The sequence below is a fragment of the Nycticebus coucang genome, chromosome 12, assembly GCF_027406575.1.
Source record: "Nycticebus coucang isolate mNycCou1 chromosome 12, mNycCou1.pri, whole genome shotgun sequence".
NCBI lineage: Eukaryota > Metazoa > Chordata > Mammalia > Primates > Lorisidae > Nycticebus > Nycticebus coucang.
This window is the reverse complement of record NC_069791.1, coordinates 91,443,387-91,565,282: the sequence shown is the minus strand read 5'-3', so window position 1 is coordinate 91,565,282 and position 121,896 is coordinate 91,443,387. Positions and strand designations below refer to the sequence as shown.

The window sequence follows — 121,896 nt, the reverse complement described above, 5'->3', positions numbered from 1 at the left end:
ATCTGAAATTAAAAAAAAATAAAAATAAAAGAATATTCTTTGTGGCTAAGCTTGGCAGGAAGGCATAGGGGCTGCCCATATGGAAATGGGCCATACTGGCCTGACCTAGAAATGAGACAGAGCCATGGAGGAGCAAAATACAGTTATGGATAAACATCCAGGGTGATGGTGAATTACTGCAAAGATAGGCAGCTGGTGCCTGAGCATCCTCTCTGTGGGGTACCCATAAACCCTTCTCCATCAGAGAGATTTCTGCTCAATTCTAGGGAATAATATTAAATAAACTTGAATATCAAAAAAACTTGAAGTTTCCACAGGGCCTTGTGACTGGGAAATAAGTGTGGTTTGATTCTGAAATAAAAGTGAAAAATAACACACACACAGACATACACACTTTGTACCCAGAGTGTCCCAAATCCATTTATGTACACCTGTCACACACGGAAAGCCTCAGCACAATAAAATCTGGCAGATAAAAAATCATCACTATGTGTAGTTACTTATACTCATTAACTGGACAAATATTTATTGAACTATTGATGATAAGGTGCTAAACCACATGGAAGGAACAGTCCTGGCAGAGAGACCAGCCAGCTTGAGGCAGGAGGCAGGGCTGTGTCACAGCCAGCTTGCAGGGACACTCAGAGACAATTGCTAATGTGCAGGAATGTTTCCAGCATGTGAAAACTTTGGTAGCTTGGAGTTGGTTATGCTGGGAGTAGTCATACTTCTGATGCTGGCAAACGCTACAGGTCAGAACATTTTGTGATGTTGTGCTCAGAGAAGCCGTTTACTATCAGCCAACTGTAAACCAAAACTTCAGAGATCAAACAACAAGGAAACCAATGAAGCTGGAGCAAAGCGAGCCCGGAGATGAGAGGAGAAAAGATCATGGGGAATCATATGGGACCTTGAAGACTCTTGTCAGGACTCTGTCTTTGACTGAGTGAGACAGTCTGCTGTAGGAATGTTTTTTTTTTTTTTTTTTAACAATTTTGAACTGTGTGCAATGACTTTATTATTTTGTGTTTCATTTACAGAGTTTGTGTAGCCATGACCATGGTCCAAATATACAGCAATTTCTATTACCTCCAAGAGTTTCCCAATCCCTTGCAGTCACTCCCCAGTTACAGACCTGGCCCTGGGCAATCAATCGCTCCTTTGTTTTCTACAGAGGCAGAAAAAGAACAGGGTCTGACTCATTTTATCATCTCTATTGTATCCTTTCTGTTAAAACATGAAGTTTGTCTTCTTTGTTTAGATGAGGCAGTGATCAGAATTTTCAGGAAACACACTAGCAGCATGGGGACACCTGGCAGGCACTAAAGCAGGAGTTTGATCTTCTAGCCACTGTGAGCAGCCACAGTGAATGCTGAGCTCTGAGAAAAACTTGGCTGGAGGCCACTCTCACTGGCTCAAAGTGTCCTGGCAAGTTGAAGCAACTGTGCCCACTGCTGGCTTCTGGCCCCGCCCATTCTTAGTTGCATTTGGGGCTGAAGGTCCCTGGGGAGGCTGAGTCAGCAGCCTGCCTTCACCAGCCTGCTGAGGAAGAGGAGTGTTTCCAGGCTTTCAGGTCGTGCCCTTCAGCTAAAGCAGACCAGAGAGGCCTCCTGAATAGGTAGCTGGATTTAAGAACAAGGTAATTCAGAGAGAAACTCTTTAGCCGAAGGTGTCAGCTTCCCTCTGAGGGTTTTGCTGATTAAGCCAACAAAGGCCAAGGCCTGAAATGGCCTTAGAGACTCACATTATCAGCTGCCAAGGGGTCTGAGGAATCTAGGGGAGGGAAAACAGGAATGGATCTGAGGCAGAGTTTAGGAGAGGTGAAGGGTGTTGGGGAGAGGGAGCTTCCCAGGCCATAGGCCTAGCGTCGGCAGCCACAACAGAGGGTGCATCTGTGCTTTTCTGGGGGGGGCGTGATCTGGAAGGAAGCTAATTTCCCCTCCAAGCCTCACTTTTTTGGGCAGTGTATGATTATCTATAAATGGAGAAAATAACATTTACAGCAGTTATTATAAGGATTTAGTGAAATAATTATAAAGTACCTTAAAAATCCCTGGTTCACAGTAGGCCTTCACTAGACAGCAGGTGTTATTGTTTTTCTTGTTATGACACATTATTACTGATGGTTCTTATCACCATCAAGAGGAAGGTGACACAAGGAAACTGAGACTGGGGATGCAGCCCTTAGGCCACCGCTTCTCCAACTTTAACCTGCACAAGGGATCCTGTTAACCTACAGATCCTAATCCCACAGGTGTGGGTGGGCTCTGGGGTTTTACAATTGCAACAAGCTCCCAAATGATAACTACCACTGCTGGTCCAAAGACACTGTGAGTAGCAAGACAGGAAAATTGTATAGTGGATGACAGCAGCCGTGTGTGGCTTCTGAGCACTTGAAATGTGGCTGGTCCAAATTGAGGGTAAAATATATATCAGATTTTGAGGACTTTGTACAAATAAGGGTACAAATATATATCAGATTTTGAGGACTTTGTACAAAAAAAAAGAAGGAATGAAAGAATGTAAAATATCTCGTTAATAATTTATTTGTATGCTGAATACATGTTGAAAAGTGTAAGTTAGATATATCTAGTTAGAGAAAATGTATTATCATAATTAATTTCACCTGTTTCTTTTTACTATTCTTAATGGAAGTGTTAGAATATTGTAAATTGCACATGTTCTATTTCTACTGGACAGCACTGCCCTAGAACTGTCTTTCCCTTTGTCAGGCCAGTTCAGGTTGGGCCAAAAGCTTATTGAGGATCCCTTTTGAAGGACTGAGCCTTGAAAACTAGGATCTAGGTGACTGACCTCGGGCCAAATGGGACACACAGGCAGTGGGAAGTGGAAGGGATGGACCTCAGGGTCAGAGAAGAGAAATGAGCTATGTCACACAGCAGAACTGAGACAGGAGGCTGAGAGCCTATTCTATAAGTCAAAGCATATTACAGTCATTATCAGTGCCAGCCACAGGCTTCTCCCAACCTGAACTTTCTTTCCTCTCTTTGGTGACAGACAGGAGAAGAAAACATGAGGCCATGGCTGAGAGGCCTGGTCCTCCAGGCACTGAAGAACTCCCGGGGATGCTATGGGTCTCATAGGCATCCACCACCTCCACCTGTCCCTCAGAAGGTTGTGGCCACCTGGGAGGCTATCAACCTGGGGAAGCAGCCTATGCCTGAGTATTTCAACTTTGCCCATGATGTGCTGGATGTGTGGAGTCAACTGGAAAAGGTGAGGCCTGCTCTGTGCTTAGACTTCCTGTTGGGCATCTGAGGTTGCCCCAGGAGTGCCCCAAGGAGACTCAAAGCTACAGGACAGCTTCATATGGAAATGTGAACGGTAGAATTTTTCTAGTCCTAAAGTTTACGCTGTTGGCATTTAAGTCTTAGGGGAAAGACCAAAACCAAAAAGAAACAAAAAATTATCACCAAGTGTGAGCCTTAGACATACTAGCCCAGTCCCTGAGGTGTCTCATATTCCCGAGCCCAGATCACACAGTGAAATGGTTATATCCCTTTTGATACATTCCTAGTTGTTCCTACCAAGTGAAGAAGGAAGTTTTGCTTTGCTGGTGCTCCGTTTTGAATCTATCTCTCTCTCACTTCTCAGGCACTTTCCTTCTACATAAGGAGAGAATGGGGCTCAAAGCTTTGCACAGATCATAGCAGACACATAAATTGGAATAAGATAATCCCGATTTCTCTGTACATATTCTTCCTTTATTTTCCCTTCTATATGTGTCTGTCACATTTTTGTGGTTAACTTTTATTTGTGTTATGAAACTAACTTTTCAATACAGAAAGGGAATATGAAATTTGATTTCAAAGATATTTACTTATATTAATTTTAAGATGAGATTGTTTAAAGAAAAGAATATGTAGAAGCAAAAGACATCGTTAGCAGATATGATAAACTTATACCATCAAGTAGATACGATGAAACTTACAAAGCTCTGGTGAGTATGATTGAGACATAAAAGTAGGCTTTGCAGTTAGATGGACATGGTTCCCCCATATATTGAAGTGTGACCTTGGACAAGTGCCCTCCGTGTCCTGAATTTCAGTTTTCTCATCTATAAAATGGGAGTTATGTCACAGACCACTCAGACTTGCGAGAATTAAATGAGAAATCTATGTAAGAGATGGAGCCAGATGCTCCATTCCTGTCTACAAAATCTAAGCTTTTTTTTTTTTTTTTTGTCTAAGGTGCATATCCTTAGAAGACTTCTCCTAATAATAAAAAAGCAAGATTAAGTCACATATAAAAGGTGGAATTAGGTACCTTCAAAAATTCTCTGCTCCATGAAAGCAACAACAACACCAGAAAATATTGTGAGAATCAATTTATTTAGAACTCTGGAAACCAACCAGAAACTTTAGCCACACAATGATGTTAATGAAGGAAATTGGATGAATCTCAGTGAGAATAGTGAGCTTTGTGGCATTTTAACTTGTCCTAGTTTCAATCTCTATTTTCTAACTATACGGTAGCCTTGAAAAATAACAGCCTTCATTCCTGGTGCAGCATGGGAGAGGGAGCAGAATGGAGTTAGAGTTTTTTCAAAGTTTTATCCCTGAAAAATTATCACTATTTGACTTGTCTAATGATTCTTTAGAGGATCTCACGTGTATAGGGATTCTATCCCCCAGTGTATGTCCTTGTTTGGTTTATCAAAGATTAGGTGGTTATAAGATGTTAGTTTTGTATCATGGTTTTTTAATTCAGTCCAGATGTCCATGTCTCTATTTTTGTGCCAGTACCATGCTGTTTTGATCACTATGGTCTTGTAGTACAGCCTAAAGTCTGGTAGGCTGATTCGCCTGACTTTGTTTTTATTGCTAAACTTTGTTTCTATTGTTCCCTTGACATATGCAGCTCTTTGCCAGCCTAAGCAGACACAGTACCCCACCTCCACCAAATAGAAAAGAAAAACAAAAATACTCTAAATCAAATCAAAGCAAACAAACAAAAAACCTGAAAGGATAAAATTGGGGGAAAAACAAATAAATGGGCAGGAAAACTAGCAAAAAATGAAGTTATTATTAAAGAAGGTAATAATGAAAAATTATATTTACACAAGAAAAATGAAGAAAAAAGAAAAAGAAAAATATGGTGGGGAAAGTTGAAGTAAAAAAAAGAAGACATTAATACATTCCTTTTGGAAAGATGTTTGGAGAACACTTAGAGATCTAAAAATAGATCTGCCATTCAATGCTATAATTCCTCTACTAGGTATATACCCAGAAGACCAAAAATCACATTATAACAAAGATATATGTACCAGAATGTTTATTGCAACCCAATTCATAATTGCTAAATCATGGAAAAAGCCCAAGTCCCCATCGATCCACGAATGGATTAATAAATTGTGGTATATGTACACCATGGAATATTATGCAGCCTTAAAGAAAGATGGAGACTTTATCTCTTTCATGTTTACATGGATGAAGCTGGAACATATTCTTCTTAGTAAAGTATCTCAGAAATGGAAGAAAATGTATCCAATGTACTCAGCCCTACTATGAAACTAATTTATGGCTTTCACATGAAAGCTATAACCCAGTTATAACCTAAGAATAGGGGGAAGGGGCAGAGGGAGGGGAAGGAGGGGGGAGGATAGGCGGAGGGAGATTGGTAGGATTATACCTGTGGTGCATCTTACAAGGGTACATGTGAAACTTAGTAAATGTAGAATATAACTGTCTTAACACAATCACTAAGAAAACGCCAGGAAGGCTATGCTAACCAGTGTGATGAAAATGTGTCAATCTGTTTATAAAACCAGTGTATGGTGGCCCATGATCGCATTAATGTACACAGCTATGATTTAATAATAAAAAACAAAAAGAAAAAAAACCTAAAAGCTATATATATATATGTGTGTGTGTGTGTGTGTGTGTATCTTGATGAATATATTGCCTGGGCAACAGGTGATCTTCTTGGGTATGAGATGCTAATCACAATGCTAATATAGCTGTATAAGATGGAGACTGAACACCTCTGCTGACTTCTTTGCCCTCAGACCCCACAGGGTTGAGGGGCTGAATCTCTCCTCAGCCTGGTTACTAGACACACCTCAAACTTTCCAAACCATTACATTTGGCTAAACAGATGCTTTCCCAGGAAAGCATGTGTTGCTGGGATCTTTCCCAAAGTAGCTGCCCACTTATCAAGTGGTGCCAAAACCTGCCTTGCTGTACACCTCTGAGGGTCCAGACTCAAAGCAGCTCTCCCACTGTCAAACACTGAAAGCTCCACTCTTCCATGATGTCTCAGTCCTGGCCTCTGGGCACTGTTCAAAGTCACTTGCTCACTACCCTAAGGTCTCTCCACAGGCCTCGCTCTAGGACCCTGAGGGCAGAGCTTGCAGGGCAGCTCTCCCACCATGGCTGTGCATAGCCCATGGCAGAACAATGAAACCTCTGTTCTGGCCCAGTGTTTCAGTCCCAGACTCTGGGCTCTGTTCAAAGTCACTTGCTCACTCACCCAAGGTCTCCCAAGGTAACTCAACCAAGTGTCCAAGTCCAAAAAAACAAAACAAAAAAACCTCAAAACAACTGTAGGGAGGGCCTTCTCTGTTTGCAAACTCGCAGCCGCCATGGCCTCAGACTGAGCACAACCACTTACCACATCTCCACTGCTTTCACCCTCCTCCTGGGGTCCAGAAGTCTCCTGCTGCTTCCCTGTGTCCCCAAGTGCATATTTCTTGGAATAGCCCACAAGTCAGAGGTGCCTTGAGTATTTTCTCCCCAGTCTCACCACACCAAGTTGCAAAAACTGTTTTTTGGCCACCATCTGGCTCCACCCCAAGACCCCACTTATAAAAACTAACTATATTTGAACCTACTCAGAGCTCAACTAATGAGAAAAGCCTTTTCCCTGGGGGCTTTATCAAAAATAAGCAAATATTTTATGGTTTCCTAAGGTGGTGGATAATAGGTGGGATAAACAACAGACAAACCAAAAAGCTAAAAAAGAAAATTTGTGGAATGAGATGTCTAGAGGAGCTTTGAAAAGCTCCATTTTTTTTTTTTTTTTTTAATGAAAAGAAAGAAAAATCTTTTTTTATTTCAAAGGTAAATCTCTGGTTAAATGTTTTCAGCCCAAAAATCAAAAAATTTTGTTTTAGTACATCTGTCATTATGTCATAAACTTACATCATAAAGTTTACAAAGGGATAAATTGTTCTTGTAAATGAGTAGATTCAGACAAACGTGGAATGAATTTAAAAATGTTAGCATGTATTTTCCAATTAATTTTCTATAAGTTACATTTTTTTTTTTGACGTATTTATATAGCTATTTTTTTTTTTTTTTATTGTTGGGGATTCATTGAGGGTACAATAAGCCAGGTTACACTGATTGCAATTGTTAGGTAAAGTCCCTCTTGCAATCATGTCTTGCCCCCATAAAGTGTGACACGCACCAAGGCCCCACCCACCTCCCTCCTTCCCTCTTTCTGTTTCCCCCCCCATAACCATAATTGTCATTAATTGTCCTCATATCAAAATTGAGTACATAGGATTCATGCTTCTCCATTCTTGTGATGCTTTACTAAGAATAATATCTTCCACGTCCATCCAGGTTAATACGAAGGATGTAAAGTCTCCATTTTTTTTAATGGCTGAATAGTATTCCATGGTATACATATACCACAGCTTGTTAATCCATTCCTGGGTTGGTGGGCATTTAGGCTGTTTCCACATTTTGGCGATTGTAAATTGAGCTGCAATAAACAGTCTAGTACAAGTGTCCTTATGATAAAAGGATTTCTTTCCTTCTGGGTAAATGCCCAGTAATGGGATTGCAGGATCAAATGGGAGGTCTAGCTTGAGTGCTTTGAGGATTCTCCATACTTCCTTCCAGAAAGGTTGTACTAGTTTGCAGTCCCACCAGCAGTGTAAAAGTGTTCCCTTCTCTCCACATCCACGCCAGCATCTGCAGTTTTGAGATTTTGTGATGTGGGCCATTCTCACTGGGGTTAGATGATATCTCAGGGTTGTTTTGATTTGCATTTCTCTAATATATAGAGATGATGAACATTTTTTCATGTGTTTGTTAGCCATTCGTCTGTCGTCTTTAGAGAAAGTTCTATTCATGTCTCTTGCCCATTGATATAAGGGATTGTTGGCTTTTTTCATGTGGATTAATTTGAGTTCTCTATAGATCCTAGTTATCAACCTTTTGTCTGATTGAAAATATGCAAATATCCTTTCCCATTGTGTAGGTTGAAAAGCTCCATTTTATTATAATTACAGAAGGCAACATATGTAAGTAAGGCTGTGAGCATTCACATGGATTTGCACATGCTTTGGAAAGATCTGAGAAAACCCTAGGTGTTCACCTCTGGATGACCTTGAGTGTGGATCAAGCAGGAAATTAAAGCTAAGGCAGAGCTGTCAACTTCTGGCTGAGTGTAAAAGGTGTGCCCCAACATATACAAAGATTGGGAGATGTATTAATTCCAGAAATTTAAAGAAATATCTGTCTAATCATAGCTGACCACTAAGCTAACCAAGTAGAGACCTCACTGGCACATGCACAAATAACACACTTTACAGAATTAGTTCAGAAAAGTCACTAAACAAACAAACTGCAACAAGAAGCAACAAGAAACTTGGCAGTGGGGGGAATGGGGAATTGGGGAATCTGATTTCCAGAGCTATCACATTATGTGATTTTATTTTATTTTTTTATTAAATCATAACTGTATACATTGATATGATCATGGGGCATCATACACTCGCTTCATAGACCATTTGACACATTATGTGATTTTAAATGTGCAGTTTTTAGTAAAAAATATCAAGATTTCTGTATTTTAGTCCCCCAAATCTGTAAATATGTTACCTTATATAGCAGAAGAGACTTTGCAGATTTGATTATTTAAAAGTATTGATATAGAAAGATTATCCTGGCTCAGTGCCTGTAGCTCAGTGGCTCGGGTACCAACCACATACACCAGGGCTTGTAGGTTTGAACCCAGCCTGGGGCTGCCAAACGACAATGACAACTATAACAACAACAACAACAGCAACAACAACAAAGGGGGCAGCACCAGTGGCTCAGAGGAGTAGGGTGCTAGCCCCATATGCCAGAAGTGGCGGGTTCAAACCCAGCCCCAGCCAAAAACCGCAAAAGAAAAAACAAACAAACAAACAAACAAAAAATAGCTGGGTATTGTGCTGGGTACCTGTACTTAGGATGCCTAGGCAAGAGAATCGCTTAAGCCCAAGAGTTTGAGGTTGCTGTGAGCTGTGATGCCACAGCACTTTACCAAGGATGACATAGTGAGACTCTGTCTCAAAAAAAAAAAGAAAAGAAAAAGATAGAAAGAAAGAAAGATTATCCTGTGTTATTTGAGTTGGACTAATATAATCAAAAGTTCCCCTATAAGAAGAAAGCAGAGAGTCAGAGTCAAAGAAGGATATGTGATAAAGAAAATGGAGATTGGAGTGATATGGAGTTGTGATCCAAGGATGTGGTCTCCTTCTAAAAACTGAAATAATGCAAGGAATAGATTCTCTCTTAGAGATTCTAAAACTCTGATGATAACTTGATTTTGGTCCATTAAGACTGATTTTGAACTTTTTATCTCCAGAACTATAAAGTACATTATTGAGAGAAATTAAAGAAGACCTACATAAATAGAAAGACATCCCGTGTTCATGGATTAGAAGAATTAATATTATTAACATGACAATGCATCCAAAATTGATCTACACACTCACTGCAATCTTTATCAAAGTCTCAGAAGACTTCAAAGAAATTGACAATATAATCCAAAAACTCATATGAAAATGTAAGGGTCCCCTAGCAGCCTTTAAAAAATCTTGAAAAAGAGAAAAAAGAGTTGGAGGAATGGCACTTCCTTATTTTAAAACTTGCTACAAAGTTACAGTAATCAAGACAGGTTTTACTGGCACAAGAATGGACATAGACAAATAGAATAGAATTCCAAATCTAGGAATAAAACTATAAATCTGTGGTCAACTTATTTTCAACAAGGGTACCAACACAATTCAACAGAGAAAGAACTGTTTTTCCAACTGGATCTTCTATTCACATGCAAAAGAACAGAACTGGTCCCCTACCTCACACTACATAAAAACTAACTCAAAATGGATCAAAGACCTAAATGAAGGAACAAAAACTATAAAATTATTAGAAGAAAATATTGGTGTATATCTTCATGATCTTGCATTAGGCAATGATTTCTAAAGCACATGCAAAAAAAGAAAAACTAGATTAACTGAATGTCATGAAAATTTATAGTACTGTATTTGTATATCAAAGTGAAAAGACAGTTTTTAGAAAAAGATAGCATATATTCTAATTATTTATCTGCTATGGGTATAGTATCTACAATATATAAAGAACTCAAACTCAACAATTAAGAAATGCTCAATTGCTTTTCAGACAACACAAGTTACTAATAAATGGGTTAATTTATGTAACAGAAAAAAAAAAAGAAATGCTCAATTGAAATATAGGCTAAGGATTTCAATAGACATTTCTCTAAAGAATATAAACATATGGTCAATAGACACAGAAAGATGCTCAACATGCTTATTCATTAGGGAAGTATGTGTCCCAGTCAAAAATCCAATAATATGGCTAAAACAAACAAACAAACCACCAAGTATACAATAATAAGTGTTAGCAAGAATGTAGATAAATTAGGACCCTCAGACGTTGCCAAGTAGAAATGGCAAATAAGAAACACACTGTGGGAAAACAGTACGGAAGTTCCCCGAAAATTTAAAGATAGAATTATAATGATCTAGCACTTTTCCTTCTAGGTATGTATCCAAGAGAATAGAAAACATGTGTTCACACAAAAACTTGTTCACAAATATTCATAACGATATTATTTATAATTGTCTCAAAGTGGAATCAACCCTAATGTCCATCAGTTGAAGAATGGATAATCAAAATGTGGTCTAACCATGTAGGGGAATATTGTTCGTCCACTAAAAAGAATTTAGTACCAATGCTAAACACAGATAAATCTTGAGAATATTACACATATACTAAGTGAAAGACACCAGATATAAAAAGCTACATATTGTGTGATTCCATTCATATGAAATATCCCCCTCAGGACTTTGCCTAACAGATGCAATCAATGTAATCATGTTTATTGTGCCCTCAATGAATCCCCAACAATAAAAAAAAAAAAAAAAGAAATATCCCCCTCAGAATGGGAGAAGATATTTGCAGGTTATGTCTCTGACAAGGTCAAATAACCAGAATCCACAAAGAACTCAAACATATTAGCAAGAAAAGAACAAGTGATCCCATCTCAGGGTGGGCAAGGGACTTGAAGAGAAACTTCTCTGAAGAAGACAGGTATGCGGCCTACAGACATATGAAAAAATGCTCATCATCCTTAATCAGAGAAATGCAAATCAAAACTACTTTGAGATATCATCTAATTGGCTGCTCGGAGTAGCATCGGGCTTGGCAGCAGCTTCGAGTGTCGCAGACCGCCCCACCGCGACAATGGGGCGGCCCCAGCATGCGGGGTCTAAGGGAGTGGTGTCACTATTTCAGGACCACGATACTAGTTGATAAGTTCATCTGGAATTTCATCTACTGTACTATTGTAAATGAGAAGACTGTTCTCTGCAGCGTCAACTAATTCAGCATCTTCAGTGGCTTCTTAAAAGCATGCATCATTGTCCCAACCAACATCAGAAGACACATTTGTTGACAACTTACAAGAGGCTCCTGTCCAGAAGGAGAGTTAAAGAACAGAAATTTAGCAAGTAACCTAGTGGATTAGAGCTGCACCAAGAGAGAAGGTTGAAGAACGCACATCAACCCCACTGAGGTGAACTGCGACCCCAAGGATACAAACAAAAGGGCCTGGACTGCAGCTGGTCAGTGCTGATTCTGCAGCACAGGAGTGAGGAGAGGATGGTCGGTTGAGAGGGAACCACGCTGGAGCAGCGGTGTCCAGAGGCGCAGAGCAGTAGCCATTTTTGGCAACAATAGGGCTCACTCCCGCATATTCCAAAGTCACACCCCCGTCTCCCTGGGCAACCAGAGGAGGCCAGGCATCTTCTCAGGTGGCAACCACTGTGGAACAGATCTGGGAAGGAAATGCAGGCCCCGATTGGACAGAGACTAGCTGAAAACAAGACAGAGCCAATTAGCCCCACCACACCAAACAGGTCCCCAGTTTCTCAGGCCATAGCACTGTACGGGTCCTGAACAAAGCTCCAGGGGAAAAGTCAAATGGTGTAAAATAATCATGGGGTGGAATCAGCGGAAAAACTCTGGTGACAGGAATAACCAGAATAGATCAAACCCCCCCACCTCCCAAAGAAAGATATGGTAGATATTTGTTAATGGTAATACTCAATATGATGAGATTTCAATCATGAATATTTCTGCACCCAACCAGAATGCGCGGCAGTTTATAAGAGAAACTCTAATAGACATGAGCAACTTGATTTCCTCCAGCTCCGTAATAGTCGAGGATTTCAACACTCCTTCGGCAGTGTTGGATAGATGCTCCAATAAGAAGCTGAGCAAAGAAATTTTATATTTAAACCTAACCACCCAACATTTGGATTTAGTAGACATTATGGAACATTTCATCCCAACAAAACTGAACACACATACATCTCATTAGCCCATGGAACATACTCCAAAATCGATCACATCTTAGGTCACAAGTCTAACCTCAGTAATTTAAAGGAATAGAAATTATTCCTTGCATTTTCTCGGACCACCATGGAATGAAAATTGAACTCAGTAACAACAAGAATCTACAAACAAAAACATGGATGTTAAATAACCTTATGCTGAATGATAGCTGGGTCATAGATGAGATTAAGAAAGAAATTGCCCTAACACTCTACCCAGGGCGACAGCTTGAGACTCTGTTGCAAAAAAAAAAAAAGAAAGAAATTGCCAAATTTTTGGAACAAAATGACAATGAAGACACAAATTATCAGAACCTCTGGGATACTACAAAGGCAGTCCTAAGAGGGAAATTTATAGCACTGCAAGCCTTCCTCAGGAGAATGGAAAGAGAGGAAGTTAACAACTTAATGGACATCTAAAGCAACTGGGAAAGGAAGAACATTCAAACCCCAAACCCAGTAGAAGAAAAGAAATAACCAAAATTAGAGCAGAATTAAATGAAATTGAAAATAGAAGAATTATACAACAGATCAATAAATCAAAAGTTGGTTTTTTGAAAAGGTTTTTTCAAAACCTTTGGCTAACCTAACTAGGAAAGAAAGATTAATATCTCTAATTTTATCAATCAGAAACGACAAAGATGAAATAACAGACTCCTCAGAAATTCAAAAAATCCTTAATGAATATTACAAGAAACTATTCTCAGGAAAATGAAAATCTGAAGGAAATTGACCAATATTTGGAAGCACGTCACCTTCCAAAACTTAGCCAGAATCAAGTGGAAATGTTGAACAGGCCTATATCAAGTTCTGAAATAGCATCAACCATACGAAATCTCCCTAAAAAGAAAAGCCGGGGACCAGGTGGCTTCACGTCAGAAGTCTACCAAACCTTAAAGAGGAACTAGTACCTATATTACTCAACCTGTTCCCAAACATAGAAAAAGAAGGAAGACTTCCCAACACGTTCTATGAAGCAAACATCACCCTGATCCCCAAACCTGGAAAAGACCCAAAAAGAAAAGAAAATTATAGACCAATATCACTAATGAATATGGATGCAAAAATATTCAACAAGATCCTAACAAACAGAATCCAGCAACACATCAAACAAATTATGCATTATGACCAAGTTGGTTTTATCCCAGGGTCTCAAGGCTGGTTTAATATATGTAAATCTATAAGTATAATTCAGCACATAAACGAATTAAAAACCAAAGACCATATGATTATCTCAATTGCAGAAAAAGCTTTTGATAATATCCAGCATCCCTTCATGATCAGAACACTTAAGAAAATTAGCAAAGAAGAAACATTTCTTAAACTGATAGAGGCCATCTACAGCAGACCCACAGCCAATATCGTATTGAATGGAGTTAAATTGAAATAATTTCCACTCAGATCGGGAACCAGACAAGGCTGCTTATTGTCTTCTGCTCTTTAACATTGTAATGGAAGTTTTAGCCATCACAATTAGGGGAAAAAAGGCAATCAAGGGTATCAATATAGGGTCAGAAGAGATCAAACTTTCACTCTTCGCAGATGATATAATTGTATATCTGGAAAACACCAGGAATTCTACTACAAAAATCTTAGAAGTGATCAAGGAATACAGCAGCATCTCAGGTTACAATATCAACATTCATAAATCAGTAGCCTTTATATATACCAACAATAGTCAAATTGAAAAAACAGTTAAGGACTCTACTTCATTCACAGTAGTGCCAAAGAAGATGAAATATTTGGCAGTTTATCTAACAAAGGACGTGAAAGATCTCTAAAAAGAGAACTATGAAACTCTAAGAAAAGAAATAGCTGAAAATGTTAACAAATGGGAAAACATACTATGTTCATGGCTGGGAAGAATCAACAATGTTAAAATGTCCATACTACCCAAAGCAATATACAATTTTAATGCAATCCCTATTAAAGCTCCACTGTCATACTTTAAAGATATTGAAAAAATAATACGTCGTTTTATATGGAATCAGAAAAAAACCTCGAATAGCCAAGACATTACTCAGAAATAAAAACAAAGCAGGAGGAATCATGCTACTGGACCTCAGACTATACTATAAATTGATAGTGATCAAAACAGCATGGTACTGGCACAAAAACAGAGAGGTAGATGTATGGAACAGAATAGAGAACCAAGAGATGAACCCAGCTGCTTACTGTTATTTGATCTTTGACAAGCCAATTAAAAACATTCAGTGGGGAAAAGATTCCCTATTTAACAAATGGTGCTGGGTGAACTGGCTGGCGACCTGTAGAAGACCGAAACTGGACCCACACCTTTTACCATTAACTAAGATAGACTCTCACTGGATTAAAGATTTAAACTTAAGACACGAAACTATAAAAATACTAGAAGAGAGTGCAGGGAAAACCCTTGAAGAAATCAGTCTGGGCGAGTATTTTATGAGGAGGACACCCCGGGCAATTGAAGCAGCTTCAAAAATACACTACTGGAACCTGATCAAACTAAAAAGCTTCTGCACAGCCAAGAACACAGTAAGTAAAGCAAGCAAACAGCCCTCAGAATGGAAGAAGATATTTGCAGGTTATGTCTCCAACGAAGGTTTAATAACCAGAATCCACAGAGAACTCAAACATATAAGCAAGAAAAGAACAAGTGATCCCATCTCAGGATGGGCAAAGGACTTGAAGAGAAACTTCTCTGAATAAGACAGGCACATGGCCTACAGACATATGAAAAAATGCTCATTATCTTTAATCATCAGAGAAATGCAAATCAAAACTACTTTGAGATATCATCTAACTCCAGTAAGATTAGCCCATATCACAAAATCCCAAGACCAGAGATGTTGGCGTGGATGTGGAGAAAAGGGAGCACTTCTATATTGCTAGTGGGAATGCAAATTAATACAGTCCTTTTGGAAAGATGTTTGGAGAACACTTAAAAATAGATCTGCCATTCAATCCTATAATTCCTCTACTAGGCATATACCCAAAAGACCAAAAATCACATTATAACAAAGATATTTGTACCGGAATATTTATTGCAGCCCAATTCATAATTGCTAAGTCATGGAAAAAGCCCAAGTGCCTATTGATCCATGAATGGATTAATAAATTGTGGTATATGTACACCATGGAATATTATGCAGCCTTAAAGAAAGATGGAGACTTTACCTCTTTCATGTTTGCATGGATGGAGCTGGAACATATTTTTCTTAGTAAAGTATCTCAAGAATGGAAGAAAAAGTATCCAATGTACTCAGCCCTACTATGAAACTAATTTATGGCTTTCATATGAAAACTATAACCCTGTTATAACCTAAGAACAGGGAGAAGGGGGAAAGGCAGGGGAGGGAAGGGGGAGAATGAGCGGAGGGAGGGTGATTGGAGGGATTATACCTGTGATGCATCTTACAAGGGTACATATGAAACTTAGTAAATGTAGAATATAAATGTCTTAACACAATAACTAAGAAAATGCCAGGAAGGCTATGCTAACCAGTGTGATGAAAATGTGTCAAATGGTCTATAAAACCAGTGTATGGTGTCCCATGATTGCATTAATGCACACAGCTATGATTTAATTTAAAAAGGAAAAGAGAGATATCATCTAACTCCAGTAAGATTAGCCCACATCACAAAACCCCAAAACCAGAGATGTTGGTGTGGATGCGGAGAAAAAGGAACACTTCTGCACTGCTGGAATGCAAACTAATATGGTCCTTTTGGAAAGATATTTGGAGAACACTTAGAGATCTAAAAATAGATCTGCCATTTAATCCTACAGTTCCTCTACTAGGTATATATCCAGAAGACCAAAAATCATAATATAACAAAGATATTTTTTACCAGAATGTTTATTGCAGCTCAATTCATAATTGCTAAGTCATGGATGAAGCCCAAGTGCCCATTGACCCATGAATGGATTAATAAATTGTGGTATATGTACACCATGGAATATTATGCAGCCTTAAAGAAAGATGGAGACTTTACTTCTTTCATGTTTACATGGATGGAGTTGGAACTTATTCTTCTTAGTAAAGTATCTCAAGAATGGGAGAAAAAGTATCCAATGTACTTAGCCCATATGAAACCAATTTATAGCTTTCATATGAAAGCTTTAATCCAATTATAGCCCAAGAATATAGGGAAAAGGGAGAGGGAGGGGAAGGGGGAGGATTGGTGGAGGGAGGGTAATCAGTGGGACCACAGCTATGGTGCTTCTTACAAGGGTACATGTGAAATTTACTAAATGTAGAATATAAATGTCTCAACACAATAACTAAGAAAATGCCATGAAGGCTATGTTAACCAGTTTGATGAAAATATTTCAAATTGTATATAAAAGCAGCACATTGTACCCCATGATTGCATTGATGTACACAGCTATGATTTAATAAAAAAAAAAAGAAGAAAGAAAAGAAAAAAGAAATATCCACCACAGACAAATCCATAGAGACAGAAAATGGTTACGTGGTTGCCAAAAACTATGGAGAAGGGAATAGGGAGGAATTGTGAATTTGTACAGTGTTTCTTTTGAAGCTCTTAAAAATGTTCTGGAATTAGATAGTGATGAGGGTTACATAACCTTGTGAATATATTACAAACCAGTGAATTTTGCACTTGGAAATGGTGATTGTTATGTTATGTGAATCATATTTCAATAAAGAAAAAAAAGAAGAGGACACAGAACAGTGAAAATCATACGGTACCTTTTGCATTGAAAAGGTGGTATGGAAAGAAATATATGCTTGTGTTTACCTCAAGGAACTCCTGAAGAGTATGCAAGAAACTAATAAAATTGGTTCCTCACTGAGGCAGGTAAATGAGCAACAGGGCAGATAGGCACAAGGACCAGAGCAAGATTTCTCAATGGATTTTTTTTTTCCATATTGTTTTTTTTTTTCAAACCTTGTGGATGTATTAAATATTGTAAAAAATAAAATACATTAAAACAACAAAAAGCCCACAAAATTCTCATCAAATGTCTTCCTTTTTTTTTTCCTGCCTGCACTGTGGTCTAGGATGGGCACCGGCCCCCAAATCCTGCATTCTGGTGGGTCAGTGGCACAGGAGCAGAGGTTAAGTGGAGCTTTGAGGAGCTGGGGAAGCACTCCAGGAAGGCAGCCAACGTTCTGACAGGTTCATGTGGCCTGCAGCCTGGGGACAGGATGATGCTGGTGCTGCCTCGGCTCCCAGAGTGGTGGCTGGTGAGCGTGGCTTGTATGCGTGCAGGTCAGTACTTAGGGCTGGGATTCTCATTTGGGACCAACACAACCTGCCAGAGCTTTGCGGTGTCCACAAGGTTTGGGAGACAGAAGACAATGAACTCTCTGTGAAGTTTTGCTTACTTCCCCTCTGTCCAACAATCTCAGACATGATTGGCAGAAGCTCGCTAGGTTCACTGGGTTACATGTCCTTTGGGCTCTGTTCTGTTGGAGCAACCGTTCCAAGAAGATCAATGGTCCACTTCCCTGGACATTCATGATCACAGGAAGACCCTCTAAGGACTAATATTATAGTATTAGTATTAATGTTATATACAGCAGCCAGACAGCAATTTAATTGATAAAAACACACCAGTGCAAGGTGGTAGGGAGTGGTCAGGACTGGAGCAAACTGGAGACCGCATGCTTTGTCCATCCGGGGCAGCTGCTTAGTAATTCCAACCAAATATTTCCTTGGGAGAATGAGCACCAGTGTTTCCAGAACTTCTTATTTATAATAGAAAACTCCGGATTTTTATTTATTTATTTTTAAACCCTCTAGTCTTTTAATGTTGGCAACTAAATCGATTTTTAAAAACTCCAAGTGGGATAAACCAAACATGTTTCCTGCTATTTATGGTTTGGGACCCTTGTTTTAGTTGCTAGAGTTTTACATGGAGAATAATACAGTTAGGGATGAGAGACCTTATAACCAATCTACATTAGTGTCATTCTTAGACTCTATGGCTGTCACTGTCACAGCATTGTCCAGCTTCCAAAAGAAGGAAGAAAAGGATGAAGTAATCAAACAATAATATTAGCCCTTGGAGGGTCTTCCTGTGATCATGAATGTCCATCCAGGGCAGTGGACCATTGATCTTCTTGGAATGGTTGCTCTAACAGAACAGAGGCCAGAGGACATGTAACCCAGTGAACCTAGTGAGCTTCTGCCAAGCCTGACTCACATATTTATTCAAAAGGCTAGGGTATTTAGGCTGGTTTTATAAAAGTGAGAGAACTAATTAAGGTGGGGACATTTTTGGCTCCATCACCCAGAAACTTTCACCCACCTGGAATACTGTTCATCCCCTTTCAGTTATGGTCTCATGTGTGTCCACAGAACACCCAAAAGACAGATGTTTTCACAAATAACGTTTATAAAACAGGGTAGATAGGCACAAGGATGAGAGTGAGATTTCTCTGTGCATTTCTTTGTGCATAGAGAAAATGTGTTTACAAAACAGCGGGGTACAGACTCACACCAGAGATAGAGCCCTTCTACATGAACAAGCTTTATTCAATCATTTTGTTAATTGATTGACAAAAAATGAGTCAGGAACTTTAATATTATTCTTATATATTTTGCATAGTATACACATATAAAAATAAGCACTATTAGAGCATTTCTAGCTCTGAGGAAAAGAAACAGGCTCACAGGTTTGGAGAGTTATCCATATCGTGCCATGACATGTAAGGTTCACTTAAATAACGGCCAAGGCATAAGGAGCCCTGCACTTTGCTTGAGCACCTACTGTGTGCCTGGCATTATGTTGAGCAATTGGCATGATTAAAACATCACTTTACAGTGTTGATATTATTTTTTTCTTGTTATGCAAACTTCCTCAATTCCTCCAATTATACAGATTCATCCACTTCTTTGATGTTCAAATAAAATAACTCAAAGCCACATCCCACATTATAATGCCAACTCCAGCATTTCCCTCCCCACATACACTTAGAAAATACCAAGCTGGATAACCTCACGTTCTCTTATCTCCCTGTTCTGACATGGACGTGTCACCTCTCTACCTGTCTACACCATCTGGCTTATTTGTCTTGCTGACAGATCTGACTGTCCACCATCTGTTCAGGGCTGAAACTTCAACACTACTCTGGCCAGAACAGACTTTCCCTGGAAATAACTGAAACACAGAAATGGGATGAAGAACCACATTATTCACCTCAAAAAGTTTTCATGCTGGGATTTAAATTCTGCAAAATTTTGAGAGTGAAGGTCAAGTTCTTAGGTTTGGCTACCGTGCTATTTGGGACTGACCCCTGCCTCTATCTTCTGCCATCACTAACTGGTTGTGGCAAGATGACTAATTAGTTATATTCTTATTATTATTATTATTATAGATTTAGGGGGTGCAAGTGCAGTTTCATTATGTGTATGTATTGCACAGTGGTGAATTCTGGGCTTTTAGCGTACCTATAACTCTAATAGTATACATTGTATCCAATAGGCAATTTTACATCTCTCCTACCATTTGGAGTCTCCAAAGTTTATTATTTCACTCTGTATGCCTATGCCAATCTATTTATCCATTGATGAATGATGGGAGAAAGAAAAATTAATGTGTGTGTATAGATATATAGATATATATGTATGTATATATAGATACACACACATACAATATAGATATATATGTATGTATATATCTATACACACACACATGCCTTATACATACCCCTTGGGAGGGGATGGGCTCAGCTAACCTTAGAGTGGCTTTAAAGCAATATATATATATATATGATCTATCTGGTAATATCCAGACTTTATTAATATAACAATAAAATATAACATGGCTGGATACTACATGGAGTACTACTGAGTCATAAAAAAATAAAATTGTGGCTTTTGCAGCAACATGGGTGAAACTGGAGGCTGTTATCCTAAGTGAAATAATTCAAACAGACCATACTACACATTCTCACTTAAAAGTGGGAGCTAAACAATGGGTACACATGCTTGGATTCTTTTAGTAACCTCTTTCTTCTCATCTGTAAGATGAGAATGTTGGACAAATGGAGTGTTTTAACCTGCATTCTTAGTCACTCAAGATATTTTCAAGTATCTGATTAAAATTGCAAGAGGGACTTTACCTAACAAATGCAATCAGGGTAACCTGGCTTATTTGTACCCTCAATGAATCCCCAGCAATAAAAAAATAAAATAAAATAAAGAAGGCAATACTTCTGAAAAAAAAAAATTTGCTCCTGATTTCTGCTTCCTCACACCTACTCCTTGGGAGGGGATGGGCTCAGCTAACGTTAGAGTGGCTTTGAAGCAATATGGGGTCCCACCTGCTATACCTTCCTCATCCCCACAAGCACACCCACCAGCAACCCTCAACCAGCTGATGATTAGGATTCACTGTGGCATTTTGTTTGAAAGGCATAGAAAACTGCTGAGCCAGGCAATCTCTAAGGCAATATAATACAAGGGTCAAAAGATTTACCTCTGCCTCGCTTCACAATTCCAGCTCTACAACATGTTAAGTGTGTGATCTTAGGCATGTTATTCCATTTATTTAAGGCATAAAGGTCTAAGTCATAGACTTTTTTATAAATCTACAAAGAAATTTCTACAAAGAAATAATAATAGTATGTACTTTCTCAGAGTTGCACAAATTCATTGAAATAATGTCTGTAAAGTTCATAGTGCATGTGAAATTTTTAGCACATGTAAATGCTCTGTAAATATTTTCTGTATTTTAGTACTATTGTTATTATTACCTCTTCCAGCTCAGACATTACAACCCTTTCCAGCCCCTTCCTGCCCTTCCCTCTGGTTTCTACACTGTTCAGTCAAAATTCTCTGTGTGTGCTACCAGGAATAGTCATGATTCCGGGTATCTCTCAGCTGACAGAGAAGGACCTCAAGTACCGGCTACAGTCAAGCAAGGCCAAGGCCATTATCACCAGTGACTCCCTAGCTCAGCGGGTGGATGCTATAAGTGGTGACTGCCCCAACCTCCAGACTAAGCTGCTGGTGTCTGACAGCAGTCAGCCAGGGTGGTTGAACTTCAGGGAACTCCTCAGGTGAGCTGGGGCTCTCTAGGACAACAGCACAAAAATGAAGTCAAGGCATTTTCCTTTTAATCAATGAGAGATGACATGCACTGTTGATTCCAAACTGAGAGTGAATCAGAGAAAAGCTCACTTCGGCAGCCGACTGACCCAAGGCATAATTCTGCTGACCACCTTAGTATTCAAGGTCATTCATTCAATCAGTGCTGGATTAGTCACTAGCTTTTATGCACCCCATTTGCCTCTATAATGGTGACAGTGGTTATTATTAGCATACTATATGAGATAACCTATATGATGCAGTTAGTACATGGCAGGTGGTCAATTAATAATGAAATGGTTGCCATGTACTGGGCACTTAGTGTATGCTAGTTCCTGTGCTAGTGATCATTCACCTATATTCATTCATGCAGCAAAGTTTAATGAACTTTCATTTTGTGATAACCATAATTGTGAGTGTCCAGAACATGGTAATAAATAAGCCATCGGGCGGCGCCTGTGGCTCAGTCAGTAAGGCGCCGGCCCCATATGCCGAGGGTGGCGGGTTCAAACCCGGCCCCGGCCAAACTGCAACCAAAAAATAGCCGGGCGTTGTGGCGGGCGCCTGTAGTCCCAGCTACTCGGGAGGCTGAGGCAAGAGAATCGCTTAAGCCCAGGAGTTGGAGGTTGCCGTGAGCTGTGTGAGGCCACGGCACTCTACCGAGGGCCATAAAGTAAGACTCTGTCTCTACAATAAATAAATAAATAAATAAATAAATAAATAAATAAGCCATCATCTTATTTAACCCTTGAAAAAAAGAAACCCCTATGTTGTGCACTTTTACCCAGTTTTGCAGGTAAAGAAACTGAGACTTCGAAAATTAAAGTGATTTTCCCAGTATTCCTAAAAGTAGTCAGTGAATGAAATCAAACCCACCTTTTCCTTAGAGAATGACCCTAGTGGAACCTACTTGGGAATTTGAAACTTTGCCCTGAATGGAGGCCAGAACCCAAAATAAGCTCCTCAGGGGACTACACCATGGAGTCCAAAATGCCTATCCCACACTAACTGCATCAGATTCACATGATTGCTGTTTTACATACAGATCCCAAGTTCCCACATCTGACCTCTTTGACTAGACATATCTGAGCAAGGGTATCTGCATTTAAAAAAATCAGCCCTTGTCATTTTGATGAGTAGCCAAGTTGGCCTAGATCAGTATTTTTCAACTTTGGCTGTCATTAGAATTAACTAGGGAGCTTTTGTTTGTTTTTAAATCAAAGATTCTGATTTTATTTTGTTCATATTGGGCCCAAGTAATGGTATTTCTTCTAAAAACTTGTCAGGGACCTCAAGGTACAGCCAGGGTTGAGAATCATTGAGATAGTTGATTCTCCAGATCACAGAAATTTAGGAATTACTCAGATCTCAATCCCCAGAATTTGGGGGCAACCTTTAGGAAACAGCTCTAAATTATTAGGAATTTGGGTAGGGTTGTACCTATGTATGCCAAGTTATGGAACATGTGTGTTCCACAACAAAGTTCTCCTGCCCTGGTAAAAGAGCATGGACTCTTTTGGATGAGTCAAGTAACCATTCTGATTACAATTTCCTCATCTTCAGAAGGGTTATAATGATAGTACCCATCCCAAGAGGTGTTGTAGATGGTATGGCATAGCACCTCGCATGTGGTATTGGCAAAATGGTGGTCATATTGTGGTTGTACGTATTATTGGTGACACAAACTGTTTTTACTACAGTAATACTACCTAGTATTTTTGCATTTTACAGAGAGGCATCTACAGAGCACAATTGTGTAAGGACCAAGAGTCAAGATCCAATGGCTATCTACTTCACCAGTGGGACCACTGGAACCCCCAAGATGATTGAGCACTCCCATTGCAGCTATGGACTAGGTTTTGTGGCCAGTGGAAGGTACAGGGGCAGCTTGTTGGAGGGGTCCAAAACCGCAAAGTGGGTGAGGGAGCTGGAGGAGGTGGAGAGAGGGTAAAAGAGGCAAATTTCACATCAGAGAACCAACAAGGAGCAAATTAGGTAAGATCTTGAAGTCTCTGGGCTTTACTCTGAAAACAGGTGTTTTTTTTTTTTTCAATTGTGACAAAATACAAATAATATTTAGCATTTTAACCATTTTTTTAAATGACACTTCGATGTTATTCAATACATTCCCATTCTTGCACATCTATCATCACTATCCATCTCCAGGCCTTATTTTATCCTTCCAAGCAGAAATCATGTAGCCATAACACAACAACTCCCCTTCACCCTCTCGGCTAGCTCCTGGTAACATCTATTCTGCTTTCCATGTTGATGAATTTGTTAGTCTAGGCATCTCATGTAAGTGGTGACATACAGTATTTGTTCTTTTGTTTTCAAATTTGGCTTCTTTTACTTAGCATAATGTCCTCAAGGTTCATCCATGTTGTAATGTGTGTCAGAATTTTCTTTCTTTTTAAGACTAAAACATAGCCTGTCGTATAGGTATACTGCATATTTAAAATCCATTCACCTGGTGATAGACACTTAGGTTGCCTCCACATTCTGGCTGTTGTCAATTATGTTGCTATGAACAGTGGGGTACAAATGTCTGCTTGAGACTCTGCTTTTAATTCTTGTGGATTTAGACTCAGAAGTGGAATTGTTGGATCACCTGGTAATTCGATGTTTAATGTTTTTGAGAAACATTGGATATTTTGAGCAAAGAAGTGATATAATCTGATTTGCTTTTTAAAAGGCTCACTGCAAATGTTGGGAGAACAGTGAAGCTTAGGACCAATCAAGAGACCAGCACATGCAGTGGCTTGCCCAGGGCAGTAGTAGTAGAGGGAGAAAAGATGAGATTCTGAATGTATTTTGAACATAGACCTAATAAGATTTGCTGCCAGGGGCGGCGCCTGTGGCTCAATCCGTAAGGCGCCGGCCCCACATACCGAGGGTGGCGGGTTCAAATCCGGCCCCGGCTGAACTGCAACTAAAAAATAGCCGGGCGTTGTGGCGGGCGCCTGTTGTCCCAGCTACTCAGGAGGCTGAGACAAGAGAATCGCTTAAGCCCAGGAGTTGGAGGTTGCTGTGAGCTGTGTGAGGCCACGGCACTCTACCGAGGGCCATAAAGTGAGACTCTGTCTCTAAAAAAAAAAAAAAAAAAAGATTTGCTGCCAGATTAAAACGTGTAATAAGAGAGAAAAATCTTCGTTTGTTATTTACAAGGTTTTTGTTTCTAGTCCTTATCTTAAATTGTTATTGTTGTTAAATTTTAAGCCTTTTTAATTTTGTAAAGGCAAAAAGTGGAAACCAAATAAACACATGTATATGTATAGAGAAAATTAAAAAAGAGAGAGAGAGAGAGAAGTCAAGGATGACAATATATAAAGCTGTATGACCTGAAGCATTAGATGATAAGGAAGAGACTGTGGGATGAGCTGTCTGGTGGGAGAAAACAAAAGTTCATTTTTGGCATTTAGATTTGAGAGGCTTATTATACATATCCACCCCCCTAGTTAAAAGTGGAGTGTTGGCGTGTTCTATCTCTCTCTCTCTCTTTTCTTTCTGAGACAGAGCCTCATTCTGTTGCCCCAGGGTAGAGTGCCATGGCGTCATCATAGCTCATGGGAACCTTAAACTTATGGGTTCAAGAAATCCTTCTGGTTCAGCTTTCTGAATGACTAGACCACAGGCACCTGCCATGACATCCAGCTGATTTTTTTCTATTTTATTAGAGATGGAGTCTTGCTCTTGCTCAGGCTGGTCTTGAGCTCCTGAGCTCAAGGTATCCTTTCACCTTGGCCTCCCAGAGTGCTACAATTATAGGCATGAGCCACAGCGCCCAGCCAAAAGTGTTCCTCTCTTGAGTAGGCATTTGGACGTATGTATATATGTCTCGAGTTAATGAGAAAGGTGCATGCTTGCTGAACTTATCAGCATAAAGATGTTATTTCAGACCATGAGATTGGATGAGATCAGCAAAGAGCAAAATACATTGAAAAGAGGTGTCTCAAGAATGAGCACCTGAGGCATTTCTGCATCAAAGGGGGAGACCAGGGAGGATTCAGCAGAGGAGACTGAGAAGGAGCAATCAAAGGCAAGGAGATGGGCCAGGACTGTCCTGGAGTCCAATATAGCAGGGCATCTTTTCTATCTTCTGATTGCAGGGACTGTTTCCCCTTCCTGGGATGTTCTTCTTTCTCTGTCTCACCTGCGCAATTCTTACACATTCTTTCCATGTAACTCCAGCATCACCTCTCTGCAGAAGCATTTCTCAGACTCCATCTCCACCCTTGTTCTGGGTTAGGTGCCTATCCTCTGTAACTGCACAGGCTTCGTGCTAACTCTATTAAATCATGCTGTCCAGAGGCTTCCTGGATGTTTACATGTACTAAACTACAAGCCCCTCAAAGCAAGACTAATTGTTCATTTTTGTATCTTTAATGCTAAGTCCAGATTAAGTACAAAATAAATGTTGGCTGAATAAAGCGCTCTCCTCACACTGTATTGAGATAATTTGCTTCCTTATATGTTATTCCCACTAGATTGTGAACTCCTTGAAAACATGAAATCTGTCCTTTTAATTCTGTATCCTCAGCCTCAGGCATAAGTACATCAAAAATATTCAAGAAATGCTTGTTGAGACAGTGGTTAACTTGATGGCTCTTATATAGGTTTGACAAACTTAAGTGAGTACCCACAGTGGGCAGGGCTCCAAATGCAGTGATGTGGACAATGTAACCCTTTTTAAAGGTAGAGTCATTGTGGAGGGTGCTGACTTTTTCTAATTTTTGACAGGCGGTGGGTGGCATTGACCAAATCAGACATTATGTGGAACACAACGGACACTGGTTGGGTGAAAGCAGCCTGGACTCTTTTCTCTGCCTGGCCTAATGGATCTTGCATTTTTGTGCACGAGCTGCCTCAAGTTGATGCCAAATTTATCCTGAGTGTAAGAGAAAAAAAAAAAAAAAAAACCCTACCTCTTAAATGTCGAGTATAGGTAAGATGAGTAGGATATGAATTTTGCGGTTGCAGGAGAGAAGGCATGAACCTATGACCTTAAGGCTTCTTTGGTGCTGATATTAACCAAAAAGACTCCCAGGATTTTCCATAACTTGGTTCCTGCCCTCCTGGCTACCTTCAATCATTGTATTCTAACTAGATCCCTAAACACAAGACCATTTTATATCTCCAAACCTTGGCATATTCTATCTCTTCTGCATGGGCTGTCTCTCTCTCTCTATCTGCAGGGACAGACAAAGGTGAAGCCCCCAAAGCAGGGCATATTCTTGATGTTTTCTTGCCTAAGCCTCCAGGGTACCTCTATCTCTGAAAAATTTCTACCACAGTGTTAGCCACCATCTGAAAAGTTTCTTTTTGCTCCCAGGGCCTGCAGTTGGCCCTGTCTTCTCTCTCCCTTCTCTCTGTCTCCATCTGGTTATCAAGAGAGACCATTAAAGGTCAGAATTTCACCTGTGGAGTCTGATGCTCTTTTATAAGTTTGTGGAGTTTATGCCAAATATCAGGAACTGACTACCAGCATAGGCTGTACCTCCCTAATGTCAGGATCTAAATTGAGAAGGAGTTAAAAGAGACACTATCTTGAAAGTGAAGATGGTGAGAGCAGGCAAAATGTAGATCAGAAAGTCCAGTAAGCCTAAACTCCAGCAGGGCATACAGTAATAAGAAAGCTTCGAAAATAAAAGTAGATACCTCCTCCTGGATCTTAACATAAATAGAGTACAGGACAGGAAACATAGTTTAGGAGTAGAATGTCAAAGTAGACCCTAATTAGGTTATGTATATAAATTATAGGAGTGGTGATTAACTTTAAGAAGTCTTATGTTTAGACAGATTGACGTTTTTGACCATACTGAGGTGACAGAAGAAAGGAAACTTTTTAAAATCTAGTCTTGAGAGACCCTTTCTCTCTTTAACAACGTTTAAACATTCTGTATTTTTTAGCTCTTCAAAAGTATTTATTTTTTCTGAGAGAGCAGTCCCAACTAAGATGAGCCTTGTCTGTTCAATGACTTTGTAGCACAGTCGTGTTGGGGTAGGGGTGAAGTTTTAGTAAGATAGTCTTTTTAGTCTAAAAGGGCCAGGTTTTATGCAGTATATTTTGTACCAGATTTCAGATTTCTCTGATTTATTTTTTTCTTGTCTCTGTTCTCTTTTGTCCATTATTTGTAATTATTTTTTAATTTAATTTTTAAATTATTTATAATGAACAATTGAATATTGGTTTTAAGTTTATTAAATCATTATTATTAGTAATGTAAGTATATCAAGATAGGACTTTTTCCTTAAGTACCCATATGTGTATCTGCACGATTTATGTTTGAAGAGATAAAAATAGTTCTGGAGGTGAATGGTACCGTGATAGTTGCACAATAACATAAAGATACTTAGTGCTACTGAATTGTACATTTAAAAATGGTTCAAATGGGTAACTTTATATGGTGTGTATTTTACCAAAATAATAATAGTAATAAAAGATGTCAGCTACTATTGCAATAATCTCTAGGCTTGACTGAGGGTGGAAAATCATAAAAACTCACTGTTGCTTTTAGAATACTTCAGTTTTTCACTGGCGGTTGGCTAGCAGCTTCAGTTCCTCCCTCTATGCACCTGTCATAGGATAGCTTGAATGTACTCAAGACGTGGTGGCTTGCTTCCCCCAGAGAGGGGATCAGAGAATCAGCTCATTCAAGATAGAGGCATTAGCCTTTGTATAACTTTGTCTTGAAAGTGATATCGCTCAGCTTGTCGGTATGCTATTGATCACACAGACCCACCATGGTACAATATGGAGGGGACCCCACAGGGTACAATTACTAGGAAGTGGGGATCATTGAGGGGTATCTTGGAGGCTGGATGCCACAGTTTTCAACTTCACTGCTTTGGTAGCAAGAATATAAAGACCCAGTTCACCTGTCCCCTATCCAAGAAGGCTCATCCCAGCAACTCTAAGATCTTCTACTCTTTATTTTTGTCTAGACTCTCTGCACATTCCCGATAACCACCTTCTGCTGTGTCCCAACCATCTTTCGGTTGCTTGTGCAGGAGGACCTGACCAGGTACAGCTCTTCCATTTGATTTTTTGAAGGCTGAAGTGTGTGAACATACAGCACAGGGACCCACATGCACACTCACCCTCACATTCCAACTCTTTCTCTCTGTGTCTCTATTTTTCTGTCTCTCTCTCTCTGTCTCTTTCTATCACATATACATCGACAAGCACCCATGCCTATAGCTCTCACAGATACCCCTCAAGGACAACCTTCTGGCCACCAGAAATTTGAATCTGGATGGAACTGAATAGAACTAAGGGAGTCTGAAATCTCAGCAGTCGAGGCAGGCTTTCTCCCCTACTATTTACCATAGGCTATTTCTTTAGCAATACATCTGTACTTCTTTGAGATTAGAAATATTGTTAAATAACTGCCAGCTACCTATGGAATGGGATTTGTGGCTAGGGGCCTGGTGGCTGCTGGGACTCAGAAGCCCACCACAGTAGATGTCTTATCCTTCAGCATCAGACCTACCCTAGCTAGATATTTCTCTGAGTGCACGCTGTTGGGCACCCAAAAGAAAATAACAAGACACTGTGGCTGGCACCCATCCTAGGTGAGTCCAAAGCAACATCTTCTGACAGGACAGGGCTAGTTGCTGGGGTATGTGAAGAAAGGCCTGTTGTCCTATTGCCCTGACCTCTGTCTCCCTCTTCTATCCTCTCTGACATCTTCTCCCTTCTCATCTCCCCGATATCACTTATCTGGCCATGAAGCAGGTAAAAGAGGGCATTCTCACATGACTCTCAAGGTGAATTCTTCCATAACATAAGAATTTATCCCATGCATTGTTTGGTACTGTATGTCTCTACGTGATTTTAGCTGAAAGCAGGCTCTGAATAATTTGTTTAGGAACCATTTGGTTGAATGATACTTGGTAATACTAAGTAACTTAATTAATCCAGTTTGATCAAAAAGTATTTGGAAATATATTTGCAATCACTGTCTTTTTTAATACTTAGGATAATTTGATGCGGTTTTTTTTTAATATTAAGATTTCTGGGATTTTTTGGTCTATTCATTGGAATTTTGGGATCAAACTAGCCTTAGAAGGCTATTAAATCTTTGTAATTTTTAATTGATGTATCTTTGAGGTCTCAACCAATTTATTATCAATCAGTGTGTTTCCAGTTAAATTATTTTGGCCAAATCAACTGGAATTCACCATGTTATATGAAAATCTACTGTGTGAAGTTCTGATTTTATTCCAAATACAGATAGGATTGATTATTTTTAATGATCTATTTGTGAGGAACAGGACTGCAAAACCAGAGGATGGGGTACTTGGAACAGGTTGAAGAGTGGGGGAGTTACCCTCTAGTGCCTCAGGGTGTTTGGATCCCAGCAACAGTGCTGGAGGATGGGGTGGGGATGGTGACATAGATATCCTTGTCCTCCTGCTTGAGGAAGGTACCGGTTTCAGAGCCTGAGACACTGTCTAACTGGAGGAGAAGTCCTCAACCCTTATGTGAGAGAGAAGTGGAAGCAGCAGACAGGCCTGGAGCTGCATGAAGGCTATGGACAGTCTGAAACAGTGAGTGCTCCTGTGGCCAGGTCCCTACCCTGGGCCACTGTGTAGCGCCTCCTGCCTCTATGGGTGGCATCTCCCTGACAACCATGGGGGGAACCTGATAGCAAAGCCCCGTTAGCTTTTATTTCCTTTTGGTTTAAAGACATAGTTTCAAAATTACCCCATGACCAACAATCCAGCTCTCAGGGCTAAGAGGGTTGTTTTTCTCCACCAAGAAAGCCTATACCTGTCTCTGGTCAGAGCCCAAGATCCTATGTAGTGTCCTCCACAGTTATCTGGACAGAGACAGGAAATCAACTGAGTCTTTTGTCTCATGTTAAGTTCTTCATGTGTCAATGCCCATTATAGTGGTCCCTAAGTATTTGTTGATTATGGGAAGAAGAGATGGAAGAAAGGCAAGAAGAAAGGAATGAAGAGAGGAAAGAAGGAAGGAAGAAATAAATGAAGGAAGAAAGCAGAACATTGAGAAGGAAGGGAGGAAGGAAGGGAGGAAGGAAGAGAGGGAAAGAGAAAGAAAAAAGAAGGGAGGAAAGGAGTGAAGGAAGAAGAAAGGAATTGGGAAGAGAAAGAAGGGAGGAAGAAAGGAGAGAAAAAAGAGAGAAGTGAGAGAAGAGAGAAGACAATTGAAGGAGAAGAAAAAGGAGGGAGGGAGAAGGCAGAGTGAGAGAAAGGCATGCCCCAGGAAGAAGCTAAGGGAGGAGTTTCCTTCTTATTCATGCTGATTTCTCTCCAGGTTGTAATCTGTGCCAATACAAAAGGCATGAAAATCAAGTCTGGATCCATGGGGAAACCATCCCTACCTTATGATGTCCAGGTAGACAGCCTCTCCCAACTGCTGTTGAAGGTTGCTTTAAAGGGGAGCAAGGCACTGGTGTCTGGCTAGTGCAGGCTTGGCTGGTGAGCAGCCCTGAGTGTGCAGACACTCAGGGATGCACCATCCTGTGATCTGTCCACCAGATAGTGGATGATGAAGGCAACATCCTGCCTCCTGGAGAAGAGGGAAACATTGCTGTCCGCATCAGACCCACCAGGCCTTTCTGTTTCTTCAACGGCTATTTGGTAAGAGGCAGGGGATAGCCATTCTTACAGCATTACTGTGTGCCAAGCATTGTGCAGCATACTTTACAAATATCTATTTGTTTAACCCTCGCAATAACTGCATAAGATGGACTGGTGCTATTATTGATAAGGAAGATGTCCTCATCACATCTAGTTATCTGAAGAAAATGGGAAAAGGGAAAGAGGTGAAGGAAATTGAGACAGTTGACTGTTGTTGTTATTGAATTTGTTAATTTGTTTCTTTCTCCCAGTTTGCCAATCTCTGAAATTAAAACAATAGGCAGTGCGAGATATTGTGCCTAATCATGTTGTGATTCTCTCTTAGTGGAGTGGAATGTTCTGTGCCACAAGAAGGATTATACTTTATAGACTTTTTGAGATTCTTTAATTACCTGCTGTATTTAAACACATACTAAATTCCATGCATTTTTGTTACAAATCTTCTGAAAAACAATGTGAAACATTAAAAGGTTTTGATATCCATAAAAAGAAAAGAAAGATACCACAAAGGCAAAGTGATATATCCAATGTTACACAACTAGTACATGCAGGATGTGGGATTTAAACGTGCGTGTATGTGACAGCACAAACATGTGACCTGAGGACAGCCTCGTCATTCTAATGATGAGAAAATTGAGGTTCCGAGAAGGGAAGGGACTTATCGAAGGTCAAACTACAGTATTGTCTCAGAGCCAAGGTTTCAGGATTCTTTTTGTGGTTTCCTAACAAGGGCTTTATCCTGGGATTTCAGTTCAAGTTTCTGAGCTAATCCAGTATTTACTTATCTTCTCTATTATACCCACTGTGGCTAGCGTTTACGATGGAGTTTCTTTCCTCCAAAATTTTCTCTATAAATTTCTCAAGCCTGATTGTGCATTAGAAACACTTGGGAAGCCTCAAATCTTACTGATGCTTGGTCCTAATGATGGGGGTAGATCAGCTTCCCAGGTGATGGCCCTGTGCAGCCAAGATTGAGAGCTGCTGCTTTAAAGAAATTATATCCCCTGCATATACTAAGCTGTCAATCAGCTATAGAACTGGAAGAAGCAGAAAAAATTCATTCCGTTTGATTTGGAATGTTGTATTTTAGTGTTATTTCCCCCCTGTGGCTACAAGAAAAATATTCTTTCCTATATTTTATTTTAAATCACAGAAATTTACCTACCCATAACTCTGACAACATGGTAATCATGCCAAGTCAAAGTAATGTTAAAAATTTCAATGTTTTCCCTTCTAGTCATTTTTATAAGCAGTAGCAAATCTTTGACCTTCCAGAAAATTTATTTATTTATTTATTTATTTATTTATTTATTTATTATTGAGTGCTTGCTCCATGTGATTAGATATACAGCAAAATTCTGGGACTCACAGAGCTTACCACACATATCCTCTGTGGGTCTCAGATCATTCCACTGAGAAAGTACTAAAGTAAGTTGTCAAGTTATTTGTTAGACGAATAACTTCACTTTCTTCAACCTTTTCTTTCCATCATCAGTATCAGCAGTTAGTTTTCTTTCTAAGTCATTTTTAATTAAAAAAAAATGTTAAGTCTTTTATGAGAATCATGGTACATATGAAAATTAATAGAGAACGTCTCATCCCTATAATCCTGGCACTCTGGGAGGCCGAGGTGGGTAGATTACTTGAGTTCAGGAGTTTAAGACCAGCAAAAGTGAGACTCTGTGTCTACTAAAAATACAAAAAAACTAGCCAGGTGTCATGGCACATGCCTGTAGTTATAGCTACTTGGGAGACTGATGCAGGAGGATTGCTTGAGCCCAGGAGTTTGACGTTGCGGTGAACTACAATGACTCTACACAGAGCAAGAGTGAGACACTGATTTAAAAAAAAAAAAAAATAGAGGTCAAACCAGAATTGCTCTGCAAATGATGGGTGATACATTATTGAGCTCACTGTTTCCCCACAATAAGCATGAACATTTCCAATTCACGTTGGTCATTCCCAAACAGCTGAAATTGAACATGTCAATTCAATTAATATGCCCATGTCAAATTTATATTCAATATAAGGAATACACTTGTATTCCTAGAAAAACCAACCTTCAAATGCACAGATGTTCATTATCATGTTGTTTATAACAGAAGAACTACCTCACTTTCTAATATCAGGAAATTAGCTATGTAAATTATCTTATAGCATTGGGAACCAAAAAAAAAGAAGAAGAAGAAAAAAAAGAAAAAGGAGAAAAAGAAGAGAGGGAAAAAAAGAAAAGGAAAAAGAACTCATATTTCTACCACAAAAATTTGCTCAAATGTATAATCTTACAGCCACATGGAAATATAATGCATTATTTACTATTTATTTAAATACTATATAATTATTTAATATAATATTATGACTTTTACTCTTATGAAGATACATGATATGATATATTGTTAACTGAATTAAAATTGGGTTGGAAATCTATGTATAATATATTTCATATGTGTAAAATTACATATATAGCATGAAAGCATCTTTAAAATGGTATTGAACTTTTAGCCATGATTATCTAAACGGTGAAACTGATCTTTTTTTCATTTTTCCACTTTAGTTTCTATTTATTCTATGGCATGCTGATTCCCATTAATCACCTTCCCTCCTCCCCCTCCCCTTCTCCTTGCTAGACTATACTGTGTTTTTCCTTTTCCATGGGTATATACTTGTTTATATATTGTTTTCATATCAAGACATTGGATATTTTCTTCCTCCATCTTGTGAGACTTAACTAAGAAGAATGTGTTTCAACTCCATCCGGGTAGACACAAAATATGCAAAGTCTCCATCTTTTTTAGTGGCTGAATAGTATTCCATGGTATACATATACCACAGCTTGTTAATCCATTCCTGAGTTGATAGGCACTTGGCAATTTTGCATTGAGCTGTAATAAATGTTCTACTGCAAGTGTCCTTGTGGTAAAATATTTTTTTTTTCTGGGTAGATACCTAGTAATGGGATTTCAGGATCAAATCAACTTTTAGTTCTTTGGGAATTCTCTATACTTCTTTCCATAGAGGCTGTATTAGTTTGCAATCCTACCAGCAGTTCAAAAGTGTTCCCGTCTCTCCACATTCATGCCAGAATCTGCAGTTTCAGGATTCTGTGATGTGGGTTATTCTCAGGGTTAGGTGATATCTCAGAGTGGTTTTGATTTGCCTTTCTCTGATGACTGGGAAGATGAACATTTTCTTCATATGTTTGTTGGCCATTCATCTGTCATCTTCAGAGAAGTTTCTGTCAAGTCTCTTACCCACTTATAAATGGGGTTGTTTGCTCTTTTCTTGTTGATTAATCTGAGTTCCCTGTAGATTCTAGTTATTAACCCTTTCTCAGATTCATAGCATGCAAATATCTTCTCCCAATCTGAAGGCCGTCAGTTTGCTTTAGTTGTTGTACCCTTAATGGTGTAGGAGCTTTTTAGCTTGATCATAGATTTATTTATTTTCGGTGCTGCTGCAATTGCCAAGGTCTTCTTTATAAAATCTTTTCCTAGGCCTATTTTATCAAGAGTTTTCCCCACACTTTCTTCTAGCATTTTTACTGTTTCATGTCTTAAATTAAATCTTTTATCCAGCAAGAGTCAATTTTTGCCAATGGTGAGAGGTGTAGGTCTTGGTGCTGGGAGAACTGATTAGCCAGTGCATGTTTTTGTTTGTTTTATCAAAGATCAGATGGTGATATGTGGCTGGGTTCATCTCTATGTTCTCTGTTCTATTCCACAGATCTGTATCTCTATTTTTGTGCCAGTACCATGATGTTTTGATCACTACAGACTTGTAGTATAACTTGAAGTCTGGTGATCTGATGTCTCAAGATTTGTTTTTATTTCTTAAAATTGTATTGGCTATTCATTTTTTTTTTTCTGTTTCCATGTGAAACAAAGTACTGTTTTTCAAGTTCTTCAAATTATGACATTGGTGCTTTGATGGGAATTGCATTAAATCTATAGATGGTTTGGGGGTTAGTATGGACATTTTAACAGTGTTGATTCTTCCCAGCCATGAGCAAAATATGTTCTTCTATTTGTTAACATCTTTTGCTAGAAGTAGTGTTTTTTAAAATGAAATTTCTGCAAGAAAAGAGCACCCAAGGTATACTTTCACACAGAATTTGAAGTATATCACAAATGCAACTTCATAAAGTGCACTTTTAAAATTATGTCATGAGTCTTTTCCATGGCATTAAATATTTTGGAAAATTTTCATTTTCTGTAGCTGCAGAGTATTCCTTTGACTATTGTTGCACATGGTAATTATGCTTTGTGTTAGCAGCATCAGCATGTCCTCTTCCAAGGACCTTGGCTCTGGTGTGGGAGCTTTGAATCCACACCCTGGTGCCTAGCTTCACAACAGGCCTCGTTACCCAAGAAAGTAAATTGCTGTGAATATAGCCTGCTCCCCCAGACAGCTGCTTCTGTGTAAAGGGAGAGGATGGCCTGCCCAAAGAGCCCCTTTGCAGTTCATTCTAAAACTATGTCTTTTTATTTTCTGGATTTCTTTTCTATAAATGCCATGCATTTGCATTAAGTGAATAAAATACCATTTATTTATTCATTCTCTCCATATAGCTTATTTGCAGATTTTGCTAGATAATGGTGAAGTTGTGCACATACTTGTCCATGTTCCTGGTATATATATATACATATATGCCTAAAGTTGGAATGTATCTAGCTGTGGAATTGTTAGATGGTGAGGTATGTGAATGTTCTTTCTTTTATTTCAGGTTAATTTAAGGGTACAAAGAATTAGGTTACAATGTTTGCATATGTTAAGTAGAGTCCCTCTTATAATTGTGGGGGCATAAGACGTGTGTCATACACCCTAACCTTGTGCCCATTAAGTGGGAGCACACCCATCCCCATCGCTCCTTCTTCTTCCTGCCCCCTCATTACCCTGCTCCCTACCTTGAATTGATTTGAGTTTTTATCTTATGTGGGTTTACTGCTTTTGATTAGCATGAGTACATCAGATTTTTGTGCCTCTGTTCTTGTGATACTTTACTAAGAAGAATGTGTTTCAACTTCATCCAGGTTAATACAAAAGATGTAAAGTCTCCATCTTTTTTAATGGCTGAATAGTGTTCCATGGTATATGTATACCACAGCATGTTCCATGGTTACATATACCACAGCATAGTATTCCGTGGTATACATATACCACACACCAATCCATTCCTGGTGCACATTTATGTTGTTTCTACATTTTGGCAATTGTAAATTGAGCTGCGATAAACAATCTAGTACAAATGTCTTTATGATAAAATGATTTTCTTTTTCTTCTGGGTAGATGCCTAGTAATGGGATTGCAGGATCAAATGGGATGTCTAATTTGAGTTCTTTGAAGATTCTCCATACTTCCTTCCAAAAAGGTTGCATTAGTTTGCAGTCCCACCAGCAGTGTAAAAGTGTTCTCTTCTTTCCACATCCACGCCAGCATCTGCAGCTTTGAGACTTTGTGATGTGGGCAGTTCTCACTGGAGTTAGGTGATATCTCAGGGAAGTTTTGATTTGCATTTGTCTGACAATCAGGGACAATGAGCATTTTTTCGAATGTTTGTGAGCCATTTGTCTATCTTTCTCAGAGAAGATTCTATTCATATCTCTTGCCCAGTGGTAGATGAGACTGTTTGCTCTTTATTTTTTGATTAATTTGAGTTCTGTATAGATTCTAGTTATCAACCCTTTGTCATATACATAGCATGCAAACATCTTTTCCCATTCTGAAGGTTGTATTTTTGCTTTACTCATTATGTCCTTAGCTGTGCAGAAGCTTTTCAGCTTAATTAAGTCCCCTTTGTTTATTTTTGTTGTTATTGCAATTGCCACTGAAGTCTTCTTCATAAAATTTTTCCCTAGTCCAATATCATCAAGAGTTTTTCCCACAATTCTTCTAAGATTTTTATCATTTCATATCTTAGAGTTAAATCTTTTATCCATCTTGAGTCAATTTTTGTAAGTGGGAAATGTATGGGTCCAGTTTCAGTCTTTTACATGTGATTAGCCAGTTCTCCCAACACCATTTGTTGAAAAGGGATTCTTTTCCCCGGTGTATGCTTTTGTTTTATCAAAGATCAGATGATCAGAGACTGGTTTCATCTCTTGGTTTTCTATTCTGTTTCATATGTCTCTGTCTCTATTTTTGTGCCAGTACCATGCTATTTTGATTACTGTGGACTTGTAATATTACCTGAGGTCTGGTAGAATGATGCCTCTGGCTTTGTTTTTATTACTCATAATAGCCTTGGCTATCCGCTTTTTTCCCTGATTCCATAAAAAATGAAGTACTATTTTTTCCAACTCTTGAAAGTATGATGTTGGTTTTTTATGGGGATTGCATTGAATCTGTAGATACTTTGGGTAGGATAGACATTTTAACAATGTTGATTCTTCGCAGCCAAAAGCACGGCCTGTTCTTCCATTTGTTAATGTCTTCTGCTATTTCTTTTCTTAGGGTTTTACAGTTCTTTGTAGAGGCCCTTTGCCTCTTTTGTTAGGTATATTCCTAAGTATTTTATATCCTTGAAGCTACTGTGAAGGGAATTTTGTCCTTGATTTACTTCTCAACTTGGCTATTATCGGCCTATACAGAGGCTATTGATTGGACATTGGTTTTGGACATTGATTTTATACCCTGAGACATTACGATATTGCTTGATCACTTCTGGGCACTTTGCAGTTGTGTCTCTGGGGTTTTCTATGTAAAAGATCATGTCATCAGCGAAAAGTGGGAGTTTGACCTCCTTTATATCCTTCTCTTGCCTGATCACATTGGCTAGAACTTCCAGAACTATGCTGATATGATATTAGCTGTGTGTTTGTCATAAGTGGCATCAATCAGCTTAAGAAATGTGCCACCTATGCCTATTTTCTTAGCATTCTTGTTAGAAAAGGATGCTAAATTTTATCAAATGTTTTTTCTGCATCTATTGAGAGGATCATATGGTCTTTGTTTTTGCTTCTATTGATATGGTGAGTTACATTTATGGATTTGTGTATGTTAAATCAGCCTTGCATCCCTGGGATGAAGCCTACTTGATTGTGATCTATAATATTTTTAATGTGTAGCTGCAACCTATTAGCTAAGATTTTGTTGAGTATTTTTGCATAGCTATTCATTAGTGAAATTGGTCTGTGGTTCTCCTTTTTAGTTGGGTCCTTTCTTGATTTTAAATATTCAGAATCAGGGTGATATTTGCCTTGTAGACTGTGCTGGGGAAAGTTCCTTCCTTCTCAATGTTTTGGAATAGGTTCTGCAGTCTAGGTACAAGCTCAACTTTGGAAGTTTGCTAGAAATCTAGTGTGAAGCCATCTGGTCCAGGGCTTATTTTTGTTGAAAGCTTTTTTTATTGTTTCTGCAATCTCACTGTATGATACTAGTCTAGGGAGATGGTGTAATTCCAGGTATTGGTCTCCTTCTTTCACATTGTCAAATTTCTGGGTATAAAGTTTTTTGTAGTAGTCAGAAATAACCTCTTTTATCTCTGTGCTATTAGTTATTACTTCCCCCTTTTCATTTCTGATTGAAATTATTAAAGATTTGACTTTTCTGTTTCTGATTAATCTGGCCAATGGTTTATTAATTGGATTTATCTTTTCAAAGAAGAAACTTTTTGTTTCATTAATTTTCTGAATTATTCTTTTCTTTTCAATTTCATTTCTTTCTGATTGAATTTTGTTATTTCTTTTTTTCTGCTCGGTTTGGGATTGAATTGCTCTTCCTTTTCCATTTATTTAAGATGATTCATTAGGTTGTCAATGTGCTGTCTTTCCATTTTTTACACATAAGCTCTAATAATGATAAATTTCCCTCATTGAACTGCTTTTGCAGTGTCCCACAGGTTTTGGTAGCTGTGTCTTCATTGTTATTATGTTTAAGGAACTTAATGATTTACTCCTTCAGCTGTTTCTTGACCCAATTCTCATTCAACATAAGGTTGTTTAGCTTCCATGCCTTGTAGGTGAGAATGAAAATTTTTGTTGGAGCTGAGTTCTACCTTCATTACCTTGTGGTCTGAGAATATACAAGGTATAATTTCAATTCTTTTAATTTTGTTGAGATTTTATTTGTGCCCTAGGATATGATCTATTTTGGAGAATGTTCTGTGGGCTAATGAGAAGAAAGTTTATTTCTTAGCTTTAAGATAAAGTGTTCTGTATATGTCTATTAAGCACAATTGCTCTAGGGTCACATTTAAGTCCTTTGTACCTTTGTTTAGTTTCTATTTAGAGCAGCAGTTCTCTATCTGTGGGTCATGACCTACAGAAACTGTATTAAAGGGGTGCAGCATTAGGAAGGTTGAGAACCACTGGTTTAAAAGATATGTCCAGCTTTGTAAAAGGGGTGTTAAAGTCCCCTACTATTATGGTGTTATGGGATATTATATTGCTGAGACCAATTAAACTGTGTTCATAAGTCTAGCAGCATTTTGTTGGGTGCAAAAATATTCAGAATTGAAATGTCCTCTTATTGTATTGTTCCCTTGACCAATATGAAGTGTCCATCTTTCTCTATTTTGACTTTAGTTGCTTCAAATCCACTTGTATCTGCAAATAAGATTGTGACCCCTCCTTTCTTATGATTTCCACTTGCCTGAAATATTGCTCTCCTTCTCTTCATCCTTAATCTTCTTTTGTCCTTTAAGGCTAGGTGTCTCCTGGAGACAGCACATGAATGGCTTTTGCTTTCTTATCCAATCAGCCAGTCAGTGTCTCTTCAGGGAGGAAATCAAGCCATTAACATTTACTGTGGGAATTGACAAGTGTGGTGGAGTTCTATTTATCTCATTTTGTGAAAGTCCATTACTTAGTTTTTTCCTTTGTTTCATTGTGGAAGTTAGGTTTTGTCCTTCAGTTTGTGGGTATTTAGTTTGCTGGTGGTCCATTGTGATGGTCAGTGTGGAGAATAAGTCCAAGTATTTCCTGCAGAGCTGGCCTGGTAGTGGCAAACTTCCTCAGTGTTTGAATATTAATAAAAGATAAGATTTCTCCATCAATTTTAAAGCTTAGCTTAGCAAGATACAGAATTTTGGGCTGAATATTGTTTTGTTTAAGAAAGTTAAAGATAGATGACCATTCTCTTCTGGCTTGAAAAGTTTCATTTGAGAAGTCCACTGTCACCCTAATGGATCTGCCCCTATAGGTCAATTGGTACTTACTCCTGGCTGCTTGAAAAAATTGTCTTTCATCTTAACTTTGGACAGGTTCATGACAATCTGTCTTGGAGATAATCTGGGGTTCAATATCCCTCTGAAAGGAGTGTGTCAGAATCTTTGGTGATATTTGGGAAATTTTCATTTATGATATCCTTCAGTAGGGCTTCCATTCTTCTGGAGCATTGTTCTTCCCCTTCGGGAATACCACAATTCATATGTTTGAATGCTTTGTGAAGTCCCATAATTCTCTGAGCAAACATTCTACTCTCTCTCTTTTTTTCTGCCTCTTTAACTGCCTGTGTTAGCTTACAAACTTTAGCTCTAGCTCTGAGATTTTTTCGTCTCCATAGTCTAATCTGTCATTGGCACTGTCTACTGTATCTTTAAGTTCCCTGATTGACTTCTTCAATTCCTTAAGCTCCACTATATAATTTCTATATTTTTCATATCTTTCACCTCTTATTTAGTTCTATTTTTGGATTTCCTTTTGGTTATTTTCCTTTCTCAACAATTTCCTTCATTATTTTTACCAACATATTTTAAATTTCCTTTCTGTCATTTCTAACTTTTCTGTATAGGTGGAATCCTCTGTAGTAGCTACCACATGATCCCTTGTGGGGAGTGGGTGGTTGCACTGTCCTGGTTTTTCTTATTGCCAGGACTTTTCTGCCAGTTCATCATCATGAGAGTTTTCTTCTTATCTGTTTCCTTCCCCTATTTCCATTTACTTGTTCCTTCTCTTTAAATTACCTTGTCTCTGTGCTTAAGTGTTGAAGTGTCCTTTTGGTATAGGACCAAAAGGAAGAGAAGAGTAAAGAATAAGAAGGATGAAAAGATAGAAAAAGAAAAAGAAAAGGAGGTGGTAAAAAGAAAAATGATAGAAAGAAGAGAAGAACAGAAAGAGAGAGAAAGGAGTAATAGTGGTGTTCAACCGTGTGTTTTGACCCATATCCACAATTCCCAGTCTCTGGGGAGTTGAGTTAGGTGGATTCCTCATAGTTAGGAGCTCCTTACTAGCCTGAGCAAAAACAAGTTTCCACCTCTACCAAATAGAGAAGAAAAAAAAAATAACAGCAGTATATCACAGTGGGGACCTACCAACAGCATCTTTCCAAAGGCCCAAGTTAAAAGGACCCCCTAGACCAAGCAATCAAATTCTCCTTGAGCCAGGACAATAATGTGGCACCTCAGCCCATGCCTCAGAGTGAGCCTCTGTCCCATAAATGGAATACAATTTAACAAAGAATAAAACAGATCAGGAAAAAATAATAATAATAAAAGTATATGAAGAAAAAAAATAAAATTATGTAAAATGTAAAAAAGGGGGTATATATTTGTTTTTCTCTGAGAAATTTATGTGGGAAAAGAAAAGTAGAAAAATCTTTACAAAAGGAGAGAGAAAAGGGAAGAAATGGAAATAAAAGAAAGAATAAAAGAGGCAGGAAAACCATAGCAAAGTTGGAGCTCTTATTGTTGAAGAAAATAAAAATGGAAAAATAAAAATATAATAAAATGAAACAAAACAAAACATAATCTTTTTTTTCTTTTTTTTTGAGGCAGCCTCAAGCTGTCACCCTGAGTAGAGTGCCATGGCATCACAGCTCACAGCAACATCCAACTCCTGGGCTTAAGCAATTCTCTTGCCCCAGCCTCCCAAGTAGCTGGGACTACAGGCACCCACCACAACGCCCAGCTATTTTTTGGTTGTAGTTGTCATTGTTGTTTGGCAGGCCTGTGCAGGATTTAAACCCACCAGCTCTGGTGTATGTGGCTGGATCCTTAGCCACTTGAGCTACAGTGAGCCAACAAAACAAAATCTGAAGGAAAAAAATTGGGAAAAAAAGAATAAGAATAGCAGAAAAACTTTAGCCCCTACTATTGAGGAAAGAAGCAATGAAAAATTATGAATACAAAAAAATAAATAAATAAATAAAAGAAAGAAAGCTCTAGGGGAAAAATGTTTAAAAAATTATAAAAAAGATAAAAAGTATACACACACACACACACACACACACGTGCGTGCGTGCTCATATATTGCCTGGATAATAGGTAATGTTCTGGGGTATGAGATGCTAATCATGATTCTGATATGGCTGTATAAATGGTGTCTAAAAGCCTCTGTCTTGCCAAGGAGACTTAGTGCCATCTTTCTGATGACCATGCTCTCAATCCCCTCAAAGTTGGGAGCCTAAAGCTCTCATCAGCGTACTTAATAGATACATTTCAAACTTTCGAAACCATGTCCCTTGGCCATGGAGTGGCTTTCCCAGGAAAGTGTTTTTCCCTAAAGTCTTTCCATGGGTGGCTGCCCAGCTCAGCAGGCACTCCAGAACTGGCCTCTCACTGGAATCCTGCAGGTTGATCCTGCAAGGCAGCTCTTCCACAGTGATTGCTCCAGCCAGCAGTCCAATGAGAGCACCACTCTGCCCGGTGGCTCAGTCCCCACCCCTGGATGCTGTTCAAGATCATTCATTCACTCAAGCTCTCCCAAGGTAACTCCAGCAAGTGACCACGTACAAAAAAATAAAAAGGTCTTCTCTGAAAACCACCACTGAATCAGCCAGCCCCTGCCAGCTCCAAGCACTCACCTTCTGTGGGGGTTCTCCACTGCTCCCCACCTCTTCATTGGCTCTTGGAATCTCCTGCTGCCTTCCCGTGCCCCTGAAGTGATGTTTCTGGGCAGGGCCCTCCAGCCAGAGGTGGCTGGAGTCCTTTTTCCTGATCTCTCCATAAGTGGCTGCAAAGGAGATGTCTCTAGTCCTCCATCATGCTCTGCCTGGTTATGTGAATGTTCTACTTTACAAGAAAATATTTAATTTTGTTAATGTAGTTATACTGATTCATGCTCTCACAAGATTATAGAGGGTAGGTCACCATGTTCCCTGGACACTTGTGATCCTATTCACTTCCAGGCTGAGTGTCATGGCTTGAATCTTTCTTTTGATTAATTTGGTAATACGTATCCAGGGCTATGAAATTGGTTATACCTTTTGGCTCAGGAATTCCATCTTCAGGAATTGCTACAAAGAAAAGAACTCAAAATGCAAGAAAACCTTTGGTACACAAAGATGTTCACTGCAATATTGTTTATGACTAAAAAAGTGAAAGGAAAACTCAAAATCCAAGAAATGGGTAAGTAAATTAGAATATATTTGCAATCTCGTAGGTATAAAATGGTTTTTCTTGGTATTCTTGATTTGCATTGTCTTTATTTCTAGTGACATTGAATACCTCTTCATATGTTTATTTGTCATTTGAATTACTTGTTTTGGTAACACCTGTCCATGCCTTTTGCCAAATTTTATCGAATCATGTCTCTTTTTGTAATTGATTTATAGGAATTCTTAATATATTCTTGATATTGATCCTTTGTTTTTTTATATGAGTTACAGGTATCTCCAAGTTTGTATTGCCTATTTTTACTTTCTTGGAGGTATTTTTATTAAATACTGGTGTTCATTTTTATGCAATCAAATCAATAATGTTTTCTTTTATTGGTTAGTACTTTTTGTGCCTTATTTATGAAATCACTTTCTATTTTGTGATACAAAATATGTATTCATCTATATTTTCTTCCCACAGTTTTAAAGTTCTGCTTTTGACATTTATGATCCATTGTGATTGCCATTTATATAGCATGAAATAGTTATCTATTTTATTTTTTACCTATTGAAAGGCAGTTTGTTAACTCTTCCTTCCCCAGTAATGTGTCATGCTTACTTTGTAAAATATAAAAGTTTGAAATATTCATAGATAGGATATGACACTTTGTTCATTTCATTGGTCACTTAGTCTATCCTTGTTCTGATACCACAGTCTAATCCACAAGAACATTACCATAACTTTTCATATTGAGTATGGCAAGTCTCTTTGTTACTCAACGTCTTTGGAAGTGTTTTACCTAAGCTTGACCCTTTGCCCATTCATATAAATTTTAAAATCAGCTTGTCAAGTTCCATGAAAATGTTGGTTATGATTTTAGTTGGAGTTGCAGTAAGTCTGTAAATCAATTTAGGGATAATTGACATCTCAATCAAGTCTTTCTATCTTTCCATTTGTTTATATCTTCTTTAATGTTCTATAGAGTTTTAAATTTTCTGCGCACACATCATATAGACTCTGTGTTAGATTTATTTTTAGGTATTGATAACTTACCTATTTTCTTTTTTCTCAGAATATAATTGTTGGATTGAGGTATAACTTACATAAAATAAAATGCACTATGTTAAGTGTGCTAGTCAATGACTTTCAACAAAGGTAGACACCTATGTAACCTCTGCACAGTCAAGATAAGGAGCATTTTTACCACCCTCCAAGGCGCCCTTGCTCCCCTTCACAGTCATTACTCCCTACTCCAGACCTTAGGCAATCAATAAATTGCTAGTTGTCATTATATAGTAATTTTGCTTTTAAAAAAGAAAAAGCTCCTATAAATAGAATCAGAAAAATATTCATTTCTGTGTTTGGCTTCTTTTAATCAGAAAAAAAATGCTTTGTAAGTCTTCCATGTTGTTGCATGTATTAGTATTTGGTTTCTTTTAATTGCCGAGTAGTAGATTTTCCTTTAACACTTTGAGAATCAAAGTTTTATTTTATTTTCTCTTTCCTCTTCTCTTGCTCCCCCCCCCACCCCCAGGGCTCTCTGACCAACCCTTCACTTTCTACGTTCAACGACTCCTGAGCACAAAGAGTATTTGTGTGTTCTTTCATCCTAAAATTCAGGTCCAGTGGTCCTGTGCCTTTCCTCCTGAATTGAACTATGCATTCTGGGACCACTTCTAAGGATGGTAGTGTGTGGCTGCTCTTAATTTCCTAGAAGGTTTCTTCCAATTAAAAGAGAGAGGACCTAGCTTCCTGTCCATTGGGAAATTCTGAACCACCTAGGCTTTGGGATCTGCTGGACATTCTGTTGAAAGGTCTCCAGCCTCCTGCACGGAACTGTAGCTGACCAGATGGTCCTTCATGGGATTTCTCTGTCTTTCAGGACAATCCTGAGAAGACAGCCAGATCAGAACAAGGGGACTTTTACATCACAGGGGATCGAGCCCACATGGACAAAGATGGCTACATTTGGTTCAAGGGAAGAAATGATGATATCATCAATTCTTCAAGGTCAAGCTGTCTTCTCTTTCCTCCTCCCTTTGAAGTTTTAGGGGGTGGGGAGGGCTATTTGAAAGCATTTATTTTTCCCTCCCAGCTACCGGATTGGGCCTGTTGAAGTGGAGAGTGCCCTTGCGGAACATCCAGCTGTCCTTGAGTCTGCTGTGGTCAGCAGCCCGGACCCCATCAGAGGGGAGGTAACCAAGAACATGGCCACCTGCTTCTGTAACCATTAGTGCCCAACAGAGCAAGCAGGAAGGCCCAGATTCCTCCATCTCACTTCCATCCAGATACCGTGAAGTTGGAAGCTGCTATCAGACACACATCCCTTTTAACTAAGCATTTCCTTTGTGTCTTTAGAGACATAAATACTCTCTGGAGGGACACAATGGGAACACTTTGGTTTTATGTGGACACAGAACAGGACCCCAAATAGCCTGACAATGAGGCAGAAGATCTTGGTCATAGGTGCAGGCTCTGTTATCCATCCTGCCCTGTAAAATTTTTGTTTGTAGACAAGGATAGAGTGAGTATATGAGACATGACCGCTGATGTCTTTAACCTGGGAGGGATGGCCAGCTTTAGGGATGCCAGAACTGGCACCCAAAGTGACCCTGATATACCAGAAAGATGAGTCCAATGTAATAAGCTAGGTTTTCACAGGGAAAATGCAAATTCCTTCCTTTGGGTCCCAGAGGAATACATGGATTAGGAAAGATCACCATATAGGCACAACTATGTACTTTTCACTGGCTATATATCCAATAAAATCCTAAGGTATAACACAGTTACTTTATGAAAATTAGTGCAACATCAACCTATTCATAGCTGCATTGTCCAGGGTTCCTGTGGAAATAACTGATTATAGATCTCAAGTCAGACATGCTGAATCATATTAATAGTAACTGAAGATACAGCTCAGTTGCTGGAGAATCTGTGTTTTAGCCAATAGCTCCTTGCCAAGTGATTTCTCAAGGAAATGTGAGGCCATTTTTGTTGAAAGAGGGGGAATGAATTCTATCTATGTTTTGCAGAAATCACACCTGGAAAAGTGGACCAAGCTTTGTATGCTGTGAATTAACTGAGGCAGTGACAAATGTCTGTGTGATCAAAGTTAATCCATGCTGAGTGCTTAGAACAGAGCCTGGCACATAGAAAATGTTCAATAAATGTTTAATAGTTGTGGCAGTAAGAGAAAGCTCTTCCTAAAAGCAAGATATATATGAATATGAAATGAAAATTGGTGCAAGGGCAGTGAGTTGCACCTCAACAGGACATTGTTGATAGAATTTAATGCTTGTATGGATAAGCAGCCAAGTGGCCTTCCATGACTATCAGAAACCATATTCTGTTGTGTTTGAGTTTTGGACTCTTCCTCCTCCCTGGCAGGAGACAGCCTATAGGAAAGATGTGGGCAGAAAAAGCCTAGGTGCAGGATAGCCTCCCTGATGTCTGGAACAGAAGCTGTGCAGCTCAATATTTGCTGTTTGCATATGTTCATATATGTAGTCTCTGAAATACCCACCTTCCCTTGAAAGTGGTTGTTTTCCTCAATCCTGCCTGTTAAAACCCATGCCTACCTACCTTCCTACTTAGGAAAAGCTGGAAGAAAATGGCCATAGGAATTTAGGAAGCTCTTTTCTCTAAAGCATTTGCCATTTTGATTCCTAGTGGTGCCAATTCAGGTATGGGGAGTAGTTTGGGAAACAGGTGAAGGGTCTGAAATCCTTCCACAAAAGTTGATCCACCCAATAATTGATCCTGGAAAGGCAGCAGAAAAACTGGTGTTCATTTTACTAGCTGTGCCCAAGAAACTATAGAACTTTCATTATGGGATGGTAAATGTAGGCACTTATTTAAGACTAGCTTAAGGAGAAAAGAATTGTTACGCACATCTTGATCCTTTCTGGTATCCTCCCCGCATAGGTGGTAAAGGCATTTATTGTCCTTGCCCCTGAGTATACCTCTCATGACCAAAAGGAACTAACCCAGGAGCTCCAGGACCATGTGAAAAGGGTGACTGCTCCCTACAAGTACCCCAGGAAGGTAAACAGACGGGGGTTCCAGAACACAGTAGGCTGGGAAGTCAGATGGGCTCATATGACCTGAGTTTCCACTCAGGGCCAGGCACTGTGCAGATGCAGAAGACCCTGGCTGCTATATCAGCTTTTTTCTGTCTCTCGCTTCACTGGGTCCTTCCCAAAGTACGTTCTATTCTTAAGTCTAAGAAATGGCCTGTGAATCAGACACAGGAGTCGTGAGAGCATGGCAGTAAAAAGTTCATGTGTGCCAGACTCTAGCTGTTTTGCACATTGTCTTCTGGCAAAACCCTGAATCATAGAGCTTTCCACTAAGTGGCAGAAGGTAATGCCTCTTTTAAGAGAAAAATATTTCTTGGAAATAAGGATTTCTAAGTATTTTCTTATTGTTGTTTGTTTGGTCACTAGGTAGCCTTCATTTCAGAACTGCCAAAGACGGTTTCTGGAAAACTCCAAAGGGGAAAACTAAGAAGCCAAGAGTGGGGAAAATGAGGTAAAACCCCAGAAAGGCCCCCAAAGTTTCCAGAAAGAGCTGGTGGCATCACTAGTCAGCTGCCACGTGGAGCATCATCACTGCAACCCCATAGACAGTGACCATGCTCTGTTTCCAAATAGGCATCTCCAGAATCACTGGATGACTCTGGAAGAAAGCAGAACATCACTGCCCTGGAGCCCATTGCTACTATCCCATCTGGCGAATGCTTGGTGGCTTGACATTCCCTCATCTGCCCACTAGTTTTACTAAAAGCTTTCAGTCATTGGCCAAAGGACAGCTTACCACAGCCTTAGGACACTTGTGGTCTTATCCTCTGCCAGTGGGAATATAAAGACTTGACCCTTTGGATGAAACCATGTGTTGATAGTACACAAGACCATAAAATTGATAAGATCCTTTAACTCAGGAATTCTATCTTTGGGAGTCAATACGAAAGAAAGAAATCAAAATGCAGAAAATGTTTGGTGCGCAAAGATGTTTACTGTGGCACTGTTTAAAACTGAAAAACACACACAAGCAAAATCAAAGAACAAGGAAATGGTTAATTAATTATAATTAGTTAATTATAATTAATTATAATTAGTTAATTATAATTAATTATAATAATAACCAACAGTAGATAATGACAATCTAATCATGGTACATTAACTCAACATATTACTTGGCCTTTAAAAATATTTAAGGGCAGTTTACCAAGTCTTGGGAAAAATATAAGCTCTATTAATTTTAAAAATTAGAATAAAAATAAGTGCATAGTGGAGAATCACAACTCTGAAAAATAAAGGAAAACTGTAAATAGTAGTTTTCTTGGAGATTAAGGAGAGAGAGAAAATAATGGGTGGTGGGTTTTTTTCCCCCTTTCTCTTTACATTTCTGTATTTTCCAAATTTTTTGTAAGCAGATAGAACTATTTTAATAAAGCATTATTTCAAGAAAAAAATCTTCCAAAACCACACTCTGCCTCATGTCTAGTTCTTCCTCCACATACTTACACATCGTCTCCTGACACACCTGACTCCCCAGCCAGCCTTTCAACAGGATCACCTCAGTCCAGTGCAGTTCCAGAAAACTACATGCAGCTGTACCAGAGGGGGCCAGGCACCACCATCCACACAGCTCACACTTCCCCACAGCCCTTTCTACCCTTTAAGTCATTGATAGGAACAACCACTGCTACCACGATCACTTTATGGAGAACATATTCTATGGCAGATATGCTAACTTCTTAGGTGAAATCTAATTAAGATATTCTCAACTTTTATTCACTCCCACTCTGCCTTCAAGTATATGGCTCTATCTGAGCACTAACTGTTCTATAAATCAACTCACTTTTAAAAGAAAATGTCAGCTGGGTGTGGTGGCTCATACCTGTAGTCCTAGCACTTTGGGAGGTGGATGTGAGAGGATCACTTTAGGCCAGGAGTTCAAGACCAGCCTGGGCAACATAGTGATGAAACCCTATTTTTATAAAAAGTATTTAAAAAAAAATTAGCCAGGACTGGTGGTGTGGGCTTGTAATCCTAGCAACTCAGGAGGCTGAAGCCAGGAGCTTGAGGTTATAGGGAGCTATGATTGCACCACTGCACTCCAGCCTGGGTGGCAGAGCAAGATTGTCTCAAAACCAAAATTAAATTAAAAAATAAAAGAAAATATCTTCATGTTAAGCAATATAGTATTCATGGAAAGACAAATCTGGAAAGCTATAATTTCTTTCTAATGCAAATCAAAATAGCTGTGACCATGAAAACTGGTCTAAAATCATCTTGTAAAACCCACCTAAGGGAAAACTGATCTAGTTTGATTCTCTCTGTAACTCTAAGACCAACGAGTGGGAGGGGGTGAATTCTGGGATGCAGCTCCTCTCTGTGAAACTCACCTTTTATAAAATTATAAAAAGCAAGAGAGGGAAGAGAGATGACTGACTAGAGACATCAGCTGCTGATCGTGGTGGCAGAGGGAAGAAAGGGTTCAGATAATGGAGGGGTGGGGGTGGGAAGGGCACAGCCCTAATGTAGTTGGGGGGAGGCAGGTACCACAATCTCCCAGAGATTTCATGGAAGAAGTTGTAAATTAGAACAGAAAGAAAAAAGATATTGGCAGAGATTAATCCAGGAGAAGCTCAGAGCTTGGTGGAAAGAGGGTAGGTGGGGGGTTTGTTTCTCCCACCCTCACGAGACAAAGGGCTGCTGCAACCACTGAACTGGAACATCTTGAAAATAAAGCATCCGGCTCCCAGCCCCTTCAGGGTGGGCCATGCGGACACAGCCAAGAGCTGAGATGGCATGGCGGACCCCACACGGACTTTACTGCCCAAAGAGTCCCTTTGTCCACCCCAGGGAGCTTCAGCCCTTCCATTTTCACATCACCTGTTCCACACAAATAGTTCCCAACTCCTGCCTGAAAGGGGTGGCCTTGCAAAAATAAAAGGAAAATAGCTAATGCTGCTATTTCTTAATATCAGTTAAAGATTAATACTGTGAGTTCTCCTGCTAACAGGCACGTGGCAGGAGTTGTTTTGCTCAACTTCTGAAAAGAGCTGAACAGATGGAAAAGAAGTGTAAATCTTTCTCTTTCAAGATTTTTTTTTTTTTTTAAGAATCTCCTTTTACAGAGTTCCTGAATAAACAGCAGGAGAATGAGCTAAAGCCTTAACCATATCTGGAGGGCAGAGTCACATATCCCACAATAGATGCCCCCATTTCAAAGAAAAGGTAGGGGAGCCAACTCTTGGAGTAGATTCAGAGGTTTCTCAACTGTACCCTGCCGTTTCACAACTCCCTTAGACAGCCCCAGTAGCTGGATTGCCAGGTCAACACAGCTTCCTTTTTCCACCTCTGTGCTGTTTTTTTCCCCCTCACCCAGAGAAAAGTAAATAAATCTCTTCTTTCTATCCTAATCTTTGTCTGGAGAAATCTTTCTCAAAACCCTTATTCACTAGGTCTCCACCTTAACACTGCCCAGACTGTGGTGGGCCCTAGAGAATTTGTGTGATCCCAGAGCTTGGACCAGCCAGGGAGAGGGAACAAAGGGCTGCAGGGAGGGCTCTCCACTCAGACTTTCTTCCTCCCCAGGCCTTCCCTCACCCAGTGTGGCCAAAAGGAATCCAGGAATCTCAAAAGTGACTGTCCCCCTCAGGATTCTGAGGTTTCCACAGAAAGACTGGGGCCCACCCCTTTCCCTCTGAGGAACTGCAATGGACCTAGGTGAAAGGGGTGGCCTTACAAAAATAACAAGAAAATACCTAATCCTGCAATTTGCTAACATCAGTTAAATATGAATGCTATAAATTTTCTTGCTGGGGACCCTCCAGATTTTCACAAACCATTGACAAATCCAACAGACCAAAAGGAAATGTAATTTTTTTTCTTCTTTACATTTCCGCAGTTCTTTTGTCTTTTAGAATTTGTTCACGTAAGCCTCAGGAGATTCCTGAGTGCCTGGACTGAGGAATAATGGAATGTGAACAATCAGGCCTCAGGATTGGGAACACCTGGAAAAGTGTCTGTCCTCAGCCTTGCCAGAGGAAAAAACGGACACAGAATCCCCATTCACAATACCTTATAAGTTTGACTATGATTACTCTTTTTGTCTCCTTTGCATTCAGTACCCACTGGACCTCCATGTGGCTTTCTTCCCTTCTTTCTCTGGGATGCCAGGCCATTCTCTCCATCCCTAGTCTCAGTCTTCCCTTCTCTCACTCCCTGCTCTCTGCTCTCCTTTCTCATCTCTTCCCCCTACTCTCTTCCCTCTCCTTAATATAAAATCAACTTAGACTTTTATATCTTAATCTTAGGCTGGAGAAATTCTTTTCTCATCCCATGCACTCAGCACCTACTGAGGTTTCTCAAACCTGTTGTTGGAGATCAGGGGTTCCAGTCTCCCAAACCCAGTTCACGTGGCTCAGTTACTTGCCTGAACCAGAAAGTTCAACAGAGGCACGGCTATAATTGAAAGCAAAAGTGAGTGGAAATGGAAAATAAAATCGAAGCAGCACAGGCAGTGTGAGTAGAGAGCATAGGCAGAGGGCAAGTGTGAATAGAAAGTAAAAGTAGCCAGGCAGGTGGCTCACACCTGTAATCCCAGCACTGTGGGAGGCTGATAAGGGAGAACTTCTTGAGTTCAGGAGTTTGAGATTTGCCTGAGTGAGAGTGAGACCCCAAGTCCTAAAAAAATGGAAAAACCTGGACAGGCACCATGGCAAGTGTCTGTAATTCAAGCGGCTTCCAGAGGCTGAGGTAGAGAGATGCCCACGGCCCAAGTCTGAGGTTGCAGTGAGCTATAATGCCATTGCACTCTGCTCAGGGCATAGGGTGGGACTCTGTCTCAACAACAAAAAAGACAAGAAAGAAAGAAAGAAAGAAAGAAAGAAAGAAAGAAAGAAAGAAAGAAAGAAAGAAAGAAAGAAAGAAAGAAAGAAAGAAAGAAAGAAAGAAAAACAGTAACCTGCACAAGTTTCAGTGTAACAAAGAGAAATGTTATTTAAGAAGAACAAAGAGAAAGTTTAGAGCTGGAAGTGAGTCTCCTTCATTACGGAGAAAAGGTGAGAGAGAGAAAAGACCTGTTCTCCTAGACCTCACCCTTCTTGGGTATCCTCTCTCATTACCCCCTTTTGAGACTCCAATATATTTTAATTTGGGGTCTCAATATCAGCTTGTTTCTTCAGGTGCCAGTATTAATTAATTTTCAGCACTGAAGATTTAGGGTCTGTGACTCTTCTTGGGTTCTCTACTCAGGCCTTCATAGTACTGTGGTGGTGGGCTAATATACATATGAGTTTTTACTTTTCCCTGTGACATTTCCCCGCCCCTTTTCCCAAAATCCGAAGTCTAATTAAGACAAGTCCCTCATGGAGTTTCCTCAGGCTTCAACTGTGTATTGACCAGCCAGCTCCCAGTATGTGGCTGGAGCAGGGTATGTTGACTGTCTTAAAAGTTACCTTTACTTTCCAAGGGGCAGTGAAGCCCTATTCAGCCAGCTGTGATGACTCCAGGTGAGGATTCCTTCTACCTTCACTGCCATGCGTGTGGTCAGGATGATGGTGTAAAGTCCTTTATACCTTGGTTTCGGGGGGACCAGTTTCTGATTCTAGACCTAGACTTGGTCCCCTTAATCCTCTAGCAAGAAAGGATGTACAGACACAAAAGACTAAACAAAACATGGTTAATTACTCCAGAGGACATTTACCTTGCTACTCTTTCTAGGGTTTTTGTCTACTCAGTTTAGTCTTTCCCAGTTCTTTTAAGAGCTCCTGCTAAATTGCAGAGGATTGACAGAGGCCTCCTTGAACAACACCCATGGCAAGGCCTGTATCTAATTGAACTTTGCTTCCTGGCAGTTTACTAATTTCTGTTCTTATTGTCCTGTTCATGCACTTTATCCTGTCTAAGCTTTGAGGCCTATAAGTTATTCAAAGCTTTAGCTTATTATTTGTACTAGTTCAGTTATGAAGGCTAACCCATCGCCAAATTTAAACCAGAGTGGCAACCTAAATCATGGGATGATTTCTTTGGGCAATACTTTTACTACTTCAGCAGTCCTTTTTATCCTGGTGGAGAAGGCTTTTACTTATTCCAAGTCTAATAGACCATCACCAGCAAGTACTTGGCATTTCAGTAAAGTCTACCTGGAAGTTCTCAAAGGGCATTGCTCCATACGACTGGGTTCCTGGGGGTATCGTTAGTCCTTGGTGCATGTTGAACTGGCTGCAGGTGACACTCTGTAGACTGACAGTTTTGGCCAAGGCTGCCAGGTGGGAGATGTAGAGGTACTGGCCCACCAACTTTATCAAATAGTCCTGTCACCACGGTGGCTCCTAGAACCTGGGGGACTGCTACTCATCCATGTGACATCTTTATCCATTCCCCTTCCATTTCCTGGCTCCTCTCCACTGCCAACTGTTACTTCTCTTCCTGGGAGTAGATAAGTGAGAGCTCCAGAACCCAGGGGATGAGGGAAACCACTCACAACACCTGGTCCAGTTTGGATGCAGCCCTTTTTTTTTTTTTTTTGCCTCAGTACTGACCCTTGTGTTCCCTTTAGGGATGGTGGAAGCATCTCCTTGATGTCCACGACAGTGCATCACTGCCACCTTCCGGGGTTTCCATACTGCCTCTAGTAACTGAAGTATCTCCTGCTGATACTTAATGTCCTTTTCCCCAGAATTTAATAGTCCCCTCCCCTTGTGCAATGCCCTGTGTACTTGGAGAGTCAGAAAAGCATTCACATTTTTCCCTTGACTTAGTTCTAAGGCTCAAGTCAAGGCAATTAACTCAGTCTTCTGAAGCAATTTTCCTTGGGATAGGGGCTTAGCCTCTACAGTCTCTGTTAAGGTAACCATTGTATACCCAGCCTGCTGCTCACCTTGCACTGTCATGTAACTTCTTCAGTCTACATACAAGTCCCAGTTTGCAAATGTCCAAGGCTGGTCACACAAGTCAGGTCTGCTAGAATACTATACATTCTCTATAACTTCCATATAGTCATACTTACTCTCTTCCACTGACTGGAAGGAGTGTGGCTTGGTCAAGGTGTTCTTACATTAGAGAGCCAAAAATGTTCTTTAGTGTCCAGTAAAGTGACCACAGAGTGGGGTACATTTACTCTGAGATTCTGCCTGAGAGTCAGCTTATCAGCTTCTTGCACAAGGAGACCCATAGTGGCTAGAGCCCGTAAGCATAGTGGCCATCGTTTTGCCACTCTATCCAACTGTTTAGAGAGGTAAGCTACAGGCCTTGGTCAGGACCCAATCAGCTGTGTTAACACACCTACAGACATCTTTCCTCTCTCTCCACACAGAGTGAAGGGCTTTGCCAAGTCTGGTAGCCCCAATGCAGGTACATTTATCAGCCTCATCTTTAGCTGGGAGAAGGCAAGTTCCTGTTTTCCTCCCCATTCTAAGGGCTCTCCTTCCTCTCCTTTAGTTGCCTCATATAAGGGCTTAACCAAGATGGCAAAGTTGGGGATCCAAAGATGACAAAAGCTGACTGCACCAAAGAATTTCTGAACCTGCTTTCAGCTTGTGGGGGTGGGGAGATGATTAATGACCTGCCTCCATTTCATGCCTAGATACCTCTCCCCCTTCTGGATAGTAAATCCTAGATAACGTACTTGCTGCTGGCAAATCTGGGCCTTTCGTTTGAACACTTTATAGCCACATACCTCTAGATGTCATAAAAAAACAGTCCATGCCTCAGGCACAGCCCTCCTGGGTAGGGTACCCTAAAAGGAGATCATTGACATATTGGAGCAGCACACATTCTAATTCCTCAGCCAGGAATTTCTGGAGGTCACGAGCCAGTGCGTCTCCAAAAATTGTGGGTGTTTTGAACCCCTGTGGCAACCTGGATCACAGGTTGTACTGGATCACAATTTCTGTGTCTGGTCTCTCCCACTGGAAATCAAACAGCCTCTGGCTTCTCAGAGCCAGACTTATACTGACAAAGGCATCATTTAAGTCTAGGCAAGTAGGACACAGTCTGGGAGTAGACTCAGCAGAGTATATGGATTAGGCACAGTAGTATGAAGTGTTACAGTTACACCATTTACTGGGAAATTCTCATTTTAGGTTTTAATTTTTCCTGAGGTATCTATATAGACATAGTAGACAACATTTAGTACTGCACAAATTTTTCCAGTGTAGCCAACAGGTGACCTTTGTTGAGTCTTAAGGCTTCAGAGTAAATATAACTATTATATATAATTCTATACTCTTTGGCCAGTGTCTTAGTCCCATTAACAGATCCATTTACTAAAACAGTTATGTCTCATTTTATGAGTCGACAGTACAGACAAGCCTGGAATTTAATACAGGTGGGCCACAGCCTTGTTTCTCTTTGAATCATTTTTCTCTCTCCAATTTTTCTCTTTACTAAAGACAAAGTATAAGAGAACTAACTTAGTTGCCAAAATAAATTGTACCATCAGTATACTGAGTCTGATTATTTGTATAAAGTACAGTAAGAATAATTAATTATTAGCCATATAGGCTCTCCTTTCCTTTAAAATTGGCTTTGCTGGAACATTTTATAAGGAATCTCAGGCTGGACTTTTTTGAACACCTTTCATCAGCCCAGGTTTCATCTGTTGCCATTAGATACCTGTATGCACTGGGTAAATTCCTTTTCTCTCGAGGTCCCCAAGCACATTTCAATTCCTGGATCTGTCAGCAAGTGACCTTCGTTACTTACCACAGATCAGGAAATGTTACGGATGGGTATCTGGCCAGTTTTCCAAAGGGCTTTTTTCATTGGCCTTATAAAGTCAACCTTAATTCCTTAACACAGGCTGGGCACCTCTGGAAATGCTATTCCAGTCAAAGCCTTGGTAAAATAACCAGTGCCTTCATCATGTCCTATAGAACAAAACAGATTCTTATTGAACTTATGCAAATAACTGTATTGTCAGAAATTAAGAATACTTACAAATGGCTTTCAAATTCTGGAGAAATCAAGGAGAGAGAAAAAAGGCATGTTTCAAATTCTGCTCATAAGTACATACATTGCTTGAAAAGCTACAAATAGCTCAAAAGACAGAAAATTATTTTCTTGACTTCTGGAAAACAGTACACAGAAAGAATCAACAATATTTTCAACAAAAAGTCATAACAAACTAGCCCAGTTCCATGTAACTGATTTCTGTTCTGTTTGAAGTTAGCAATTCTCATAGACATGTTAACTTTCCAATGAAAGTTCTACAAGTCTGCTTTTAGTCTGAAGGTACTCAATTTCCAAAGACATCAGTAATTTGAATTCAAGAGAATTCGTCAGTCTCTCTTAATATTTCTTTTTCCTTTTAGGATAAACTTTGGACTCAGCCAGTTAAACAAAAAACACTTTATTTTTTAGATGAATTAAAATTATTACCAGCAATATATGTTAGGACAGACCAATGTCTTATATGTTAGGACAAACCAATGATTTATAGGTTTATAAATTAGGACAACAAATGCTTTATAATCTTGGAACATATATATAACCATAACCCATACAAAATTAATCGCCATTTCATATTTGACAATGTTTCCTATACATTTTTAATAAATCAAATAAGTTTAATTTGTTTTCTTATGACTTTCAGTGGTCTTGATATTTCAAGAAGACAAAATTTAGAGTTATGCTTTTTTGTTGTTGTTGTTGTTGTTGTTGGCTCGGGCCGAGTTCAAACCCGCCAGCCTCAGTGCATGTGGCCAGCACTGCAACCACTGCACTACGGGCACCAAGCCCCAAATTTAGAGTTTTGATTTTGGAAGGTTTGTCAAATATCAAAGGCCTAGAATATTGGTTCAAATAAGATTACAAGACAAAAGATTTTAAAAGAAATATATAGCCAACTGGATCACATGTAAATTCTTTTACAAATTCTCTTTTATGAGCTTCATTTAACCTGCACAGACAACCTACAAACATTCTAAACTTTCTTTGATTTTTGCCTTGCCTTTCACTTTCTTACACAACAAAGAGAGACATCTATGTTTTAGGACAAAATTTATCACACAAGATTCTTTCTTTACACAATGCCATTCTCCTTTGTCTAATTTCTCTTACTCTCAAAAACTCACTTCCTACAAAACAGGATCCCAGCTTACTATGAAGTCACCCATTCACTCAGCCAAACTGATAATTAGAAGGTTTAAAAGGCAAGAATATTATCCTTTGACAAAGACTCAGTTTCCCCAACAATTTAAACAACCAAGTTATTACATTTTACAAATGAAAGACATATTATGAGATGTAACATTGATACAGAATTTTCCCACTCAGGGCTGGACAGGGAACCCCCATTTTTCAGGCTCAGGTATGCTCAGATATCAGACTCCCATCTCCAGGTACAAACCCTCTGAGCCCCAGAAAGGTCATAAACAAAGCAGCCTGAAACCTTTTGGATGGCTCCACCCTGACTAAGGAGCACACACCCTAATCCCCCCCCCCCAGACCAAAACCACAGCAAAGACCTAATAACCTTGTCCAAGGTGAGGGGCTGCATTCATTCATTTGCTAGAACACCCATTCAGTTTGTAAAGGTATTTTTCCATCTACCAAATCCTGGCCAAAATATCTCTCAGGGCCAATTATTTACCCCTAGACAAAGGAAGGGAGGAGGCCCAGGAAACCTCTGACCTGGGCCTCCTCCCCTCTTAAAGAAGCTGTTCACCTTGAAGGCCTGTTGCTGATATGGATACAGCCCTATTCTGCAAGAGATTTACACTCTCTCCCCCAGATTTTCAAGGGTCATCCAGAGCTCACCAGACTACCTGAACTGCAACATTTTCCAAGGCCCAGCTCCTCTGCCAAGAGTTTTGGCACTCTCCACTCCCTGTGCATGCCCCTCAGTCCAACAAAAATCCCATTTTATTGCTGATCTGTGGCCCATGGGCTTAATTCTCAAATTCCTGAGACCAAAGACTTACTGAAGAAATTCCAGTAACAAAACTACAACAACATCCTTTCTAGTTTCTTGTTATTTCCCCCCAAGACCCACATGGCCATGTGGCCGCTGCCCAAGACAGAAATTGGAAAACCTGGAACTTCCAGTTTCTCTCAGAATAGCCAGGGGACAAAGTTGAAGCAAGGAAGAAGGGCCCACTCACACAAGCATTTCACCCTGTTAATGGGGGGTGGGGTGTGAAACCCCACCTATTGTTACCTGTCTCTGTCAGTCTCCAAGCACTCACATGCACACAATTCCAACCCATTTCTTAACCTGGGCAGTCTCGATTTCCCACTCGAGCTGCCACTTAGCCATAGAAGGCAAACCAACACTCCCCTAGGCCCTGTGAAGGTGAGGGGAGGTCCAACTCTACCCTCAGAGTTCTCCCAAGTCACACCACATCCTCACACCCTCACACACTTCTCAACAGACCTGCCAGCGATCTAATGCCCAAGGAGTTGATCAGGCTCCTTCTTCCACTAAAACTGTAGTGGGACCCCAAGATCGATCATACCTTGCCTTAGATGTCTCTCTGTGTAGGTACCTGTTCCTGCATGCCAGTTCCTCCCAGTGTTTGACTCCTTGAGACCTGCTGAGGGACGTCCTTTCTCCACCCAGCCAAGGCATCCACAGAGGGAGGCAACTACTGAGGTGCGCTCAGTGGTTCATGTCACCCAGGCCGATCAGGGGTCCCCATGTGGGTGTACAGAGGATTGGTGGCTACTACCAGGTGCGTGTTCTCTCCAAGGAAGATCTTGCTTCCTGGTCAGGGAACCAAAAAATATTGCAGAAAGATGAGTCCCAATGGAAAGAAAGAGTACCCAAACACTACGTTTATAAGAGGAAGGGCTTTATTCACCACAGAGTTTATGGCATAGAAGAATTCCAAATGGCCATGCTCCCCAACTGGCTTAGTCTTTCTCTTTTTATTGACAGTCAAAAAGTTCCACCCCACAGGGACCCTTCTCATTGGCCAGTTTGAATCAAGTGGGAGATGCTATTCCAGCCCTTACAGAACTACAGGATTTCACAGAACTTGGAAATTTCCAAGTTCTAGGAAGTTAAGTTTACAAATTCCCAAGAGCTAAGACAACATGAAGAGGACTCCACAGGTATATCCTTGTGGTCTCCTTGAGAAGACCTATTCTCCTAGACCTCACTCTTCTTGGGTATCCTCTCTCAACTACAGATCCCAGGGCTAACCAGGGAGCTGCTCAGATTTTGCACGAAGACACTGCACCTAAGAACAGGTGCAGCAGAGATCTGGTAGCTTCTGGTCCTGAGTTTCTACACCTCACACCATCCTGAAGACTTAGTTGCACAGTATTAGGTCAGCTCAAGATTAAGCTTTCCAGCAGTAGCTTTTGCATCATCCCTGTTGGGCCAGGAGGGGGAAAACAGAACAAATGCTTCCTGGTGTTGTGCCCTGTGACTGGGGGACCCAAGCTCCCCTCCCCCACATTTGGGGTCTGAGCAGAGGAGAAGCCTCAGATGCCACAAGCACCACCTGGAAAACCTTGGGCAACTACATCAGTGGGGATTTTGTCAAGGAAGAATGGGGAGAACTCTGGCAGACCAGGAGCCCTGGGCCCCCTCTGCAGAACCCTGGGCAGTTGGGACAACCTCCTGCCTGCACAACTGTGCTTCAGCAGTCTCTGCCCTGGGGGAACAGCCCCCCAACTGTACCCAGAGGTCTGCAGTGGTGAATTACATTTGGACACCCAACTTAATCTCTGAGTTGATGCTTTTTGTGCAGCAATATGATTGGACTGTTACTGTAAGTGAAGTATCTCCAGGATGGAAAAAGAAATACCACATGTACTCTCTAATTGGAGCTAACCAATGTGCACACAGAGAATTAAAAGTCATCAGTAATCAAGCATGGGAGAGCAGGGAAGGAGGGACAGAAAACTACCTAACAGGTATAATGAACACTGTTCATGTGATGGGCACACTTATAGCCATGACTCAGCATTACAAATCTATCCATGTAACAAAAACATATTATGTGAAACATATTAAATACTTATGAAATATACATGAAACCTATTAAGTGCTCCCTTCATATTTTGAAATAAAATAAAGTGAAAGACAGAAAAAAATACTTTCCTCTTTTCTGATTCTATGTTGATATTTAATTTGTGAAATTTCTATGTAAGTAAATGTTTTACAAAGTGACCATTAAATGAGTATTTTTTTCTAATTCCTATTTTGAATCAAATATAACACTTAAGTATTAACAAATAAAGTATTTGTTAAAAAGGAAAAAAGTGAAATTAATAAAAGGCTATAAGATGGGAACTGAACTCTGCAACAGAATGGGCATATTTAAAATAAATATCTAACCAGACGTTGTTCCCTAGCTTTCTTTCCTATAATCAATACTCAAGAGTCATAGCTGGTAATAAAGATTCTTAGCTTTCTGTATTGCTCCTACAAATAACATCATCACCCTTGTGAAACCTAAGGCTGATCTTTGAGATATCTTCCAGATTCTGCATTTCAGCTGACCAGTCAACCTAACCAGACTACTGGCCCATAGCTCAATGAGACCAGTGGCCCATAGCAAGGAACCAACTCAACTGGTGGCATGACCTGAGAACTTGCTCAGTGCAAGAAGACAATGCTTATTTCTTGACCCTATGACTTCATCCTTGGCTGATCAGCAGACCCAGTTGTCTGCCAAACTCTCTTGGAAAACCCTGGCTCCCAAATCCTTATAGAGTGGGTTTAAAAATTCCTACTGTTGCCTCACAAGGTACCTACATTATTAAATTCTTTCTCCACTGTAACCTATTATCTCAGTGTACCAACTTCCTCTTGAGCATTGGGCAATGAAATTAGTTGGGCTGTAAAATCTGGGTCTCAGTTCCCTTTTCTGTGGGAATCAATGACCCTGCCAAGGGTCTGGCCCAGCTTTCTAGTTCCATGTCTTTTCTGCCCTCTCCTTTCCTTACTAAAATCTTCTTCATCCTTCTACTTTGACTCATCTTGTTCCGAGGTCTCAGCTCTAAGGCTCAGCTTTTAAGTCACTTCCTCCATAAAGCTTCCCCTGACACCCATGGCAGGGATCATTTGGAGATCCTGGAACATACCACCTGATGACATGACAGCAGAAATAATGCTTACATTGTGTGAGCTGGGTTTGATAGGCTGGACTCAGAAAAGAGCTTTTTACTTTTTCCTCACCTAAAAGACTTTGTATTCTTAGGCAGATCCCTCATCTTTTTCATTCTTTCTGAGTTGTCAATTTTAAGTATAAAATTTTTAGTCCAAACTAAATCAAAACTTAAATCCAGCTTAGAGCTTCTCCATAGCCCAGCCTCACCCAAGTTCTGCTCTGCTCTTTCATACTTCCTCACTTTTGCTTTCTCTCCTCCTCTGGGTCTGGTGGGGATTAGAAATGTGGGTAAAGGGCTGAGATACAACTCCATCAGTCACAACATTGCCCTGATGTGAGAAACTCCCTCATCAGCTGATCTCTCAGAGCTCCCCTCTTGGGTCCTCCTCCAGTGGTATATCTCCCTTTCCTCTCCTTTTCGTGTGCCCCTTTCCTGGGCAGGCAGCTGATCAAACATGGTGGTCTATAATGGTGCCCACTGGTCCACTAGCCAAATATTCCTCATCTTTGCCTTGCCAAACACTGAAAGTTTAGGCTCCTTCCGAGAACCTTTTTACTCTCTGGGGACATCATGGGGTGAATCAATAGGTTTTTGGAACTCAGGAAGCATCCAGTGAGGGTAGAGGGATATTTGGGTGAAACAACTGTTTCCACTCTTCAGTGCAAGAACATAGATACTCTGGAACCAGACTGCCTGACATCTGAATTCCTGTTCCTGCACTTTTCAGCTTTGCAGCACTAAGCATGCTATTTAACCTCTTTATACTTCATTATTCCAATCTATAAATTGGAAGTGATAAATAGGTGATAAATGCTATTTAACCTCTTTACACTTCATTATTCCAATCTATAAATTGGAGGTGATAAATAGCAACCCATTGGGTTATTTTGAGAATCAAATGAGTTTATATTTATAAAGCATATAGACCAATCCCAGGCAAAGTATGTTAGTAGTTGTTACCAGTACAAGTTATTTTCTTGAAGTACCTGCTTACCTGTCCTGTAATGGAACACAGTCCCTCAGGCTTGCCTAAAAGATCAACAATTCCCTTCCACCAGGCTCACCTGCTGGTTCTGTCAGTAGCCTTCACTCAGACACAGGCAGCAGGTGGATAAAATTCCAAAGTCAAGTTGGGGCCACCTCTGAGGATATCATGTGGAACTCTCTCTCAAAACTATAGATGTTTGTCACTGTAGTCTCACCTTTGGGCTTTAGTCAAAATTCTGAGACAACAAAGTCCCAGTTAACATCCTCTTTCATGGACGTCATGCTGAGTAGCTATCATCTGTTTCATTTGTTTTGCTAATCCTTCCTAGTAGATTGTGGAATCTTCAAAATCATGGGTCAGATCATAGTCTTGTCTGTAATCTCAGTGCCACTTTTAGGACCTACTACTCAGTAAGCATCAGTAAATAGTCACTGAACGAATGAATGAATGAATGAAGAATAAGATACTCAGTGGAGAATAGGTGCTGAGGAGCCTTCAAACAATGATTACACCTGCAGAGTGACCATACCTTATACTTCTCCAAAATAACTGACCTGTGTCCTTTCTGGAGTACTGAAAAGTCCCTGATAAAACTTGGGTTCTATTCCTGCCCTATTGTCTGATAAGTCACTTCCCCTCTCTGGGCCTCTTTGACGACATAGAAGTGTTATACTAGCTGGACCAATTTTTCCTAGTCTTTCCGTTTCCAAGGACTTTTTAAATATCATTCTGCCATCATGTTTGGAAATATTTTTCTCTCTTGGCCAACATTTCTTCTAAGCCCTTTGTGTTCTGCATGATTTAAGATGGTGTCAACTTTTATTGAGTAATAATGCTTGTATGTCGACTATTTATTTTATTTTATTTTTCTTGTTGTAGTATTTATCTTGGCTTTGAAAAATGATCCTTAGCTAGAAAGGGCCTATCATGCTGTTGTGTAATATTGCAAATCCTCCTCTTTCACAAACTGAAAGAGGTCTTTCAGTTTTCTTAAATGTCATGTTTACAACAAATCCTTCCCTGGCCACCATATTTAAAATCCTGCACCACCTTCCCATAGTTCCTATGTAGCGTCTTTACTTTATTTTTCTCCTTAGCATTGACACCATTTGATATACTCTGATTTTTTTTTCAACTGTTTGTATCTTGTCTCTTTTTCACTAGGATGCCTTTTTAAAAAAGGAATAGATTTCTTCTGGGGGCAAGACATGATTGCAAGAGGGACTTTACCTAACAAATGCCATCAGTGTAACCTGGCTTATTGTACCCTCAATAAATCCCCAAAATAAAAAAAATAAGCAAAGTAAAAAAAAAAAAAAGAAAACTGAAGGAGGTGAGGGAGCCCACTATACAGATATGGAGGTGGGTGTGCAGGAAGACATGGCTCCAGAGAGAAAGAAGGGTGGGTTCAAAGGCCCTGAGGCAGAAGAAGGTTCTGAAGGTCAGAGAGGTGGAGCCATTTGCCCAAAGTTGCACAGCTGTAAGTAGCAGACCTGGGATTTGAATATCAGATCTGATGACACCAAAACCTACTTTCTCCCCCTCAGTTTCTCTTTATTTTTCAACTCAGACACTGAGGATGTAGGTATTGGGGCCAGCAGACTGTTAGCCATGGTGTGAACCAAACCTGGATTCAAGATTCGCAGAAATATTTACTTCCTTGGGCAGCTTACTTAACTTGTCTAACCTCAGTTTCCACATGTCAAAATGGGGATAATAATACATAATTACTAAAGCTATGGGGTGGTTGAAGAATGTAACACCTAAATAGTTTGTGGCCCATAACATGATCTCTATAAATGTTAGCCCTAGTTACTATTACTCAGTACACAACCCCATTTATCAGAAGGGACATTGGGACCTCCTGAAGACAACTGGCAGGTTACCCTTTACCATGCAAATGGATAAGCTGGGTAAGCTGCCTTGTAGAAGCTGCCAGCCAGTAACCATAGACATAGCAGTTGTTTATACTGAGCACTGATTCTACACCTGGCATTTCTCATGCCCCAGCCTCTCAAACAGGAAGAGAAAAAATGGGACTCCAGAGACTCAAAACCACAGACACTTATCTCATGCAACCCCCTAACTCAAAGAATAGGAAAGACAGGCACAGCTATCTCCTAAAGCTTTTTGAGCAGGTTTTTGAGCTCAAACACAGGCTTCTCAGAAATCTACCCACAAGATCACCAGATTCTCAGCAGTGCAGAATCACCCTTTTCTGGCATCAACTCAACCCGGATGGCAAAGTGAGAGACATCTGAGGATTGTCTCACCTGGGCTTTACCATGACCCTACCAGATAGCTGCAATTTATACACCCATTTTGCAAAGGAGGAAACTGAGGCACAGTGGTGTTACTCTGTGTGTACATCCAGCAAGTGACACAGTCAAGATTTAAAACGGGATTTTTCTGATGGTAATGCCTAGGCATTGTCTTTTACCTCCAGACTGCCTCCAAAACCTTGGGTCAGTCCAGAAAGGTCACCAAAAGGCTTCCTGAGATAATCAGGAATGGAAGGAGATAAAGAAAAATATGTTCTTCCTTCAATGGTTCTGATTCCTGACATAACCACCTGCCCTGAGAGATCCTGAGTCTCTATCAGGGAGTTCTGGCTGCAGAGTTTCCCAGGAGATCTAAGCAATTCTCCTCATTTGTTGTGTGCATTGGGTCCCCACTGTGAGTTAGGCTCTAGGGACACAGAGTGGCCAGCAGACTGTGCATAGCCTCCAACAGTGGCCCTTTCAAATCTTTTGCCTTTTTAAACTGCCATTTTACAAAAACAGTGCTACCTATGAAAAAGACACCAGACTTTGAAGTGAGACCCAATTATAGCACTTACCAGCTGTGGGGCTTAGCTTAGCCATCAGTCCTCTCAGACCTCAATTTCCTCATCTATAAAACAAGGCTCCATGGCTCAGTGAGTAGAGCGCCAGCCCCATATGCCAAGGGTGGCAGGTTCAAGCCCAGCCCCTGCCAAACTGCAACAACAAAAAAATAGCTGGGCTTTGTGGCGGGCACCTGTAGTCCCAGCTGCTGGGGAGGCTGAGGCAAGAGAATCGCGTAAGCCCAAGAGTTAGAGGTTGCTGTGAGCCGTGTGACGTCATGGCACTCTACCCAAGGGCAGTATGGTGAGACTCTGTCTCTACAAAAAAAAAAAAAAATAAGGCTCCATGTACTGTCCATGCAGGGTTCTTGTTAAGATTACATGTGAGTGTATCAATACAGTATTGATGACATGGAGTAGCCATTATCCTTTTACAAAAAAAAAAAAACAACTCAAAGAAAAACTTGATTTTCTATCTCCAGCTTTCCAAGTGGACTATTTTATCCTGAAATGCATCTATGCGTCCAAATTTTTTTAAAAAGGAAAGGAAAAATAATCCTACACTGCACAGCCCAGAAATATCATGACTTGGCAGTGTCCCTAATGGCCAGGTGACTACCCAGAGCATCCTAAGTAAAGTAACATGCACACAGTCAAACACACACATCCAGATATGGACACAGCAACAAAAAACACTTCTGCAAATGCACAGCCACATATAGACATGCATACATGCAAGCATGCACAAATATCTACAATCATAGTCCCTTATTCTCACACATATTCACACAACCAATGCACACACCTACACACACACACATAGTCCGATGCACATGCCAAATTTATATGTAGGCATGGACACATACACTTATACACAGAGCTACATATACACAATAGTCATAGTCATATATACATTCATACACATAAATTTAGACACACATGCACACATCTACCAACACACATACACACAGACAAGTACACATAAGCAGCTGCACACATGCTCATACAGCCCTACACACACACACACACATGCACGTGTACATACACATAGTCTAGTATGTGCCCATGCACTCACGCACACATACACACACGTGCACGAACTCAGATGCACAATCTCACACATATACACTCACACATAGAATCACACACATATTACAGCTATACACACCCACACACAGTCATGTGCACACATACAACTTATACACATACACTTAGGCTGCCACACACACAGCTACACAGTTCACATAGTCACATTTGGCATTAAGTCAAATGTTTTATTTTCTTCACAAACCTTATTCATTCACTCAAATAATTGCTGATTACTTACTATGTGCTAGATACTGTTCTAAGTTATTGAGCTAAATCATTGAAGAAAACAGGGAAAATCTTTTTCCTCTGACACTTGGATTCTAATCCAATGAGGCAGAGGCAAAAATAATGAATAAGCAAATTCTATAATATTTTAGGATATGGTATTAAAGAAAATAGTTCTCAGTAATGGGGAAAAGAGAATCAGTTTGGCAGCTGATTAAAATTTTAAGTAAGTGGTCGAGGTAAGCTTCATTGAGAAGCTGACAAAGTTTTGGCAAAGGTTTGGAGAGGAAGTTAGTTATCCATGTGAGTACCTGGGGAAATCAGTCTGAAAGGCGGGAACTGCAAGTGCAAAGGCCCTGAGGCAGGGTATGCATTCAAGGAATAGGAAGGAAGACAGTGTGGCTGATGTGCAGTAAATCAGGGGTAAGGAGCTGGACATCAAGGCAGAGATTAAGAGAGTAAAGACCATATAGGGCCTTGAATAATAAAGTAAAACTTTGTTGTTAATTTTATGTGAAGTTGAGATTTACCAGTGGGGTTCTGAGCAGAGGTGTGACATGTCTTCCTTCTGACTTACTCTTAACAGTATCTAAAATAAACTTAATCATTTTTTTTTTTTAAACAGAAACAAATCTGTCTTGGTCAGCTCGGTTTCTGTATGAGGGTAGCACTCAATCAATATTTATTGCATAATTGACAGAACAGATATTTCCAAAGAGGGCAGTGTTCCATGGTGATCTATTTTGGATTTTCTAAAGGAATGATGTTGACACTGGATCTCCAACCTTACAGGTGAGGCCTAACAAGAGTGTTGAGGTCATGGGGAGGAGTCCTCATAAATATATAAATGTATTCCCTTGGGAATGAGTTCTCATGCTTTCATTTCCTGCAAGAGCTGGTTGCTAAAACCAGCTTAGTGTCAAAAAAGTGAAATCGGGTGCGGCCGAGTAACGGCTTCCTTGCGTCTGGGCACCATGAGTCTGGGGAGATAGGACTCCAGGCATCTCTGGCTGGTGGGATCTGCCTATCATCACTCCTGTGAGGATACAAGGAGTCAGCAAGAGACTTCTGGACCCCAAGAGGAGGACTAAAACAGTGGAAAACCGGCAAGTGGTCGTGTGTGTTCAATCGCTCTAAACCCACCGCAACTGTAAGTTCAGTAGCAGCGAGACTGCAAACCAGAAAGGCCTTACCTGTGAACTGTTCTGGTGTCTTTGGACTTGGCACTCAGTTGAACAGCCTTGGGGAGAGACTGAGCGGGAGTGCTGAGAAATTTGGCTGTTGTCTAGGGCCCCAGTCTGAGCTGCTGAGCCAGACGGACCTAATAGTGTTTGGCTGTGGGCCACAGGGAGCCACTGTGAGTGATCTGCCCCAGCAAGCTCCGCCCTCAGGGTCCCAGAGCTAGAATCGGGTGGGAGCTGGTAACCTGCCGACTGAGTAGCCTAAGGGTGGAGTCTGAGCTGACTTGCAGCCCTAACCCTCAGGGGCAGAGTGAGACCGGTTTTGACACACTGGGTAAGTGGATAGCCCTTCAGCAGTGATTCCAGTGACAAGCACTTTCCAGGGAAAGCTTCTGCTCAGCAAGTTTACAAGTTCAAAGTGCCTTTTAAGTGGGCTTAAGAGAGATTTAGGGTGTCTACCTGCTGAGGTTTGAGAAATCAGCAGCCTCCAGTTCTATCAGAACTGTGATTTACATCTCATACCCCAGAAGACCACGGTTGCCAAGACAATATTCAACAACATATACATACTGCTTTGTTTTTGGTTGTGTTTTTTTTGTCCCCCGTTTGGTTGTTTTTTTTGTTTATTTTGATGTTGTTGATGTTGCTTTGTTTTTTAATGTCAACCTTTTCCATACAGATCTTTTTTCTTTCTCAATTTTTCTACTTTAATTATAATTTCCCATTGCTGCCTTTTTCAATAACTAGAACTTCATTTTTGCTAGTGGGTTTTTCATCCAATTTTATCCCATAAAGTTTTCTGTTTGCATGTTTTGATTTGATTTGTAGCATTTTTGTCTTTCCTCTCTACTTGGTGGAGGTGGGGTACTGTGTCTGATCAGGTTAGCAAAGAGCTGCTGACCTCAAGGGAACCACCAAACTGGGCACCCCCAGAAGGTGGGTTTTTTTTTAAGGTTCTGTCAAAGTACCCTAATGTACACCTATATTGCTCTGTCTCCCTCTTTCTGTGAATCTCTTCTTTTTGTCAATATTCCTTTTACCCACCCCCTCTCCTTTCTCTATTTTTTTTTCCTTTTCACTCGGTCCTCCTTTCTTTCATCCATTTCTTGCTCTCAACCTTCTCACCCTTCTGCTCCTGTACCAAAAGGACTCATATAACCCTTAGTCCACAGGCACGAGAACTTAAAGAGCAAGAGGAAGTGAAAGGAAAATTAGGGCAAGGAAACAGATAAAAGAAATCACTCATGAGGAAGAATCAGCAGAAAACTCCAGGCAACATGAAGAACCAGTCCAGAACAACCCCGCCAAGGGACCATGAGGCAACTACTCCAGAAGATTCCACCTATAAACCTATAAAGAAATGTTAGGAATGACAGAAAGGGAATTTAGAATACACATGATGAAAACAATGAAAGAAATGATGGAAACAATGAAGGAAATTGCTAATAAAGTGGAAAATAACCAAAAGGAAATCCAAAAACAGAATCAAATAAGAGATGAAAGATATGAAGAATATAAAAAGGATATAGCAGAGCTGAAGGAACTGAAACAGTCAATTAGGGAACTTAAAGATGCAATGGAAAGTATCGGCAACAGGTTAGACCATGCAGAAGAAAGAAATTCAGAGGTAGAAGACAAAGTTCTTGAGATAACTCAGATAGTAAAAGAGGCAGAGAAGAAGAGAGAGAAAGCAGAACGTTCACTGTCAGAATTATGGGACTTTATGAAGCATTCCAACATACGAGGTATAGGAATCCCAGAAGGGGAAGAAGAATGCCCCAGAGGAATGGAAGCCATACTAGGGAATATTATTAAAGAAAATTTCCCAAATATCACCAAAGATTCTGACACAATGCTTTCAGAAGGATATCGGACCCCAGGTCACCTCAACTCTAACCGAGCTTCTCCAAGACACATTGGGATGAACCTGTCCAAAGTCAAGACAAAAGAAAAGATTCTGCAACCTGCCAGGAGTAAGCGCCAGTTGACCTACAGGGGCAAATCCATCAGGGTGACCACAGACTTCTCTAATGAAACTTTCCAGGCAAGAAGACAATGGTCATCTACCTTTAATCTACTTAAACAGAACAATTTCCAGCACAGAATTCTGTACCCTGCTAAGCTAAGCTTAAAAATTGACGGAGAAATCAAATAATTTACAGATATACAAACATTGAGGAAATTCGCCACAACAAGACCAGCTCTACAGGAAATACTTCAACCTGTTATGCAAAATGACCACCACAATGGATCAGCAGCAAAGTAAGAACTCATAAAGGACAGAACCTAACCTCCACAATGATGCCAAAGATAAAACTAAGCAATGGACTCTCACAAAATAAGATGAATAGAATACTACCACACTTATCAATTATCTCAAGAAATGTTAATGGCTTGAATTCCCCACTGAAGAGACATAGATTGGCTGACTGGATGAAAAAACACAAGCCAAAAAAAAGTAAAAAAAAAAAAAACACAAGCCATCCATTTGCTGTCTGCAAGAAACACACCTGGGTTCAAAAAGACAAATTAAAGCTCCCAGTTAGGCAGCACCTGTGGCTCAAGGAGTAGGGTGCCGGCCACATATGCCAGAGGTAGAGGGTTCAAACCCAGCCCCGGCCAAAAACTGCAAAAAAAAAAAAAAAAAAAAGCTCCAAGTCAAGGGTTGGAAGACAATTTTTCAGGCAAATGGAATTCAGAAGAAAAGAGGAGATGCGATCTTATTTTCAGATACATGTGGATTTAAAGCAACTAAAGTAAAAAAAGACAAAGATGGTCACTTTATATTGGACCATTTATATTTCCCATTATAAGGGAAAAATACAACAAGAAGACGTTTCAATTCTAAATATTTATGCACCCAATTTAAATGCTCCCAGATTCTTTTTTTTTTTTTTTTGGACAGGGCTGGGTTTGAACCCACCACCTCCGGAATATGGGACTGGCGCCCTACTCCTTGAGCCACAGGCACCACTGCTCCCAGATTCTTGAAACAGACCTTATTCAGTCTGAGCAATATGATATCTGATAATACCATCATAACAGGGGACTTTAACACTCCTCTTACAGAGCTGGACAGATCCTCTAAACAGAAATTAAACAAAGATATAAGAGATTTAAATGAGACCCTAGAACAACTGTGCTTGAGAGATGCATATAGAACACTCCATCCCAAAGATAAAGAATATACATTCTTCTTATCACCCCATGGAACATTCTCCAAAATGGATCATATCCTAGAACACAAAACAAACCTCAACAGAATCAAAAGAACTGAAATTTTACCTTGAATCTTCTCAGACCATAAGGCACTAAAGGTGGAACTCAACTCTACCAACAATGCTCGAACCCACCCAAAGGCATGGAAATTAAACAATCTTCTATTGAATAACAGATGGCTGCAGGAAGAAATAAAACAGGAAATCATTAACTTCCTTGAGCATAACAATAATGAAGACACAAGCTACCAAAACCTGTGGGATACTGCAAAAGCAGTTTTGAGAGGAAAATTCATCGCTTTAGATGCCTGCATTTGAAAAACAGAAAGAGAGTGCAGCAACAATATCACAAGCTGTCTTATGGAATTGGAAAAAGAAGAGCAATCTAAGCCTAAACTCAGTAGAAAAAAAGAAAAATCCAAAATCAAATCAGAGATCAATGAAATTGAAAACAAAAGAATCATTCAGAAAATTAATGAAACAAGGAGTTTTTTTTTGAAAAAATAAATAAAATAGATAAACCATTGGCCAGACTAATGAGAAATAGAAAAGTAAAATCTCTAGTAACCTCAATCAGAAATGATAAAGGGGAAATAACAACTGATCCCACAGAGATACAAGAGATCATCTCTGAATACTACCAGAAACTCTATGCCCAGAAATTGGACAATGTGAAGGAAATGGATCAATGTTTGGAATCACACCCTCTCCCTAGACTTACCCAGGAAGAAATAGAGCTCCTGAACAGAACAAATTCATGCACTGAGATCAAAGAAACAATAAAAAATCTTCCAACCCAAAAATGCCCTGGTCCAGATGGCTTCATACCAGAATTCTATCAAACCTTCAAGGAAGAGCTTATTCCTGTACTGCAGAAATTATTCCAAAAAATTGAGGAAGAAGGAATCTTCCCCAACACATTCTATGAAGCAAACATCACCCTGATACCAAAACCAGGAAAAGACCCAAACAAAAAGGAGAATTTCAGACCAATCTCACTCATGAATATAGACGCAAAAATTCTCAACAAAATCCTAGCCAATAGATTACAGCTTATCATCAAAAAAGCCATCCATCATGATCAAGTAGGCTTCATCCCAGGGATGCAAGGCTGGTTTAACATACGCAAGTCCATAAACGTTATCCACCAAATTAACAGAGGCAAAAATAAAGATCACATGATCCTCTCAATAGATGCAGAAAAAGCATTTTATAAAATCTAGCATCCTTTTCTAATTGGAACACTGAAGAGTATAGGCATAGGTGGCACATTTATAAAACTGATTGAAGCTATCTATGATAAACCCACAGCTAATATGTTACTGAATAGAGTAAGACTGAAAGCTTTTCCTCTTAGAACTGAAACCAGACAAAGTTGTCCTCTGTCACCTTTACTATTCAACATAGTGCTGGAAGTTCTAGCCAATACAATTAGGCAAGACAAGGAAATAAAGGGAATCCAAATGGGAGCAGAGGAGGTCAAACTCTCCCTCTTTGCTGACGACATGATCTTATACTTAGAGAACCCCAAAGACTCAATCACAAGACTCCTAGAAGTCATAAAAAAATACAGTAATGTTTCAGGATGTAAAATCAATGTCCACAAGTCAGTAGCCTTTGTATACACCAATAACAGTCAAGATGAGAAGCTAATTAAGGACAGAACTCCCTTCACCATAGTTGAATTTTCAAAGAAAATGAAATACCTAGGAATATACCTAACGAAGGAGGTGAAGGACCTCTATAAAGAAAATTATGAAATCCTCAGAAAGGAAATAGCAGAGGATAATAACAAATGGAAGAACATACCATGCTCATGGATGGGAAGAATCAACATTGTTAAAATGTCTAAACTTCCCAAAGCAATCTACCTATTCAATGCCATTCCTATCAAAATACCAACATCATACTTTCAAGATTTGGAAAAAATGATTCTGCATTTTGTATGGAACTGGAAAAAAACCCGTATAGCTAAGGCAGTTCTTAGTAATAAAAATAAAGCTGGGGGCATCAGCATACCAGATTTTAGTCTGTACTACAAAGCCATAGTGGTCAACACAGCAGGGTACTGGCACAAAAACAGAGACATAGACACTTGGAATCGAATTGAAAACCAAGAAATGAAACTAACATCTTACAACCACCTAATCTTCGATAAACCAAACAAGAACATATCTTGGGGAAAGACACCCTATTCAATAAATGGTGTTGGGAGAACTGGATGTCTACATGTAAAAGACTAAAACTGGACCCACACCTTTCCCCACTCACAAAAATTGATTCAAAATGGATAAAGCACTTAAATTTAAGGCATGAAACAATAAAAATCCTCAAAGAAAGCATAGGAAAAATGAAAGATATTGGCCTGGGATATACTTCATTAATAAGACTGCCATGGCAATTGCAACAACAAAAAAATAAACAAATGGGACTTCATGAAACTGAAAAGCTTCTGTACAGCTAAGGAGAGAACAACCAAAGCAAAGAGACAACTTACACAATGGGAAAGGATATTTGCATATTTTCAATCAGACAAAAGCTTGATAACTAGGATCTATAGAGAACTCAAATTAATCCACATGAAAAAAGCCAACAATCCCATATATCAATGGGCAAGAGACATGAATAGAACTTTCTCTAAAGATGACAGAAGAATGGCTAACAAACACATGAAAAAATGTTCATCATCTCTATATATTAGAGAAATGCAAATCAAAACAACCCTGAGATATCATCTAACCCCGGTGAGAATGGCCCACATCACAAAATCTCAAAACTGCAGATGCTGGTGTGGATGTGGAGAGAAGGGAACACTTTTACACTGCTGGTGGGACTGTAAACTAGTACAACCTTTCTGAAAGGAAGTATAGAGAAACCTCAAAGCACTCGAGCTAGACCTCCAATTTGATCCTGTAATCCCATTTTGGGCATCTATCCAGAAGGAAAAAAATCCTTTTATCATAAGAACACTTGTACTAGACTATTGCAGCTCAATTTACAATCACCAAAATGTGGAAACAGCCTAAATGCCCACCAACCCAGGAATGGATTAACAAGCTGTGGTATATGTATACCATGGAATACTATTCAGCCATTAAAAAAAATGGAGACGTTATATCCTTCATATTAACCTGGATGGAAGTGGAAGACATTATTCTTAGTAAAGCATCACAAGAATGGAGAAGCATGAATCCTATGTACTCAATTTTGATATGAGGACAATTAATGATAATTAAGGTTATGGGGGGGAGGAAAAACAGAAAGAGGGATGGAGGGGGGTGGGGCCCACTTTATGGGGGCAAGACATGATTGCACGAGGGACTTTACCTGACAATTGCAATCAGTGTAACCTGGCTTATTGTACCTTCAATGAATCCCCAACAATTAAAAAAAAAAAGCAGCTTAGTGTCCCCCCTTAACTCTCTTTCACATCCTCTCTCACCATGTTATCTCTGCACATACCACCTTCCCTTCATCTTGTGCCCTGAGTGGAAACAGCCTGAGGCCCTCACCAAGTACAGAAGCCCAATCTGGAAGTGTCAAGCAGTCAGAATCATGAGCAAAATAATTATTTTTTGTTTGTAAAAAAAAAAAAAAGTTACCTAGGTGAAGGTAGTCTTATGTAGCAATACAAAATAGAGGTAAGACAGAAAGTTGGTACCAAAGAATGGAGTGTTGCTGTAAAGATACCTGAAAATGTAGAAGTGGCTTTAGAACCAAGTAATGAGAAGAGGTTGGAAGAATTTGGGGGGCTCAGAAGAGGATAGAAAAACAAGGAAAAATTTAGAACTTCTTTGACATTGATTAAGTGGTTATGGTCAAAATACTATCAACATAAAGTAATCAAAAAGCTTAAGAGCTAGTTATAAGAGTCTATTCAAGGGTAAGGAATGAGGGTGTCATTTTAGGAGCAAAACTACAACAAAGAATGGTGATCAGTGCTCCCAGTATTGGGGGAAAAGAGGATAATTTATACAGATAAGATGGACGCATTAAATAGAATTACATTTTCCACACAAGAATTTACATTGAGATTTGATTGGCTACTATTAATTACGTTCTAAGGATATTGTTTAACATTCTACTGTAAACGGGTGACAGACACAAGAGTCTCTATCTCTATGTCCTTTAGACTAAGTTTGAGTAAAATAAAGGAGGTCTGAGGTCAGGTGCAATTTCTCTTTTCTGTAATCCCAGCACTTTGGGAAGTCAAGGCTGAAGGATTATTTGAAACCAGGAGTTTGAGATCAGCATGAGAAACATAGTGAGACCCCATCTCTATAAAAATAGAAAAATTACCTGCAAAAATCTTCTCCCATTCAGAAGGCTGTTGTTTTGATTTACTTACAGTGCCCTTAGCTGTGCAGATCAGATCCTAGTCATATATTTCTGGTGTTGCTTCAATTCCCAGGGGGTTCCTCATAAAATATTTCCCCTGGCCAATATCTTCAAGCATTTCCCTGCACTTTCTTCTAGTATTTTTTTTTTTATTAAATCATAGCTGTGTACATCAATATGATCATGGGGCACCATACACTTGGTTCATAGAATATTTGACATATTTTCATCTCATTAGTTGACATAGCCCTCCTGGCATTTTCTTAGTTACTTTGCCAAGACATTTACATTCCACATTTGCCAAGCCTCACATGTACCCTTGTAAGATGCACCACAGGTGTGATCCTTTCAATCCCACTCCCTCTACCAACCTCCCCCCTCCGTCCCCATGCTTTCCCCCTTCCCCCTGTTCTTAGGTTGTAACTTGGTTATAGCTTTCATGTGAAGGTCCTAAGTTAGTTTCATAGTAGGGGTGAATACATTGGATATTGTTTCTTCCATTCTTGAGACACTTTACTGAGAATATGTTCCAGCTCCATCCATGTAAACATGAAAGAGGTAAAGTCTCCATCTTTCTTCAAGGCTGCATAGTATTCCATGGTGTACATATACCACAATTTGTTAATCCATTCGTGGATCGATGGGCACTTGGGTTTTTTCCATGACTTAGCAATTATGAATAGGGCTGCAATAGAGATTCTGGTACAAATATCTTTGCTATGATATGGTTTTTGGTGTTCTGGGTATATGCCCAGCAGAGGAATTACAGGATTGAATGGCAAATCTATTTTTAGATCTCTAAGTGTTCTCCATACATCTTTCCAAAAGGAATGTATTAGTTTGCATTCCCACCAGCAGTGCAAAAGTGTTCCCTTTTCTCCACATTCACGCCAACATCTCTGGTCTTGGGATTTTGTGATATAGGCTAGTCTCACTGGAGTTAGGTGATATCTCAAAGTAGTTTTGATTTTCATTTCTCTGATGATTAAAGATGATGAGCATTTTTTCATATGTCTGAAGGCCGCTCGCCTGTCTTCTTCGGAGAAGTTTCTTTTCAAGTCTCTTGCCCAGCCTGTGATGGTATCCCTTGTTCTTTTCTTGCTAATACGTTTGAGTTCTCTGTGGATTCTGGTTATTTAACCTTTGTCAGAGACATAACCAGCAAATATCTTCTCCCATTCTGTGGGCTGTTTGCTTGCTTTATCCACTGTGTTCTTGGCTGTGCAGAAGCTTTTTAGTTTGATCAAGTCCCAAAAGTGTATTTTTGAAGCTGCTTCGATTGCCCGGGGGGTCCTTCTCATAAAAAACTCACCCAACCCAATTTCTTCAAGGGTTTTCCCTGCACTCTCTTCTAGTATTTTTATAGTTTCATGTCTTAAGTTTAAATCTTTTATCCAAAGAGAATCAATTTCGTTAGTGGTGAAAGGTGAGGGTCTAGTTTCAGTCATCAACAGGCTGCTAGCCAGTTCTCCCCACACCATTTGTTAAATAGTGAATCTTTTCCCTAAGATATGCTTTTGTCAGGCTTATCAAAGATCAAGTGATGATATGTACTTTGGTTTATTTCTAGGTTCTCTATTCTATTCCATATATCTACTCATCACATTAACAGACTTCAGATTATACTACAAATCTATAGTGATCAAAATACCATGGTATTGGCACAAATACCATTTTTGTGCAATACCATGGTATTTTGATCACTATAGATTTGTAGTATAATCTGAAGTCTGGTAATGTGATGACTACTAATTTGTTTTTATTTCTAAGTAATGTATTGGCTATTTGAGGCTATAATCTACAAAGAACTCAAATTAATCAATAAGAAAAGAACAAAGAACATCCATTTCTTTGTGGATAAGAGACTTGAACAGAAACTTCTCTGTTTCTGTTTCTGAAGAACATAGGCTAATGGCCAAGAAACATTACACCATGGAACATTCTCCAAAAGTGATCATATCCCAGGACACAAAACAAACATCAACAGAATCAAAAGAATTGAAATTTTACCTTGTATCTTCTAAGACCACAAGGCACTAAAGGTGGAACTCAATTCCAACAAAAACATTCAACCTCACACAAAGGCATGGAAATTTAAAAACCTTCTGTTGAATGACATTTGGGTGTAGGAAGAAATAAAAGAGGAAATCATTAACTTCCTTGAGCATAACAACAATGAAGACACAAGCTACCAAAACATGTGGGATACAGCAAAAGCAGTCTTGAGAGGAAAATTTATCACTTTAGAAGCCTACATTAGAAAAACAGAAAGAGAATGCATCAACAAACTCACAAGTCATCTTATGGAATTGCAAAAAGAATTATCTAAGCCTAAACCCAGCAGAAAAAAAGAAATATCCAAAATTAAATCAGAGATCAATGAAATTGAAAACAAAAGAATCATTCAGAAAATTAATCAAACAAGGAGTTGGTTTTTTGAAAAAATAAATAAAATAGATAAACCTTTGGCCAGAATAACTAGAAATAGAAAAGTAAAATCTCTAGTAACCTCGGTCAGAAATGATAAAAGGGAAATAACAACTGATGCCACAGAGATACAAGAGATCATGTCTGAATACTACCAGAAACTTTATGTCCAGAAATTTGACAACGTGAAGGAAATGGATCAATATTTGAAATCACACCCTCTTCCTAGACTTAGCCAGGAAGAAATAGATCTCCTAAACAGACCAATTTCAAGCACTGAGATTAAAGAAACAATAAAAAATCTCCCAACCCCAAAATTCCCTGGTCCAGATGGCTTCACACCAGAATTCTATCAAACCTTCAAGAAAGAGCTTATTCCCGTACTACAGAAATTATTCAAAAAAAATGAGGAAGAAGGAATCTTCCCCAACACATTCTATGAAGCAAACATCACCCTGATACCAAAACCAGGAAAAGACCCAAATAAAAGGAGAATTTCAGACCAATTTCACTCATGAATATAGATGCAAAAATTCTCAAGAAAATCCTAGCCAATAGATTACAGCTTATCATCAAAAAAGTCATACATCATGATAAAGTAGGTTTCATCCCAGGGATGCAAGGCTGGTTTAACCTACACAAGTCCATAAATGTTATCCACTGTTATTAAAAGAAGCAAAAACAAAGACCATATGATCCTCTCAATAGATACAGAAAAAGCATTCGATAAAATCCAGCATCCTTTTCTAATCAGAACACTGAATAGTATAGGCATATGTGGCACATTTCTTAAATTTATTGAAGCTATCTATGACAAAAACGCAGCTAATATTATACTAAATATTTTACTAAATGGAGTAAAATTGAAAGCTTTTCCTCTTAGAACTGGAACCAGACAAGGTTTTCCTCTATCACCTTTACTATTTAACATAGTGCTAGAAGTTCTACCAATACAATTAGGCAAGACAAGAAAATAAAGGGCATCTGAATGGGAGCAGAGGAGGTCAAACTATCTCTCTTTGCTGATGATTTGATCTTATACATAGAGAAATTCAAAGATTCAACCAGAAGGCTCCTAGAAGTCATCAAAAAATACAGTAATGTCTCAGGATATAAAATCAATGTCCACAAGTCAGTAGCCTTTATATATGGCAATAACAGTCAAGATGAGAGGCTAATTATGGACACAACTCCCTCCACCATAGGTTCAAAGAAAATGAAATACCTAGGAATATACCTAACAGAAGCGGTGAAGGACCTCTATAAAAAAATTATGAAATCCTAAGAAAGGAAATAGCAGAGGATATTAACAAATGGAAGAACATTCCATGCTCATGGCTGGAAACAATAAACATTGTTAAAATGTCTATACTTCCCAAAGCAATCTACCAATTCAATGCCATCCCTATTAAAATACAAACACCATACTTTCAAGACTTGGAAGAAATGATTCTGCATTTTGTGTGGAACCAGAAAAAACCTGTATAGCTAAGGCAGTTCTTAGTAATAAAAACAAAGCTGGGGCATTAGCATGCCAGATTTTAGGCTGTATTACAAAGCCATAGTGGTCAAAACAGCATGGCACTGGCACAAAAATAGAGACATAGACATTTGGAATTGAGTAGAAAACCAGGAAATGAAACTAACATCTTATAACCACCTAATCTTCGATAAACCAAACAATAAAGACTTCCTATTCAATAAATGGTGCTGGGAGAAATGGATATCAACATGTAAAAGACTGAAACTGGACCCACACCTTTCTTCACTCACAAAAATTGATTCAAGATGGATAAAGGACTTAAATTTAAGGCATGAAATGATAAAACAATAAAAGTCCTCAAAGAAAGCATAGGAAAAACACTGGAAGATATCGGCCTGGGGAAAGACATCATGAAGAAGACTGCCTTGGCAATTGCAACAACAACAAAAATAAACAAATGGGACTTTATTAAACTGAAAAGCTTCTGTACAGCTAAGGAGACAACCAAAGCAAATAGACAACCTACACAATGAGAAAGGATATTTGTATATTTTTAATCAGACAAAAGCTTGATAACTAGGATCTATAGAGAACTCAAATTAATCCACATGAAAAAAGCCAACAATCCCATATATCAATGGGCAAGAGACATGAATAGAACCTTCTCTAAAGAAGACAGATGAATGGCTAACAAACATATGAAAAAATTCTCATGATCCCTAATTATTAGAGAAATGCAAATCAAAACCACCCTGAGATACCATCTAACCCCAGTGAGAATGGCCAATGAGAATGGCCCACATCACAAAATCTCAAAACTGCAGATGCTGGCATGGATGTGAAGAGAAGGAAACACTTTTACACTGCTGGTGGGACTGTAAACTAGTACAACCATTTAGACGGAAGTATGGAGAAACCTCAAAGCACTCAAGCTAGACCTCCCATTTGATCCTGCAATCCCATTACTGAGCATCTACCCAGAAGGCAAAAAATCCTTTTATTATAAGGACACTTGCACTAGACTGTTTGTTGCAGCTCAATTTACAATTGCCAAAATGTGGAAACAGACTAAATGCCTACCAACCCAGGAATGGATTAACAAGCTGTGGTATATGTACACCATGAAATACTATTCTGCCATTAAAAAAATGGAGACTTTACAGCCTTTGTATTAACCTGGATGGAAGTGGAACACATTATTCTTAATAAAGCATCACAAGAATGGAGAAGCATGGATCTTAGGTACTCAATTTTGATATGATGACAATTAAGGACACAATGGGAGTGGAAGAAGGGGAGAGCAGAGAGAGAGAAGGAGGGAGGGGGCTGTGGTCTTGGTGTGTGCCACACCTTTGGGGGGCAAGACCCGATTGTAAGAGGGACCTTACCTAATAAATGCTATTAGTGTAACCTGGTTTCTTGTACCCTCAATGAATCCCCAACAATAAGAAAAAAAGAAATGAGAAATTGTTTTTTTGAACAGATAAACAAAACCAATAAATCTTTGCTAGACTAAGAAAAAAGAGAAAAGACCCAGATAAATAAAATGAGAAAGAAAAAAGGAGACATAACAACTGAAACCTCCGAAATAAAAAACAATTATTAGAGAATATTATGAACAACTATATGCAAAGAAATTGGAAAACCTAGAAGAAATGGATGAATTCCTGAACACATACAACCTAAAAACATTAGCCAGACATGGTGGCACATGCTTGTAGTTCCAGCTACTCGGGAGGCTAAGGCAGGAGGGTTGTTTGAGCCCAGGACTTTGAGGTTGCCATGAGGTAATCTAAGGCCATGACACTCTAACCCAGGCAACAGAGCAAGACTCAGTCTAAAAAAAATTAGAAAATCTCAAGAAACCTGCAATAAATAACAAGATTAAAGCCATAATACAAAGACTCCCATTAATGAAAAGCTCAGGACCTGACAGAATCACAGCTGAATTCTATCAACATTTTAAAAAAAGAACAACTAATACCAAGTCTACTCAAACTTTCAAAAAATAGAAAAGCAGGGAATACTTCGAAACTCATTCAATGAGGCAAGTATTACCAAGATAATGACAAAAGAAAACTACAGGCCAATATCACTGATGAATATAGATGAAAAAATCATGACCAAAATACTAGTAAACTGAATTCAACAACAAATTAAAAATATCATTCACTATGATCAAGAGAGATTCATTCCAAGAATGCAAGGATGGTGTAACTGAGGAAATCAATAAGATATATCACATTAACAGAATCGAGGTCAATGGATGCCAAAAAAAAGCATTTGATAAAATTCAACATCCTTTATTTATTTATTTATTTATTTTTTTTGTTAAATCATAGCTGTGTACATTAGTGCAATCGCCTGTACCCATTCTAAGATGCACCATAGATGTGGCCCCACCCATTACCCTCCCTCCACCAAAACCTCCCCCCTCCCTTCCCCTTCCTTGGCCCTTTCCCCATAGTCTTGTGCCATAGTTGGGTTATAGTCTTCATGTGAAAGCTATAATTTAGCTTCATAGTAGGGCTGAGTACATTGGATACTTCTTCTTCCATTCCTGAGATACTTTGCTAAGAAGAATATGTTCCAGTTCCATCCATGTAAACATGAAAGAGGTAAAGTCTCCATCTTTCTTTAAGGTTGCATAGTATTCCATGGTATACACATACCACAATTTGCTAGTCCATTCGTGGGTCGATGGGCACTTGGGCTTCTTCCATGACTTAGTAATTATGAATTGGGCTGCAATAAACATTCTGGTACAGATGTCTTTGTTATATTGTGACTTTTGGTCTTCTGGGTATAAACCTAGTAAAGGAATTATAGGATCGAATGGCAGGTCTATTTTTAGGTCTCTAAGTATTCTCCAAACATCCTTCCAGAAGGAACATATTAGTGGGCATTCCCACTAGCAGTGTAGAAGTGTGCCCTTTCCTCCACATCCACGCCAACATTTCTGGTTTTGGGATTTTTTTATGTGGGCTACTCTTACTGGGGTTAGGTGATAGAGTAGTTTTGATTTGCATTTCTCTGATGATTAAGGATGATGAGCTTTTTTTCATGTGTTTTTAGATCTTGTGTCTGTCTTCTTTAGAGAAGTTTCTCTTCAAGTCCCTTGCCCACCCTGAGATGGGGTCTCGTGTTCTTTTCTTGTTAATACGTTTGAGTTCTCTGTGGACTCTGGTTATTAGACCTTTATCGGAGGTATAACCTGCAAATATTGTCTCCCATTCTGAGGGCTGTCTGCTTGCTTTACTCACTATGTTCTTGGTTCTTAGCAAGCTTTTTAGTTTGATCAGGTCCCAGTAGTGTATTTTTGATACTGCTTCAATTGCCTGGGGAGTCCTCCTCATAAAATATTCACCCAGGCCGATTCCTTCAAGAGTTTTCCCTGTACTTTGTTCAAGTATTTTTATAGTTTCATGTCTTTTTTTTTTTTTGTAGAGACAGTTTCACTTTTTATGGCCCTCGGTAGAGTGCCGTGGCCTCACACAGCTCACAGCAACCTCCAACTCCTGGGCTTAAGCGATTCTCATGCCTCAGCCTCCCGAGTAGCTGGGACTACAGGCACCCGTCATAACGCCCGGCTATTTTTTTGTTGCAGGTCGGCTGGGGCCGGGTTTGAACCCACCACCCTCGGTATATGGGGCTGGCGCCTTACCGACTGAGCCACAGGTGCCAACCTATAGTTTCATGTCTTAAGTTTAAATGTTTTATCCAGTGAGAGTCTATCCAATGGTGAAAGGTGTGGGTCCAGTTTCAATCTTCTACAGGTTGCCAGCCAGGTTACCCAGCACCATTTGTTAAATAGGGAATCTTTTCCCCACTGAATGTTTTTACTTGCCTTGTCAAAGATCAAATAGCAGTAAGTAGTTGGATCCATCTCTTGGTTCTCTATTCTGTTCCAGACATCTACTTCTTTGCTTTTGTGCCAGTACCATGCTGTTTTGATCACTATGGATTTATTGTACAGTCTCAGGTCTGGTAGTGTGATTCCTCCTGCTTTCTTTTTATTGCTCAGTAATGTTTTGGCTATTCGAGGTTTTTTCTGATTCCATATAAAAGGAAGTATTATTTTTTCAAGATCTTTAAAGTATGACAATGGAGCTTTAATAGGAATTCCATTAAAATTATATATTGCTTTGGGCAGTATGGACATTTTAACAATGTTGATTCTTCCCAGCCATGAGCATGGTATGTTTTTCCATCTGTTAACATCTTCAGCTCTTTCTTTTCTTAGAGTTTCATAGTTCTCTTTGTAGAGATCTTTCACGTCCTTTGTTAGGTATACTCCCAAATATTTCATCTTCTTTGACACTACTGTGAAAGGAATAGAGTCCTTGACTGTTTGTTCAACTTGGTTATTGTTGGTATACATAAAGGCTACAGATTTATGGGTGTTGATTTTGTAGCCTGAGACATTGCTATATTCCTTGATCACTTCTAAAAGTTTTGTAGTAGAATCCCTAGTGTTTTCCAGATATATGATCATATCATCTGCGAAGAGTGAAAGTTTGATCTCTTCTGACCCTATGTGGATAACCTTGATCGCCTTTTCTTCCCTAATTGCAATGGCTAAAACTTCCATTACAATGTTAAAGAGCAATGGAGACAATGGGCAACCTTGCCTGGTTCCTGATCTTAGTGGAAATGATTTCAATTTAATTCCATTCAATACGATATTGGCTGTGGGTTTGCTGTAGATGGCCTCTATTAGTTTAAGAAATGTCCCTTCTATACCAATTTTCTTAAGTGCTCTGATCATGAAGGGATGCTGGATATTATCAAAAGCTTTTTCTGCATCAATTGAAAGAATCAGATGGTCTTTATTTTTAAGTTTGTTTATGTGTTGAATTACATTTATAGATTTACGTATATTGAACCAGCCTTGAGACCTGGGGATAAATCTGACTTGGTCATGGTGTATAATTTTTTTGATGTGTTGTTGGATTCTGTTTGTTAGGATCTTATTGAGTATTTTAGCATCTATATTCATTAATGATATTGGTCTATAATTTTCTTTTCTTGTTGGGTCTTTCCCTGGTTTGGGGATCAAGGTGTTGTTTGCTTCATAGAATGTGCTGGGTAATATTCCTTCTTTTTCTATATTTTGGAAGAGGTTTAGTAGTATAGGTACTAGTTCTTCTTTAAATGTTTGGTAGAATTCTGACGTAAAGCCATCTGGTCCTGGGATTTTCTTTTTAGGGAGATTTTGTATAGTTGATGCTATTTCCGAACTTGATATAGGTCCGTTCAACATTTCCACTTCGTTCTGGCTAAGTCTTGGTAGGTGGCATGCTTCCAGGTATTGGTCGATTTCTTTCAGATTTTCATATTTGTGAGAGTAGAGTTTCTTCTAGTATTCATTAAGGATTTTTTGAATTTCTAAGGGGTCTGTTGTTATTTCATCATTACCATTTCTGATTGATGAAATTAGGGATTTTACTCTTTTTTTCCTGGTTAGGTTGGCCAAAGGTTTATCTATTTTATTGATCTTTTCAAAAAACCAACTTTTGGATTTATTGATCTGTTGTATAGTTCTTTTGTTTTCAATTTCATTTAATTCTGCTCTGATTTTGGTTATTTCTTTTCTTCTGCTGCGTTTGGGGTTGAAGTGTTCTTCTTTCTCCAGTTGCTTGAGATGTTCCATTAAGTTATTGACTTCCTCTCTTTCTGTTTTCTTGAGGAAGGCTTGCAGTGCTACAAATTTCCCTCTTAGGACTGCCTTTTCAGTATCCCAGAGGTTCTGGTAATTCGTGTCTTGATTATTGTTTTGTTCCAAAAATATTGTGATTTCCTTCTTAATCTCGTCTATAACCCATGTATCCTTCAGCATAAGGTTATTTAGATTCCATGTTTTTGTATGGGTATGCAGGTTCCTGTTGTTATTGAGTTCAACTTTTATTCCATGATGGTCTGAGAAGATGCAAGGAATAATTTCTATTTTTTTAAATTTGCTGAGGTTAGATTTGTGGCTTAGGATGTGGTCGATTTTGGAGTATTTTCCATGGGCAGATGAGAAGAATGTGTATTCAGTTTTGTTGGGATGAAATGTTCTGTAGATGTCTGTTAAGTCCAGATGTTGAATGGTTGAGTTTAAATCTAAAATTTCTTTGCTTAGCTTCTTTTTGGAGGATCTATCCAGGACTGCTAAAGGGGTGTTAAAATCTCCAACTACTATGGAAGTGGAGGAGATCGTGTTGCTCATGTCTATTAGAGTTTCTCTTATAAATTGAGGTGCGTTGTGGTTGGGTGCATAAATATTAATAATTGAGATCTCATCATATTGAGTATTACCTTTAACAAATATGAAGTATCCATCCTTATCCTTAATTATTTTGGTTGATTTAAAGCCTATTGCATCTGCAAACAGGATTGCAATGCCTGCTTTTTTCTGCTTTCCATTTGCCTGGAATATAGATGACCATCCTTTCACCTTGAGTCTATATCTGTCTTTTAATGTAAGATGTGATTCTTGGATGCAGCAGATATCTGGCTTGAGTTTTTGTATCCAGTTCGCCAACCTATGCCTCTTTAGAGGACTATTTAAACCATGCACATTAATTAAGAGTATTGATAAGCCTTTCAAGAGACCGGTGGACATTTTTAATCCTTTTGCGACTGTGGAAGTTGGAATTTGATTAAAAATTTTTGGGGTGGGTTTACTTTTGTGGTGGAGAATTACACTGGTCTTTATGGAGGATAGGTCTAATAATGTCCTTGAGAGCTGGTTTAGTTGTGGCAAATTTCTTCAACATGTGAATGTCATTGAATTATTTAATTTCTCCGTCATAAATGAAGCTCAGTTTAGCTGGGTACAGGATCCTGGGTTGAAAGTTATTTTGTTTTAGGAGATTAAAAGTCAATGACCATCCTCTTCTAGCTTGAAAGGTTTCAGCAGAGAGATCTGCAGTTATTCTGATATTCTTCCCCTTGTAGGTAATGGTTTTCTTTTGTCTGGCAGCTTTCAGAATTTTCTCCTTCATATTAACTTTAGTGAAATTGATTATGATGTGTCTGGGGGCTGTCTTATTTGGGTTGAGTCATGCTGGAATTCTGAAGCTGTCTGCTATCTGAATTTTGGAATCTCTTGGCACGTCTGGAAAGTTCTCCTTCATAATCTCATGGAGAAGAGACTCTGTGCTTTGTGAAGCCACTTCGTCACTTTCAGGGATCCCTATAAGACGAATATTGGTTTTCTTCAAATTATCCAAGAGCTCTCTGAGAGAGTAGTCTGTTTTTGCTCTCCATTTCTCTTCTTCTTTGAGGGTTTGGGAGCAATTAAAAGCTTTGTCTTCAATGTCAGAAATCCTTTTTTCTGCTTGCTCCATTCTGTTACTGAGGGATTCTACTGTGTTTCTCAGATCTTTGAGGGATGCAACTTCTTGTCTCAATGTGTCAAAATCTTTGGTCATTTGGTCTTTGAATCTGTTGAATTCTTGAGATAACTTTTGGAATTCTAATTCGATCTTATTTCCTATCCAGATCCTGAATTCAATTTCTGACATCTCAGCTATTTGTTTGTGCATGGGTTCTTGTGCTGTTTCTGCCCCATTGATCCTTGGGGGAGTTGATCTACTCTGATTATTCATATTGCCAGAGATTTTCTGTTGATTTTGCCTTATGATTGTTTTTCACCATTGCCTCTGGTTGTCCTCAGATTTGAGGAGGTGTCTCTCCGAGATTAGACCCCAGCGGGATCACTCTATTGTTGCTGGATCTTTGTAGGGAGTGACCCTTTGTAGTTCCTCTGGAGCTGCTCTAGCTAGGGAGTTCTGGTTGTGGAAGCAGCTCCGGTTTGTGACACAGCCAGATCCAGCCACAGGGCTGGGGGTGGTGCAAACGGTTCTGGGAGTGCTAGGCACCCAGTGACTTTGGCACAGAGTGCCCAAGGCTCCAGCATTCTCTGGCCAGGAGAAGAGCTCTGTGCAGAGGCAGGGAGGGCTCCAAAGGGCACGCCGCTACCAGAGTCCCTGTCCAGATGAGCGGGCTGTTGTGGAAGCGGGGAGGACACAGGAGTGAGGATGTAGGGTTGTGTGGCTCCCGCAGTTCCTGGTCAGGGAATGTGGAGGCCCAGTGGGTGAGGGTCATCGATTGGGGGTCGCTGCACAGCTCTTATGGAGGTCTGGGTGGCACCAAGCCCAGGAGTTTGAGGTTGCTATGAGCTGTGATGTCATAGCACTCTACTCAGGGCAACAGCTCAAGGCTCCCGTGTGCCAAAACCGTCTCACTCTGCCCCTAACGATTAAGGCTGTAAGGCAGCTCAGTCCCCGCCTTTAGGCTGCTAAGTCAGTAGGTTACTTTGACCCGCCCAATCATTGCTCTGAGACTCTGAGGGCGCAGCTTGCTGGGGCAGTTCTTTCACAATGGCTTCCTAAGCCCAGCTCAGTGGCTCAGTCTGGGGCCCCAGACAATGCCCAAAGTTCTCCACACTCCTGCTCAAGCTCTCCCCAAGGCAATTCAACTGAGTGCCAAGTCCAAGAACAGCAAAACAGTTCACAGGTAAGGCCTTTCCAGTTTGCAGTCTCACTGGTGCTTGTACTTACGGTTGCCGGCATGATTAGGTCGATCGGACACAAGCAACCACTTGCCAGTTTTCCACTGTTTTTGTCCTCCTCTTGGGGTCCAGAAGTCCCTTGCTGGCTCCCTGTATCCTCAAAGGGATGATTATAGGCAGATCTCACCAGCCAGGGATGCCTGGAGTCTTGTCTCCCCAGACTTGCTGTTCCCAGTTGCAGGGAAGCTATTACTTGGCAGCCATCTTTAATCTCTCTCCCAAAATTCAACATCCTTTTATGATAAAAGTCTTTATCCAAATGGGGAGGGTATTTTGGAGGATCTAACCTAATGTGCCTACTGCAATGATACATTTCTAAACTATTAAGAATTGAGTATGATTGGTGTGTGTCACACTTTATGGGGGCAAGACATGATTGCAAGAGGGACTTTACCTAACAATTGCAATCATTGTAACCTGGCTTATCGTACCCTCAAGGAATCCCCAACAATAAAAAATAAATAAATAAATAAATAAAAAATAAATCATCCTGGAAAAGAAAAAAAAAAGAATTGAGTATGAGTGTCTTACCACAAGTAACTAAGCAAAGAGATGGATATGTTAATCAGTTAGATGTAAGCATTCCATATTGTATATCAAAACAGCACATTGTACCTCACAAATGCATTAATGTTACACAGTTATGATTTTTTTTTTAGTTTCTTCACTTTTATTTATTTATTTTTTTAATACTGTTTTTTTTTATTAAATCATAACTGTATACATTGATATGATCATGGGGTATCATACACTTGCTTCATAAACCATTTGACACATTTTTATCACAGTGGTTAACATAGCCTTTCCGGCGTTATCTCAGTTACTGTGCCAAAACATTTACATTCTACATTTACCAAGTTTCGCAAATACCCCTGTAAGATGCACCACAGGTGTGATCCCACCGATCCCCCTCCCTCTACCTAACCCCCCCTTTCCCACTTCCCCCTATTGTTAAGTTGTAGCTGGGTTATAGCTTTCATGTGAGAGTCCCAAATTAGTTTCATAGTAGGGCTGTGTACATTGGGTACTTTTTCTTCCATTCTTGAGATACTTTACTAAGAAGAATATATTCCAGCTCCATCCATGTAAACATGAAAGAGGTAAAGTCTCCATCTTTCTTTAAGGCTGCATAGTATTCCATGGTACACATATACCACAATTTATTAATCCATTCGTGGATCGATGGGCACTTGGGCTTTTTCCATGACTTAGCTATTATGAATTGGGCTGCAAAAAACATTCTGGTACAAATATCTTTGTTATGTTGTGATTTTTGGTCTTCTGGGTATATGCCCAGCAGAGGAATTACAGGATTGAATGGCAGATCTATTTTTAGATCTCTGAGTGTTCTCCATATATCTTTCCAAAAGGAATGTATTAATTTGCATTCCCACCAGCAGTGCAGAAGTGTTCCCTTTTCTCCGCATCCACGCCAACATCTCTGGTCTTGAGATTTTGTGATATAGGCTAGTCTCATTGGAGTTAGATGATATCTCAAAGTAGTTTTGATTTGCATTTATCTGATGATTAAAGACGATGAGCATTTTTTGATATGTCTGAAGGCCGTGCGCCTGTCTTCTTCAGAGAAGTTTCTCTTCAAATCCCTTGCCCAGCCTGCGATGGGATCCCTTGTTTTTTTCTTGCTGATGCGTTTGAGTTCTCTGTGGATTCTGGTTATTAAGCCTTTGTCAGAGATATACCCTGCAAATATCTTCTCCCATTCTGAGGGCTGTCTGCTTGCTTTGCTTACTGTGTTCTTAGCTGTGCAGAAGTTTTTAGTTTGATCAAGTCCCAGTAGTGTATTTTTGAAGCTGCTTCAATTGCCCGAGGTGTTCTCCTCATGAAATACTCACCCAGACCAATTTCTTCAAGGGTTTTCCCTGCATTCTCCTCAAGTATTTTTATAGTTTCATGTCTTAAGTTTAAATCTTTAATCCAATGAGAGTCTATCTTAGTTAATGGTGAAAGGTGTGGGTCCAATTTCAGTCTTCTGCAGGTTGCCAGCCAGTTCACCCAGCACCATTTGTTAAATAGGGAATCTTTTCCCCACTGAATGTTTTTAATTGGCTTGTCAAAAATCAAATAGCGGAAAGTAGCTGGATTCATCTCTTGGTTCTCTATTCTGTTCCAGATATCTACTTCTCTGTTTTTGTGCCAATACCATGCTGTTTTGATCACTATCGATTTGTAGTAAAGTCTGAGGTCTGGTAGTGTGATTCCTCCTGTTTTGTTTTTATTTCTGAGTAATGTCTTGACTATTCGAGGTTTTTTCTGATTCCAAATAAAACGAAGTAATGTTTTTTCAAGATCTTTAAAATATGACAGTGGAGCTTTAATAGGGAGTGCGTTGAAATTATATATTGCTTTGGTTAGTATGGACAATTTGATAATGTTGATTCTTCCCAGCCATGAGCATGGTATGTTTTTCCATTTGTTAACATTTTCAGCTATTTCTTTTCTTATAGTTTCATAGTTCTCTTTATAGAGATCTTTCACGTCTTTTGTTAGGTAAATTCCCAAATATTTCATCTTCTTTGGTACTACTGTGAATGGGACAGAGTCCTTAACTGCTTTTTCAATTTAACTGTTTTTGGTGTATATAAAGGCTACTGATTTATGAATGTTGATTTTGTAACCTGAGACGCTGCTGTATTCCTTGATCACTTCTAGGAGTTTTGTAGTAGAGTCCCTAGTGTTTTCCAGATACACAATCATATCATCTGCGAAGAGTGAGAGTTTGATCTCTTCTGACCCTATATGGATACCCTTGATCACCTTTTCTTCCCTAATTGCGGTGGCTAAAACTTCCATTACAATGTTGAAGAGCAATGGAGACAATGGGCAGCCTTGTCTGGTTCCTGATCTGAGTGGAAATGATTACAATTTAACTCCATTCAATATGATATTGGCTGTGGGGTTGCTGTAGATTGCCTCTATCAGTTTAAGAAAAGTCCCTTCTAGACCAATTTTCTTGAGTGTTCTGATCATGAAGGGATGCTGGATATTATCAAAAGCTTTTTCTGCATCAATTGAGAGAATCATATGGTCTTTGTTTTTTAATTTGTTTATGTGCTGAATTACATTTATAGATTTACGGATATTGAACCAGCCTTGAGACCCTGGGATAAAACCAACTTGGTCATGATGTGTAATTTGTTTGAAGTGTTGCTGGATTCTGTTTGTTAGGATCTTGTTGAATATTTTTGCATCTATATTCATTAGTGATATTGGTCTATAATTTTCTTTTCTTGTTGGGTCTTTTCCTGGTTTGGGGATCAGGGTGATGTTTGCTTCATAGAACGTGTTGGGTAGTCTTCCTTCTTTTTCTACATTTTGGAACAGGTTGAGTAATATAGGTACTAATTCCTCTTTAAAGGTTTCGTAGAATTCTGACGTGAAACCATCTGGTCCCGGGCTTTTCTTTTTAAGGAGGTTTTGTATAGTTGATGCTATTTCTGAACTTGATATGGGTCTATTCAACATTTCCACCTGATTCTGGTTAAGTCTTGGAAGGTGGCGTGCTTCCAAGTATCGGTCTATTTCCTTCAGATTTTCATATTTCTGAGAATAAAGTTTCTTGTAATATTCATTAAGGATTTTTTGGATTTCTAATGAGTCTGTTGTTATTTCGTCTTTGTTGTTTCTGATTGATGATATTAGAGATTTTACTCTTTTTTTCCTGATTAGGTTGGCCAGAGGTTTATCTATTTTATTGACCTTTTCAAAAAACCAGCTTTTTGATTTATTGATCTGTTGTATTATTCTTTTGTTTTCAATTTCATTTAATTCTGCTCTAATTTTGGTTATTTCTTTTCTTCTACTGGGTTTGGGGTTGGAATGTTCTTCCTTTTCCAGTTGCGTGAGATGTCCCATTAAGTTGTTAACTTCCTCTCTTTCCGTTCTCTTGAGGAAGGCTTGCAGTGCTATAAATTTCCCTCTTAGAACTGCCTTTGTGGTGTCCCAGAGGTTCTGATAGTTTGTGTCTTCATTGTCGTTTTGTTCCAAAAAATTGGCGATTTCTTTCTTAATCTCATCTCTGACCCAGCTATCATTCAGCATAAGGTTATTTAACTTCCATGTTTTTGTATGGGTATGCAGATTCCTGTTGTTACTCAATTCAAGTTTTATTCCATGATGGTCCGAGAAGATGCATGGAATAATTTCTATTCCTTTAAATTTACTGAGGTTAGACTTGTGACCTAAAATGTGGTCAATTTTGGAGTAAGTTTCGTGGGCTGATGAGAAGTATGTGTATTCAGTTTTGTTCGGATGAAATGTTCTGTAGATGTCTGCTAAATCTAAATATTGGATGGTTAGGTTTAAATCTAAGATTTCTTTGCTCAGCTTTTTTCTGGAGGATCGATCCAACACTGCCAAGGGAGTGTTGAAATCTCCGACGATTATGGAGCTGGAGGAAATCAAGTTACTCATGTTTGTTAGAGTTTCTCTTATAAATTGAGGTGCATTCTGATTGGGTGCATAGATATTGAGATCTCATCATATTGAGTATTACCCTTAACAAATATGAAGTGACCATTCTTGTCCTTCCTTACTTTTGATGGTTTAAAGCCTACTGTATCTGCAAATAAAATTGCAACACCTGCTTTTTTCTGATTACCATTTGCCTGAAATATGGATGACCATCCTTTCACCCTGAGTCTGTATTTGTCTTTTAAGTTGAGATGTGACTCTTGTATGCAACAAATATCTGGCTTAAGTTTTTGTATCCAGTCAGCTAACCTATGCCTCTTTAGAGGACAGTTTAAGCCATTCACATTGATGGAGAGTATTGATAAGTCTGGTGGAATTTTGGGTATCGAGTTTTTCAAAGGTCCAGTGGACATTTTTAATCCTTTCGCCAGTGTGGAAGTTGGAGTTTGATCCGAAGTTTCTGAGTGAGTTTACTTTTGTGGTATAGGATTGGGTTGGTCATTGTGGAGGATAGGTCTGAGAACATCCTGAAGAGCTGGTTTACTTATGGCAAATTTTTTCAACATATGAATGTCATTGAAGTATTTAATTTCTCCATCATAGATGAAACTCAGTTTAGCTGGATACAAGATCCTGGGTTGAAAGTTTTTTTGCTTTAGGAGATTAAAAGTTGATGACCAGCCTCTTCTTGCTTGAAAAGTTTCAGCAGAGAGATCTGCAGTTATTCTAATATTCTTACCTTTGTACGTTATAGTTTTCTTTCGCCGGGCTGCTTTGAGAATCTTCTCTTTCATGTTAACTTTAGTGAAGCTAATTATGATATGTCTGGGAGATGGCTTATTGGGGTTGAATCGTGCTGGGGTTCTGAAGCTGTCTGCTATCTGAATTTCAGATTCTCTAGGCATGTCTGGAAAATTTTCTTTCATAATTTCATGCAGAAGGGCCTCTGTGCCCTCGGAGGCCACTTCATTGTTCTCAGAAATTCCTATAATCCTTATGTTGCTTTTTTTTGAATTATCTGAGAGTTCTCTGAGTGAGTGATCCGTTTTTGCTCTCCATTTCTCTTCCTCTTTGAGAGATTGGGAGCGTTCGAAGACTTTATCTTCAATGTCAGAAATCCTTTCTTCTGCTTGCTCCATTCTGTTACTGAGGGATTCTACTGTATTTTTCATATCTTTGAGGGCTGTAAGTTCTTGCTTCAGTGTGTCTAAGTCTTTGGTGGTTTTGTCTTTAAATTCGTTAAATTCTTGAGACAATTTTTGAATTTCTCCTCGGATTCCTAATTCCATTTTATTAATCTTGTCTGCCATCCAAATTCTGAATTCGATTTCTGACATCTCAGCCAGTTGTTTATGAATGGGATCTTCAATCACATCTGCCATATCTTTTCTTGGGGGGGGTTGATCTATTCTGGTTATTCATGTTACCAGAGTTTTTCTGTTGATTCCGCCCCATGGTTATTTTACTCCCTTTGGTTTTTCCCCTGGGGTTTTATCGAGGGCCCGTACAGTGTTGTGGCCTGAGAAACTGGGGCCCTGTCTGGTGTGGTGGAGCAAAGTGGTTCTGTCTTATTTTCAGCTGGTTTCTGTTCGATCCTATTGCAACTTCTACTCTGGCTTGAAGTCTCAGCTGTGTGGAAAAATCAGCAATTAAGTCACCCCGCCTGCCCACCTCTGGCCCCAGTTGGAAAAGGAGAATCAACCTTCCTACAACCGTACACCCAGGGCACCGCCTGAAAAGTCCTCAGTCTATTAGCCCAGTTCAAAAGGTCCAAATGAACTGTCTCAATCGGCACTTGTCTCAGGTGAGAGAGTTCAAGACGTCTCTGGGAACTGGATCACAGGGGTCTGGTCACTCCTCTGACACAGCTCACCCCAGTGCAGCATGGAGTCAGGAGGATCCACCCAGCAAACAGAGCAGTCTAGGAAGGTTGACATCTCTGTCCCCACTTTGCCCCTCCGTGGGACCCAGTCACTGGTATCTCTGCAGATGGCTAACCCAGTTGCCTGCAGTGAACAGACACTCCAGGGGTTTGCACCTGCCTGAATCACAAGGAAGTCTGCCAGGCCCCCACAGACTGCCGCTATCTAGCAGGAGGAGATGGGGCCTGACATCTATGAGTGTTTGATGCAGGTGATGGGAGGGAGGTGTTCACTCAGGCTTAGCCCCGTCCCTGATGGATGCTGCTAACAGAACAGAACAGAACAGAACAGAACAGAACAGACAACTTTGCAGGGTTCTGTCTCTGTTCCTGTCGAAATTGCCTACAGAAGACGAGCTGTTTTGAGTTCAAACGTCTTTGGTGTTGGAGGTTTGAGTCCGATCACCTCTCTGGGTCGGCCCCGCCCTGGAAGCTTCCTGGGTTTGTGAGCAGTGTCAGGAAATCCCCCGCTCACCGGTGGCCTCCTCTGGTTGCCCAGGGAGACAGGGGGTGTGGCCTCAAAATATCCGGAAGTGAGCGTTCTGCCGTTAAAGAAAAAACGGCTGTTGATCTACCTCCAGGGAACTGCTGCTCTGGTGTGGGCACTCAGGCGACCCTTTTCTCTTCTGTCTCGTGCCCCAGAGTTAGCACTGAGCGGCTGCAGTTTGTGCTGGGTCCACACCCCTCAAGAGATCTCCCAAGAATCAGAAATATTGGGGGATAAGCCCCCAGACCCCGAATGGGAGTGGGGGGGGTGGAAGGTAGAGTTTCATTCAGTTTTAGGCAACAATACTGCCCGGGGAGGGCTCCTGCACTGCACTGCAGGGAAGTGCCGCCAAGGCTTGATTTCCCCTCAGCAGAGTGCCCTCTCCTCGCTCACTGTCCCAGAGTCGGCGCTGACCTGATGCAGCTCAGGCACTGTGCACTCCCCTCGAGAAATCACCCAAGGATCCAAACTCCTGGGGGATAGGCCCTCAGACCCCAAGTGAGAGTAGGGGCTCTCAACTCTCAGCGGGGAAGCTAGAGTCTTATTCAGTCTTGTGCCCGGGGAGGGTTGCTGTACTGCACCTCAGGGAAGTGCCGCGAAGCATGACTCCACCTCAGCCCGGTGCCCTCTCCTCACTCGCGCGCCTCAGAGTCAATGCTGACCAGTCGCAACTCAGGGACTGTCCACTCCCCTTGAGAAATCACCCAAGGATCTGAACTCCTGGGGGACAGGCCTCCGGACCTCAGTGGGAGGGAGGGGAGCACCGGGAGGGTTGCTGGCAAAGGATTCCCAAAGTTTTATTCCATGTTATGCCTGGCAGGAGAATGCCACGGCACCTCAGTAGGGGGGGTAGGTCCAGTTTTTAGAAGGTCTCTCCCGTGGAGTGTAGTGGGAGGGCCTTTAATTTCTGCCCGCTTGTTTAATTGTGGGGGTCTTCAGCAGGTCCCATGGGGGAGGGGGACTCCCGTCCACTTGGTGGTGGATTTTGTACCTTTTGTTTGCGTCCTTGTGATCACAGCTTGCCTCAGCGGTGTTGATGTGCGTTCTTCAACCTTCTCTCTTGGTGAGACTCAAGTCCACCAGGATACTTACTAAATTTCTGTCCCTTAACTCTCCTTCTGGACGGGAGCCTCTGTTGAAAGCTGGCTTCAGTCCGCCATCTTGTCTCTCCCCCCCGCAGTTATGATTTAATAAAGAATTTGAAAAATGGGTATAGAAGATAAATACCTCAAAATAATAAAAGCCTCCACAGCTAACATCATCCTCAACAGGGAAAAATTGAAGACCTTTTCTCTAAGGAACAGAACAAAGTGAGGATACACACTTCCACCACTGTTATTCAACATAATACTGGAAGTCCTGGTTAGTTAGATCAGATAGACAAGAGGAAGGAAGGAAGGAAGGAAGGAAGGAAGGAAGGAAGGAAGGAAGGAAGGAAGGAAGGAAGGAAGGAAGGAAGGAAGGAAGGAAGGAAAGAAGGAAGGAAGGAAGGAAAAGGGAAGGGAAGGGAAAGGGAAGGGAAGGGAAGGAAGGGAAGGAAGGGAAGGAAGGGAAGGAAGGAGGGAGGGAGGGATGGAGGGGCATCTAAATTGAAAAGGAAGAGGTCAAATGAGCCTCCTTTGCAGATGACATAATTTTATGCCTAGAAAAACTAAGATTTCATCTAAAACTGTTAGATCTGATTTTAAAAATCAATAAAGTTGCAGGCTACAAAATCAAAACATAAAAATCAGTAGCATTTATATACATCAACAGTGAAAAAACTGAAAAAGAAAATGAGAAAGCAAACATGTTTATAGTACCTATAAAAAATATAAAATATGTATAAATCAATCTAACCAAAGAAGTGAAATATCTATATAATGAAAACTATAAAATTCTTATGAAAAAAATAGAAGAGGGCACACACAAAAAAATGGAAAGACATCATGCTTATGGATTGGAAGAAATAAATTTTTTTTTTTTTTTTTTTGTAGAGACAGAGTCTCACTGTACCACCCTCGGGTAGAGTGCCATGGCATCACACAGCTCACAGCAACCTCTAACTCTTGGGCCTACGCGATTCTCTTGCCTCAGCCTCCCGAGAAGGTGGGACCACAGGCGCCCGCCACAACGCCCGGCTATTTTTTTTGTTTTTGTTGCAGTTTGGCCGGGGCTGGGTTTGAACCCGCCACCCTCGGCATATGGGGCCGGTGCCCTACTCACTGAGCCACAGGCGCCGCCCCGGAAGAAATAAATTGTTAAAATTACAATGTTACCCAAAGCAATGTATAGATTCAATGCAATCCTTATCAAAATACTGATGGCAAACTTCATACAAACAGAAAAAATACTTCTAAAATTTATGTGGAACCACAATAGACCCTGAATAACCAAAGCAATCCTAACCAAGAAGAACTAAGCTGGAGGCACTGTACTATGTGACTTCAGAATTTACTACAAACTTGTAGTAACCAAAACAGCATGGTATTGGCATAAAAACAAAACACAGACCAGTGGAACAGAATGGAGAACACAGGTATATACATACACACATTCATAACCAACTCATCTTTAACAAAGGAATCAGGAATATGCAATGGGGGAAAGGACAATCTTTTCAATACATGGCACTAGGAAAACTGGACACATACATGAAGAAGAATAAAAGTAGAACTTTATCTTTCACCATACACAAAAATAAAGTTGAAATGGACTTAAAACTTAAATCTAAGACCTTAAACTATGAAACTAACAGTGGGAAAATGCTTCAGGGCATTTATCTGGAGCTGAACAAATGTATTTGTGTGTGGTTAAACCTCTAAAGCAGAATATTGGGATTGCATCAAGTTAAAAAGCTTCTTCTGCACAGCAAAGGAAACAATCAATAAAATGAAGAGACAACCCACAGAATGAGAGAAAATGTTTGCAAACTATCTGTCTGACAGAATTATAAAAGGAGTGCAAACCACCCAATAGCAAAAAAAAAAAAAAAAAAAAAAGAATTTAAAAATGAGCAAAAGATCTGAACAGACATTTTTCAAAAGAAGATATACAGATTGCCAACGGGTATATGAAACAATGCTCAGCATCACTAATCATCAGAGAAATGCAAATCAAAACTACAATAAAATACTATCTTATTCTTTTTAAAATGGCTTGTATGAAGGAGACAGCCTATAACAGATGCTGAAGAGGATGTGGGAAAAGGGCAAACCTCATATGCTGTTGGTGGGAATATAAATTAGTACAGCCATGGTTGAGAACAGTATGGAGGTTCTTCAAAGGGCTAAAACTAGAGTTACCATATGGTCCAGAAATTCAATTACTTGGTATACATCCCAAAGAAAGGAAATTAATATATTGAAGAACTATCTGCACTCGCATGGGTATTGCAGCACTATTTATAATACCAAATAGCTCATCAATCTGAGTGCCCATCAACTCATGAATGATAAAGAAAATGTGATGTGTGTACCCAATGCAATACTATTTCGCTATAAAAAATAATGAAATCACCTCCTTTGAAGCAACATGGGTGGAACTGGAGGCTCTTATGCTAAGTGAAACAAGCACAAAAAGATAAATATCATAGATTCCCCCTGTTCCATGAAAACATGGACCTCATGAAGATTGTAAACTGGTAGTGACCAGAGATAGGGAGGGGGCATGTGTGGGTGAAGGGGGAAAGAAATGAATACAAATGTATTTATTGCCACTGAATTGTACAGTCAAAAATGGTAAAGATGGTAAATTACGTATGTATACTTCAACAATAAAAAATAAAACAAAACGTCCACAAAGGATGTCAACAAAAAGAGTTTATTCAAACTCCAAGTGATGAGGATGCCATCTTAGAAGCAGAGCTACATCAAAGAATGATGATCAGTGCTACTGATGTGGGGAAAAATGAGGATAGTTTATATAAGCAAAACGGAAGTGCTGAGCAGAATTGCAACATTTTTCATACAAAGGCTAACCTACAAATGTAATATTTCATTGCCTACTATTGGTTACATTCTAAGGCAGTGGTCCCCAATATTTTTGGCACCAGGGACCAGTTTCATCAAAGGCTATTTTTTCCACAAACCTATGGGGGGCGGGAACTGGGAGGCAGACAGAGGTAGAGTTCAGATGGTGATATGGTGATAGAAGCCTGTAAACACAGATAAAGCTGCTTCCCTGGATCGCCCACCACTCACTTCCTACTGTGCACCCAGTTTCTAAGTTTCCTGGAAGACAATTTTTCCACAGATGGGGGGTTGGGGAGTGGGGTGGAGGAGCTTTGCAGCCTGGCTCCTGACAGTGCTCCTCACCCCTCGGTGGAACACTGCTCTAAGGAGTTGTTTAACTTCTAAAGAGGTAACTGACACAAAGGTTTCTGCCCTCACTTAATTTAGTCTAGGTTTAAGTGAATATTAGGGAGTCTGGTTAATGCACAACATTTCGACCAAAGGTCAAAGAGCAACAGTCATTTATATTATGACTCAGCTTTCAGGGTTGAACTTTTCCTTTGGCATATTAACTTTGGAAGTTCCTGAAACTTTGTGTTCTTTATACATGCTGATAGAAATATAGACAGTAAAGTTAACACTGAAGAAGTCTCAGATGGAAATGATGAACCTACTGGGAATTGGAGCAAAGATCAGTGTTAGTTATACTGTAGCAAAGAACTTGGATGTCCCAGAGCTTTGTGGAAGACTGAACTTAAGAGTGAAGACCTAAGGTATCTATTGGAAAAGATTTCTATGCAGCAGTGTTCACAACACATTGTCATTACTTTTAACAGTGTATGCTAAAATATGGCAGCAAATAAATAACCTAAAAGCAGAATTCTAATTAAAATGGAAACAGAACACAAAAATTTAGAATATTCACAGCCTGGACATTGTAGAAAAGGAAAGAGCATTTTCAGGAGACAAATTGAAGGATGCCTCAGAACCACTGCTTGTTAGAGAGATTAGTATGACTGAAATGAAGACAAAAGGCAAAAGGCCCCAAAGGCAGCTCAGAAATCTCCGAGGCTCCCCTTCCCATCACAGGCCATGAGGCCTAGTAGGACAGAAGGGTTTCAGGAGCACAGGCCTGGGGCACTGCTGCCCTGAACCACCTCAGGGTGCTTCTTCCTGCATCCTGGCCACTGCTGTCCAAGCATGGCTTAAATGCCCCAGGTATTGCTTGGGCCACTGCTCTATAGGGTGAAGCCCTCAGCCTTGCCAGTGCCCATATGATAGTAAGTCTGCAGGTGCCCAGAATGCAAGAGCCATGGAGGCATGGTGGCTTCCACCTACATTTCAGAGGATATTTTGAAAACTCTGAGTGTCCAAGCAGAAACCTGCCACAGGGGCAGAACCACCAATGAGAGTCCCCATCTGGGTAATGCCTAGTGAAACTGACCCCAGAATGGTAGAAACAATAGCAACTTGTGACTTTAGCTTGGAAAAATCTGATACTAGACTCCAGCTTCTGAGATCAGAACACAGGGGCTGTGTCCAGCAAAGCTATGGGGAGGATGCAGGCCTGCATCCTTGGCAGCCTGTGCCTTACACCAGTTTGCCCAGGTCCCAAGCTATAGAGTTAAAGAGATTATTTTGGAGATTTAAAATTTAATGTCTGACCTTCTGGGTTTTGTACTTGCATCGGACCTATTACCCCTTTCTTTAGCTGATTTCTTCTTCTTGGAATGAGAATGTTTACACAAATAGAGTACAACCATTGTACCTTGGAAGCAAATGACTTTTTTTAATTTTATAGGAAGGCATTTGCCTTGAGTCTCAGATGAGACTTTGGACTCTGAATTTTCAAGTTTGTGCTGAAACAAATTCAGACTTTTGGGACTATTGGGATGAAATGATTTGTATGTTTCATTGAGAAGGATAGGAATTTTGGAGGGCCAGAGGCAAAATGCTATGGTTTAGCTGTTTGTACCCTGTAAACATCATGCTGAAATTTGATCCCCAGTGTTGGAGGTGGGGTATAATGTAAGATGTTGGGACAAGGTGGGGGATCCCTCATGAATAGACTAATGCCCTCCCTTGGGAACTAGTAAGATCTTCCTCTCTTAGTTCTCATAAGAGCTGGTTGTTTTTATTTGTTTGGTTGGTTTTTTAAACAAAGCCTGACACCTACCCTTGCTCTGTTGCTTCCTTTCTTGCCATCTCTGTACACACTACTTCCCTTTCATCTTCCACCAGGAGGGGAAGCAGCCTGAGGCCCTCACCAGATGCCTGATGGTGAAATCAGAGCTCATGAGCCAAACAAACCTTTTTTAAAAAACATAAATTACCCAGCCTCAGATATTCCTTTGTAGCAACATAAAATGACTGAGAACAAGACTTTTTTTTTCTGTATTGAACCTCCTTTTTTTTATTATTAAATCATAAACAGATAGATCATGTATACATTAATGCATTTATGGGGTACAATATGCTGATTTCATATAGAATTAGGAACACTTACATCATACTGGTTAATATATACCTCATCTTGTTTGCTTAATTATTGTGTTAAGACATTTATACTCTACACTAATAGATCTGACATGTACCCTTGCATTATGCACCATTGGTGTGATCCCACCATTCACCCTCCCTCCATCTGCCCTCCCTCCTCCCCTCCCATTCCTCCTCCTCTCTTCTTCATCCTGGGCCATTGTTGTGATCTATACTTTATATGAAAGTGTGAGTGATTGTAAATGGGTTTCATAATAGTACTGAGTACATTGGATATTTTTTCTTCCGTTCTTGAGATACTTTACTAAGTAGGATATGTTCCACCTCCATCCATGTAAATGTAAAAGAGGTGAAGTCTCCATCTTTTTCAAGGCTGCATAATATTCCATGGTATAAATATACCACAATTTATTAATCCATTCATGGGTTGATGGGCACCTGGGCTTCTTCCATGACTTGGCTGTTATGAATTGAGCAGCAATGAACAATCTGGTGCAAATATCTTTGTTATAAAGTGATTTTTGGTCTTTTGGATATACACCTAGTAGAGGAATTGTAAGATCAAATGGCAGGTCTACTTTTAGATCCCTGAGTATTGTCTATACTTCTTTCCAAAAGGGACATACCCTGTTTTCCTGAAAATAAGACATCCTCCGAAAATAAGACCTACTTACAGGAAAGATAAGACATCCCCTGAAAATAAGACCTAGCGCATCTTTGGGAGCACACCTTAAAATAAGACACCATCTTATTTTTGGGGAAGCAGAGTAGTAGCTTGCACTCCTACCAGCAGTGCAGAAGCGTTCCCTTTTTCTCCACATCCCTGCCAACATCTGTAGTTTTGGGATTTTGTTATGTGAGCCACTCTTATGGGAGTTAGATGATATCTCAAAGTGGTTTTAATTTGCATTTGTCTGATGATTGAAGATGATGAGCAATTTTTCATGTGTCTGTAGGCCATGCGCCTATCATCTTCAATGAAGCTTCTGTTCAAGTCCTTTGCCCACAATGAAATGGGATTACTTGTTCTTTTCTTATTAATAAGTTTGAGTTCTCTGTGGATTCTGGTTATCAAACCTTTGTCAGAAGCATAACCTGCAAATGTCCTCTCCCATTCTGAGGGCTATCTGCTTTCTTTACTTACTGTGTTCTTATCTGTGCAGAAGTTTTTAGTTAGATTAGATCCCAGGAATGTATTTTTGGTGCTGCTTCAATTGCCCAGGGTGTCCTCCTCATAAAGTGTTCTCCCAGGCCAATTTCTTCAAGTGTTTCTTCTGCACTCTTTCCAAGAATCTTTATAATTTCATGTCTTAACCTTAAATCTTTTATCCAGTGAGAGTGAATTTTTGTTAATGGTGAAAGGTGTGGGTCCAGTTTCAGTTTTCTACAAGTTGCCAGCCAATTCTCCAAGCACCTTTTGTTAAATAGGGAATCTTTCCCCCAATTTATATTTTTGATGGGCTTATCAAAGATCAAAAGATGATAAGTGTCTGGGTTCATCTCTTGGTTCTCAATTCTGTTCCACGCATCTACCTCTCTATTTTTGTGCCAATACCATGCTGTTTTGATCACAATTGATTTTTAGTATAGTTTGCAGTCTGGTAGTGTGATTCTTCCTGATTTGCTTTTATTTCTGGGTAATATCTTGGCTATTTGAGGCTTCTTCTGGTTCCATATAAAACAAACTACTATTTTTCCATACTTTTTAAAAGTATGACAGTGGTGCTTTGATAGGGATTGCATTAAATTTGTAAATTGCTTTGGGTAATATGGAAGTATGACAGTGGTGCTTTGATAGGGATTGCATTAAATTTGTAAATTGCTTTGGGTAATATGGACGTTTTAACAATGTTGGTCCTTCCTACCCATGAGCATGGTATGTTTTTCCATTTGGTAACATCTTCAGCTATTTCTTTTCTCAGTGTTTCATAATTCTCTTTTTAGAGATCTTTCACATCCTTCATTAGGTAAATTCTGAAATATTTAATCTTCTTTCACATCACTGTAAAGAAGGGAATAGAATCTTTGACTGTTACTTCGGCTTGACTATTATTGGTATATATAAAAGCTACTGATTTGTGAGTATTGATTTTTTATCCTGAGACACTACAGTATTCCTTGATCACCTCTAAGAGTTTTTTGGTTGAGTCCCTTGGTTTTCCAGGTATAAAATCATATCATCTGTGAAGAGTGAGAGTTTGTTCTCCTCTGACTGTATTTGTATACCCTGATCACCTTCTCTTGCCTGATTGAGATGGGTAAGACTTACATTACAATGTTAAAGAGTAGTGGAGACAATGGGCAACTTTGCCTGGTTCCTGATCTGAATGGAAAAGTTTTCTTTTCTTTCTTTTTTTATTATTGTTAAATCATAGCTGTGTACATTAATATGATGATGGGGCACCATACACTGGTTTTATAGAAGATTTGACATATTTTAATCACATGGTTAACATAGCCTTCCTGGCATTTTCTTAGTTATTGTGTTAAGACATTTATATTCTACATTTACTAAGTTTCACATGTAAGATGCACCATAGGTATAATCACACCAATCACCCTCCCTCTGCCCATCCTCCCTCTCCCTCTCCCTCTTCCCCATATTCTTAGGTTATAATTGGGTTATAGCTTTCATATGAAAGCCATAAATTAGTTTCATAGTAAGGCTGAGTACATTGGATACTTTTCCTTCCATTCTTGGATACTTTACTAAGAAGAATATGTTCCAGCTCCGTCCATGTAAATATGAAAGAGGTAAAGTCTCCATCTTTCTTTAAGGCTGCATAATATTCCATGGTGTACATATACCACAATTTATTAATCCATTCATGGATCGATGGGCACTTGGGCTTTTTCCATGACTTAGCAATTATGAATTGGGCTGCAATAAATACTCTGGTACAAATATCTTTGTTATAATGTGATTTTTGGTTTTCTGGGTATATACCTAGTAGAGGAATTATAGGATTGAGTGGCAGATCTATTTTTGATCTCTGAGTGTTCTCCAAACATCTTTCCAAAAGGAATGTATTAATTTGCATTCCCACCAGCAGTGTAGAAGTGTTCCCTTTTCTCCCCATCCATGCCAACATCTCTGGTCTTGGGATTTTGTGATATAGGCTAATCTTACTTGAGTTAGATAATATCTCAAAGTAGTTTTGATTTGCATTTCTCTAATGAATAAAGATGATGAGCTTTTTTTCATATGTCTGCCGGCCACGTGCCTGTCTTCTTCAGAGAAGTTTCTCTTCAGGTCCCTTGCCCAACTTGTGATGGGATCACTTGTTCTTTTCTTGCTTATACTTTTGAGTTCTCTGTGGATTCTGGTTATTAAACCTTTGTTGGAGATATAACTTGCAAATATCTTCTCCCATTCTGAGGGATGTCTGCTTGCTTTACTTACTGTGTTCTTGGCTGTGCAGAAGCTCTTCAGTTTGATCAGGTCCCAGTAGTGTATTTTTGAAGCTGCTTCAATTGCCCGGGGAGTCCTCCTCATAAAATACTTGCACAGACCGATTTTTTCAAGGGTTTTCCCTTCACTCTCTTCTAATATTTTTATAGTTTCATGTCTTAAGTTTAAATCTTTAATCCAATGAGAGTCTATCTTAGTTAATGGTGAAAGGTGTGGGTCCAGTTTCTGTCTTCTACAGGTTGCCAGCCAGTTCATCCAGCACCATTTGTTAAATAGGGACTCTTTTCCCCACTGAATGTTTTTAATTGGCTTGTCAAAGATCAGATAATGGTAAGTAGCTGGATTCATCTCTTGGTTCTCTATTCTGTTCCAGACATCTACTTCTCTGTTTTTGTGCCAGTACCATGTGTTTTGATCACTATTTGATTTGTAGTACAGTCTCAGGTCTGGTAGCGTGATTCCTCCTGCTTTGTTTTTATTGCTGAGTAATGTTTTGACTATTCGAGGTTTTTTTCTGATTCCATATAAAATGAAGCATTATTTTTTCAAGATCTTTGAAGTATGACAGTGGAGCTTTAATAGGAATTGCATTAAAATTATATATTGCTTTGGAGAGTAAAGACATTTTAATAATGTTGATTCTTCCCAGCCATAAGCATGGTATGTTTTTCCATTTGTTAACTTCTTCAGCTATTTCTTTCTTTCTTTTTGTAGAGACAGAGTCTCACTTTATGGCCCTCGGTAGAGTGCCATGGCATCACACAGCTCACAGCAACCTCCAACTCCTGGGTTTAAGTGATTCTTTTGCCTCAGCCTCCCAAGTAGCTGGGACTACAGGCACCCACCACAACACCCAGCTATTTTCTGGTTGCAGTTCAGCAGAGGCCAGGTTTGAACTCGCCACCCTCATATATGGGGCCGGCGCCTTACCAACTGAGCCACAGGTGCTGCCCCTTCAGCTATTTCTTAAAGTTTCATAGTTCTCTTTGTAGAGATCTTTCATGTCCTTGGTTAGGTATACTCGCAAATATTTCATCTTCTTTGGCACTACTGTGAAAGGAATATAGTCCTTGACTGTATTTTCGGCTTGGGTATTGTTGGTATATATAAAGGCTACAGATTTATGGGTGTTGATTCTGTAGCCTGAGACATTGCTGTATTCCTTGATCACTTCTAAAAGTTTTGTAGTAGAATCTCTGGTGTTCTCCAGATATAAGATCATAACACCTGTGAAGAGTGAAAGTTTGATCTCTTCTGACCCTATGTGGATACCCTTGATCACTTTTTCTTCCCTAATTGCAATGGCTAAAACTTCCATTAAAATGTTAAAGAGAAATGGAAAAAATGGGTAACCTTGCCTGGTTCCTGATCTAAGTGGAAATGATTTCAATTTAACTCCATTCAATACGATATTGGCTGTGGGTTTGCTGTAGATGGCCTCTATCGGTTTAAGAAATGTTTCTTCTATACCAATTTTCTTAATTGTTCTGATCATGAAAGGATGCTGGATATTATCAAAAGCTTTTTCTGCATCAATTGAGAGAATCACATGTTCTTTGTTTTTTAGTTTGTTTATATACTGAATTATATTTATAGATTTACGTATATTGAACCAGCCTTGAGACCCTGGGATAAAACCAACTTGGTCCTGATGTATAATTTGTTTGATGTGATGCTGGATTCTGTTGGTTAGGATCTTGTTGAATATTTTTGCATCTATATTCATTAGTGATATTGGTCTATAATTTTCTTTTCTTGATGGTTCTTTTTCTGGTTTGGGGATCAGGGTGATGTTTACTTCATAGAATGTGTTGGGTATTCTTCCTTCTTTTTTATATTTTTGAATAGGTTGAGTAATATAGGTACTAGCTCCTCTTTAAAGGTTTGGTAGAATTCTGATGTGAAGCCATCAAGTTCCAGGCTTTTTTTTTTAGGGAGATTTTGTATGGTTGATGCTATTTCAGAAATTTGATAGAGGCCTTTTCAACATTTCCACCTGATTCAGGCTATGTCTTGGAAGGTGATGTGCTTTCAAGTATTGGTCAATTTCCTTCATATTTTCATATTTCTGAGAGTAAAGTTCCTTGTAATAGTCATTAAGGATTTTTTGAATTTCTGAGGAGTCTATTGTTATTTCATCTTTGTCATTTCTGATTGATGAAAAAAGAGATTTTACTCTTTTTTTTTTTTCCTGGTTAGCTTAGGCAAAGGTTTATCTATTTTATTGACCTTTTCAAAAAACCAACTTTTTTATTTATTGATCTGTTGTATATTTCTTTTGTTTTCAATTTCATTTAATTCTGCTCTAATTTTGGTTATTTCTTTTATTCTATTGGGTTTGCGGTTGGAATGTTGTTCCTTTTCCAGTTGCTTGAGATGTCCCATTAAGTTGTTAACTTCCTCTCTTTCTGCTCTCTTGAGGAAGGCTTGCAGTGCTATAAATTTACCTTGTAGGACTGCCTTTCTGGTATCTCAGAGGTTCTGATAATTCGTGTCTTCATCGTTGTTTTGTTCCAAAAATTTGGCAATTTCCTTCTTAATCTCATTTCTGACCCAGCTATCATTCAGCATAAGGTTATTTAACTTCCATTTTTTTGTATGAGTATGCAGATTCCTGTTGTTACTGAGTTCAACTTTTATTCCATGGTGGTCCGAGAAGATGCAAGGAATAATTTCTACTCCTTTAAATTTACTAAGGTTAGACTTGTGACCTAAGATGTGATTGATTTTGAAGTATGTTCTGTGGGCTGATGAGAAGTATGTGTATTCAGTTTTGTTGGAATGAAATGTTCTGTAGATGGCTGCTAAATCCAAATGTTGGATGGTTAGGTTTAAATCTAAAGTTTCTTTGCTCAGCTTCTTCTTGGAGGATCTATTCGACACTCCCAGGGGAGTGTTAATATCTCTGACTATTATGGAGCAGGAGGAAATCAAGGTGCTCATGTCTGCTAGAGTTTCTCTTATAAATTGAGGCACCATTATGCTTGGGTGCATAAATATTAATAATTGAAATTTCATCATATTGAGTATTATCCTTAACAAATATGAAGTGACCATTCTCATTCTTCCTTACTTTTGTTGGTTTAAAGCCTATTGTATCTGCAAATAGAATTGCAATACCTGCTTTTTTCCTGATTACCATTTGCCTGAAATATGAATGACCATCCTTTCACCCTGAGTCTATGTTTATCTTTTAAGGTAAGATGTGAATCTTGTATGCAGCAAATATCTGGCCTGAGTTTTTATATCCAGTCAGCCAACCTGTGCCTCTTCAGAGGACAGTTTAAGCCGTTCACATTAATGGAGAATATTGGTAAGTCTGGTAACATTTGGGGTATCAAGTTTTTTGAAAGTCCAGTAGACTTTTTTAATCTTTTCACCACTGTGGAAGTTGGAGTTTGATCAAAAGTTTCTGAGTAAGTTTACTTTTGTGGTAGAGGATTGGGCTGGTCATTATGGAGGATAGGTCTGAGAATATCCTGAAGAGCTGGTTTGCTTATGGCAAATTTCTTCAACATATGAATGTCATTAAAGTATTTAATTTCTTCATCATAAATGAAACTCAGTTTAGCTGGATACAGGATCTGGGTTTGAAAGTTATTTTGTTTTAGGAGATTAAAAGTCAATGACCACCCTCTTCTGGCTTGAAAAGTTTCAACAGAGAGATCTACAGTCATTCTAATATTTTTCCCTTTGTAGGTAATGGTTTTCTTATGTCTGGCTACTTTCAGTATTTTCTCCTTCATATTAACTTTAGTGAAGTTAATTATGATGTGCCTGGGGGATCTTATTCAGGTTGAGTCATGCTGGGCTTCTGAAACTGTGTGCTATCTGAATTTCAGAATCTTTTGGCATGTATGGAAAATTTTCTTTCATAATTTCATGGAGAAAGGCCTCTGTGCCTTACAAAGCTACTTCATCGCTTTCAGGGATTCCAATGAGGTGGATATTAGCCTTCTTCAAATCACCCCAGAGCTCTCTGAGAGAATGATTTGTTTTTGCTCTTCATTTCTCTTCCTCTCTGAGAGTTTGGGAGTGTTCAAAAACTTGTCCTTTCTTCTACTTGCTCCACTCTGTTACTGAGGGATTCTACTGTATTTTTCAGATCTTTGAGGGCTGCAAATTCTTGCTTCGATGTGTCAAAATCTTTGGTGGTTTTGTCTTTAAATTCGTTGAATTCTTGAGACAACTTTTTAATTTCACCTCAAATTTCTAATTCCAACTTTTGAACTGCTCCTCGAATTTCTAATTCAATATTTTCCACCATTCCATTAATCTTGTTTGCAATCCAAATTCTGAATTCCATTTCTGACATCTCAGCTATTTGTTTATAAATGGGATCTTCAGTTACATTTGCCATATCTTTCCTTGCGGGGAGTTGATCAACTCTGGTTATTCATGTTACCTGAGTTTTTCCGCTGATTCTGCCCCATGATTATTTTACACCATTTGACATTTCCCCTGGAGCTTTGCTGCGGACCTGTACAGTGCTACGACCTGAGAAACTGGGGACCTGTTTGTTGTGGTTGGGCTAAGTGGCTCTGTTTTGTTTTCGAACTAGGCTCTGTCCGACCCTAGTGAAACAGGTACTCTGGGTTGAAGTCTCAGCTGTGGAGAAATACCAGCAGTTAACTCACCCTTACCCCACAGGCAACAATTGGAAAAGGAAAATCAAACCTTCCTACAACCACAAACCCAGGGCACCACTTGGATAGTCCTCAGGCAATTGGCTCAGTTCAAAAGGTCCAAATCAATTGTCTTAGTAAGCACCTGTCTCAGGTGGAAGAGTTTAAAATGTCTCTGGCAACTAGATTGAAGGGGTCTGCTGACAACTCAAATATGACTTGCTCCAGTGCTCCATGAGGTCAGGGGGACCCACCCAGCAAATAGGTTAGTCTGGGACGGTTGATGCGCCTCTGTCACACCCCGTCACTGATAACCCCACAGGGCTGTGACCCAGTTGTCTCCAATGAGCAGATACTCCAGGGTTTTGTACCTGCCTGAATCACAAGGAAATCTATCTGGTAGGGGGAGGTGAGGCCTGACAACCTCAGGGGCTTGATGGAAGCGGGGGAGGGGTGTTCACTCTGTTCCAGCCCCATCCCTGATTGATGTTACTGAATGAAAAGAACTTTGCGGAATTTGTTTCTATCCCGGCTAAATCCCCCTGCAGAAGAGAATCTGTTTTGAGTTCACAGAACCTGCACCTCAGGCCTTGTCTTTGCTGCTGCGAAAGTTTGTATTCGCAGCACAGTTAGCTGTCAGTTCTAGCCTCCTGCCCTTCTTTGTCTAGGATGATGATCCCCTGGGGCTGGGTGCATCAAAGGCTCAGTAAAGCCGTCCTCTGGGTCAGCCCCACCCTGGGAGTCAGCCGGCACTGTGAGTGTGTTTTCTAGTCCCCGCACTCCTTCCAGGATGGTACTGCCTCAAGGAAACCCTTTAATCACAGGGCCTGCATTTCTGTCCTAGATCTGTTCTGCCGGTAGTTGCCACCTGAGAAGATGTCCAGCCTCCTCTGGTTGCCCAGAGAGATGGGGGTATGACTCCAGAATATCCAGGGGTGAGCCCTATTGTTGCCAAAAATGGCTTTTGCTCTGTGCCTCAGGGCACAACCACTCCAGCATGGCTCCCTCTCAGCAGACCGTACTCTCCTCACTCCTGTGCTGCAGAATCAGCACTGACAGCTGCAGTCCAGGCTCTGTCCACGCCCCTCGAGAAATCACCCAAGAATCTGGACTCCTGGGGGACAGGCCTCCAGACCTCAGAGTGAGAGTGGAGGGGAGTTCTGGGAGCTCAGAATTGCAGGTAGAGAATATTTACAGTTTTACACAGTTTTGTGTTTGGTAGGAGAGCGCCATGGCATCTTAGTAGGGGAAGTAGGTCCAGTTTTTAGAGGGTCTCTCCTGTGGAGTATAATGGGAGGACTTTTGAACTCTGCTTATTTGTTTATGGGGTACTCCAAGCCATTCTCATGGGGGAGGTGACTCCCTTCTGCTTGGTGATGGATTTTGTACCTTTTGTTTGTATCCTTGGGGTCACAGCTCACCTCAGCAGGGTTCTTCAAACTTCTCTCTTGGTGCATCTCTAATCTTCCAGGTTACTTGCTAAATTTCTGTCCTTTAACTCTCCTTCTGGATGGGAGCCTCTTTGTGAAGCTGGCTTCAGTCAGCCATCTTGTCTCCTACCCCTCAACTGCTGGAGGCCAGGGCCCTGCAGCCGCCCACTCGCAATGGTCACTTCCCAGGATCCCCCAGTTGTGGAGTGGCGTGCCTGGAAATGTTTTCAATTTTACTCCATTCAATATGATATTGTCTGTGGATTTGCTGTAGATAGTCTCTATCAGTTTAAGAAAAGTCCCTTCCATGCCTATTTTCTTTTTTTCACTTTTAAGAAACATTTATTATTATTGATTGTTTTTTTTTTTCAGTTAAAAATGTCTTTTTTAAATTTCAAATTCACATGAGTGTACAGATGTTTAGGTTACATTGTTTTCATTGCTAAGGTAAAGTCCAAGTTGTAGTTGAGACCTTCAGCCAGGAGGCGTGCTGAACATCCCCACATTGTGCACATTAGGTGAGATCCCATCCCCACATTGTGCACATTAGGTGAGATCCCACCAATCACCCTCCCTCCTCCCCCACCTCTCTCCCCTCTCCAGAGTCATTTTTAAACAATGATAAGGTCTACCCAGTCAGCAATTCTGCAGACAGCCCTCATGACTGCTTCAGCTCACTTCCTTCCAACCCTTTGCTATATGTCAACCCCTTTCTGTTCACTATGAGTTTAGCAGCCTCTCACCCCCTCCTCTCCTTCCCTCTCCCCGTCAGCCTCCTCTTTTCCTATGCTCACACCAGATATGAAATTAGCCCTGCTGGTGCCCTTGTATTTCCCAAGAGTGCCTTCTGCTCTCCCTTGTGTCCACAGCTCTCAGTTATGCAGGGTCAGGCCTTGGGGGGCCTGAGAGAGACTCTATTCTGTGTTCTTTCCATTTCTAGAGTCTGTGCAAAAACCTTCTCCTTCATTTAAAATGTCTCAAAATTCTCATTCTTGGTCGTGCCCATTGGTTCATTGTACTTGCTCAGATGAAGCTAAACCTCAGCAACAGGCACACAGATTTTCAGCTATTGTTTGTCTTTTTTCTCCCTCTATACATTTTTTTATTATTAAATCATACCTGTGTACATTAATGCGATCATGCAGCACCATACACTGGTTTAATAGACCGTTTGACACATTTTCATCACACTGGTTAACATAGCCTTCCTGATATTTTCTTAATTATTGTGTTAAGACATTTACATTCTACATTTACTAAGTTTAACATATATGCTTGTAAAATGCACTGCAGGTGTAATCCCAACAATCCCCCTCACTCCGCCCACCTCCCCCCTCCCTCTCCTCCCTTTTCCCCTTCCCCCTGTTCTGGGGTTATAACTGGGTTATAGCTTTCATGTGAAAGCCATAAATTACTTTCATAGTAGGGCTGAGTACATTGGATACTTTTTCTTCCAATCTTGAGATACTTTACTAAGAAGAATATGTTCCAGCTCCATCCCTGTAAACATGAAAGAGGTAAAGTCTCCATCTTTCTTTAAGGCTGCATAATATAGCATGGTGTCCATACCACAATTTATTAATCCATTCATGGATTGATGGGCACTTGGGCTTTTTCCATGACTTAGCAATTATGAATTGGGCTGCAATAAACATTCTGGTACAAATATCTTTGTTATTATGTAATTTGTGTTCTTCTGGGTATATACCTATTACAGGAATTATAGGATTGAATGGCAGTTCTATTTTTAGATCTCTAAGTGTTCTCCAAACATCTTTCCAAAAGGAATGTATTAATTTGCATTCCCACCAGCAGTGTAGAAGTGTTCCCTTTTCTCCACATCCATGCCAACATCTCTGGTCTTGGGATGTTGTGATATGGGCTAATCTTACTGGAGTTAGATGGTATCTCAAAGTAGTTTTAATTTGCATTTCCCTGATGATTAAAGATGATGAGCATTGTTTCATATGTCTGTAGGCCACATACCTGTCTTCTTCAGAGAAGTTTCTCTTCAAGTCCCTTGCCCAGACTGCGATGGGTTCACTTGTTCTTTTCTTGCTTATACGTTTGAGTTCTCTATGGATTCTGGTTATTCTTTGTCAGAGACATGACCTGAAAATATCTTCTCCCATTCTGAGTGCTGTCTGCTTGCTTTACTTACTGTGTTCTTGGCTGTGCAGAAGCTTTTTAGTTTGATCAGGTCCCAGTAGTGTATTTTTGAAGCAGCTCCAATTGCCCAGGGGGTCCTCCTCATAAAATATTTGCCCAAAGAGAGTTTACCTAACAATTGCAATCAGTATAACCTGGCTTACTGTACCCTCAATGAATCCCCAACAATAAAAAAATAATAATAATTAAAAAAAATTTTAAAAAATAAAATATTTGCCCAGACCGATTTCTTCAAGGGTTTTCCCTGCAATCTCTTCTAGTATTTTTATAGTTTCATGTCTTAAGTTTAAATCTTTAGTCCAGTGAGAGTCTATCTTATTTAATGGTGAAAGGTGTGGGTCCAGTTTCAGTCTTCTACAGGTTGTCAGCCAGTTTACCCAACACCATTTGTTAAATAGGGAATCTTTTCCCTATTAATTGGCTTGTCAAAGATCAAATAATGGTAAGTAGCTGGATTCATTTCTTGGTTCTCTATTCTGTTTCAGACATCTACTTCTCTGTTTTTGTGTAGTACCATGCTGTTTTGATCACTATTGGTTTATAGTATAGTCTGAGGTCTGGTTGCGTGATTCCTCCTGCTTTGTTTTTATTTCTGAGTAATGTCTTAGCTATTTGAGGTGTTGTCTGATTCCATATAAAATGAAATATTATTTTTTCAAGATCTTTAAAGATGACAGTGGAGCTTTAATAGGGATTGCATTAAAATTGTATATTGCTTTGGGTAGTATGGGCATTTTAACAATGTTGATTCTTCCCAGCCATGAGCATGGTATGTTTTTCCATTTGTTAACATTTTCAGCTATTTCATTTCTTAGAGTTTCATAGTTCTCTTTATAGAGATCTTTCACGTCCTTTGTTAGATAAACTCCCAAATATTTCATCTTCTTTGGCACTACTGTGAATGGAATAGGGTCCTTAACTGTTTTTTCAGCTTGACTATTGTTGGTATATATAAAGGCTACCAATTTATGAATGTTGATTTTGTAACCTGAGACACTGCTGTATTCCTTGATCACTTCCAATAGTTTTGTAGTAGAATCCCTGGTGTTTTCCAGATATACAATCATATCATCTGCGAAGAGTGAAAGTTTGATCTCTTTTGACCCTATATGGATACCCTTGATCACCTTTTTTCCCCTAACTGTGGTGGCTAAAACTTCCATTACCATGTTAAAAAGCAGTGGAGACAATGGTCAGCCTTGTCTGGTTCCTGATCTGAGTGGAAATAATTTCAATTTAACTCCATTCAATATGATATTGGCTGTGGGTTTGCTGTAGATGGCCTCTATTGGTTAAAAAAATTTCCCTTCTATACCAATTTTCTTAAGTGTTCTGATCATGAAGGGATGCTGGATATTATCAAAAGCTTTTTCTGCATCGATTGAGAGAATCATATGGTCTTTGTTTGTAATTTGTTTATGTGCTGAATTATCCTTATAGATTTACATATATTGAACCAGCCTCTAGACCCTGGGATATAACTGACTTAGTCATGATGTATAATTTGTTTGATGTGTTGCTGGATTCTGTTTGTTAGGATCTTGTTGAATATTTTTGCATCTATATTCATTAGTGATATTGGTCTATAATTTTCTTTTCTTCTTTTTTCTGTTTTTTTTTTTTAATCATTCATCACTACACATGGCTTTCTGCCACATCTCCACTCAGAGAAGGTGAGTTGGAAAATCTCATGCAGAGAAGCATAGGAACCAAGAAAAGGGGAAAGTGAAATGGATCTAGCATGCCTAGGAAGGTGGTCTTGTCATCGTCCTTTCTGCAAATGCTTGTCAGAGGGTTCATTCCGGATGATTTTAATATCATGGCCATCTTCCCTGATTTTCATGCACAGAGTACATTCGTTGGGATAAGTGGACATGTCACTGCCACACACAGGATTAAAGTCCCGAGGACATTGTGGTAGTTTATACTGAGCACAGTTTGGCTACGAAGACCTCAGTCAGGAGCAACAGCACCAAGCGCAGCACCGTGATCAGCATCCGGGGACTCAGCGCTCCTGCACCCACGTGACTTACATACCTATTTTCTTAACTATTCTGATCATGAAAGGATTCTGGATATTGTCAAAAGCTTTTTATGCATCTATTGAGAGAATCATATGGTCTTTGCTTTTTAGTTTGTTTGTGTAATGTAGCATATTTATGGATTTACGTATATTGAACCCACCTTGAGACACTGGGATAAAACCCACTTGGTCATGGTGTATAATTTGTTTGTTATGTTGCTGGATTCTGTTTGCTAGGATCTTATTCAATATTTTTGCATCTATGTTCATTAAAGATATTGGTCTATAGTTGTCATTTTTTTCTTATTGGGTCTTTTCCTGGTTGGTGATATTTGCTTCATAAAATGTGTTGGGAAGTTTTCCTTCTTTTGTGATGTTTTGGAAAAGGTTCAGTAATATAGGTACTAGTTCCTCTTTAAAGATTTGGTAGAATTCTGATGTGAAGCCATCTGGTACCGGACTCTTCTTTCTTGGGAGATTTTATATAGTTGATTCTATTTCAGTACTTGATGTAGGTCTGTTCAGCATTTCCAATTCTTTCTGATTTTGTCTAGGAAGTTGGCATGCTTCCAACTATTGATCAATTACTTTCAGATTTTCATATTTCTGAGAATAAAGTTTTTTTGTATTATTCATTAAGAATTTTTAAATTTCTGAGGTGTCTGTGGTTATTTCACCTTTGTTATTTCTGATTAATGATACTATGAATTTTAATTTTCTATTTTTGGTTACATTGGCCAAAGGTTTATCAATTTTGTTAAAATTTCAAAAAAACAGAGGCAGAGCATGATGGCGGACAGGACGGACGTGTAGCCTACCTCTCCCAAGCCACCAGGTGAGAGGAAAGGCCATCTGGACCTTCCCTGCATGTGGATTATTGGAGTGGACAGACAGCTGGAGATGCCCAGCGAACTGGCGGTTTGCTATATATGAGGGGTAATTTAAAATCACAGACTCTGTTGTAGAGATTCTTCCCTGCTCAGCCGTGCTGGCCAGCAGGCCCATCCCCTACGGAGGTCAGAAGCTTGTAAATGCTGACAAAATCCAATTGACAAATAATTTATCCTGAACTGAGGGAGGCTTCCGAAAGGAGAGCCACTCAAAACCACAGGGAGCTGGGCAAACTGTTGGACAATTGAAGGGAAGGGATCCTGCCCAGGAAACAGACACTTTGAACTACCCAAAAGGGCGGGCACCTTTCCCCCAGGCGTTGGAGGGGGCTGGCGGTTCAGGCTGCGTGGCGAACTGGTGGGCGCCCATCCAAAAGGGAAACTCCGATCCATAAAACTCAGAATAAGTCCCCCGAGCGCTCCAACCACAGGAACCGGCTTGAAGACTAGGACCCAGCTTTGGCTTCTGGAGCGGCGAAGCTACTGAAGCCGTGGACCAGCTTTGGCTGCTGAAACCACAGGAACCAGCTACAGGAGATAGAGCCGGGAGCCCGCCAACGAAAGGGCTAACTCAGCACCGCTCCCCTTATGGCCGATTACAGTCACCAGTTTGCAGGGGAACCTGGGAACAGAGTGGAGGGACTTAGGAAGCGTGGACACCTGCACTGAGTGGGAAAGTTGGTCGCAAGTGCTGTCTGGAAAAGAACAGCCGAGGTTGCACAATTCTTAGGCAACAATCTTTTACGGAAACTCCAAAATGGCGATGGGCCATGGAAGGTGGTTACCATGGTAACGGTATAAACTGTAAATCAGGTATAAGTCTCGGAACCCATCACAGCGCCACCTTGTGTCCAGAAAGTATATCGCAGTATGAATATATTCCTATGAAAGTTGATCCCTACAGCAGACATATAGATATTTATAGGTATATTTCTACACACAAGAATATTTTCGTAGTTGGTGCCTTTTTTTTTGTTTTGTTTTGTTTTTGGTTTTCGTGGGGTTTTTTTGTTTTGTTTTGTTTTTGTCTGTTTTTTCCTCACCATTCTCTTAGAGGAGATTTCAATAATTTTTTATTATTACTTTTTATATGGATATATCTTTTATTTCTGTGTCTTCTAATTTTAATTTCTTCTTTCTTCTCATTTAACATTCCTTCTAACACCACTTTTTTCTCTCTTTTTTTCCTTTCTTTCAATTATTTTACGATTATTACTACTATTTTTATTGCAGTTGTTCTGATATTGCTGTTGTCATGGCTGTTGCCTGTATGTCTATGTGTCTCTGTCTGTCTCTGTATCTATGGGCCCATGTGCCTGATAACCTTTGTATCTGTTTATTCGTTCATTTGGTCTCAATGAGCTTGGTGTTACGACCTGCAACTCTGAGCTCCTAACACTCCCCTCCACTCTCACTCTGTGATCTGGAGACCTGCCCCCACAAGAGTCCAGATTCTTGGGTGAACTCTCGAGAGGTGTAGACAGGACCTGGACTGCAGCTGGCCAGTGCTGACTCTGTAGCAAAGGAGTGAGAAGATGATGGTCGGCTGAGAGGAAATTACACTGGAGCGGTGGTGCCCCGAGGTGCAGAGCACCAGCCGTCTTCAGCAATAACAAGGCCCACCCCCAGATAACCCATAGCCTCTCCTCCTGTCTTCCTGGGCAATCAGATGAGACCGAGCATCTTCTCAGATGGCCAGCACCATGGAACACACCTGGGACTGAAACACAGGCCCTGTGAGTAAAGGGTTTTCCTGAGATGGTACCGACCTGGGTAGAACACGGGGACTAGAAAACACACCCACAGAGCCGGGAAATTCCCAGGGTGGGGCTGATCCAGAGGACCACTCTACTGAGCCTAAGGCGCACCTGGCCCTTAGGGGATCACCAGCCTATAGACAAAGGAGGCCAAGAGGCTACAGTCAACAACTGATTGTGCTGCGAATACAAACCCACAGGACTAAAGACAGGGCCTGAGGCACATGGTCTGGGAACTCAAATCAGCCTCTCCTCTGCAGAGGAATCTGGCAAGGTCAGAAACAAACTCCCACAGGGTAGTTCCCTTCACCCAGTAACATAAACTAAGGGTAGGGATGGAACTGAGTGAACACCTCCAGCCTCCATCAAGTGCCCGAGGTTGACAGCCCACACCACCCACTGCTGGATAAAGACAGAGAATAGCGGCCTAGTCGAGCAGACACGGACTACCCTGTGACTTAGGCAGGTGCAAACCCCTGGAGTATCTTCTTACTGCAGACAACTGACTGGGTCACAACACTGAGGGGCTAGCAGTGACAGGGTGTGACAGAGCTGCAAGGTGGGGAAGGAGGCATCAATCTTCCCAGACTGATCTATTTACTGGTGGCTCTTCCTGACTCCATGCAGCACTGGAGCAAGCCATTTTAGAGCAGTCACCAGACCCAGGTGATCTAGATCCCAGGGACCTCTTGAACTCTCCCACCCGAGGCAGCTGCTACTGAGACAATTGACTTGGACCTTTTGAACTGAGTCACTCACCTGGGGGCTATCCAGGTGGTGCCCTGGGTGTGTGGTTGTAGGAAGGTTTGATTTTCCTTTTCCACTTGTTGCCTGTGGTGGGTGGGGTGACTTAATTGCTGGTATTTCTCCGCAGCTCAGACTTCAACCCAGAGTAACTGTTTCACTAGGGACACATAGAAACAAGCTGAAAATAAGACAGAACCACTTAGCCCCTCTACACCAAACGGCCCTAGTTTCTCAGGCCACAGCACTGCATGGGTCCTCAACAAACCACCAGAGGAAAATCAAAGGGAGTAAAACAATCATGGGGTGGAATCAGCAGAAAAACTCTGGTAACATGAATAACCAGAATAGATCAAACCCCCAAGGAAAGATATGGCAGATGTAATTCAAGATCCTATTCACAAACAACTGGCTGAGATGTCAGAAATCGAATTCAGAATTTGGATGGCAAACAAGATTAACAAAATGGAATTAGGAATTCGTGGAGAAATTCAAAAGCTGTCTCAAGAATTTAACGAATTTAAAGACAAAACCACCAAAGACTTAGACACACTGAAAAAAGAATTTGCAGCCCTCAAAGATATGAAAAATACAGTAGAATCCCTTAGCAACAGAATGGACCAAGCAGAAGAAAGGATCTATGACATCGAAGATAAAGCCTTTGAACGCTCCCAAACTCTCAAAGAGGAAGAGAAATGGAGAGCAAAAATGGATCACTCACTCAGAGAGCTCTGGGATAACTCGAAGAAGGCAAATATCCGTCTCATAGGAATTCCTGAAACAGATGAAGTGGCCACACTGGGTGCAGAGGCCCTTCTGCATGAAATTATGAAAGAGAATTTTCCAGACATGCCTAGAGAACCTGAAATTCAGATAGCAGATAGCTTCAGAACCCCAGCACGACTCAACCCCAATAAGACATCCCCCAGGCATATCATAATTAACTTCACTAAGTTAATATGAAGGAGAAAATTCTCAAAGCGGCCAGGCAAAAGAAATCTATTACCTTTAAAGGGAAGAACATTAGAATGACTGCAGATCTCTCTGCTGAAACTTTTTAAGCCAGAAGAGGGTGGTCATCAATGTTTAATCTCCTAAAGCAAAATAACTTTCAACCCCGGATCTTGTACTAAGCTAAACTGAGTTTCATTTATGATGGAGAAATTAAATACTTTAATGACATTCATATGCTAAAGAAATTTGCCATAACCAAACCAGCTCTTCAGGACATTCTCAGACCTATCCTCCATAATAACCAACCCAATCCTGTACTGCAAAAGTAAACTCACTCAGAAACTTCTGATCAAACTCCAACTTCCACAATGGCAAAAGGATTAAAAATGCCCACTGGACTTTCGAAAAACTCAATACCCCAAATTTCACCAAAATTATCAATACTCTCCATTAATGTGAATGGCTTAAACTGCCCTCTAAGGAGACATAGGTTAGCTGACTGGATACGAAAACTCAGGCCAGACATTTGTTGCATACAAGAGTCACATCTTAACTTAAAAGATAAATACAGACTCAGGGTGAAAGGATGGTCATCCATATTTCAGGCAAATGGTAATCAGAAAAAAGCAGGAATTGCAATTTTATTTGCGGATACAATAGGCTTTAAACCAACAAAAGTAAGGAAGGACAAAAATGGTCACTTCATATTTGTTAAGGGTAAGACTCAATATGATGAGATTTCAATTATTAATATCTATGCACCCAACAAGAATGCACCTTAATTTATAAGAGAAACTCTAACAGACATGAGCAACTTGATTTCCTCCAACTCTATAATAGTCAGAGATTTTAACACTCCTTTGGCAGTGATGGATCGATCCTCCAACAAAAAGCTGAGTAAAGAAATTCTAGATTTAAATCTAATCACCCAGCATTTAGATTTAGCAGACATCTACAGAACATTTCATCCCAACAAAACTGAATACACATACTTCTCATCAGCCCACGGAACTTACTCCAGAATCGATCACATCTTAGGTCACAAGTCTAACCTCAGTAAATTTAAAGGAATAGAAATTATTTCATGCATCTTCTCGGACCATCATGGAATAAAACTTTAGATGAGTAACAACAGGAATCTGCATACACATACAAAAACATGGAAGTTAAATAACCTTATGTTGAATGATAGCTGGGTCAGAGATGAGATCAAGAAGGAAATTGCCAAATTTCTGGAACAAAACGACAATGAAGACACGAACTATCAGAACCTCTGGGACACCGCAAAGGCAGTTCTAAGAGGGAACTTTATAGCACTGCAAGCCTTCATCAGGAGAATGGAAAGAGAGGAAGTAAGCAACTTAATGGGACATCTCAAGAGACTGGAAATGGAAGAACACTCCAACCCCAAATCCAGTAGAAGAAAACAAATAACAAAAATCAGAACAGAACTAAATGAAATTGAAAAGAAAAGAATAATACAACAGATCAATAAATAAAAAAGCTGGTTTTTTGAAAACGTCAACAAAATAGATAAAACTTTGGCCAACCTAATCAGGAAAAAAAGAGTAAAATCTCTAATCTCATCAATCAGAAATAACACAGACGAAATAACAACAGACTCCTCAGAAATCCAAAAAATCCTTAATGAATATTACAAGAAACTTTACTCTCAGAAATACGAAAATCTGAAGGAAATTGACCATTACTTGGAAGCACGTCACCTTCCAAGACTTAACCAAAATCAAATGGAAATGTTGAACAGGCCCTTATCAAGTTCGGAAATAACATCAACCATACAAAATCTCCCCAAAAAAGAAAAGCCCGGGACAAGATGGTTTTACGTCAGAATTCTACCAAACCTTTAAAGAGGAATTAGTACCTATATTACTCAACCTGTTCCAAAAGGTAGAAAAAGAAGGAAGACTACCCAACACGTTCTATGAAGCAAACATCACCCTGATCCCCAAACCAGGAAAAGACCCAACAAGAAAAGAAAATTATAGACTGATATCACTAATGAATATAGATGCAAAAATATTCGACAAGATTCTAACAAACAGAATCCAGCAACATATCAAACAAATCATACATCATGACCAAGTCAGTTTTATCCCAGGATCTCAAGGCTGGTTCAATATACGTAAATCTATAAATGTAATTCAGCACATAAACAAATTAAAAAACAAAGACCATATGATTCTCTCAATCGATGCAGAAAAAGCTTTTGATAACATCCAACATCCTTCATAATCAGAACACTTAAGAAAATTGGTCTAGAAGGGACTTTTCTTAAACTGATAGAGACCATCTACAGCAAACCAACAGCCAATATCATATTGAATGGAGTTAAATTGGAATCATTTCCACTCAGATCAGGAACCGGACAAGGCTGCCCATTGTCTCCATTGCTCTTTAACATTGTAATGGAAGTTTTAGCCACCGCAATTAGGGAAGAAAAGGCGATCAAGGGTATCCACATAGGGTCAGAAGAGATCAAACTTTCACTCTTCGCAGATGATATGATTGTATATCTGGAAAATATTAGGGACTCTACTACAAAACTCTTAGAAGTGATTAAGGAATACAGCAGTGTCTCAGGTTACAAAATCAACATTCATAAATCGGTAGCCTTTATATATAC

At 39.8% G+C, this 121,896-nt stretch overlaps 1 protein-coding gene across 2 annotated transcripts; it reads left to right on the top strand.

Annotated features, from left to right (window-relative positions):
* Window positions 1-1,486: 1,486 nt before the first annotated feature.
* On the top strand, window positions 1,487-60,868 carry ACSM5 (acyl-CoA synthetase medium chain family member 5). Of its 2 annotated transcripts, none has more exons than XM_053554804.1 (15): window positions 1,487-1,639; window positions 3,019-3,237; window positions 17,668-17,878; window positions 21,468-21,675; window positions 23,435-23,578; window positions 26,444-26,597; window positions 28,649-28,728; window positions 30,133-30,256; window positions 30,987-31,067; window positions 31,211-31,312; window positions 45,448-45,575; window positions 45,661-45,760; window positions 47,490-47,609; window positions 48,011-48,095; window positions 59,713-60,868. In XM_053554804.1, exons 2-14 carry the CDS (start codon window positions 3,034-3,036, stop codon window positions 48,092-48,094), a joined length of 1,740 nt encoding a protein of 579 aa, XP_053410779.1. In that variant the 5' UTR covers window positions 1,487-1,639; window positions 3,019-3,033; the 3' UTR covers window position 48,095; window positions 59,713-60,868. The 2 variants fall into 2 exon arrangements, with proteins under 2 accessions (XP_053410779.1, XP_053410778.1); XM_053554803.1 differs by lacking the exon at window positions 59,713-60,868 and adding an exon at window positions 48,218-49,053.
* The last annotated feature ends 61,028 nt before the right edge of the window (window positions 60,869-121,896 follow it).

Bases quoted from the DNA above. Each gene is read 5' to 3' on its own strand.
- ACSM5 (XM_053554804.1), top strand. From the start codon at position 3,034: ATGAGGCCATGGCTGAGAGGCCTGGTCCTCCAGGCACTGAAGAACTCC. The intron at 21,676-23,434 runs GTGAGCTGGGGC...TGCATTTTACAG, and splicing joins AACTTCAGGGAACTCCTCAG to AGAGGCATCTACAGAGCACA. The intron at 30,257-30,986 runs GTGAGTGCTCCT...ATTTCTCTCCAG, and splicing joins GCTATGGACAGTCTGAAACA to GTTGTAATCTGTGCCAATAC.